At 46.1% G+C, this 134790-nt stretch overlaps 22 protein-coding genes across 31 annotated transcripts in view; 7 read left to right on the plus strand and 15 right to left on the minus strand.

Annotated features, from left to right (window-relative positions):
* The window catches only part of LOC117850765 (outer envelope protein 39, chloroplastic), a 13734-nt gene extending 6980 nt beyond the window's left edge, over nt 1–6754 (plus strand). Inside the window, exons 12-13 of one of the 2 annotated variants that reach the window (XR_011897753.1) lie at nt 2243–2354; nt 3090–4648. Coding sequence is in view for 1 of the 2 variants with exons in the window: in XM_072292706.1 (XP_072148807.1) it covers nt 2243–2283 (41 nt within the window). In the remaining variant the exon portion in view is untranslated. Of the gene's footprint in view, nt 1–2242 lie in introns of both variants that reach the window. The other variant, XM_072292706.1, reaches the window with a different exon arrangement.
* Nucleotides 6755–17837: 11083 nt separating this feature from the next.
* On the plus strand, nt 17838–21055 carry LOC117848748 (uncharacterized). Its single transcript, XM_034730271.2, has 6 exons — nt 17838–18243; nt 18873–18984; nt 19832–19962; nt 20046–20120; nt 20353–20502; nt 20642–21055. Exons 1-6 carry the CDS (start codon nt 18022–18024, stop codon nt 20759–20761), a joined length of 810 nt encoding a protein of 269 aa, XP_034586162.1. The 5' UTR covers nt 17838–18021; the 3' UTR covers nt 20762–21055.
* A 967-nt stretch (nt 21056–22022) lies between these two features.
* LOC117848749 (single-stranded DNA-binding protein, mitochondrial) lies at nt 22023–26366 on the plus strand. 5 transcript variants are annotated; one of them, XM_072292708.1, is made up of 9 exons: nt 22031–22190; nt 23242–23318; nt 23400–23563; nt 23696–23904; nt 24009–24109; nt 24341–24400; nt 24762–24831; nt 25826–25964; nt 26104–26366. In XM_072292708.1, the coding sequence occupies exons 2-7, from the start codon at nt 23249–23251 to the stop codon at nt 24776–24778; spliced, it is 621 nt and encodes a 206-aa protein (XP_072148809.1). In that variant the 5' UTR covers nt 22031–22190; nt 23242–23248; the 3' UTR covers nt 24779–24831; nt 25826–25964; nt 26104–26366. The 5 variants fall into 5 exon arrangements, with proteins under 5 accessions (XP_034586165.1, XP_072148809.1, XP_072148808.1 ...); XM_034730274.2 differs by lacking the exon at nt 25826–25964 and having other exon boundaries at nt 22023–22169; XM_072292707.1 differs by having other exon boundaries at nt 24762–25964.
* Nucleotides 25361–25872, minus strand: LOC117849061 (uncharacterized). Its single transcript, XM_034730663.2, has one exon. The coding sequence runs from the start codon at nt 25870–25872 to the stop codon at nt 25555–25557; it is 318 nt and encodes a 105-aa protein (XP_034586554.1). The 3' UTR covers nt 25361–25554.
* Nucleotides 26367–28814: 2448 nt separating the features above from the next.
* Nucleotides 28815–35161, plus strand: LOC117847884 (signal recognition particle subunit SRP54 2). The gene is made up of 8 exons (XM_034729180.2): nt 28815–32586; nt 32703–32802; nt 33044–33348; nt 33443–33591; nt 33813–33913; nt 33995–34149; nt 34371–34485; nt 34564–35161. The coding sequence occupies exons 1-8, from the start codon at nt 32356–32358 to the stop codon at nt 34845–34847; spliced, it is 1440 nt and encodes a 479-aa protein (XP_034585071.1). The 5' UTR covers nt 28815–32355; the 3' UTR covers nt 34848–35161.
* Nucleotides 35162–38637: 3476 nt separating this feature from the next.
* On the plus strand, nt 38638–41559 carry LOC117848076 (protein tesmin/TSO1-like CXC 5). The gene is made up of 6 exons (XM_034729387.2): nt 38638–38861; nt 38966–39040; nt 40194–40371; nt 40456–40551; nt 40632–40695; nt 40818–41559. The coding sequence occupies exons 1-6, from the start codon at nt 38695–38697 to the stop codon at nt 41318–41320; spliced, it is 1083 nt and encodes a 360-aa protein (XP_034585278.1). The 5' UTR covers nt 38638–38694; the 3' UTR covers nt 41321–41559.
* A 695-nt stretch (nt 41560–42254) lies between these two features.
* On the minus strand, nt 42255–47881 carry LOC117848075 (multisubstrate pseudouridine synthase 7). Its single transcript, XM_072292709.1, has 19 exons — nt 47587–47881; nt 47306–47506; nt 46973–47223; nt 46673–46745; nt 46514–46570; nt 46146–46225; nt 45993–46055; nt 45600–45687; nt 45410–45513; nt 45219–45321; nt 45056–45129; nt 44496–44560; nt 44154–44317; nt 44000–44067; nt 43872–43932; nt 43343–43380; nt 43186–43254; nt 42737–43034; nt 42255–42632 (listed from the first exon to the last, which is right to left on the minus strand). The coding sequence occupies exons 1-19, from the start codon at nt 47872–47874 to the stop codon at nt 42603–42605; spliced, it is 2175 nt and encodes a 724-aa protein (XP_072148810.1). The 5' UTR covers nt 47875–47881; the 3' UTR covers nt 42255–42602.
* A 577-nt stretch (nt 47882–48458) lies between these two features.
* On the minus strand, nt 48459–52045 carry LOC117848078 (NADH dehydrogenase [ubiquinone] flavoprotein 2, mitochondrial). Its single transcript, XM_034729388.2, has 10 exons — nt 51866–52045; nt 51710–51787; nt 51550–51615; nt 51015–51131; nt 49927–50004; nt 49732–49837; nt 49548–49594; nt 49258–49335; nt 49019–49084; nt 48459–48909 (listed from the first exon to the last, which is right to left on the minus strand). The coding sequence occupies exons 1-10, from the start codon at nt 51962–51964 to the stop codon at nt 48802–48804; spliced, it is 843 nt and encodes a 280-aa protein (XP_034585279.1). The 5' UTR covers nt 51965–52045; the 3' UTR covers nt 48459–48801.
* Nucleotides 52046–54233: 2188 nt separating this feature from the next.
* LOC117848524 (photosystem II reaction center W protein, chloroplastic) lies at nt 54234–55385 on the minus strand. The gene is made up of 2 exons (XM_034729957.2): nt 54943–55385; nt 54234–54833 (listed from the first exon to the last, which is right to left on the minus strand). Exons 1-2 carry the CDS (start codon nt 55016–55018, stop codon nt 54508–54510), a joined length of 402 nt encoding a protein of 133 aa, XP_034585848.1. The 5' UTR covers nt 55019–55385; the 3' UTR covers nt 54234–54507.
* A 144-nt stretch (nt 55386–55529) lies between these two features.
* LOC117848523 (small ribosomal subunit protein uS19) lies at nt 55530–57735 on the minus strand. The gene is made up of 4 exons (XM_034729956.2): nt 57578–57735; nt 57321–57475; nt 57153–57210; nt 55530–55972 (listed from the first exon to the last, which is right to left on the minus strand). Exons 1-4 carry the CDS (start codon nt 57578–57580, stop codon nt 55724–55726), a joined length of 465 nt encoding a protein of 154 aa, XP_034585847.1. The 5' UTR covers nt 57581–57735; the 3' UTR covers nt 55530–55723.
* Nucleotides 57736–58087: 352 nt separating this feature from the next.
* LOC117848522 (calmodulin calcium-dependent NAD kinase) lies at nt 58088–62916 on the minus strand. The gene is made up of 8 exons (XM_034729955.2): nt 62311–62916; nt 61432–61655; nt 61261–61322; nt 60031–60252; nt 59638–59767; nt 58997–59328; nt 58678–58819; nt 58088–58485 (listed from the first exon to the last, which is right to left on the minus strand). The coding sequence occupies exons 1-8, from the start codon at nt 62417–62419 to the stop codon at nt 58222–58224; spliced, it is 1485 nt and encodes a 494-aa protein (XP_034585846.1). The 5' UTR covers nt 62420–62916; the 3' UTR covers nt 58088–58221.
* Nucleotides 62917–64754: 1838 nt separating this feature from the next.
* On the minus strand, nt 64755–75360 carry LOC117847608 (uncharacterized). 3 transcript variants are annotated; one of them, XM_034728838.2, is made up of 13 exons: nt 75188–75360; nt 74515–74732; nt 72412–72526; nt 71359–71447; nt 71204–71272; nt 70974–71103; nt 70473–70631; nt 70006–70369; nt 68965–69074; nt 68238–68394; nt 67866–68056; nt 67588–67786; nt 64755–66955 (listed from the first exon to the last, which is right to left on the minus strand). In XM_034728838.2, the coding sequence occupies exons 2-13, from the start codon at nt 74690–74692 to the stop codon at nt 64940–64942; spliced, it is 3777 nt and encodes a 1258-aa protein (XP_034584729.1). In that variant the 5' UTR covers nt 74693–74732; nt 75188–75360; the 3' UTR covers nt 64755–64939. The 3 variants fall into 3 exon arrangements, with proteins under 3 accessions (XP_034584729.1, XP_034584727.1, XP_034584728.1); XM_034728836.2 differs by having other exon boundaries at nt 64755–66958; nt 75188–75358; XM_034728837.2 differs by having other exon boundaries at nt 64755–66958; nt 72412–72523; nt 75188–75357.
* Nucleotides 75361–78719: 3359 nt separating this feature from the next.
* LOC117849062 (uncharacterized) lies at nt 78720–80921 on the minus strand. Its single transcript, XM_034730664.1, has one exon. The coding sequence runs from the start codon at nt 80919–80921 to the stop codon at nt 78720–78722; it is 2202 nt and encodes a 733-aa protein (XP_034586555.1).
* Nucleotides 80922–81592: 671 nt separating this feature from the next.
* Nucleotides 81593–83559, minus strand: LOC117849899 (thioredoxin H-type). Its single transcript, XM_034731633.2, has 3 exons — nt 83324–83559; nt 82093–82215; nt 81593–81995 (listed from the first exon to the last, which is right to left on the minus strand). The coding sequence occupies exons 1-3, from the start codon at nt 83459–83461 to the stop codon at nt 81861–81863; spliced, it is 396 nt and encodes a 131-aa protein (XP_034587524.1). The 5' UTR covers nt 83462–83559; the 3' UTR covers nt 81593–81860.
* Nucleotides 83560–84698: 1139 nt separating this feature from the next.
* On the minus strand, nt 84699–93112 carry LOC117849063 (jacalin-related lectin 3). The gene is made up of 13 exons (XM_072292359.1): nt 92412–93112; nt 91049–91284; nt 90817–90957; nt 90294–90725; nt 89992–90064; nt 89415–89419; nt 87943–88065; nt 87169–87387; nt 86393–86851; nt 86046–86288; nt 85614–85964; nt 85270–85485; nt 84699–85141 (listed from the first exon to the last, which is right to left on the minus strand). Exons 1-13 carry the CDS (start codon nt 92866–92868, stop codon nt 84845–84847), a joined length of 3252 nt encoding a protein of 1083 aa, XP_072148460.1. The 5' UTR covers nt 92869–93112; the 3' UTR covers nt 84699–84844.
* A 12123-nt stretch (nt 93113–105235) lies between these two features.
* LOC117849969 (calreticulin-3) lies at nt 105236–109878 on the minus strand. Its single transcript, XM_034731724.2, has 14 exons — nt 109699–109878; nt 109029–109136; nt 108424–108616; nt 107607–107865; nt 107468–107524; nt 107342–107389; nt 106940–107026; nt 106803–106860; nt 106545–106612; nt 106345–106440; nt 106215–106271; nt 106019–106108; nt 105620–105643; nt 105236–105523 (listed from the first exon to the last, which is right to left on the minus strand). The coding sequence occupies exons 1-14, from the start codon at nt 109787–109789 to the stop codon at nt 105512–105514; spliced, it is 1248 nt and encodes a 415-aa protein (XP_034587615.1). The 5' UTR covers nt 109790–109878; the 3' UTR covers nt 105236–105511.
* A 1478-nt stretch (nt 109879–111356) lies between these two features.
* On the minus strand, nt 111357–113222 carry LOC140222358 (large ribosomal subunit protein eL38z/eL38y). Its single transcript, XM_072292710.1, has 3 exons — nt 113070–113222; nt 112279–112462; nt 111357–111553 (listed from the first exon to the last, which is right to left on the minus strand). The coding sequence occupies exons 1-3, from the start codon at nt 113070–113072 to the stop codon at nt 111531–111533; spliced, it is 210 nt and encodes a 69-aa protein (XP_072148811.1). The 5' UTR covers nt 113073–113222; the 3' UTR covers nt 111357–111530.
* A 445-nt stretch (nt 113223–113667) lies between these two features.
* On the minus strand, nt 113668–114577 carry LOC117848092 (uncharacterized). The gene has a single exon (XM_034729405.2). The coding sequence runs from the start codon at nt 114376–114378 to the stop codon at nt 113857–113859; it is 522 nt and encodes a 173-aa protein (XP_034585296.1). The 5' UTR covers nt 114379–114577; the 3' UTR covers nt 113668–113856.
* A 205-nt stretch (nt 114578–114782) lies between these two features.
* On the plus strand, nt 114783–117880 carry LOC117848091 (ribosome production factor 2 homolog). The gene is made up of 6 exons (XM_034729404.2): nt 114783–115053; nt 116129–116332; nt 116658–116900; nt 116985–117221; nt 117359–117424; nt 117515–117880. The coding sequence occupies exons 1-6, from the start codon at nt 114982–114984 to the stop codon at nt 117620–117622; spliced, it is 930 nt and encodes a 309-aa protein (XP_034585295.1). The 5' UTR covers nt 114783–114981; the 3' UTR covers nt 117623–117880.
* A 590-nt stretch (nt 117881–118470) lies between these two features.
* On the plus strand, nt 118471–120313 carry LOC117848090 (GDSL esterase/lipase At2g27360). Its single transcript, XM_034729403.2, has 4 exons — nt 118471–118961; nt 119077–119441; nt 119538–119811; nt 119893–120313. Exons 1-4 carry the CDS (start codon nt 118712–118714, stop codon nt 120126–120128), a joined length of 1125 nt encoding a protein of 374 aa, XP_034585294.1. The 5' UTR covers nt 118471–118711; the 3' UTR covers nt 120129–120313.
* A 502-nt stretch (nt 120314–120815) lies between these two features.
* On the minus strand, nt 120816–122900 carry LOC117848089 (GDSL esterase/lipase At1g28600). 3 transcript variants are annotated; one of them, XM_034729402.2, is made up of 4 exons: nt 121894–122900; nt 121658–121806; nt 121277–121553; nt 120816–121171 (listed from the first exon to the last, which is right to left on the minus strand). In XM_034729402.2, exons 1-4 carry the CDS (start codon nt 122372–122374, stop codon nt 120942–120944), a joined length of 1137 nt encoding a protein of 378 aa, XP_034585293.1. In that variant the 5' UTR covers nt 122375–122900; the 3' UTR covers nt 120816–120941. The 3 variants fall into 3 exon arrangements, with proteins under 3 accessions (XP_034585293.1, XP_034585292.1, XP_072148812.1); XM_034729401.2 differs by having other exon boundaries at nt 121658–121815; XM_072292711.1 differs by having other exon boundaries at nt 121642–121815.
* A 154-nt stretch (nt 122901–123054) lies between these two features.
* LOC117848088 (uncharacterized) overlaps nt 123055–134790 on the minus strand; it is a 12129-nt gene continuing 393 nt past the window's right edge. The window contains 21 exon segments of the mRNA XM_034729400.2: nt 123055–123505; nt 123507–124432; nt 124554–124604; nt 124697–124804; nt 124916–124960; nt 125419–127065; nt 127843–127892; nt 129886–129937; nt 130210–130268; nt 130422–130458; nt 130526–130684; nt 130759–130813; nt 130888–131037; nt 131359–131511; nt 131581–131629; nt 131710–132084; nt 132196–132263; nt 132599–132682; nt 132787–132945; nt 133329–133484; nt 133568–133812. Coding sequence (XP_034585291.2) covers nt 123272–123505; nt 123507–124432; nt 124554–124604; nt 124697–124804; nt 124916–124960; nt 125419–127065; nt 127843–127892; nt 129886–129937; nt 130210–130268; nt 130422–130458; nt 130526–130684; nt 130759–130813; nt 130888–131037; nt 131359–131511; nt 131581–131629; nt 131710–132084; nt 132196–132263; nt 132599–132682; nt 132787–132945; nt 133329–133484; nt 133568–133812 — 4862 coding nt within the window. The 3' untranslated portion in view covers nt 123055–123271.

Consider the following 134790-nt stretch of genomic DNA (forward strand, 5'->3'; position numbering starts at 1 on the left):
TCCTTGTCTGCACCGATGGCTCCTCCTCCACGCCACCACCCGCTCCTCCTTGCCACCACCGTGGTTGTGGTCCTCGACACCTCCACCTGCGCGCGGTCGCGGCGCGCCCTTTCCACCCACCCGTAGCAACGGAGATGAGACCGACCTCCGCCCCCGACGGGGGCTGCCTGTGGCGGCGGTGGCGAGGTCGCGCGCTGCCCCTGATGGAGGCAGCCCGCGACGGTGGCCACGCGCCGAGCCTCGTCCGCCACCGTCTCCGGCAAGCCACGGATCGCTCCACCAAAAGCCACGAGAACCAGCGACCAATCCCTCTGGCACACCACCATCCTGCCCACTCCTCCTCCTCACGTCCCCACGCTCGTCGGCTGTGCCGTCCCCACCCCCGTGGTCGCTGGCCCACCGCGGCCGGCGGCCTGCGCCGTTCTCGCCCCTATGCTAGTCGGCCATGCCGCCCCCACCCCACGCTTGTCGGCCACGGCAACCCGCGTGGCCGTCCCGTCCCCTCCCCCTCCTCACGACTCGTCCACGCTCCGTGCTGGCGGTCATGCCCTTCCGCCGTGGCGTGCTCTGCCCGCTACCCGCGCCCATCTCGGCAGGATGGCAGGAGCTCGGCTGGCGGCACCGAGCAACGGAGGTGTGGAGAGGCCGGACCGCAAGGCAGAGAGAGAAGAGAGAAGAAAGGCAGCGCGCTGTTGGTCCCGCTTAATGCGGGGACTAGCGGCTCTCGCCAGCTCCAAAGCCACTCCACTCTCTCTCGTCCATAGCTCTCTTGTAGAGAGTTTGTCGGCTCCATTGCGGGTGCCCTAAGACTTGTCGAAGCACACACAGGGGCACAGGCTGTCTGCAGCCGGCGTGCCCGTGCAGATATGGCAATTGGCAAACCATGTACGGTATAACAGTAACACCACGGCTCGTCTGCGGTGAAGCTCTGGATCCGCCAACAAAAACAACGCCCTTGCGATTCGTCCTTCGTTTCCTCGAGGTCCGCCAGTGACGGGGTTTCACGTTGAGATGCAGGTAATTGATTCGGTAGAATGGATCAAGTGGCAAGAGGGCGACGCCGACGCATCGGCTCTTTGCACACGCTCGGTCCACGTGGTACAGGTCGTGCCACGAAGCCGATGCCCAGGCCTCAGGGCTCAGTCCTGCGGGTCCCTCTGGTGTTGTTGGGCTCCGAAGTTCTAGATTTCGGCACCGGCTTTGTCCCGCCTTTGGGGCGCAGTGGCAGGTGAGCGCCATCTCCGGGCTCTATTTTAAACGGCGGCGCGGGGGCCCGCGTTGGTGAGCGGCAAGCCAGCATCAGATTATGCTTTTCGTTCTCTGCTAGTGTTTTGCCTGATTCTGATTAGTGATTACCTTTATCTACTCCACCATGCAATATCGTCGCAGGCTTATTTACAGCCACCCTCAGGACGTCAGGATGGATCAATATGCTGAAATGCAGAGCTGACGTGGGAGGAGGATCCGTGATCGGTTGCTGGCAGTGAGAAAAATAATCCTATTTCGACCTGTCAGCTGTCCGGACTGTCGGGTTTGGATCCATGGATCTCAGGATCCTGCTGAGAACTCGAGAGGAAGATTCCTCCTCCAAAAATCTTGAACATGGTCGGTGCTGGGTGTTTGGTTTGAGTTGCTTATGTATAAGAACAACTCCAAGAGTTCCTAAAAAATTCTCCTCCAAAACGATGTATTGAGGGCCATGCTAAAAATTTTTTCTCCAAAAAACATATCAATCCATAGCAGAATGCTAAAAACTATCCCCCAATAATTCAAACATCCTCGTCTATCTTGCAGGACCCGCGTGTTAGCCTCCCTTTCCGATCTTTTTCTTCCTCTATTCTTTCCTGATTTCCCCGTCCGTGGATTCAATGTCGCCGAAGGACCTCCCGTTGGCCACCTGATACTCACCAACCAAATTCGTCAAGCTAGGTTGACGTGGCTGAAAATGAAGTGCAACAGGAACAAGTCAAGCTACTGAACATGTATATTGAAGTTGCTTGGGTCGGTCTCAAAATAATGTTTGAGCTATTTGACTTGTGAACCCTTATTATGTTTGAACTATTTTGTTTGTGAACCTATTTATGTGTCACCTGTTCTATTTGTGAACCCATATATGTGTCACCTGTTCTGTTTGTGAACCCATTTGTGAACCCATTAATGTGTCACCTGTTGTATTTGTGAACCCATCTATGTTTGTTATGTTTGTACATGAAGTCTAATCATTTTTGTTATATTTCTACAGATTCTGATGGCTCATTCATCATCATCATCATCATCATCTGATTTTGATGAAGAGTGGCTACAAAGAAGGAGGAGGAGGAGGAGAAAACTTGCTGCTGTTTGTGCCGCTTTTGGTATGTACTATTACGACACATACCTAGACAAAGCTGATTATAGGGTTGCTTCAAATTCTGGTTATGAATGGGTTATTAAAATACTAGGAAATATGACATCTTGTTACAACATATTCAGGATGAGTAGGGATGTGTTTGATAGGCTACACAATATCTTAGTCCAATCTTATGGGTTAAAGTCAACAAGGAGGATGACATAAGTAGAGTCTTTAGCTATTTTTGTGTGGATTTGTGGTGCCCCTCAAAGCATGAGGCAAGCTGAAGATCGTTTTGTTAGGTCAACTGAAATATGTAGTAGAAAGTTTGACAAAGTATTGCGTAGTGTTTGTAAGCTAGCAGGTGATATCATTAGACCAGTGGACCCAACATTTAGTACCGTGCATCGTAGACTGCAATCCAATCGGTTATCTTCCTACTTTGATAATTGCATTGGAGCAATAGATGGAACATATGTGCCTGTTGTTGGGCCAACGACAAGATTGTCCAACATACGGGAGGATATGAGTACACCAGCTAGAATGTGTTAGCTATATATGATTTCGACATGAGATTTACTTTTGTTGTTGCGGGATGGCCTGGGTTGGTCCATGACATGAGAGTCTTCAAAGATGTATTGACCAAGTACGGTGACAAGTTTCCTCATCCGCTTGTAGGTGCTTCTCTGTTCTATGATCCAATACTTGACACAATAGGAATCCTTTGCTTGAATATAACACGAGTTAAATGATTGTGCAGGAAAGTTTTATCTCGTGGACTCTGGTTACCCAAACAGACCGGGTTATCTTTCACCATACAAGGATACGGAATATCTTATCCCAGAGTTTCGACAAGGACCACTCCAAGAGGTAAAAAGGAGCTTTTCAATTATGCCCATTCATCACTAAGGAATGTGATTGAGAGGTCTTTTGAAGTTTTGAAGAACAAATGACGTATTTTGCGTGATTTACTGGCTTATCCAATGGCAAAGAAAAGCAACATAATTATCGCTTGCATGGAAATTCATAATTTCATTAGAGAAAGTGCACTTGCTGATGTGTACTTTGAGAGGGCGGATCATGATGAATGCTATGTGGCACCTTCGGAAGCATCGTCGTCACACACCATTGCGGGTACTACTCAACATGGGGACGAAGATCAGAACATGAACCAGTTTAGGGATTGGATAGCCGATGGATTGTTCAATAGATCCTAGCTTTATTGCTTTGTAACGATGACATTTGTGGAATCTTGAACATGTTGGCGCTAGAAATCGGTCAACCGGATCCCAGCGGCCGACACACGACCCGGGAGAATCTGCTTAGCTCCTGTTCGGGTGAATGCCCTGGTGCGGTTCGCGCGGCGTGCCAGCCAATCTGACCTGTTGATTGGCAAGGAAGAACACGTGTCAAATTCAGTGACTACGATCGGCTAAGTTTCCGATCGAGAGAGCTTATCGGCAGATCGGCCGATTCACTGTGGTAAAGAAATCGGCTACAAGACAGCACGACCCTTGTGGCCTTGTAGATAGAAAAATATTAAAGTAATCGGTACAAGGTACGTAGTAACAGCACTAGGAAAAGATCTAATCGGCAACAGATGAATCTAGCAACAGAAAGTAATAACAGCCGATACTACCGATTCCTGGCGGGATAACAGGTGATAAAAACTAGGAAAGCAGGTAAAAACCTATGAATCTAGTCGATATCGATAACTGATGAATAAACCTAAACGAAACAACAGCGATGCGCCGGAAGTTAAAGCTTAGATATTACTCGATAAACGGAACTTACAGAATCGGCCGGAGACCAAGATGATGCAACCCTGCCAACCCGCACGAACTCGTGAGAAGGAAAAGTGATGGCGAAGTCGCCTGCTCGAAAGTAAGTATGAAGAATAAAGTAACTTGTTGTATTGATTGATTGTTGTGTTTACAGATTTACAAAGGTAGCTATTTATAGCCCCGTACAAATAATCTTCTTAACCGACTAGAACTCTATCTCTAATTCAAACAGAAAACAAATATCTACAAGCACAATCCGTGCTAAACTAATTACTCCACGCTTCGTGGGCTGAACTCCACCTTATCCCTCCATCTTTCCAAGCCCATACAGGCCCACCTTAGTCCACCTTCCTGATCGGCCGATTTCTTATCAGCAAAGGATTGCCGATTGGGAATCTAGCGCGTTCACCCTGAAGCGAAGTAAGAGCTACTGACCGATTCTGCTTTATAGCATCTTTTGACCGATTCCGCATTATAGCCTCTTTTGACCGATTTCATCCGTACTTCTTCGACTTCTTTCCTCCTTGGCGCCGATTCTACTGATGACGAAATCCGGCGTCAACACATGCCCCCCAGTTTCGGAGTAAAACATAATCTTTTACTTCGAAATTCTTTATAACCTCTCCTCCGAAACGGCCGTAGTGAAAATATCCTTCCGTTTCGCGGTCTCCCGGCTGATCATTGCAATTTTTTGAAACGGGCGCCCACGACAGCCACTACCCCGAAAAACTCGATGCGCCAGCGCGGTGAAAATTCCATCTTTACCCTTTCTTCAGGCACCTTATAAATATCATTTCACCGCAACATCATCTTCAAGCTCGCATCTCCTTTTCCAGCGCGCGCACCTCCTTCTTTCTTCAATCTTGCCATCGAAGTCTTCCAGTTTCAGCTCCAAGCACTTCTTCTCCTTTCCCTTCAATGGCGACTCCCTCCGGTAATTCCCCAACATGCGATGTTCCAGGGACAATGCCCCCGGTGGAGGTAGCGCCTTCGGTAACGGTGGCGACAACCGTCACTCCATCCGCAGATGAAGGAGCTTCATCAGAGATCCCAATGGCGATCCCCATTGCGACTCCATCATCCGCATCTGCATCGGCGACCACACCGATTACTCAGAATTTTATACCGGAGGTAAATACCGAATTTTTTCTCTATCGGTAATGTATTTATCTTAGATCTACCCTTTATATTTCTTATGCCCCTTTTCCTTTTTTAGGCGGTTAGACATAGAATTACTATTCATCTCACGGGTAGTCCTGGCCTTGTTTGCCTTGGTCCCATGGGAGACCCGGATCCAGCAGACCTCATAAACTTGGAAACTGATCGGATACCTTTCAAACGATCTGATATGAACTTAGATCAATGGGCCAGCACTTTTAGATCTTGGCCGAATGAAACCCCAGGTTGGAGGGAATGGTACCAACGGGTAGCCGCATCAAGGAGCGTCTTGTGGGATGAGCTCAAAATCGGCCAATGTATCAACCTTTCTCTGTCGCAAATGGAGAAAAACGAACCGCTAGTGATGGCGGCTTCCTATTTTTGGTCTGACGCACTTAATGCATTCTTATTTGGACACGGTCCCATGACCCCCACTCTGGCCGATGTGGTCCTCTTAACCGGCCTGGATGTATCCTCTCCTGACACGCCTTTCCAACTTCTGACCGTACCATCGCATCGGCTGGACGTAAGAGGAATCGGCGGCTGGAAGGGTTTTATTAGTAATAACAAGAAGACCGGTGCTATTGATAACAGGGAGCACACCGCTTTCCTGATGATGTGGCTAGAAAAACACCTTTTCTGTGGAAGAGCCGCCGGCCCAACAACCAACACCCAATCTTTAGCTGAGGCACTGTCCAAAGGAAGCCACATTCCTCTCGGGAAACATCTTCTGGGTGCTGTGTACCACATGCTCCACCAAATCGGCACGAAACTTTCCAAGGGAGAACCAATCGGCAACCCAGGTGGGCCTTGGTGGTTCGTCAATCTATGGTTGAACCTTTATATGAACAGGATCACCCGGCAGCCAGTGGACCACATGACGTTTCCCAATATTGAATCGGCGGAAGACCCTACCGAGCGTCGCCGATGCATGTCTTATGGTGAAGCGGCATCAGCTTTTCCAGGTTGCGCGTATTCCGCTACAAAGGTAGCCGAGTACTTTCGGTGCTTTTACGATGGATTTAATGAGGACGCAACTATCTGGTTTCCATACCAGCGAGACATTCCAATCTTCGAGCTCCCCTCCTGCTTCGATTCCACTTCTGGCCGGTTTGATGAAGATCTCTATGAAGGGTTGATCAAGCCAGGGATCCTACCGGCCAACTTCTTCTCAGGGAAGGATGCCCCTACGTACGAATTCTACAACCCTTCTGCTGCAGCACGACAATTCGGCATGGGTCAGCTGCCGATTCAGGTGTACTTTGCTGGCAAAATCAAGTTTGGAGATGATCTCACATCTAGCCTAGATTACGGTCGGTTGCGAGACCGAATTCCAGACTCCAGTACAATTAACTTGAACGACTGGCTAGTAGCTCCATTTGCTGTCCAGCCGTTCAAACTCTGGTGGGCTGATTGGAAGCAATTCCTCTTCTGCAACTCAGCATCGGCATACTGCAATCTTCTGGACCCGACCAACATTGATCCAAATGCCGAGGTACTTCACATAGCCGATTTTTATTCCCTTTTATTCCTCTTTAACATGATCGAGTACTAATGATTTTATTATTTTAGGCCGAGAATCGGATCCCTCCAACACACAGCCGCAGCGGACGACTGATAGAGAGTTATCCATACACTACTTATCCCCTTATCGGCTATGATGCCCCGTCTGTTGACGTGATTACTGGCCGATCGAAACAAGTTCATAAAAGGACTACCAAGAAGACCAGTCGCCGAGTCCGAGCTCGTACGGGATCGGCGGATCCTCCTGTGAGCGTATCGGCAGAAACTTCGGCCGTACCACCTCCTCAAGTCATTCAAGGTGCCGATACTCAAACCATGACGCAAGCTGGGGCGGCCGCCGCATCGTTGTTGTTGGAAGCCATACAGGTAAGACTGAGTTGCGCTGCCTCCGATTATTATTTTTGATATTAATTTTTTCTTTTATCTTTAAACTGCACAGAGCATCCCTACAGAAGTACCACAATCGGCAGCAGCCCCTCCAGCTATTGACGCGCTCCCATTTTCTTCCGTTAAGGTATAGAACCCCTCGTACCGATTTCCTTCGGTCATTTACGTAACGTATTTGTCCAAACTTCTGACACAGGCAATCGGCACATCAATCGCTCCTCGATCGCTGATTTCTTGTCAGGAGGCTGGTCCAAACACTGCGCCGATTATCGTGGAGTCCTCTTCATCTGATGAACCCATGGCGCAGGCCCCCGAGCAAGGCATGGCGACTTCTCAAGTGCAACATGAGGAGATTCGCTTCAAAATGGTATTTTTCTGTTTCGGCTTCTATCTTAGCCGATTTGCTCTTTCTTATTTCTTTTCTTTATTGTCTTCAGGAACAGGATACCCCCGACAACAGTCTCTTTTCTTTTGCGGTCGCCCTCTCTGACGACGAAGAAGTTGCTTCTCGCCAAGTCGCCTTGAGTTCCGTTCCTGATGACGTCCGAGCCAAACTTTCCAGCATCCGATCCCTCCTTCATGGGGACATCGGCCGATTAGTAGAAGACGCTTCGCCGATTCGGCAGCTCTTCAATGACGTCAGCGGACGAGTACCAGAAGAGGCGGAGGAGGCCCTGGCGCCGGCGGCCTTCATTGAGTCTATGAGGATCCCGGTCTTCAGAGCCCTTCGTCACATGGCCGATTGCGCCAAGCTGACCAAGGCTCGCGAGGAGGAAGACGCTTTCAAGCGTCAGGCTCAAGAGGCGAATCGGCGTATCCATGTCCTAGAAGATTCCCGCCCGGCGATCATAGGTGAGATAGACCGTCTCAAGCGCCGGAGGGCGGAGCTTGCCAAGGAAATGGAGCAAGTGACCAAGGCAATCAGTGCCGAAGAGAACAAACTCCAAGAGCTACCCTCTGTTATTGCCGACTTGACACGGGAGAGGCAACGCTTTGCTCATGAGGCACTGAGACTCCATCGCAGCGCATCGGAGGTTCCTGGATCGGCGGAAGAAGACCAACGGGTACTTGACTCTGCCGATCAGATCCGGCGTCGGGCCATCACGGCTATCGATACCCTTCTGGGTAATCTGTAAAACACTGACCGTTTTGTACGAATCATTTACTATCTTCTTTGACCGCCCCTCGCGACGCCCTTTCTATTTATTGCCTTCTTATTACCGATGGGACGTAGCTTTACCAGATTTCCACGCATTCTTTTATAAATACCAACCTCGGCGCTTACTTCTGGTAGCATCAATCTTGGCTCTCGGTTTTAACTTTTCTGCCCCTTCTCATCGGTGCAATTTCTTCGCCATGGCCTCGTCGTCTTCTTCTTCCTCTGTTAACCAGGTGAAGTTTTTGGCCTCTACCTTCCTCTCCTTTTTAGACCCTAAGGAAGAGAATACCCCCCCTCATTCCTTCTTTGTTTCAGCCTCAACGTCTTAGCCCTGAGCTCGTGCGTGCCATTGAGCGCATTCATTCCGAAGATCCATTAACGTCGGAGGACAAGATGCTGATCGTGACTCACCGAGAGGAGCTCCAGGATCACATTACCACGGAGGCTCGCGTAGTCTTGGATTCCGTGGTGAGTGAAAGCAACCATCAATCTTCACCTGTCAGGAGCGATCTTTGTGGCGATCTTGAAGACAATATTGCCACGGAGGCCCGAACGATTCTGAACTTCGTGGAGAGGAACGGCAGCCGGCGACCTCCCATCGACAGGAGTCATCTACTCCCTCGGCAAGTCGTTCTTGAAGATGCGGGAGCGGAGACCTCGCGCCCTCCCGTAGATCTCCCCCGTCGAGTTGAAGCGGAGATTTCAATGAAGGCCATAGAGGAGGAATACATCCGACTCATGATAGAGTTAGGTCGGGCTGAGAGGGAGCGTAAGAAAAAGAATAATTAGTTGCTGTATTTTTTGTTCTAAGGGTGACTAAACATTTTGTCGGCCATGTGACCCGTCGCCCGTTCCGAATGAATGTAATCGGCCGTTCCGGTCGACTTTATGTGTGTCTTAAGACCGAATCGTATCAGTCACGTATGATCGTGTTGATTCTTTAGGCACCGACCCATATACTTGGGTAATATCTTTTTAAGTACCTCCCATTCAGAGCTCTAGTGAATTCTTCTCCTTCTATTGTTTCCAAGATGTAGGCATTCCCTGGAGCGCATTTGCCGATTTTATACGGCCCTTCCCAGGTAGGAGACCATTTGCCGAATTTAGGATCTTTCGACCCGATCGGTAGTACTAACTTCCATACCAAATCTCCGGGGGAGAACTGCTTGACTTTGACCTTTTTATCGTACCACCTGGCCACTCTCTTTTTATTCTCTTCGATATTTATTAGAGCCCTTAGTCGCTGGTTGGCCAAATCATCGAGTTCTTTCTTCATCAGAACCGAGTAATCATTGGCCGACAACTGATCCTGAAGTGAAATGCGCCTTGACCCTGCCCTCGACTCCCATGGAAGTACTGCATCGTGACCGTATACCAACTGATAGGGAGATAACTTGGTAGCCCCATGACAAGCCATTCTGTACGCCCACAGGGCTTCGGTCAAGCATAGGTGCCACTTCTTTGGGTATTCTTCAACCTTCCTTTTGATCAACTTGATTATTCCTTTGTTGGAAGATTCTGCTTGACCATTGGCCTGAGCGTAATACGGAGAAGAATTTAGCAATTTGATGCCCATATCGGTCGTAAATTCCTCAAATTCTCCCGATGTGAACATTGTTCCTTGATCGGTTGTTATAGTTTGAGGGATACCGAATCGGTAAACGATATGATCCCTTACGAAATCGGCCATGATAGCCGACGTCACGGTCCTTAGTGGGATTGCCTCCACCCATTTGGTGAAATAATCGGTAGCAACCAGAATGAACTTGTGCCCCTTGCTCGATGGTGGATAAATTTGGCCGATGAGGTCTATTCCCTACCCTCTGAATGGCCATGGTTTGATGATGGGATTCATGGCCGATGCGGGTGCACGCTGGACGTTTCCAAACTTTTGACATTCCTGACAACCCTTATAATATTTGAAACAATCTTCGAGGATCGTAGGCCAATAGTACCCGTTGTTTCTGATCATCCATTTCATCTTATGTGCTGACTGGTGAGCTCCACACACCCCTTCATGGATTTCTCCCATTAGAGTCTTGGCTTCTTCTGTCCCAAGGCATTTAAGAAGAACACCATCGATCGTTCGGTAGAACAGATCATCTTCGAGCAACACGTACTTAGTAGCATGAAAGCGCACTCGTCGCTCCACCTTTCTAGATGGATCTTTTAGGTAATCGGCAATTTCCTTACGCCGATCGTCGGCTGCAAGCTCTAAGGCCATGGCGCCCGGGATCGGCCGATACCCAGATGCGTGTTGAGCGAGTTTGTTTGCTTCCTCGTTGCGGTCTCTTGGGACGTGCTCGATTACTGCCGATCTGAATTCTTTCAAAAGTTGTAAGCAATCTTCGTGATGGATTCGCAATATGTCATCTTTGCACTCAGCTCTTCCGGTTAGTTGATCCACAATTAGCATCGAATCTCCGAAGACCTCAACAGAATCGGCCTTGACTTCCCTCAATAATCGTAAGCCTTTTAATACAGCTCTGTACTCCGCTTGATTGTTTGTGGCGGCGTTTTCTATCGGCAGAGAAAAATCATATCTTGCCCCCCGAGGCGATATGAGAACGATGCCGATTCCCGATCCGACTCCGCATGACGACCCATCAAAAAATAGTTGCCAAGGAGCTAGTTCCACGAAGGCAATCTCTGGCCCACAGTGCTGGGCAACGAAATCGGCCATGACTTGACCTTTGACGGCTTTTGCCGATTCGTACCGTAGGTCAAATTCTGATAAAGCTAAAATCCATTTTCCGATTCGCCCTTTCAATATCGGCAGTGACAGCATGTATTTCACTACATCATCTTTGCATACGACTATACACTCTGCCGACAGTAGATAGTGTCTGAGTTTGGTGCACGAGAAGTAAAGGCACAAACACAAACGCTCCACTGGAGGGTATCTTATTTCGGCATCCAGGAGTCTTCTACTAACGTAATAAATTACCCGCTCTTTGCCTTCAAACTCTTGGACTAGAGCCGACCCGATAGCTTTGTCATCGGCTGATAGATATAGTTTAAACGGCTTACCCGTTTGAGGGGGAACCAGGACTGGGGGTGAGACCAAGTATCGCTTGATGTCCTCTAACGCCTTGCGCTGTTCTTCTCCCCATATAAATTCCTGGTCTGGCTTCAGCTTCAGAAGTGGTGTGAACGCCTGAATCCGTCCAGATAGATTAGATATAAACCTTCTGATGAAGTTTACCTTGCCGATTAGAGACTGTAGCTCAGTTTTGTTCTGTGGAGCGATGACTTTGTTGATGGCCGCTATGGTCTTCTGGTTGACTTCTATACCTCGTTCGTGCACCATGAATCCTAAGAACTGTCCGGCGGAGACGCCGAAAGCGCATTTGTTGGGATTCATCTTGAGGCCATGCTTTTTGGTACACTCTAGCACCCGTCGCAAATCGGCTAGGTGTTCTTCGTGGCTTTTGGACTTGACCACAACGTCATCGATGTAGATCTCCACCAGGAGGCCAATGAGTTTGTGGAAAATATAGTTCATGGCTCTCTGATATGTAGCACCAGCATTCTTCAAGCCAAAAGTCATTACCACCCACTCGAATAGACCAAGATGGCCTGGACATCTGAAAGCCGTTTTGGGTATATCCTCTTCGGCCATAAGTATTTGATTGTATCCGGCGTTTCCATCCATGAAGCTAATAATTTTGTGCCCCGCGGCAGCGTCGATCAGTACATCGGCCGTAGGCATGGGGTAACCATCCATCGGTGTGGCCTGATTGAGATTTCTGAAATCAACGCAAACGCGCAGCTTCCCGTTTTTCTTGTACACCGGTACGATATTAGAAATCCACTCGGCATAACGACATTGCCGAATAAATTTTGCTTCAATTAGCCGAGTTATTTCAGCTTTTATGTCTGGTAAAATTTTAGGATTGCATCGCTGTGCGGGTTGTTGGTACGGCCGATACCCTGGCTTTATGGGTAGCCGATGTTCAACAATAGACCGATCTAATCCGGGCATCTCGTGATACTCCCAAGCAAAACAATCCTTGAATTCTCTTAATAAATTTGTCAATTTATACTTGTACTCTGGATCTAAATTTGCACTAATAAAGGTCGGCCTTGGTTTGGTCCCGTCACCTAAATCTACCATCTCCAATGAATCGGCCGACGTGAATCCGTGTCCCAATTTCCCGTCTTCTCGGGCGAACTGATCCATCTATTGCGCTTCTTCGGAGCCGACTGCTCGGATCGGCTGTAGGCCAAAATCGGTGACCTTCAGGAAATCGGTTTCCCACATCCTGCCTGATATGCACCTGACGGTTTCGCAGCTCCATTGCTGTGCGTCGGCTGCTGCGATGCTGTATGCGGAGTCGGCTTTGACCACCTCGATGTTGTCGCCGACCCATTGTACGAGGCATTGATGCATAGTTGACGGGATGCAGCAGTTTGCGTGTATCCAGTCTCGGCCAAGAAGCATATTATAGGACCCTTTGCCATTGATGACGAAAAATGTGGTAGGAAGGGTCTTACTGCCGATAGTGAGGTCGACGCAGAGAGCACCGCGAGCATTTGACACCTTGCCTTCGAAGTCTTTGAGCATCATGTCCGTCCTGGTCAGGTCGTCGTCGCTCTTTCCCAGCTTCCGGAGTACGGCATATGGCATGATATTGACGGCAGCTCCCCCGTCGACCATCAATCTGGTGAGGGGGCGACCGTCAACATGCCCTTTAAGGAACAGTGCCTTCATATGTTGACGTTCGTCGTCTTCGGGCTTTTCGAACGTGGCCATCATTGGTTCTAAAACCAACCGTGCTGTTTGCTCCTCCATTGCCGACACGTCCTGTTGATCGGCAGGGGTCATGAACTCCATCGGCAATATGAAAACCATACCGATTTCGGCTGCCGATTCATCGCCGACCGACTCATCGTTGCCCTTGTCGTTTCCTTTGGGGCGCCATACCCGAGGTCTCCCTTCCTTTTTGTCCATCACGCTCTCTTCTTCTTGCTGTTCCCATTGGCGGAGGCGTTGGACTCTTCGTTTTTGTGACTTGGTTAAACCATCGGGACACCATCTGGGGTTTATTGGCCTCCCTTGTTTCCTGGCGCGTTCCCATTCTGGCTCGCGTCCTAACGGGTTCTCGTCTGTTACCCGAGCATCGGCCATGTCTTGGAGCCGACTGTGAACGCTGGCTTTGCTATTTGATTGATCGTGTCGGTCGGTCCTGCCCCCCTGCCTATTATGGCTTATACTTTCTGACCGATCATATCGGTCACTTCTGCCCCCCAGCCGATCACGCATGGAAGGGCGCTGATCATCTGGGTTGCGTCGATTCCTGCTGATCGGTTCTGGCCTTCCGTCTCTGGAGCGAGACCTTGTGAACGGCCGATTGCTTCGATAGGGACCGTTGCACTCTGGGCAAGTATCGGCTGATGGAAGCCTGAGGTTATTTTCCCAACAATGGATGAAGAATGGGCATCTCCAGTGTTCCTCGTGCCGACGCATTGCTTCCTCTCGGGACCTCGATCGTTCATGTTGGCGTTGGTACTTTTGGAGCAGGAATTGGGAAGTAATACGTGGTCCTTTTGGCTCACCGTCGTCGGCCTCCATCCGTCGCTTCCCCTTGATGTCTTCAGACGTGACTTGATTCCTGGGATCGACAGCGCCACTCCTTTTTGCCGATTCGGATGTCAGCACTTTTGTCTGGAGGGGGTTCTTACCCGTATCCACCATGTTGGTAGGAAAAGGATGCTGATCAATCTTCATTGGTTTGGCCGGTTTTGTCGGCATTTCAAATTTGAGTCTGCCCTGCTCAATGGCCGACTGTATTTGTTGTCTGAAGATTTTGCACTCATTGGTATCATGTGACGTGGCATTGTGCCACTTGCAATATTTCATCTTCTTCAACTGTTCGGCAGAGGGTATCGTGTGGTAAGGCGAGAGTTTAATCTGTCCTTCCTGGAGTAGAAGGTCGAATATTTTGTCAGCTTTAGTTGTATCGAAACCAAACGCTTCCGGCTCCTTTTTGCCGAATGGGCATGATATCGGCTTCTTTCCCTTAATCCACTCTGCAAGTCCGATTTCGGCGTCTTCTTCATCCTCTACTTCTTCCAGGAATGCTACTTTCTTCTGGAAATTCCTCCTTGGATCGAATGAACGTACCTCTTGCCCGGACAATCGGTAGACAATTTGGCTCAAGCTCTCGAACTCTTGTGAAGCATATTTCTCCTTAATGTGTGGTAGCAGGCCTTGGAAAGCTATATCGGCCAACTGAGCATCGGTTAGGGCCAGGGAGTAGCATTTGTTTCTGATTTCCCGAAACCTTTGTATGTACGAGGGTATCGGCTCATCACCTCGTTGCCGGAGGCTAGTTAAATCAGACAATTTCATTTCGTGAACTCCAGCATAGAAGTATTTGTGGAACTGCCTCTCTAGATCGGCCCATGTGATAATCGAGTTTGGTGGCAAAGTAGTGAACCATTGGAAAGCCGATCCAGACAAAGATGACGAGAACAACCGTACCCGCAGGGCATCTTGCGTAGCTGCCTCTCCGCATTGGATGATGAATCTATTCACATGTTCCACGGTAGAAGTATCATCCATTCCGGAAAATTTAGTAAAATCCGGAACTTTGTACCGATGGGGAAACGGCAACAAGTCGTACGTAGATGGGTATGGTGTCTTGTAGGTATAAGTTTGCACCTTCGGCTTCAGGCCGAATTGTTCTTGCATCACCTCCGCGATTTGCGCCGTCCAATCTGGTTGTTGTTGGGGAATAATTGGCGGCGGAATCGGCACATGTTGATAAATCGGAGGTTGAATAAAAGGAGGTTGATGAAAAGGTGGTATCTGAGTATAAACCGGTGGTGTAGTAAAGGACGGTTGCTTGTAGGCACCACTCGTTTCATCATATAGCATGAGCTCTGATGTCTTGTTGACCTCCGGAGCGATAGGTTGGTATGGTGGTATGATCGGCCGAGTGGCCGTTTGGGAGGGTGTCTGGAACGGAGGATTTCCTTGGCTGACCGATTGATTCAAACCGGTCGTGTTTAAGGGTGCCCCCCAGGGTAAGGGGATGACTGGAGGGAGTGGTGCAGTGGACGGCTGGATGGAGCCGTATCCCAAAGGAGTTGATGACGTAGAAGCACCAGATCCTCCGACAGAGGATTGGATCGGCTGTGAAGCCTGATAAGCCTGATTTGGTGGAATCGGCTGAAAATACGTAGGCCCCCTGTACCCTTGTGGTATACCTCCGGCGAAGGAGTTGACAACAGCATTGTGTACCATGTTTGAAAGTACTGGGGACTGGTTGATGAAGGCGTGATGAAGAGATTGCTGAATCATATCGGACATTTTGTCCGAATCTTCTGAAATCGTAATCTGGCGGGGAGTAGGGAAAGGAGACTTTTTAACAGTTTCCCCGCTCCTGGAACGACTGAAGGATTTCAAGCAAGTTTTCCGTACTTGCTCCAAATACTGATTGAGATCTTCTTTCTGGTCGTCCTTTAGATCTGCTTCCGTCACTTCGATGACGTTATCTTCGGAGACTTCAGCAGCTTTCGACATGACAGCGGTTGTAACGGTCCCACCGGGCGTGCCAAAAGTGTGTTGGCGCTAGAAATCGGTCAACCGGATCCCAGCGGCCGACACACGACCCGGGAGAATCTGCTTAGCTCCTGTTCGGGTGAATGCCCTGGTGCGGTTCGCGCGGCGTGCCAGCCAATCTGACCTGTTGATTGGCAAGGAAGAACACGTGTCAAATTCAGTGACTACGATCGGCTAAGTTTCCGATCGAGAGAGCTTATCGGCAGATCGGCCGATTCACTGTGGTAAAGAAATCGGCTACAAGACAGCACGACCCTTGTGGCCTTGTAGATAGAAAAATATTAAAGTAATCGGTACAAGGTACGTAGTAACAGCACTAGGAAAAGATCTAATCGGCAACAGATGAATCTGGCAACAGAAAGTAATAACAGCCGATACTACCGATTCCTGGCGGGATAACAGGTGATAAAAACTAGGAAAGCAGGTAAAAACCTATGAATCTAGTCGATATCGATAACTGATGAATAAACCTAAACGAAACAACAGCGATGCGCCGGAAGTTAAAGCTTAGATATTACTCGATAAACGGAACTTACAGAATCGGCCGGAGACCAAGATGATGCAGCCCTGCCAACCCGCACGAACTCGTGAGAAGGAAAAGTGATGGCGAAGTCGCCTGCTCGAAAGTAAGTATGAAGAATAAAGTAACTTGTTGTATTGATTGATTGTTGTGTTTACAGATTTACAAAGGTAGCTATTTATAGCCCCGTACAAATAATCTTCTTAACCGACTAGAACTCTATCTCTAATTCAAACAGAAAACAAATATCTACAAGCACAATCCGTGCTAAACTAATTACTCCACGCTTCGTGGGCTGAACTCCACCTTATCCCTCCATCTTTCCAAGCCCATACAGGCCCACCTTAGTCCACCTTCCTGATCGGCCGATTTCTTATCAGCAAAGGATTGCCGATTGGGAATCTAGCGCGTTCACCCTGAAGCGAAGTAAGAGCTACTGACCGATTCTGCTTTATAGCATCTTTTGACCGATTCCGCATTATAGCCTCTTTTGACCGATTTCATCCGTACTTCTTCGACTTCTTTCCTCCTTGGCGCCGATTCTACTGATGACGAAATCCGGCGTCAACAGAACAATATTTTTTTTAATAAAAAAAATGGCTGCCAGTACCGTGGAAGCAAAAAAGGAATGGCGAAAAAAGGGTGCTGGGCGCCAGCTCTGGGTTTTGGCGCCAACATCAACTGGCGCCAACAGCCCCTGGTGAGAAGATCAGGTTAGGGGTAAATATCAGGTTATTAAATGAGGAGTGAGAAATAGGATGGTATGTAATTATTAGGTGCAAACATGTTAAAAGCAACCTCATTCAATGCAGTTTAGCAACTCAAATCAAACACCTATGGTTAAAAATAAGCAACTAAAGTTGTTTATAATAAGCAACTCAAACCAAACAGGCTCTCATGATACTGCGAAGCATGCGCTGATGCAAATGTGCATTTCTTGTTCGAAAAAGCTTGCTGGTCAGGCGCTGCTTGAAGCCGGAGATGAGGCTGCCGGCTGCGTGCCAATGTGCGCTATGCTCACCCCAGAGGCCGAAGCCGCTACCGCCTACCGGCAGCTAGCTCAATTGCTCAAGCACGCGCAGTATCACCGCCCGTCTCCTGCATGGCTTGGAACCGGAAAAACGCTGACTTGCCAACGCCGAAGGCTCACAGCGCGCACTCACAGTGCGCGGCTGCCAAGGTTCGGGAATCGGACCGAGCGCTCCTCTCCGGCCACATGTCCGCAGCCGCCGTGCGTGCCGCCGCTTGCAAGTTGCATCTCGCCGTTCTCCGCGGTCTTTCTGGTTCCTTCGCGGACAGGTGGGCCCGGCGAATAGAGATCTCATACAGTCACACTAACAGGTGGGCCCCACCGGAAGCCGCCGTTGAGCGTTGACCTACCCCTCCCCGCTCCGCACTCACGCCATCCGCGTCGCACGTGCTGTCCCTTTCCGCTTCCGTCCTCCCTCCGCAGCTGTCAGATCGCAAGCCCGAGGCCGAGCCCTAGCGCCGCCGCCGCCGCCCGCCTCCTGCCGCCGGTCCCAGCCCGACTCCGGTGGAACAGCGAGAGCCTTTGCGGATCGGGATCGCACCGCGGCGGCGGGACGACCGATGGGCGAGGAGGCCAAGTACCTGGAGACGGCGCGGGCCGACCGCTCCGTCTGGCTCATGAAGTGCCCCCCGGTCGTCTCCCGCGCCTGGCAGGCCGCCTCCGCCTCGTCCTCCTCCGACGCCGCCAACCCCAACCCCGTCGTCGCCAAGGTCGTCCTCTCCCTGGACCTGCTCAGCACCGAAGAGCCTTCCCTCCAGGCAACCGAAGAGCCTTCCCTCCAGGCAAGCCCCCTCCGCCCCCATGCTGTCCCTCAGATTTGATTTGTAGAATCTGCTTGAGCAAACTGACGGGGAATTCGTGATGATCGTTGGGGTTGGCTAATTGGCCGCCACACTGAAAGCGCTTGCATGCTTGAACAACTCGCGTGCCTGTTTGAGTGAGTCGCGTGATTTAGGTGTTTATATTTGGATGCTCTAGGGTTGGAGAGAAATGTGCATAGGTTTAAGCGTTGGAACGGGAATTTAAAATTTTCTTCTAGATTACAGGAATTGGTTTTGAGGACACAGGGTAAACTGTATATATTTGGAAGGAAGACCAAGAGGTGGAGTCGACAGTAGCGGAGTAGCCTGCTATAGGAGATGGCACTAATTAAATTGATATTCAAGCAAAGCAAGTGTCCCCGTTTCAGTTGATTGCGTAATCTCTGCAGTCTACATACACTATGGACAGTACATCAGTCTTGTTGCAAATTGCATTAGTGATTGCAAATCCTTGGATGTTTAATTTGAATAGCTGATGCCATAATCAGCCGTTTCTTGGTGTTATTTCTGCTCATTCTGTGCTTGTTTCATATTCATCATCTCTTGCTTTCGGTGCCTATTATTCTCACATCATGCTATTGGAATCACAGTTCAAGATGGAGTTGGCTCAAACTAATAATGCTGGCAATACACCTAAAAGCTACTCTTTGAATATGTTCCAAGATTTCGTGCCTATGTGTGTTTTCTCTGAATCGAACCAAGGTAGGCTCCAAATTCACTGCTCATCAGCTTTACACTGCTTTACTGCACACCTCTCTGTGGATGATTTTGAAGTCAAATTTTACTGTCCAGATAGACATGATTTGCCTTTGTCCTTGCACGTAAGATATCAATTAACTCTTTGGTGTACATATATCATTCTAGTTACACAGTGATGTTGTTTTGGTACATGTACAATAATAATCTTGTGGAAACAGTCAAGTATGCCAAACTATTTTATGTGTATGCCACATATGTTTAGTATTGCACATTTTCTACAAGAGTGATATGGCTATATTTTTGAAACATTTTTGTGTGTTAGAAATTCACTAAAATCCCTCCCCTTTTTATTAGCTTTTGCGTTATAGTGATTTAGTCACCTGAAGTAAATTCATGCAATTATGCATATGCACAATTAGCATTTGTCTGACAAAAACGTGGCTAAGCCGTTATTATGTTTTACAATATATGTAGATTGTTTGGTTCACAGTAGGTTGCTATTGTATGCTGTAGGGAATTCATGCTGATGCTAAGAAACTTTTGCATAATCTGTGCATGTTTATTTATCTTCTGAGAAAGCTATTTAGAAATAAATATGAAAAATAATGTCATATATTAAGTTTTACCTAAACAGTTAAACTTATCTGAGCTAACTGTTCCCAGATTGATTTAATTATTACTATGATTTTTTAAAAAAATAATCAGCTGTCATCAGGTGGGTGTTACTGGTACTGTTCACTTGCAGGTCTACTGCTTGCAACCAATTGGAAAGTTTACAAATTTCCAGAGTTCTGTTTTATGATTCTTGAATGATTTTTGGGTTCTTCCAATAGCGCCCTACTTGTTGCAGGGAAACTTTCGTGCGAAGGAAAAGTCGAGCATAAATTCGACATGGAACCTCACAGTGATAATTTGGTGAACTATGGAAAGTTATGCCGTGAAAGGACACAAAAATATATGGTTAAATCTAGACAAGTGCAGGTAGAGTGGTTTGATGGTTTTATTACCTTACTATGAAAATTTTCTGAAGTATTGTGGTTTACCCTTCTGTTGATCACTTGTAGGTACTTGACAATGACCATGGAATGAGCATGAGACCACTGCCTGGCATGGTTGGTCTAATACCTTCTGGTTCAAAGGTAGTTTCATGTTGCGCTTCAACACCTGAGAAATAAATTTCTCAGTTGCCATTAATGATGGAAATCAATATTTTTATGTTAGCTATATGGTCGTTGCTTGGAAACAGTTTGCATTGTTGAATTTACGGTTCTTTCTGGTCTCGCATTGTCAAATGTCAATCATGTCACCAGTCTCTTCATCCTGAACTATCAATTATAACTTCTCTTATCTTGTTCATTTTTGGCTTGTCAGGAGAAGAAGAAGCCAACACCAACCAAACCATCTGATGTGAAAAGAACTCGTAGGGATCGCACGGAAATGGAAAATATTATATTCAAGCTTTTTGAAAGGCAGCCTAATTGGGCACTAAAGGCGCTAGTGCAAGAAACTGACCAGCCAGAGGTATTTTTCTGGGCTCTTTCCTAATATGTTTAGTAGGGAAATGCAGTTGCTATGACAAACATATTTCAACCATGGATGTTTTTTTTTTATTGTTCTCTAAGAGCTCATGCAGTTTTTGTTTGTCCTCAACTTTGTGCAGCAATTCCTGAAGGAGATACTGAATGATCTCTGCGTATACAACAAACGAGGACCGAACCAGGGGACGCATGAGCTCAAGCCAGAATACAAGAAGTCCACCGGCGACACTGATGCTGCTTGAAGATGCCAGTCCATCTTATATGTTGTTGCATGAGTGAAAGATACTGATCACCTGTTGGCCTGACGTGCGGAATCATCAGTTCTCTGTTGGTAAATCAGGCTACATGTAAACATGATATCATTCAGTTTCATTTGTATGCTTTGAGAGGCATTGTTTGTAAGGAATTTATAAGCTGGATATAAATTGTTTACAGAAAGGAAAAAAAGAACTGAAACTACATGTAACAGTCTGAATTACTGGATGGACAGTCTAAATGATGAGTAACCATGTCTCAGAGACTTGAGCGACTTTAAATTCATTCTTTGCTAGAGATAGGCTCAATGCTGGATCATGAAGTTTGCCAGCACTGGTCATCCTCCCATTCATTCTTTGCTAGAGCTAGGCTCAATGCTGGATCATGAAGGTTGCCAGCACTGGTCATCCTCCCATATCCTAGTCGCTGGTCTCATCATCTGTGTCCGTGGTGGAAGTGCACTTGCCATGTGGAGAACTGGATATTACCGCATAGGTCCTGCTCAATCCTGCACGCCCGCATCTGCTTCCACCACCAGCTTTCGCTAGGACGGCGCCGGCCACCACGACGGTCTCATCATCTGTGTCCGGGATGCTTCCAACCATGATGGCTTACGAGTTACGTCTGGCGGCGTCAGCGCTTAGTGTCGACAAACAAGATGGGCACTGCTAACCGGGGGCTCCTATGGATAGATAGAGGTTAAAACTTTCGACCCATCGTAACCCATTATAGCATCATCCAGCACAACAAAAGTCCACCAAACACTATTTTACAGAAAAAATGTTGTCAATATTTTAAAAAAAAGTTGGATCAATATTTTTCAAAAAAAGTTGGATCAACATTTCTTAAAAAAAGTTGAACCAACATTTATTCGAAAGAAGTTGAGCCAAACACTTTTATAAGAAAAAGTTGAATCCAACATTTTTTCAACTGTCTTCCTCGGCTCCGGCGGCCGGTGAGCCCGACAGGGAGCTGCGGCGGCACGGGGAGGTAGCAGGGCCAGGCCACAGCGGTGGGGCTGGCAGCGACGGCGTGGGCCTCGCATTGGAGGCAGCAGCGTAGGCAGCGGAGGGAGGAAGTGAGTCTAGGGTTTGGATTTGATTGGACTTGACTTACCTATTTCTTGCACGAATTTGAAAGATAACTCGATTCTTTCGGAAGATGGATAGGATTTCCGCTGCTAACCTTGTATTACCAGTTTATTTGATGCCTGGGCCTAACTATCTAGTAACTTCTGGTGGGCTTTTGTGCTACTGTCTGGCCCATACCCATTCTCTTTGTTCCTCCTCTCTCTTCTTCCCCAACTCGGCAGCAAACGCACGAGCTCAGAAGTCCAGAACAGAACGCAGGCAGACCTGAGGCGGCGGGCGGCGGCATCGGAGAGAAGAAAAGCAGGTATCTCGCCGCCAGCTTTAGGTACCGCCACCCATTCCTGCAACCGGTCGCTCTCTATCTCGGTATGAACTGCAATCCCCGCCGTTTCCCCATCTCACGGCGCAGCAGGTTACTGATATGCACCATGCACGAGAGGTGTTCGTTCATATGCCTCAATGGTCTGTCCTTGTCATCTCATCGTTGGCATGTTCCCTCCGTGTAAATGTTAGTCCCATCATGCTGTATAAGCGCTTTCGATTATTTGTTGCGACTATTTTCGTGGTCCAAAGTAAGGCTCTTGCCGTTTCGTTTCTAGCGACCATATTGCCTTAGATGTAAGTGTACAACTGGGCATGATTATGGATGAGTACAGAGAAGAGAGATAGAGGACCTATGGAAATGAATGGAGGATTCTAGTCTGATGACATGTCCATGCTGTTTCTTTTGGAGGGATACTAGGTTTAAACTCTGTATGTCAATAGTGTTTAGGTATATTGTTCAGCTATTAGATGCTCATAAGTGATGCTCATTTTGCGCTATTCAGAAAAGAATTAGTAGTGACTGGATTCAAATTGTCAGCCCTTGTATTATATTGCCCCATTATTAGTTTTATAACTCCTACAATTAGTCCATGCTTGGATAAAGAATAAGTGTCTAATGAAAAGTTGTGTCACTTTGAGGATAGAATGACCTGCACCAGGTTTATCGAAGAGGAAGATTGAAGTCCACATTTATCATTTTGTCTTCTGCTGTCTAGAGTCTGTACAAAGTGTTCGACCATTCATATATAAAGTGTTCCTCTAATGCATTTAGTTGTTCTGAAGCTTGTTTTAGCTTCTGTGCACTAATTTCTCATCATTCTAGTCACGCTGTTCAGATGATCAGCTGGTATCTTGATGCATCATTTTGTCATTTTCCTTTTTACTGTTAACATTAATAAGGTCATAAAAAGCTTTAAAGAATAGTATGCTAAAGTGAGAATTTGAACTAACTTGCTCTAATGCTTTCTTTTAAGTTCAAGGAGGGCAGCAAGAAAATCGTAATATTGCATTTATGTTTATATCTTCTAACCTCATTTTCTCTATTCATGTAGATTCACCATGAGCCATGCCAGCACTGGATTGCTGAAAGGCTTGAGGAGGGTCTTAGAACAGCACAGGATTTCAACTGGTAGGTATCTGTTTCATCAGTATTCTATGATATATACATTTACACTGAGGTGCAAGCTATATTAAACCTTTCTCTCTGCAGTTTTCTGCAGACAATCAAGAGCTTGGAGTTCTACTGTGTCTTTTTCTGACCTTGATGAGAAGGGTGATATGGACATTGACGATGATTATACAGATTCAAAGAGAGAGTTACAGCCTCATAGTGTAGATCCCAAAAAGGGTTGGGCATTCCGCGGCGTGCACAGGGTATTGAACATAAATGGAAATCCTATATATTTATATGAAGTGATTCCTTTCATGTTCAAGGAAAAAAGTGATTCCTTTTGTTTTGGTTTCGAGGAGCCTAATTTTACATATATTGTTCTGTTCTCTTGCTAGGCTATCATCTGCGGCAAAGTTGGACAAGTGCCTGTGCAAAAAATTTTAAGGAATGGACGTACAGTAACTGTTTTTACCGTTGGAACTGGTGGTATGTTTGACCAGAGGGTAATTGGGCCTGAGGATTTACCCAAGCCAGCTCAGTGGCATCGAATAGCTGTTCATAATGACCGCCTAGGTGCTTATGTTGTCCAGAAGCTGGTGAAGAAGTATGTGGTTTGAATCAAAATATCCTCTTTTTCATCTCTGATACAGCTATATTTGTCCTTTTCGCGATGAATGATGTTATATTTGTTCTTTTGCCTTGTGTCAGTTCTGCAGTCTATGTTGAGGGTGACATTGAAACCAGGGTCTACAATGACAGCATTAATGATCAAGTCAGAAACATACCTGAGATATGTGTACGACGTGATGGTACGCTGATTCAACAATCAGCCTTTTCCTAATAATGTTTCTTAGTGAGAATACATTCTATATAAGTAGTTTTCATAGTTAACTCAATGGTTTTTTATGTACTAACAATCATTCAGTTCTCGTTTCGATTCAAGTATGTTCTTTTTGTATGGTAGTGTACACCTGCCTTTCTATTTCTGTGTCCCTCCATTGTGCAAAAGCCTTATGTTTGGATAACTATTCTTTGCACAGGCAAAATTCGTTTGGTTAAATCTGGGGACAGTGCTGCTAACATATCATTAGATGGGCTCAGTAAGTTCACTGAATATCTTGAGATTCTGATATCATAAGAAAGTACACACCACAAATAGAAAATATAGGTATTTGATCCTTTTAGACAAACAAAAACTTGTTTGATCTCATCAAATTAGTTTCTGTTTGATCTTTTTTTGAATGGTGTATGTAATTATTAATTACTATTTTAGTGTCCACCTAAATTCATAATTTGTCAAATCAGTTGATAGCATGAAAAGCTTGAAGTATTTGAAATATGGCAATTCAGTAGTCCTTCGGCATACACTTGAAAAAATGGGATAGCTATCCATTTATTACCTTTTCTTAGTCCATGTTTCTCGTTCACACAAATGGTAATAACAGCAAAATTTGGTCGCAGGAGAAGGGCTGTTCTAGTTATAGTTAAGGATGCCAATGCAAGCAGATCATGAGGTTGCTTCTTGCTTGAGGCAAGTTTGAGTATTTTTGTTCTTGTTATTATAAGCAGTGCCAATTTAAGCATAATGCTTGCATGCCGCTCTGACTGGATTTTCATTTGTTTGAACTTTGGGCTTATAGTGCCAAATTTACATATCTGCAGAACACTTCAGCCCTCAATGAAATATTTCCCTCTATACTTTAGTGGTACTATCTTTACCATGTGATGCACATCTTCCATTATCCAGGCATCCTCAATCCTCATGTTGACTTTCTTGAAGTAAAAAGGAAAGCTTAATAAATTGAGTAAAATAACTGTTCACTCTCCGCACCATAAGAACTGAAAAGGAAGAATTGACTTCTGAATACAAATTATCAGAATCAATTGAGTAAAATAAACAAGCCACCAAATGAATTTTCTAGAATTGAAAACAAAGAAATGTGGAAAGGAAGAAGCAAGTGAAAACAGAAATGAATTTTTTACAAATGTTGTTTCAGAAGAAGAAAGTGTAAAGAAAAGAAGCTAGATGTATTCCTGTGGATGGCACATGATTCATGCACTGATCTTAAAACCGCAGATTAATAAGATTGCTCGTATTTACACTTGATATGCTGCCTCGCAATATATAGAAAAAAACTTATAGGAAGATAACACTTAGTAGATTGAGAGACTCTCACATCAATGCACTCACCTTAAGGCAACTAAAAGCATCTTCGTTGACAGCCCTCAATTGCGAAGCTTCTTTCCTACCTTGCTACAGTTGACGTGCCTTTGACGGTGTTGCTGGCCTCATCTTGTCCCCTGACCTCCTCCTGAGCATCTGCTTCATTCCATCAGCTACCCGAACTGCTGGGCTTGACAGCGGCATCCTGCAGAATTCCTTATGAGCCTTGATAGCCTCTTCAATTCCATCCTGGCTGTTCCTGTCTTTACTGAGTTCATCCCTTACAGCCTCTGAGCATAAGCCACAAAGCCATTTCCCTCCAAAGTTGCCCTTGACATTATCTATGTATTCCTGGGTGCAGTCCTCTTTGAGGCCACAGCAAGCACACCTCGCCGATTCAATGTCCATCTTCAGTGCTCATGAAAGCAAGGTGCGTGAGCCAGCATAAGCGTAGAAATAGAGCCGGAAAGCGATAACAAGGAGGGAGAGGGAGACAACAGGTATCAGCAGGGGAATAATTGGGGCCTCAGCTCTGAGGACTAGATTGCTACTTGTATGGAAAAATTGGACAGCTTGTCTTTTCCTATGGATTATATTGCTTAGCTCTGATTGATGATTGAAATTTTGGGATTTGCCCAGGCCCATTGTATCTTGAGCAGTGCACTAGCTTGTGAAGGCCTATGATCTGCATCGATGGCTGCCGCTTCACATGGCTGTAACTGTGATGAAGGTACGAGTAGCAGCAGAAGCCTGTACCATTGATTAGAAAATGCAGTAAAACTTGGTTCACCCATTTCTGCTTGTATATCTCCCTCCATGTTTTTTGGCACCTAAACAATCGTTTATGAAGCAACACTTTTAATTTTTCTCTGAAGCAATAACAGATGGTTTATTGTTTCATATCTGAGAAACTATTGGCCAGAGTTTCATATACTTGACATGCTGGTCCTAAAGACCTAAACTCATAATAGCTCCTCAGGTTGCCTGTCGGAATATCGAACTGGTACTTTTACTCTTGTCACCTCCATCGTATGCTAGTTCTTTGCTGGGCCCAGGGCAGGTTAGCAACTTGTGCACTGTGTCCAGATAAGAGGCCTCTGTGCCGTGGTTCTTTTGCTGAAGGCTTTGATGATGAGACTCTTGAAGGAATGCTTGGAGCCTTGGATCATGAGAGAATTGCCCTGAGGATCCACTTCTTCGTTCAAGCACCTCTGAGGTCTTCTGCTCACCCTTGCCGTGCTGCAAGAAACATTACCTATTTTGGTTGCCTCCCCCGGTTTATCTTGGAAAATGTTGCAAGTTTTTCCTCCGCTTTGCTCTCCGGCTAGAAAGGATTTCCTTGATCCCCGGCCGGGAAGGCAGCGCCAGTGCCCTGGCGTGGACGTTGCCGGCTGAGATCCCAGCCGTCGACATCACTGGCCGTGCCGCCGTAGATCTCGGTCGCTATGCGCCATAACCGCAGGCCTTGTCAATGTCTCCCCTCGTTCGTCGAGTAGCGCATCGCACCTGGTAGTGGCTGGACCAAGAGCCGGTACTTATCACTCGTAGATCCGTCGTCCATGCTACTAAACCAGATCACGTGTTAACTTGTGCCGAGTAGCCCAAGCAAGGTATATTGAACGTTTTCTCTGCCCAAAACGCCAGTAAAAAGACGATGGAAACCATGATAACTTTACCTCTGAGCATGTGTAGATGCGCACGAATAGTTGCCAACTTGTTCTCATGCGTCCTCGTCCAGCTGCTCTAGTAGCGTAGCGTACCTACTCTGCGTGCACCAGGATGGGTGACGACGAGAAGGGCCCGGAATCACGGCCTCCGATCCGAGCCCAGCCCTGCGCGTACGATCGCGCGCCCGCGCCGGCCGAGCTCGACCAGGCGGCGCCCGCGAAACCGCCGCGCGCTTATTCCGGGACGTGGCGCGGTCACGGGGGCGCGGCGGGCACCTGGGACAGCGCCCCGCGCGGGCGCCTGCACGCGGTAGAGACGAGGCCGCCAGTTTCTCCCGGCCGGGGGCAAGCGCGGAGGCCATGTGCGCGCGGGCGCGGCGGCCGGGGGTCACGGACCGGGCGCAATAAGAGCAGTCCCAATGGGACATTGATGATATTGTCATACCAACTAAGCAATTTGCTGATGTGGCAGTGAATTTATTATGGAGAGAGAGAAACCATTTCTTAGAGAAGAAACCAAGTCCTCACGCGTACCGATGGATCAAGAAACCAGCGAATCTGCGTTGGAGAGACCTAAGTAGTTTCTTCTTGCTTACCGTCGGATCCTTTGCGCCTGCACTGCTGCTACCCATCACTCGAGCTCCTTTACATGATGCACAGAGGATCCGGTACTAGAAGGGAGAATGATTGGTTGGATTTTTGTTTGGACTCTAGATAAAAAAGTTGTATTATGAAGGATGATTTCTTGATACAATATCCTAGACTATGGAAACTAAGTTGGTTTCTCCCATTGGGAGTGCCCTAAAGGAACGTTTGATAGCAGGTGCTAGGATCATATCGGAGGTTCGGATGCTAATTAGGACTAAACATGAGCTAATTATAAAACTAATTGTACAGATGGAGTCTAATTCGCGAGACGAATCTATTAAGGCTAATTAATCCATCATTAGAAAATGGTTACTGTAGCACCACATTGTCAAATCATGGACTAATTAGGCTTAATAGATTCGTCTCACGAATTAAATTCCATCTGTGCAATCAGTTTTGTAATTAGAGTATGTTTAATACTCCTAATTAGTATCTAAGGGCCTGTTTGGCAGAGCTCCATGCAGCTCCGGATCCTCAAAAACAGCTCCGCTCTAGATTTTTTCAGCCAAATGATTTTACATCTAGCAACTCCACCACAGATGTGCTCCACGAAAACGGTGGGTCTACCCCCAGATCCATGGACTTGGTGGAGCACTTCAGAGGGTGCTCCACGAAATCAAATTTGGTAGAGTTGGAGAAAATTAACCACCACTGCCACTCATTAGTGGAAAATGAATGGCTCGTTCTATTTCTTCTTTCTTCTTCTCCGTGCGAAACACTGCCGTCCTTCCTCTTCCTCTGCTACGCTGTCGTCCTTCTCTGCCCCGCCGGAGCCCCGCCCACCCCGCTTGCCCCTGCCCGCCGGAGCCCCGCTCGCCCCTACTCACCCCGCACGCCCCGCTCGCTCCGCCCGCCCGAGCCCCGCCCACCCCTACTCGCCCCTGCCGCTGGAGCGCCACCCCGCCCGTCGGAGATCCTCTACAGTGCAGTGCCTCTATGATGAGGAGGAGATGCTCGCGGATTAGAGAGAGAGAGAGAACAGCCGCCGACGCGATGAGGTGGAGCTCGGACTCCGACGCGACGAAACCGTGTCGCAGCAGCAGGAGCAGCCGTCCACGCTCCCACCGCGTCGCCCGGCGCCAGGCCAACCGCCGCGCCATGAGCATCGGCATGGTGTCAGCAGAGGAAGAGGAGCAGGAGCTTCCTGCGGAGGTGGAGGCAGAGGACGTGTGGCATGGGCTACATCGCCGGCGAGATGGACGCATTGCTAGCGCGCGGCAAGGCCCTGCCCGCTAAAGCGCCGCCCTGCCCCGCCCAGCCCCGCCAGAGTGCGCGAGGTTGCACTCGCCGCAATGAAGAAGAAGACGTTTTTTTCTTTTTTTTTATTCTGATGCATGGGCCTAAATTGCCAGTGAGACAAAGACAAGAGTGTAGCTGTACCAAATGCTTTTTAAGATCTCAGATCCACGGTGGAGCAGCTCTACGGTGGAGCTAGCTGGATCTACGGATCTGGAGCTATTTTTTAGAGCTGGAGCTCTGCCAAACAGGCCCTAAACATCCGATGTGACATGTGCTAAAGTTTAGCAGAGGTAAACACCCCCTAAGTGGCAACATCACCCCGACCCCATGTGCACTCGTGCTCATCTCAGAATACCTCGTGCAAACATGGTGCTGTCGGTGCGAGCTAGCCTGCCCCTGCTAGCCTTGCTCCTTATCCTCTTCCTCCTCCTCGCCACCGCAGTCTATGCGCACGCAGCCGGTTAGGAGCAGGAGGAGGGTGTGGACCCGGAGGTGACGGCGTGCAGGCAGCAGTGTGTGCGGCAGCGGCAGTTCGACGCAACCGAGCGGCAGCGGCAGTTCGACGCAACCGAGCGGCGGCGACGGTGCGACGAGTACGGTCGCGCCAAGTGCTAGGAGGAGGAGCGGGAGCGCGACCAATGCCTGCACGAGAAAGCCCGGACACGAGCACCGGTGCCGCGAGGCGTACGAGCGGGCCACCCGCGGTGGCGGGGGCAGTGGCGGTGGGCGGGGGGCTCCTGCATATATTGTTGTGGTAGGTGGATAAGCTATTTATCTTTAAACCCAAGCAGCCCAATAAGGCCTTGTTCGTTTCAGCCGGATTGGATTCCGGTCAGGATTACTTCCAGGCCCGATTTGAGTGATTCCACCTATGTCACTCAATCCGCTCAGGATTTAATCCTGACAATCCACTCAAACCGAACATGCATAGGTGGAATCAATCCAGGTCAAGCTAGCAATAGGTGACTGTCAGTCTATGTTCCTGTGACTGTCACTGCTATATCAAAACCAAGCCTAGTTGCAACTATTTTGTAACTTATATTCAACCTAGACCATTGGAGAAAAGAATAGCTATCTATTATCATAATGAGAGAAATTAACAACTGTCATAAAATGTAACAGGAAATATATTTAAATCACAGCTGACAGTTTACAATAGCACCAAACTCAAATGTGCAATAAACAGTACCCAGCTGCATTCACCTATCATTTTAGATCAACTTAGTTGTCTCCAGATCAACAACGGCTAACAGCTAAAGCATAATAACAAGTAAGGCAGTGTGGCAAGAACCGGAGATTAACATTATCTAGAAAAGAAAGAATTCTTGTAGAGTAGATATCAAGGTGGGATAGCAGCTCTTGTTGCATTGCACAACATATATTGATACAAAACTACATCAACAGCCCAACACCAAAACATTAGTAATCTGTATGCCGAATTTGTTCATGACACTGACATCTAACTTCCAAACAGCAATTGCTGTTAAGACAATCACCTGTTTGCAGTTTGCTTCAACCTGCCACTGCAAAAGAAGCAGCTACTGCAACCTGCTCTGCAAAAAACAAACGAATTGGTGAGAATGAAATTTAACATGGATGGATTTGATTGACATATGGTGCCATATCACAACTAAAAGTTGATTCAAGATAGACATCATAATAACCTTATAGTCATATACGTAAATATGCATAGCATATATAGCTATTTGGAAGGATATATTTATATATAGATGTCACTTATCTTTAATTTGTCTGAATTCATATAGTTCTCCCAAAGCATCATCTCAACAGCATTTAGCATCATATAGTAGAGCCAACAGAGTTAGGATTGATGTGCTGAACTCAAGGCAACCATGTGCTGAATGTTGTTGAGATTGAAAACAAAAGACTAAGGTCGATCTAAAACAGAAGACTGATGTTAGGATAGTATATACACACTATTTTCTCCTTAACATTTAGTTTAAGCAAGAGGTCAAATATACTTGAAATAGTACATACTACACAGTGATTGCTGGATCTAGCAGTTCTAGCTCCTAAAGATATCCATGAGAAAAGAACCTATCATTTAAACCTTTGAGTTCATATATCAGAATGCAATGCCTTTGAAATCTTTTAAACCTCCATTTCCTAGTAGAAAAGGAACCTATCATTCAATTACACAGGATGCTAGCAATTATGCTTCTTGAATAATCAACAACAAATCAATGATGACTACTCGATAATCGCCAACAGATTCACCACCCATGCGCACTGCCCGAGGCACTGAGTCGCCGGGTTCCCCACCCACGCGTACGCTGCGCGCGCCGCCACCGCCACCGTACAAGCCGTGCCCGCACCGGCTCGCGCAGAAGCCCTCCACCGCCACGTCCTGCGCCGTGAGCACCAGCGCGACGCTGCCACCCGCCTTCACCGGGCGCACCCTCGCCGCCAGCGCCAGGAGCTGGGACATCTTCAGGCTCTTCCCCAGCGAGCAAGCTTCGTCCGAGACCTGCCCAGCCAGGACCAATCGACGAAACAAGAAACCTAGGGCGAGAGGGAGAGAAGAGAAGGCGACGGCTTACCGGCGAGAAGGCGGCGGTCACTGTCGCGGTGGTGGTCGTCGAAGATGTTCCGTGCCGCCATGCCATCACCTCGCGCAGCCACACCGCCACCTCTCGTCGCCGCCTCGTCGCCTCGCGTGCCGCCAACAAAGCGTCTATCTCCTCACGTCACGTGGTCAGGAACCGATCTGGGAGGAATGAGGTAGGATCGATTTCGGGTCGTGGAAGAAAGGATTGAAATCGTTCCTACCCAGATTTGGTTCCGAGCCAGACCAACCGAACAACAATTCTTATATGTTGTTCCAATCCGTCCGGATTGAGCTGCATTCCAGTCCATTCCGATCAAACCGAACTGAGCCTTACACGTATCCGAGTCGTTTCCTGGCCATCGCACGAGTTGCAGCCAGGCCTCTCGATGCTATATACACCCGGCCCGGACCCGCACCTCTCTCGAGTCATCAGCGTTGGCCCCGCGCGCCAGATCCAACGCCTTCCGATCCGCCGATCGCTTGATCCAGCGGCTGAGACCCCGCCATCAGCGTTGGCAACCCCTCAGCACGAACGCCGCCACTCGCCAGGCCCGCCACGAGTCGCCACGAACACCGGAGCCGCCGCAACCGACCCAAACACCACCGAGACCGTACCGGCTGGCCACATCGCCCTAGCGCCCCCTGATCGCACCACCGCGCCGCCCATAGCTCTATCGACGGCGAACGCCCTCGAGAAGACGCCGCCGCCGCGGCCCCGTTGATCGATCGACCGATCGTCCCCGTGCCGTCGCTCCCGCCAACGCCAAGATGGTGCTCGCGCAGCTGGGCGGGAGCATCGCCGGCGCGCTGGCGCGGATGGGCAAGGCCACCGTCGTGGACGAGAAGGTGCTCGCGGAGTGCCTCAACGAGATCTCGCGCGCGCTCCTGCAGGCCGACGTCCGCTTCGAGACGGTGCGCGACGTCAAGGCCAACATCAAGACCACCGCCAACCTCGACGCGCTCGCCGCGGGCACCGACAAGCGCCGCGTCATACAGAAGGTATACGTGCCGAACGAATCGCCCCCCTGGATCGCTCGCAAGCCCAAATTCGGAGACAGCTTACGGAACGGACGGAGGGCTAATTTCTCTGTTGCCCTGGTGATGATCTTTTGCAGGCCGTTGTGGGTGAGCTATGCAGAATGCTGGATCCAGGGAAGCCGTCCTTCACGCCCAGCAAAGGGAAGCCCAGCGTCGTCATGTTCGTCGGCTTGCAGGGTTAGTATCATTCACCTGGCTAATCGATTGCTCCGTTTTAGGTACTGGACCCATTTAATAAGAAATCATTGTGTTCGTATAGTTGTTTGTAGTTGTGGTGGCATGATATTTCCCTTCTTCTTTTCCTATCTCTGAGATGAGATAGCCCAATGGTTTTTGTTTATCGTTGTTTTCATGTTCTTTTCTTAAGATGCAATGTAGATTTTTTTTAAAAAAAATGAACAATTTTTCATGACTGTAGGTTCTGGGAAAACCACAACCTGTACAAAGTACGCAGATTATTATCGGCGGAAGGGGTTTAGCCCTGCACTTGTTTGCGCTGATACATTCCGAGCTGGTGCTTTTGATCAGTTGAAACAGAATGCATCGAAAGCCAAGATACCGTTCTACGGAAGCTACATCGAATCAGATCCGGTGAAAATTGCTGTTGAGGGTGTAGATAGATTCAGGAAAGAGAAGTGTGATCTCATAATTGTTGATACAAGTGGACGCCACAAGCAGGAAGCTGCTCTCTTTGAAGAAATGCGCCAAGTTTCTGAAGCTACGGTATTCCCACTTCCATAATCTGCAGTATATTCGTCTATTCGATGTAGCCTTTGCACTGCTAATGAGAATTGAACCTTTTTTTCTGTGCGTGCAGAAACCAAACCTAGTGATATTTGTGATGGATGGTAGTATTGGTCAGGCTGCATTTGATCAGGCACAAGCATTTAAACAGAGTGCTTCGGTTGGTGCTGTGATTGTTACAAAAATGGATGGTCATGCAAAAGGCGGGGGTGCACTTAGCGCGTGAGTATTAATATTCATTTTCTTGTGCATAGTCCACCTTGTGCTATTTCATGCCATATTGCTTTCAAGCGGTATCGTTTAGACTGAGTTGAAACTGTAAAGCTCATTTGGCAATTTTCCTTAGATTACTTTCAGTTATTTGATGCACTTGCACTTCATTCTAGAGTAAATAGGTGAGATTCGGATGATCTGTTTTTTCACATCCTTGTATTTTTTTCCAGGGTTGCAGCTACAAAAAGCCCGGTCATATTTATTGGAACTGGAGAGCATATTCCAGACTTTGAGGTTTTCGATGTGAAACCATTTGTTAGTCGCCTGTTAGGTCAGCAAAATATATTCAATATACGCTGCAATTTTGTGATTCTTCTTTCTATAGTTTACCTAACTTCAGTGTACTTGTTAGGCATGGGAGACTTGTCTGGCTTGATGGACAAGATCCAGGATGTTATGCCTGCTGATCAACTTCCAGAACTGGTGGATAACCTGACTGGAGGTTTCACTCTCAGACTTCTGTACCAGATGTTCCAGAATCTCCATAGTATGGGTCCTCTTGGGCAGGTTAGCTATCGTTTTACTGTTTCAAATCTTGAATATATTTGTTGCTTGCGTTATTGTGATTAGTTTCAGAGGGAATTCTCCATTCCCACGAGTAATATTTTAAATACCTTCAATAGTATAGCTTATAATGTGTCATGAGCATGATTTGTGCTAAGCACATGCAAGATTTTGGTTCATTATAACATTTTAACTTTGCGTAATAATCTAATTCTATCTTGCAGCTCTTCTCTATGATACCTGGGCTTAGTGCCCAGTTTATTGAAAAAGGAAAGGAAAAGGAAGGCCAAGCAAAGATTAAGCGGTACATGACTATCATGGACTCCATGACGGAAAAAGGTGAGCTAACGCAAGATTCTCTTCAATACCCAGGCTGGGCATGTATTCTGAAACTTGACTCTTGTTGTCTACCTGTAGAGCTTGACAACACGAACCCAAAGTTGATGAACGAGTCGCGAATCAACCGGATCGCTCGGGGATCTGGCAGGCTTGTGAAGGAAGTGGTGGACATGCTGGAAGAACACAAGCGAATTGCCAAAATGTGGAACAAATTGCCGATCAACAACAAGAGACTAAATATGAATAACCGTAACTCATTAAAGCCGTTACTCAATGCCCTCCCTCCAAATATGCTGAATCAGCTGGGTGGCCTAAATGGGCTGCAGAATATGGTGAAACAGATGGGGGCTCAAAGAAGATGAGCTAATTAAACTTTTGAAGTCAGGGTGGCAATCTCTAGTCTTAGAAATGTAGACAGTCTGTGAATACTCTTGATGACCACTAAGAATCTAAGCTTTTTGTTGGATGGAAACCTATACTTACTGGGACTGCCTTCTCACGTCAAGTTTTGCCTGGTGTGCTTGAGATGTACTCACTAGGTTAATGAGTATAGAAGAATGCTGAGAAATTGAATTATTCTTCCCTCCTGAGGAGCTGCTTACAAATTTCCATTGCGTAGGCAACATACATTCCTTATAGGAATCATCAAAACAGAAGTAGTGTATCTTTCTGAAAATGTTGGACCTCCTGTGATGCATTTACATTTTTTGTGGACAAGGTTGTACATGGAATAGAGGCCCACATGGCCTTTGCTGCTCCTACAAATTTTAGACCTTATGGCCAGGCTGGTCTTAGCATCTCTGCTTGCAGCAAATCTGACTTACTCGAGGCTGGTAAACTTTTTAGACCCACGTGAAGTTGCGAAATTACAGCCGTTGCTGTGGTAAAATTGTACAGCTGTACTTGTATAATGCGGCCAACTCGAGGTTGCCGTCTTCTATAAGCGACGTGCCGACGTTCCACGCTTTGATTAATTAAAGAAAGCTTTAGGAAAGCGATAACACTTCTTGCTTTATTATTAACTCCCTTTTTCATCTGAAAAGAAAGTAGCATGCCACGGCACTAACTTGCACTATAAACAGATAAAGCTGAGAAGCTGTCTGTTACTTTCTTACTGGTCTACAAGAAACACTTGAACAATTGCATTCAAATCAATCTAGAGTTTTCTTCTTTGGAATGCAATTAATATTTCGGAAAATTTACCAGAACAAAGAAAGCTGTGTATTATGGAATCTATGTTTAAAAATGGGACAATTTACGACGGTCGTGAAAACAAATTTCGATGCCATTTTCTTTTCTTTTTCTTTCTTTTTTCTGCGAAATATAGAACAGAGGACATGTTTTTTCCACTATAAAGAACCTAAGGAACTCAGCGATGTTCAGTTCTAGAAGATCTACCTTATTCCTTTCAAAAAAAAAACTATATACAGGCTGAAGTTTAGAAGTTGCAAAGTTGCATTTTACATCCCTCGATCTATCATTAATATATTTTCGATAACCACATCATCAACTCGTTTTAATGCAAGTTACATGCATGTATATGGACGAATTTTGTTCTGTCAAATGGAATCAGCCCACTCGTTGCCTGTCAAATTTGTTCGGTTTGGATTTGCATCTTACTCGAAACAAAAAACATGCGCCTCCGAAGTCGAAGTGGCAGCGCATGGGCGAATTGGCAACCTGGTGTTCAACGGCGGGCCATCCGAGGCACAGGAACAACACTACAACCACCGTTGAAGCGGCAAGCCACTGCTTGGATACATCGAGAGAGCAAGTACGAAAGATCATTTCTGACCCGACCTCACACACATCCTACTGGATTCAGACCAAGCTAACAAGGCTAGATCAGGCCAGGTGCAACCAACTGATTGAATTTGCTAAGGAAAGCTATATATTGTGGATGGTTAGATTTTGCAGATTTTTTTATGCGGCACAGCTTACAAGAATGGGCCGCATGGGTAATTTTCGGAACAAATAAAAAGGGAGAAAACAAAAGTAGACTACTTTTATGGTGATACTTTGTTATTTTACCCTGCCACAGGTTGATATTGAATAACGTGGTTGACGCTACTAGTTTGATTTTGCACGGAAATTATATCTTAGCATGAACTAAGGTAACCAATTGATTAGATTTCTTATGGTGAAACTTAATTTTTACCTAACTTTAAAGTCTCGGACTATGTACGTTGTTCGTTTTTATAGCTATTTGTTCTTTAAGTTCTAGGCAATTGACTGTCAACAAATAACAAAATACTAGTCGTAACTTTTGTTCATCAATCTCAAGATAGTAGATACCTAAACTTTCGGATGTGCTAACAAAAATAGAGTGTGATGCCTGCATTGATAGTGTAAAATGTGATGCGCGCATTGATAATGTGAATGTGCGGGACTTATGTCATCATTGGAGAGGTAGCAATAACAAAGGTTAAAAGAGTAAAATAATGAAGCTCATGAATTATGTCACCTTGCTTGTTTTATGAATTCTACGGCGATGTGGCTAGTAGAAGTTCCTCCTTATATCACGTGTACTATACTTAATGATTACTCCGTCCTAATCACTATTCATTTTAATTTTTCTATAGATCGTAACTTTTACTATATATTAAAATTTTAGAATTCTATATATATACGATGTCCAGATAGAAAAGTTAAAATGAATAGTAATTTGAGATGGAAGGAGTATAAAACTATCCTTGAAATACACATGTTCTCTTCAAGCGCTCATATTAGAATCCACCTCACATGCAAGTTAAAATAGACTAATCCATTAGAAACTATCACTATTTTTTGTCCAGAAACTTTTCATCATAAGAAGGTGAAAAACATAGTTGGAAAAACTCCAAATGATATTTCTACTTACGGGGTGTTTGGGAGGGGGCTAAACTTTAGCCCCCATTTTAGCCTCTCCATGCCAAACAGGAGAGCTAAAATGGAGGGGCCCTTCATAATCCATTAACCCCTCCAAGGGGTGCTAAAATGGACTAAAGGGACTAAAAGTGGTCCCCCTTATCCAAAATTCCTCCCCTTGCCCCTCTCTCTCCTCCCTCTCACTCCTCCCCGCCAGATCCCACCGCACGGCACCCCGCTACCTCCGCCTCGCCCGCCGGTCCCACCGCCTCCGGCCGGCCACGCCGCCTCCTCCCCTCACTCTCTCTCTCCCCGCGAGGGGCACCACGACGCCTCGCCTCCGCCAGCCCCGCCACCGTGCCCCCCGCCCCGCCTCGCTTCGCCTCCGCCCAACCCCGCCACCGCTGCCGCGACCGGATCCGAGCCCGACCGGCCCCGCCACCGGATCCTAGCCCGACCGGCCACACCACTACCTCCGCGCCGACACCGGGGACGCCGCCAGCGAGGAGGACTCGGGCTCCTCTCCACCGCACTCGACCTCGCGTACAACCTTCTCTGCATTTTGCTCCACGGCTTTCCTCAGCACTCGTATCCCCTGCGCTCCCCTCCGCCGCCTCGCTTCCACCATCGTCTCCAGGATGACAACGCAGTCCATCACGTCGTCCAGCTCCTGGGCGGCGAAGAGGGAGCGGGTGTCGAGGAGCGGTCGCGGAAGTCGGCGAGGCCGAAGGGGACGCGGCCAAGGCGCGCCGCCACCAGTGAGCAGCAGCAAGGCCCCGGCCTGAGATGCGCCACGAGCAGGACGTGGCATTGCTGCTGGAGGAGGAGGTTGAGGGCGAGCAGAGCGGCCAGGCAGAGGAGGCGAACAGGGGAGGGCAGCGGGAGGGGTAAATCTGTCTTTTGTCAACACATGTGCTAAAATTTAGCATCCTTCCCAAACACCCCAAAGGGCTAAAGTTTAGCACCCCATTTGATGGTGCTAAAATTTAGTCCAAGGCTAAATTTTAGTCCCTCCTCCCAAACAAGATCTTAACTAACACATCCACGAAAACGCTAAATCTAATCCCTAACAAACTGAACCCAAGAGAAAAGGCAAAAGCGTAATTAATTAAAATTAATAAATTAGCAGACCAAATCTCTACCAAACCGAAGCCATCCAAATTCCATAGCCAAACCCAGCAAGATAGAGGCATACAAAACCCCAAAAACCTTTCCGAGAAACACCAAAACCCAAGAAACAAACCCCACAGGGGTGGGCCGACGACTGGGCCCACTTCACAGTCTAAAAGAGGGGGGAGCCACCTCCTTCTCAGACGGACCCGTGTGTGAGCGCACCCCTTCCCCGCCCCCTCTCGTGCTCCCATGGAGGCCACCCCGATCTCCGTGAAGCCGCCGTCGCCGGCGCCGGCGGCGCCACCCCCCGCGGCTCTGGAGACCAGGGACTTGCCGACGCATGCCGTTGCGACGACCGAGGTGGAGCCGAGCAGCATGAACCAGCTCGCAGTCGCAGTCACTCCGGACCCCAAGCGGTGAGGGTTGGGCGGCCCCCGACCTGGGGGGCTTTGGTTTCTCGATTTGGGCGTGTCGTGGAGATTTTCAGTTGTCTGATTTGTGGGGTTTTGTGTTCGAGCAGGCAGAAGGTGGAGGAAACCGCGGATGGGAACGGGTGCAAGCATTGCGCCTGTAAGAAGTCCAGATGCTTGAAGCTGTAAGAAACCCTCTGTTTCCTCAATTTTGTTTCGATTTTGTTGTCAGTCTAAGGGTGGAGTCGATTTTTCCTATCGCGATTCAAATTCTTAGCCATTTAATTAAGGGGTGAGCGCGGAACGAAATGCTGGGTACTATGCGATCTGCATCCATTTTGGCGACAGGGAGAGCGGATTATTGCGGGGTTATGCTGGTTTAGTTTCTTCTAATCATTGGTTTTAGTCAGGAAATTTTTTTACAGCCGTTTGTCTAGTTCTCTGGTCCAGTTATTTCAACAGGTTGCATCCTGCTTGTGTAGCAATGTCAATTTCAGATATCTGCAAAATTTGGGTGTTAGCAGTGTTCTCAAATTCAAATACAAAATCTCATGCAGAAAGGCATTTTTAGCACCAGTTTGTGCTGTTGCGCATTATTTGATAACTTTGTACTACTTTGAAACACTGAGCTCAAGATAGCACTACATATACCTATGGGATCAATCTACAAATGCTACTGTGGAAGTCACCATTTTCCTTTTGAGGTGCAGTCAGCATGTTCTTGTTCTACTGCTCTATTGCAACAAACTATGTAGATTGAAATGCTGTTATGCTAAAATGATGGAAAATTAGGTGTTTGGTTGGTGCCCAAATCAAGCTTTCCAAAATTTCTCATTCACTGGATGGTTGCCAGTATTTGGGGAAACATTGGGGAATAAAAAACTTGGACAAAGACATACACATGTACCTATTTAGAGTTTTTGTGCTGGTCTGTGCCATTGGTGATCTAGAGTTTGTGTTTGTCTGGGCTAGTTCGGGCTATTTCTGGGCCTAACCATGTGGAGTGCATCCTGATGTGAAGTGGGATCCTAGCTGTTATATAGAGTTATAGTAATTTTAGTAGTCAATATCTAAAGAACTTGGAGGTTGATCTGCAGTTCTATTCTGCAGTTCAATTTCATAATCTGTTGCCATGTGAGATGTATTTATTTGTTTTCTTGCGATGTTAGCCATTATTTACTATTGTTATTTCCATCAGCTGACTGTTGCCTAGGTGGGCTCCTAGGTGTCCCCATGACGTGTGTTCACCATGACTTGCCAGATCACTGTGATAAATATGATAGGAGTGTAAGAATGCTTTGAATCTCAATCAGATATTATCATCGTTTGCATTTGCAGCTATTGCCCATGTTTTGCTGGAGGTGGCTATTGTTCTGAAAAGTGTGGATGCCAACCATGTTTCAACAAAGATGCATATGCAGAAACAGTTCAGACTACGCGCAAGGTGTTACTTTCAAGGCAGAAGCGTATGTCAATGAAAATTAATAGGAGATCTGAGGCAAATGCTGAAGCTATGGTTGTTATCCTAACTCAGTCAGATGATGTCAAAACTGTTTAAATTTCTGTTTGGTTTAATTATATATTTTTTTGTCACCTGTAGGAAGATGCTCACCATTCTTCTTCTTCAACTCCACCAAGGCGAGGTTGCAACTGCAAGAAATCAAGTTGCCTAAAGAAATACTGCGATTGCTATCAGGTTTCATCTTTAGCTCAAATGCTTTCCTTAATATTTGGGTGTGACATGATTACCAAACTCATTGTTAATTGTATGAACAGGACGGGACTGGGTGCTCCTTGTTTTGCCGCTGTGATGATTGCCAGAATCCTTTTGGGAAAAATGGTACCTGCAGAATACTTTCAGACTATTCTAGTTATTCAAATAATCATTTACCAGTCCGTGCTCCTAATATGTCTCTGTATGCAATTATTATATACTAGCTAATGATCGTTTCCCTACTGCAGAAGGCATAATGGCTGAAGATAGTAAGCGCTATCTATACACCGGTGCAGATTTGGATCACAGCGAGGGTGAACATGAGTTTGTTGTGGAGCGTTCACCTCGTCTGCAATCACCTATCTCAAAGGAGTCTTCTTTCCACCAAACTCCGCCTCATCTGAGAGCCTCAAGCAGAGATGCGCATGTGTTCCCACAGGCTGTGTTGCAGTGGCAGGCACCGCCCCGGTCATGGCACTGTTCCAACAAGAGGAACAGCAACGACCGGGCGATGGACGACTCTGCAAACTACAAGAATTCACACAATGACTGGCTGCTACCGAAGCCTGAAGACAGCTACAGCATATCGAAGTGCGTTCAGATCCTGAATGGCATGGTGGAGTTGTCGCAGGTGGAGAAGTCGGTCGCCCCCGACGTCTTCCTGCTGCCTGGCAACCGGGAGATATTCATCTCGCTCGGCGGCGACGTGCGGGCCCTGTGGCTGAAGCGCAAGATCCAGCACCTGACTTAGGGTATGGTTCACCATCGTTCTGAGCAGAGATTGGAGGGAGCATTCGAGTTATCCTTTAGATTATGCATGCCCTGCTGGTCGTGGGTGTGCGCAGGATTTTAGGCTTTTTTTTTCGCCCCTGTATACTGAGTGTATTCCCGGATTTGCATCATGTATTGCATTTGTAGAGATAGCCGCTTCGCACCTGGTAAACCGTTATAATAAAATGAGATTATTCACCAAGAAGTTCTTTACTGCTATGGTTGCAGTGCAAGCTTTCAGCGACTCATTCCTCTTCCCGTCGTCTCGCAGTGGCCTACTGCCTACTGGTCTTCGGTGTTGTACTGTTGTTATGTTACTGCTAGAGATACCTCCTGGAGACTGGTGGGGCAGAACGGTCTACCTCAAGTTGGGCAGTAAAAGAAATCCAGAAGCAAATGCTATACCGGGGCGTAAAGTCACGTCCCGTTGGTAGTTGAGTTTGGCAGGAGATTCCGCGTTTGGATCAGTTCGTCATAGTTCACTTTCCATGGGCCATCACTCTTCAGATACAACAGGGAGGGAGGGATGGACGACAACAGGCGACGAGTTTACGTTTCAGAACATGGTGCCTCTTCAGATGGTGTAGGAGGACAACAGGGAGGGGTGGACGACACCAGGCGACGAGGTTACGTTTCAGAACATGGTGCGGCGAGCATGGGGACATTTCACGGGTCACTCAGGCCCGACGTACTTTAAGATCTTCTAATTTCTACTCCAAAAGGATCCCAGTGCCAATTGCATTTATATGATTCGATTCGATTTACCTAGACAAGTAGCTTGTAGCCTTGTATTCCGAGACGGAGGGAATATGTAGACCATGGGATGAAGGATGTCTTATTCTGCAAATTATCACCTGAGCTTCGACCAAGCTCAACCATTCACCAAAACTTCAATTGGTTTGAAATATCTCGAATACTGGGGCAACAAGTTGATCCCGTTACTGGAAAATGGAATTTAAGTTATACAAGCTTTGTAGTGGTGGCATGCCACAAGTGTACAAGCATCACAACACAGTATTCAGCCCCAAAGAAACACTTTTAAACAGGCATATCGCTTGTTTCTCCAGATTCACCGATCCTCCAGATCTTATAACCACTCTGCTTATTGAACGAGTTTGGAGCACAAGCAGCGGCACTAATCAAGAGCTACATGAAGTTGTCTCCGAAATAATACCTAGCTATGACACTTCAGGGGTTAACATGGCCACCACCTGAAAGCTGAGATCACTGATCAGGTAAATAACCCATGTTGGTACCAAAATTTAGCAGCTGAGTGTTTTCTGATATGCAACCTGCAGGCAGTGGATATTACGAAACAAATTTTAATGATAATCTCTAAGCAACAAACAACTACATGTAAATATCAAAATTGAAAAAAAACAAAGTAGAAACATACTGAGGTAGAAGTCTTTAGAAGCTCCCTGATAGCCATTGTAGCATAACATGATGCTGGTAAAGTAAATACTAATTTTATGGCCATTTTTCTTGGTGCTGTATCTGGGCTGCCAGTAGGCTTATTTTCTAGGGAGTCACTCCCATTAGTTGGCGTGGAGGTATCTGAATCCTTCTCCAACTTATCCTGTGACTGGTCGGTAGTTACAAGCTCATTTGCTTCTTTAGGCTTGATTCTGGAAAGAACATCCAAATCAGTTTCTGCTAAAGATGAACTGTCATCTGTGTAAGTCATGAGCTCCCTGCAGTCATATTAGAGAATTTCAGTAAGATCAAGCAACCTTCCTTGTGAAAGAAACAGAATGAAACCAAGCAAAGTCCATGGAACAACCAGAAAGTAAGAATGTCTGTTGAGCATGGTAAAAAGAGATGGTGGATACATTACAGACATACCATTGAAAGTCAATTGGCCGCTGGAACACTCGACGGTAACCTCCTTTCATGCTGGTAATTGAAAACTCCCTAACAAATGGAGGTTGCATTAAAAAGGAATAGCAATTAGGATATAAGGTTGCAGATCAAAACAAGAACACCAGGCTAATAAACTCACTTGACACCGTGAGCATTCTCCATCAAGCTAATGCCATCCTGAGACAAAAGAAAACTTCAATATGTTTTGTCACAAACTTCACTCAAAAACATGTGATTTCAACATACATATTCGCTACAAAGAAATACTATGCAAGCATCTAATGCTCATGAAAAAGTTTTGAGTTGAGTTGAGACCAGTACCAGCCTACTATCAATGCAAACCAACAAGCTAAATTGCTAATGCAGTATGTTCCACACCTTGACAGTTTTTGTTACATATGTTAATTATTAAAATCAAAGAAATTAACACTGGTTCGGCGTGGCGATCACCCTAGTAAAGTAGCAAGGATTTTATACTGAAATAAAGGGGAACTCAAATGCTTATTCCACAGTTAACCTAGTCCAAACATTGGTAGCTAACTTTGTAAAAAGCATGAAATGCTCCTACAAATAATTTAACACTGCACAATTTCTGTTAAAAAGCGGACATGTGATTATCTGAATAAACTACTGAAACTACTAAAAACACATTATAGAATAGTGTTTACCTTTTTGGCCATTTCATGGTATATCTCAGCAACTTCATTCCCAGGAAACATTGCTTGTGAACTGCATACTGATACAAATAAGCATAAACAAAAAATTCAAGTACAAGGGCAAGGGAATTGGTAATTACCCAGGCAAAGGAAGGACAACATCATCAAATGTGTACATCCCCTTTAACAAATCTCCAGAATCAACTATCTAGAAAAGAAACAAAGTTGGATCATCAGGATCTTCAGAAAGGATTGTGTGTGTGTTGACATGTATGTCACACATCTGCAGCAAACCTTCACAGACTGGATGGTTTCCTCTGGTTGTGCTTCAGAACATAGATCAATCTCAGATGAATTTGTATGGCCATCATCAGTTTCTGCAATATCTACAGAAGTAGATTCTTCAGGAGGGCTTTCTTTGTTATAAACCAAGTCACCTTCTACAACCTGTGACATGCCTGTACCAATACTAGTTAGAATATGAAAAAGGATGAATATAGTTTGGTAGAGCAGGAAAAGTTAGCCATAAAAGACATAGATAACCATCTCAAGCAATAATCTACACTAGTTCCAAACTGTCCAATTACATAATGATTATAATTAAAAAATAGTAAAAGAAGGATGGAGTAGACTGACCATACTTTTCCACTCTCATGCTGGCAGCATGATTCCAAAGGTAACTTTGGTAACTATGTACATACCTACATAGAATATTCAAAAGAATATTAAGAAAGAAAACACGGCTATCATTTAACAGAACTCGGTAGAATACCAACTACAGACTTAATTACATCATCGTTGGAGATTATCAAGAAAACAGAATTTGACATGGTAACAAAGCATCACATTATAGCATATAAAGTGGGCAGTGCTAATGATGTGAGACAAGCATTCCTACATGTGCAAGCTGTGATGCAATGGCTTGAGAGTTGGCAGCAATAACAAAGAAATGCATAACATGAATACAGAGCTCTGGACACGGAGAGGTACGTTGTTATTAGATACCAAGAAACAATTTTTAAGCATAGGAAGTCAAGAATGACAAACACCACATTCATAACGAGGAAAAACAAACCTTTTTCCCCATGCAAGTTGGGCTAGGTAGCACATTCTTAATGTTCTAAAAGGGCGTAACTTAATTTGCTCAATAATATCAAGAAACATGGAATAAAACTAGAGTAAAAGATGTAACATACATCATTCTTAGTGTTCTTGGTATACCCTTTAGTGCCTGTAGATAGTTACCAGGGCATTTCTTCAGACACTGTAGCTGGAAACATGCAAACAATGGAACATAAGAAAAGAATCAGTACAGGTTCACAAAGCCAAACTATTTCAGTTAATACCAGGGGAACTTACTATAGCCCTCTCAGCTACGAGGTGTCGAGGGAAGTTCCTCAGTGCTTTATCAATGTCACCATGTTCCTTGTAATGTTTGCGGACCTCATTTATGTCATCACGCTGTTTGACTACTAAGTTATGTTTAACAAAAGTTGGCAGAACTCAATATACAATTCCTAATTGGATGCATATAAAATATCTGTAGGATATCTCCTTCCCTTGGATCAAGAATCAAGTTTACAGCAGCTTTCCACTCTCCTCTAAGCAAAGCAGCCCCAACAAGGTGTGTTGGAATCGAACCACTTCCAAAGCGCTAAGAAAATTAAATAGAAAACTAGATCAGCTTCAGAAATAAATGGGAAATAGGTTTTTAAACATGAGGGCATGCAGAAATTATACCTGCAAACCATAGTAGTTGATAAATCCATTCTTTCCTAAGCCATCAGCAGCAGCTTTTATTACATCTTCGGATTCTGCAATGACGCCCCTGAAGAAATACAGTGAAGCATAAGTTCTCAATTTGATCTGTTTTCCTAAAAGAGAAAACAGGTCTGTTGCATGTAGACTAAGTATCATAGCAGAGAGTGCAGGCCACAAGTGCACACAACATCATGCAGATACTAAGAATAGAATGTTATAAACATGATCCTAAGTTCTTGTGTCACATGGATATATTATTAATCTAAGAGGTTATAAGCATTCATGTTAATCAGTGAGCACTTTACCAGGGAAAAATATCAGTCTGCTATGCTAAAAAAATTAAATTGTTAGTATAAACAGAACAAATAGTACCTCAGAGTAATTGTAAATTGATTTCCCATGAGTTGACCAAGAACAAGTCCCTCCTTCACATAACTAAAATGATTGGTTAGTCGCAGACATTTCAAATTTTATTACTATATGGTTATATCTGCAACGGAAGAGACGATAATGCTGATCATGTACCAAAAGTTTCCAACTTTAATCCCAAATAGCCGATTATTGAGAGCAGCCAATCTATTGGCTTGCACCTTGAAAACGGTTACCTAATAAAAAACGACAAAAATCCATTGAGATAATACATAGACAGGCATGAGAAACTATTTACATAGGAAGAATAGACAGGTAAATTAGTATATTAGTATGCAGTTCCGGACCAAAGAATCTATCAATTAGCTATCTGTTTGTAGCACACCTCTTGTGCAACTAAAATCACTAAAGTGTTTCCTTTCCACACTATTATGTCATATCTTAGTCAATGTAAAAAAACAAGCAAAACCACCAGGATTGACAAAAACACCAGGAGTGCTGTTATAAACTTGAGGAATACATACCTGCTGCAAAGTGACAGCACGTTTATCCTTTGTACCTGCAAACCCAAATGAACGTGGCTGCAAAAAGTGCAGTTAATCTATCAGCAGCAAGAGATGTGAGTGAATCCAGCTATCCAGGACAAATAAAACAAATACTAAGGATTGGCAACCGTGATATACCTGAAGTCCTAACATTTTTCCTATTATTCCTAATGCTTCTTGAGTGTCCTTATTCTCTTTGTACAGGTGAAACCTGAACAACGTCCCATAATGGTAACTCCAGTTAAAACACTAATTAGCAGCCAAAAAATGAACTGAACAATACAGCAGTGGTGTGCAGCTACATTAGATGCATTGCTATGTTTGGAAAAAAAATAGGACACATCAAGTGTGACATACATGTGAAATGAGCCCATTCCAATAGAAACAACAGTTAAATACCACTGAATAGAGTAAACACACCAAACAGGATGTCATCACCTCAGGAACTTCCCAACACTATCAGACCAATTACTAGACCCTCTACTATCAAATGGCCGGTCATCTCTCCAATCAGAACCACCCATGTTCTTCCGCTTCCTTCCTTTCCCACGACCACCACCACCACCGCCCCTTCCACCACCAGCTCCTGACCCCAACCGCACCCTGATGCACCTCTGGATACCATCACTGTGTTCCACTGTGTCCGTAACAAGGAACTTGAAGTTCTTCTTAAAAAAGTTATGCACCTCCTACAACCAAACAATGCATATGTCATACCATCCGCATCCAACCCAGTGGCACAAACAATCAGTAACCAGTAAGTGAACCGACCGATCTGTGAGCCTTGTCGGCGTCAGGCGAGAGAATGACCGGCGAGACATCACCGTCACCCCCGGCCGCCACCCTTTCGAGGAGCCCTCTCAGCGCGTCGCAATCCGCGTCGCCGCAGAGCGCGCGGAACGACTCGAGGGCCTGCGAGTGGTCCGCGTCGGCCGAGGGCGCCGCCTTCTCCTCCTCTTTCACATCCACGCACTGCAATTCCAAATTTGGCAGCGAGATTAGGATCTGAGTTGCGCAAGTGTGAGCTCAAAATTGCAGGGAGGGCCTGATACCTCGGAGGGGAGATCGAATGAGGTGAGCTGGACGACGGTGCCGTCGCGGGCGACCTCGTGGACGATGAAGTCGGAGTAGCGGTGCTTGAGGACACCACGGAAGCCAGGGAGTGAGGAGGCGAAGCAGGAGATGCCAGCCTCGGCCTCAGAGAGTGAGCTCGAGCGCGCCATGGGAGGTGGCCGGTGGAGGGGGCCTACTGGGCTAGGGTTTTGGGGAGGAGGAAGAGGGTTTACCGGTGAGGGAAGAGGGGATTGCCGAAAGGGAGAATTTCGGCCTTGGTCCCTCATTTCCCCCACTATTTCCGATTTACGCCCCAGTTGTATACTTGTATTTGCGTTTAGAGCCTCTGAAGATTAAGCACGCCACTTCGAATTTTGTTTTGTTGTTTTAAAAGTGAATTTTGGCATAAACTTTGGAGTAATGATTGCATGAACAACGATTTCTGCTCCAATGAAAGCAACATGGGTCTGCAAATTAAGCACGCCTCTTTGAATTTTGTTTTATCGTTTGAGAAATTGAAAAATGGCTTTAACTCGAGAGCAATTTTTTTTTTGCCGAAATAAGTCTAGAGTAATTTGATTAGGAAAAGTTGAAATGTTTAGCATGAACAACGATTTCTGTTCCGATGAAAACGACATGGCCTAAGCTTTAGGTTATTGCTATCATGAGGTATGAGCCCATGCTAATTTTCAGAAAACCGACAACACGTCAATACAATCGTTGGAGCCGTGCAAGATAGTCGTCATATCCATATATCCCCGCTTCGTGCGCACCTACCACTGATTCCATTATTTGAAATCCACAATAGACATTCACACGAACACGCATCCATCATTGCAGAAAATTGAATATTGGTTTGCTAAATTCAAAATGCATCAAGGATATGGATATCATCTTTGAATGGACTAATAACACGATCTTGGTACAACAAAAATGAATGGCGCGATGGTCTGTTCTCCCAGCTATCCGGGGTTCAGCTCCTTCACCGGTTGCCAAAATACAAAGCATTTGCCACTGAACATCAGGTCAAAAACATCTTATTGTCTATCAATGGATCGTTCTGATGATGCAGAATAAAAGTTAGAAAAGCTTTCATTGATGAAACACAAGAAAGCTTCAGAATAAAAATAACACATCCCTTCCGCTGTTTGCAGTTTGCACACCTTACAGTGCGAGCCGACTTATTTTTGTGCTCGTAACGCTTCAAAGCAAACCTAGCAGGCATCTAGATCCCTGCATGGAGGAGGTTTCGGCTCTCCGTGCAATGTGGTGTTGCCTCCAGTGGGGCCACAGTTTTTCCGCTCTGGGTGCTGTGTGCCTCGCTGCAAAAGAAATTTTCATAGAAAAAACACATGTCAGGCCTTGATATACAAAAAATCAAACCAACAAAAAGCAGAGTAGAAATATCCAGTTAAGCTAGCTGGTACTTACAGGGGGAATTTCTCCTCTTCTCAGCATCTCAACAATCTCAACAACTCGTTTTGGAGTGAGGTCCTCCTGAAAACGAAGGGGAATGCAGAAAAAGAAGCTCAGAGTTATGGCACAGATATTTTTTTGTCAAATCCTCCAGCTAGCAAGAAACATTTTTTGTTTGCCATGTCATGTTCTGCTAGAAGTACTTCTGTTGCATGGTTTGAGCACATAACAGAATAACATGCAAATAGACTTACATAATAGTTGTATGTGTAACCCTCTGAACCTTTCGAGTAGTCAGCCACAGCAATCATGGGAGCATTCACACAGCAACCCTGCAAATGCAGTATAGACATGTGAATAAAAGTTGCATTCTAGTTCTCGAAAATAAAATAAAATAGAAGAATCTATTATAAATAGCTGGAATTTTTAAAAACATTCATCACCAACATATTATAGACTACTACTGCAGCTAAACATTTAAAGCACAACTAAAAAGAGCAATTTGAAGGCATCTGAAATAGCATTTCATAAATATTCACAATACCATGCACTCCATTTCTCCAACAGAAAATAAACCATCGCTGGTCACCTCTGCAAAGGCAAGAAAAATATCAACGATATTGCAGGGATAGCACGGGAAGCTCAGGCATAGAGGACAATTCTTGTGGTAACCAATCAGAAAGTAGCATGCTTAGTTAACAGGTTTAAAGTACTGTGAATAAACAAACCATTTCGTTTAACTCCAAGGTGCTCCAACAATGTCTCTTCGATTTCACATGAACCACGAATCATGCAAGGTGTAGTTCCACACACCAGAAGGTGGTACTTACCAACCTAAATGATACGAAAAAGCTCAAAAGTGTAACAGAGGTGCTAGTGGGGGCAACAATAAAAACGAAATAGGAATTGATGCATCAAGATACCTTAGTTCGATTAAACATTGTGTAAAATGTAGCAACTTCATATACTCTGATTGGCGCAACTTCAACGATTTTAGCAATCTGAAACAGCAGAGACAACATTGTCAGGAATACAGAAAAACACAGGAAGTTTTCCAAACACAGGGGAAACAGGAGAAAGGTAATCAGATAATAACACAGCTTGTCATAACATACAAGTGTGTAAGTGTAACATAACCACTTTTAATATTCCAACTATCCATATGCTATGAGCATAATTAAATATGAATATTTCTTAATTTTCTTTTTTGGGGAAAATAATTTTGAATTTTCTGTAGCATCAGCTGCATAAAAGATATAGTTACAGAAGGGATGTCAGCTGCCACTAAGGCAAAAAGGCTTGTTTTTGATTGGTCATTAACCCCCATTCTCCAATACTGCACTCAAATTAAGTCATCTAGTATCTGAGTAGCGTCTTTTTTTTTTCTTTGGACTAGCAATGCCAGAATAAAATTGTATTTATCAAATGGTGTTACATACAAATGTTGTCTAATCTACAAGATGTAACTCAGTTCTCCCTGTTTTCAGTACAGATCAGATTTGAACACTAAAGAAAACTCAGCTAACGTTACCTACTTGTAGAAGAAAGCAAATACATATCATAAGTGTCCGACCATCAATAACAATACTGAGTTGGCAGGAGTTGATTTAAATTTATAACAAGAGCTACAGTATCTCTTGCTAAGAGAAATGTATAATTGACTTATTGACACTGCACAACAGCACAAGTCATTACATAAACCTACCACCAGATATGCACATGCTATTTCTCTGTGCTACCTAGAGAAAGTTCAGTAAGTAAAATTCCTAAAGAACTGGACAGGATGAAGACTATCCTGGGTAGGATTAAAGGAAAAGCAGCTGTAACACGAAACCAGGGTCAATCAGGTAGTGTCTGCTGCACAGTTACAACTGAAATGCAACTCTAGTAAGCCCTTCAGTGAATGAAGGCCCGTAAAAAAGTTTGTCATCTTTTTTTTCAGATGGAACATAAGAAAACATACTGAAGGTAGTAAATAATAGGTTTTAACATAAAACATAGTAGAACTTACAGCATCCATGGCTGCAACTGGCACCCATCCACCATGCTGCTGCTGCGCAAGATCAAGCAGTGGAATAATACCTGATTGCTTGTAGTTGCTTGGATAGTGAGACAGTATCTCCTTGACCTGAATCCACATTGAAACATACAATTAAAACTCTAATTAAAATGTCCTGCTAACAAGGTTCATGCAACAACTATTAGCTGCATTCACTTCCTTCACTAAGCACAGTCTCAGGTCAAATACGACATTAAGCCCCATCCCTATATTACATTTGCCCATTGGTGAAGTGTCACATTACAAGGAAAGTTATCTCCCTTCTCATAACCAAAAATCAGCTCAAACTTCATCATTCTAGAGAGTCAACCAACGTAATAGCATCACCGTGCCACTGGAAATGCTATCCTTGCTACCACATCTGAGGCTCTGAGGATCCAAGCACAGGACTGAACAAAATCTGACATAATCACTCCAAACCTAGACAGCTGATCCTACTGAGTAGCGCTACACGCGAATCACAAACATCGGCATGGGCAGTAAGTACCTTCTTCATGTTCGCCTCCGAGAACTCCCATTTCATGTCCGGCTTGTTCTCCGGCGAATCAATGTGCTGCGACAACAATACAAAGCGTCAGGTCAGCTCAGCCCTCAACCACCAAACAGATCAGGCAAACGCAGGGGGTGCGGATCCGAGGAGTGCTCACGTAGTTAAGAGCCGTGGAGAAGGGCCTGGAGCTGGAGACGGAGCCCCTAGCGGCCGCAGCGTAGGACGAGGCGGCGATCTGGAAGGAGATCAGAAGATTAGTTTTGGGGGAAACGGTGAGGAGGAGAGAAGGGGGTAGGCGGAGGGGGGGACTAACCGGGGACGGAGCCAGGCGGCGGGCGGCGGCTTCCGACGCGGAGGAGGAGGCGAGGCCGAGGAGGCGGCGGGCCGCGAGGCGGGCGGCCGGCGGCAGCATGGTGGCGTGGCCGGCGGGGGAGGCGACGGGAGCGGGTGGTGGTGGAGGTATCGGCGTGTGGCCGCCTTGCGAAGCCTGCGAGGTAGGAGAAGAACGTCTCTCTCTGGCATCGCTAAGACACGAGCATTACGGGCTTGATGGGCCGGATCCAGCTTTCGGTCCAATTTGAACTTGGGCTTAAAGGCTAACCCGTGGTCCTTTTTGTGCGTGGGCAGCCCTTTACTCCTGATCGATTCCGCTCCATAACTTGTTTCCGCTGATTGGTGCCATTGACAGAGACCATGGCATCTTTTGAAGTTGTTTGGCATCTTGTTGTTGCTTGAAAGTTGGAACCTATTTTTCCAAAAAATTATTTCCCAAAATAAGGTATTAGGAGCTATACTAAAATTTTTTCCCAAAAACATATCAGTGCACAGCAGAACGCTAAAAACTATCCCAATAATTCAAAAAAGATCACGTCATCATAATTGAGCCTATTTACTTGGCCTGCCCACCTCCCGGTCCATGATACTAGGCACCTTCCTCCCCCTCTCAGAGTTTTGTTTGTGTGCTATTTGTAAATAATAACCGATGAAAATAAATGAGACACCTAGGTATTCTGTCTGCCAAAATCCTAGTGATGAAATACTCCCTGGATTATTTTTGTATGAGCTTTCTCATAGACCTGAAGGGTCTCTTGCATTGTTGCTATGGTTTTTAGAGTTCCAGTGCGTTGTTGCTATGTGACTTGAACAAAACCTTAATAAAGTGGGTCCGCAGGTTAGTTAGGTTCTGCATCATGCATCCGTTGTTTCCTCTATTGGCTTCTGCATCTTCCATCTTGCATTGGGCATTAGTGGCAACGGGAGCAATAGTAGGGTAGCAGATCGTTGACCTTGGAGAGATCCGAAATCTTGTTTCTAATACTCAACTGATTGCTTATCCGTGGCATTGGTTCTCAGTTTGCCGTGGCTCATTCGTGCTTTACATAAGACAATCCTCTGCGCTCTGGAGCTGTTGATGCTGCTAGGGTCGTTCTCGACGGCAGCAACCAGATAGACGTTGGGAGCAGCAGCAGTAGCGGCGCTGGGACTGGGTTCGAATCAGCCTCGCCCCGGCATCCCCTGGCGTCTGCGCTGGCACCACGTCAGAGACGATAGTGGCTGCGGCCGCTACAAGACCATCGTATGCTACCATGGGTTCGCAGCTCGCAGTCTTCGCGGACCATGCAACGGGAACGCTGCTGGTCTACGTGCTTGAGTCGCTATAGCACACCGCCGGCGTAGGGGACGTGCTTTGGGCCGGGAGGCGGGATGCTACACCGGAAACCAGCGCAAGTGTAACTGCGACGGCGGCCTGGACTACGCCATGCTTCGTGGCGACAGGGGTGCCGTGGGAGGCCGTGGTGGGTGGTGGGCCCAAGGATGGCGTGGGGCCGCCGCCGGGTTGGTCACGAGGAGCAAAGGCGCAGGCGTCGCAGCGGAGGCTATGGCGTCTCGGAATCGATTTGGGATTGGCGGTTGGCTCAATCTCGATTACGGGAGGGGCGCTTTCCAGCTCACAGATGGAGCAGCCGGTGCGCGGGGCGGCGCGCGGTGACCGATGCCTTGGTGCGCGCGCCCAGGAAAAAAAACGCGCGCGGCAGGGGTGGGGCGGGATTAGGGAGGACCGGGGCGTTGCGAATATTTACGCGGCAAGGGGTGTTTTTTTCACGTCGCCAATCTTTTAGGAAGTTTTAGGTGGACAGTTGGAGTTTTTTTTTTCTTTTATTCCCTAAAGAAGGTATTGGGGTCTTTTCGAGTTGCTCTTAGTTATCTGAAAATGTAAGCATGAACCGCGTAGCGGCTGGAAGTTTCAATAATGTTTTTCAGTCGATTTTTTGGTGATTATTGTATGCAATCTCTTTGCGATTTTTAGTGGTGTAAACATCTGCATTTGATTATCGGCACGCGCTTTGTTGATCAGTGATCCCCTAAATTTTGTTACACTCCCTCCGGTGACTATCAAGTATCAATTGACGTTCAGACAACAAAAGAGTAACTTGCAATAAGTTGCCTGAAACGTCTACTATTTCCGATGAAGTAATATATTTTATCATATCATCTGTAGAATGGCCGAATTCTGCTATGATGTTTTCCTATGTGCCAACTCTGCTTCATGTTAGCATTGGCAACATTAACAATGTTCTCATAGTTAATCTGAAACATCAAGACTATAAACGTGAACTAGAGTTCAGTTTCCATATGGTCCTATAGAATATTCTTCTCCCATACACAACAAACAAATCAGATGCTAAAAATGCCACGCATGACACTGCCACAGTGCTATCAAATTTCATACAGTACAGCATGTGCACACAGCATCTTTCATGCAATCTCAAACCACCACAAACCAACTATACTAAGTACTCTTCATTACCATCTCAGACGCAACAGCTCAGTTACAGTCGCATACAGCCATGTCTTCAGTTGCAGACTTGCAGTTGCAGTTGCACCCACAGGTCGAACTCACACAGAGGTCAAGCTGAACAAAACAGCTAGTAGAAATCAAGAGGATTTCACAAATCACAGGGAGAGGCCGCCGGACTCCTCGTCCTCGTCGAGCGTGGAGGTGTAGACGGTGTAGAGGGACCAGATGAGGCCAAACACGCCCAGCAGGATCCACCCCAGCAGGTTGTTGCTCAAGCCCAGGCTGAGCCCGGTGCCTTCCGTCGACATCCGCTCGTCCACCAGCGCCAGCGCCGGCGACGACGTCGTCATCGCGCTCGCCACGGCCAGCAGGGACGACGCGCCGGCGGCCGGAGCCGCCGCCCCCTTGCCGCTGCCGTCCTGCTGCCTCGAGCAGGCGCTGCACCGCACCTTGTCGGCTCTCGCTCTCAGCTGAGGCAGCCCTGCAGTTTGCACAGCAGCCTCCCTCATGTCAAGAGACGCCTTACACGCCGCGGCCAGATGGCTGCCGGCCTTCTGGCACCAGATCTCGAAGATGATGGATGAGCTTACCGTGAGCCTGAGCTGGCCTGGCCACGGAGGCACCAGCGAAGAGGGCGGCGGATCCAGCGGCGCTGATGGTTGCCATTGCTCTCACTCGCGAGGTCTGGTGTCTGGGCGTGGTTCTAGATGGAACAGGTGACAAGTGGAGAGTGAGCTTCTTGGTGGTGTTATTCTCCAGGCGTCCAGCCGAATTGCTGCCGCTCAAAGTGTGGCTGCCGAAGGCTCGGTCATCCTTGTGCACATGGCATATCTTTCTGGAGCGAATGGGAGATGGCCACGAATACCCGGCGATTCCCACAGGAAAATAAGCAGGCGTCAACACAGCCACGTCAGCTTACCCGGCGACTCCTGACTACCAGCTCAGATACAGCAAATATAAACAAGGTGCAGCAGCAGCACTACGGGACTACGGCAAGTATATGTTCCAGAAGTCCATAACATGCATGATATTGGTACCACTCTAAAAAAAAGGAGCATGCATGATAGCAAATTTGCTGCCCAGCTGAATGAATGGGCCAGGCAGATTGCATGTTATGGAATTGACAGGTGCGACACAACGATGACAGCGAAGTCGCAGAAAGACAATGGGGAGGGAATTGCACCATAGACAACATATCTCCACTTTCAATTTGAATACAGAAATTGCGCTCAGGTTCTCACAACTCCACTGAAAAACCAGAATTCATTGTTTGACAAACTTTCCTCAGGCAAAACACTAAGTGCTAAGGAACAAAGTCTTATCTGATAATAGATAACAGCAGGCCCAGAGATGAGCATGCCCTGGGATCCTTCACTTGAGAGGGATGAACCTAGAGGAGTGGGTGGCACCGATACCGGGCCTTCCGTGCTTGACAGGCTTGTAGCTGATGGAGAATTCAGCAAGGTAGTGCCCAATCATCTCAGGCTTGATCTCAACCTGGTTGAAGGTCTTCCCGTTGTACACTCCAATTATGCTGCCTATCATCTCTGGCACAATGATCATGTTGCGCAGATGGGTCCTGACAGGCTCAGGCTTCTCACCAGCAGGTGCTTCCTTTTTCTGTACATATACAGAAAACAAAGAATGGGTTAATGGCTTAGCCTTATGATCCCAAAGCAATAGCGCACAATACAAAATGCAACAGTGTCAATAGCATAATTTTTACACTTCATGGCAATAATTTAGAAATGGTCAGTATAAACTGAGAAAACTCTACCAAATTATCTTCTCGATCAAATGGAATCAAAATCTGTAGACAAATGCATTCTCAAGTCTCAATGATTATTTATACAAGCCCTATACTAATTGATATGGGTAAAATAAGAGCATACACACACTAATTAGAAATATCATTGCCATAATTAGGGTGCTCCGTAGAGATGGCTGCTGCAGCGCTGCGGCTGCAGCTGCAACAGCCAAGTGAGCGGCCTGAGGCTGAGCTGTGGGCCTGATGTCCCGTGCAGCTGCAGCTGCTTGTGCAGCCAGCACAAACGAAGAGTCCGAATATTCCTTATGAGAGGTGTAAGAAGTTAATGAACTAGACAGACTATTCTGAACTACTCTATAGCTTGAGCTCCATTAGACTACTCCGTAATACACATTCCAAGGACCGGTAACAAAGTCATCATCTGCGGATTGGCAGCACAGCGTAACTTTCAAGGTCGAACTAACATTTCGGCTACATCAACAACCAAACATACCATACATTTGAATTTCACAGCTGATAAATTGGTATGTGCTTATAGCATGTGTGTTCAATGAACAGCAGAGTCTTCTGTTCAACAAATAATGACTCCATTTCAAACAGTAATTTTATTGTGTTAAAGTTCAGATGTAGCAGTTTTGCAGAGAAGCTATCAAGCATTGCATGACAGAATACATTCAGTTAGCTGAACTTTCAGCCATTTCCTATTACGGAATGTAACAATGTGTGCTGCAAAATTATTGATACACCTCCAAATTAATCATCTATACTACTCGTCTGAAGCAGAGTATTTTGCCAGAAAATCAGAAGTGAAAAATAAACATCGTGCTTATGAGCCAAACATATGGCCATTATTCGCATCTGAAACTACATCCCAAAGAAACTACAAACGGATGAGCTGCTATATGCAATCAACACCAAGACTACAGAAACTGCAAATTCTAGCATCCCAGCATCAAAATTTACAGAAGGTAATGAGTACGATAACCAAGCAATCAGCAAAACTAAATCGTGGAGAGGCAGAGACTGCATTACCGCCTTGCGCAGCCTCTTGATGAGAGCCATCGGCTTCCTCTTCAGGCCCCTCTGGAACCTAAATCCATACAAAAACACAAACGGAGTCAGAACATTGATCAAACAATCTATCCGCCAGCACCGAATCCCATAACCAAAGCACCATTTCCTGCCGCATCTGGCACCTACCTTCTGCGGGCGCGGGCGGGGAAGAGCTGGACGAGGTCGTCGGTGGACATGTCGAGGAGGGCGTCGAGGTCCACCCCGCGGTAGCTGTACTTGCGGAACGTCCTCTTCTTGGGCTGCCCCGCGGCGGCGACCTCCGTATCGACGTCAACGTCCGCCTGCGAGACACCACCACGCGGGCAAAGGGGTTAGTTACCTCAGCGACGGCGAAATGCGTTGGTGTCCGGGATTCGAGGAGTGTGAGAGCTGTGGCCACTCACCATGGCTGCGGCTGGTTGCAGGATAGGCTGCAGGGGAAGACGAAGCGCGGCGGGGCGGTGGAGGCGGAGGCGGCGGCGGTGGCGGTGGCGGTGGCGGCGGCTCTAGGGTTTGGAAAGGATGGCGAACGAATGTGGCCGCGGGTATTTTAGGTACTCAGCTATCTAAACTGGGCCGTCAGAGGCCCACAATGGTGTGGATAAAAGGAAGGAGCCCGCGCGCGCCTTGGAGAGGCTGCGGACGGAGCGGGCCGGAAGTGAGAAGAACGACGCAGTGCTAAGTTTTTTCTTTTTTGAAAATAATTCATGCCAAGTGCCAACACGGTTGGGTCTCAAAAAAAAAAAAGTGCCAACACGGTTCCTCTGCGACTATGCAAAAAATAAGTTTGCGGCGCAAACACATCAATCCTTGAGATTTGCAAATTGCCATCATGAGAGATCTTATTGTTTTTTTTTTCAAAACACAGTAAAGACACTCACGCGTTTAATATGGAAATCAGTTTGGATAACTAGTTCGGAGGAATCACTGCATGATTATTTTCAAGGGTCAAATTCCGATGTTTGAAAAGAAGCCAAAAATTATAGGCTCCCTCCACAATCAAGTTTACATGGACTGCGACTTCTTTTTTCTTGGGATGGTACGCCAGTCAGCCAGCGGCTACAGCAATGCGGGTCTGAAAGCGCGCCTCGCCCTTCTCGATGGCAGCCTTGAGCTCCCGCTGCGTCGGTGCCCTCGACGGCGACATGACCAGGTCTTGCCACACTGATGACGAGCCGCCGGTCGGTTGGCCGTCGGCGTACAGCTCGTGGACGCAGTCGGCCTCCTCGTTCAAGCTGCTCACTCTCTCTAAGCAGCCGATCTCTTCAGGATCCACCAGCAAATTGCTCCCGCCATCCTTCCATCCTATCAACTGCATCACGGGATCGGCTTTCAGCAAACGTGATAATAATAGTAGTGGAAGTAGGAGGCGGCATGCTTGAAACACAAGGGCATGCTGCAGGCATTTGACTATTCCATGTAAAATGCCTGTAAAATTTCTTGTGAAATTCATGTGCCCAGAAATGGTTCGGTTTAATCATGTTAGTCTGCCATTTTAGTTTACCTTAGCAGAACCCAAGGTGTTGGTGCTGTAGAGCCTTGCATTGTCAACAAGGCTGCAGTAGCTTCTGAAAGCGGTAGCAAATCGCTTGTGAGACTGCAGCTGTGACTTCACCCTCACTGCTCTACCGGTGATTACAGCTCTCCTGCAAATTGTGAACTTTTATTAGCGCACAGTGTCTGAATGCAGGTAGTAGGCAACGTTTCCTGAGATGACTGTTTCAATGTGAGATATTCAGAGCTCAATGCATGGCAATGCCTGAATGGGCAGAATGTTATTGATATAGTCGCTAATGTTGGCATGGATAAGCTATGAGCTGCACCTGATTCCCCTGACAACTGCTAGATAGGCATCGCAGACCACACCCACGAGCTCGATCCGGTAAGGCTTCCTTCCTGTTGCCTCGTTCTCCTCTTCAGTACTAGAATCCTCAGCCTCAACCGGCTCCCAGTACTCCTCGGTTATCGTCCCATCATCGCTGACCTTGTAGCCGCGTCCCATGCGGTACCGCTGCCTGTGCACGTCCCTGGCCATGGCAATTGTTTGCTCCACGAATGGCTCCCAGGACAGAGTGCCATCCATGATCACATCCCGGCCTTCGTTGAGGGCAGTGACAAGGAGCGAGGAGGCCGCGTCCAATGATGACTGGTGCACCTGCATCGTCATTATGGGTCATTGAGGCCTAATTTTCAGTCAGAACATCTGTACAATATAGAACTGTAAGATCATGATGTTTAGAGATATATATTGATCTGGAAACTAGCCGTAGTTTGGACTGGTTACTTGTTTCAGGTTTTCAGTATGCTTGCAATTTGCACACAAGGTTGGGGTTTCTTTGAAAGTCTGAACCATCACAACATTGAATGTTGCAATGTTATGCATTTTGACTTGTTAGCTAGTGAGCTATAATGCATACTCACGATAATTATTTTATTGATAGCGGATATGGTAAAAACTATTTACCAGCTCTGCCGTCCGCAGCATGTCATTGTGATGGCCTCTAGAGCTAATGGCTCGGTAGATTACATCGGTTTCCTTGAATGCATCTGCCTCCACCACCACTGAATTCGCTGATGCTCCAGACCAAAATGCTCTGCAAATCAAGAAATGCATACCAGGACGATCAACATATATCCAGATAGTATCGTATAAGGTGTGCTCTGTCTATTTTAACTGCTACAATTGATTTGGTGAAATTCACCAGGATTGTTTTTTCCCCTTCTCAATTAATTCTAACAACAATCATCTTTCCTACATCAACATGTTTTTATTTTTCATGAAACTGGAAAGGTAAGACTATCAACACAGTTTAAAGGGAAATGAACAGAAATTAAATAGTAGAAATGGTAAACTTACTCCTTGAGGATATCTTTAAGTACAGTGCTCTTGCCGGCTCCCATCCCACCACCCATCAGGAGTAAAACCGGGCTGCGGTTGCAGTGCGCTACCGGGACCATCACATCATTCCGTGGCGAATCATCACGGCTAGATGGTCCTATGGCCTTCAGTTCCTCAACCAGTGTGGAGAAAAACCTAGTGACCTTCAAGCTTCTTGTCACCCTCTCAAATCTCTGTTCCCTATGTTCAGTGGAGGACCAATACATAATCATTAGTGTGGGTGGAACAACAGTCGTCTTATTGTGTAGTTTAAAGTTTAAAAAAACAGGAACGGGTCAGTTAATTATGCATGCCTTTTCATAAAGAACAACCATCGATGAACTAAATTCTAAGTATTTCCTCGATTAGAATTCCTTGTATGGGAATTCCACAACCGCAGAACATAAATGCTACAGCAAATGGACACAATGAGCAGCACACATTTCCTGTATACCTATTTACTTCTATGCCTGAATCCAACCAGTCTTATATCCAGTCTTACACCTATTTACTTCTATGCCTGGACACAATAGACTCTTTGCATGTTTTGGTGAGAGATTCAATGCCTGAATCCAACCAGTCTTATATCCAGTAGCACACTTCAATTTTTGAACAAATATGCTCTCATTAAATTGTTGTGTCACTTCGACAAATACACTATCAATTATTGCTTTTATGTTTAGAAACGGGAATTGCATAATTAACCATCAATTATTTTGAGTCATGACAAAACATCTCTAATCAGAAATGTACATTGGACATAAAAGTTCTTAACATCTGATTACATGCGAATTCAGAAGATGTAGTTTCTGTTGAAGTGTCCATTTGCAATCTGAATATGATCTAGCACCGCATTAGTGTAGTACTGGTAGCTTATTATTTGGTCAGATGAGAGATAAGATACAGCATACAGGTCAACAGAATAAATAATAAGGTGCAAGCAACTAGTACATCAAGGAACGTGATCAAACATTAACAATTAAGGAGAGATTCTCAGAACATAAAGTATCGATGAATTTTCATTAATGACACTCCAATCAAGAGATCACATGGTTTAACTAATACGTAAGGTTGAAGACTTGAAGTAGAAAGTGCTTGTACTAAAAGTAATCAAGGAGAATTTGGAACTTAAAGTGAAAAGAGTGAATGAACATAAGCAGTATAATATCAGCCACTTAGCAACCAGGTAGCATGAGGGTGGATACTCACCTGGTGGCCTCTAACACCATGTTCTTGAACCTTCTTTTGGTCACACCTTCCACAGTGAGAACCTGTCGAGATCATTACTATATCAATATAGAAAAGATAGTGTAAGGAGAGTTTAACTAGGACTAGGAGACAATAGGCGGTAAACTTCAAAAGTCATTGTACTCCCTTCACCTGGGTAATTATGTAAGTTGCATAGTTCCAATGGAAGGAGAAGTAGCCAAGTATACACTTGTCGAGTTCCTCGATAAACTTCACAATCAGGGGGTCAGGGTCCCCGCTATTTTGGAAGAATGCAAAAATATTGTCTTCATAGCCCTTATTCTTCCTCAGGTAATCGTAAGCTAGTGTGCACAGGTGGGGGCATTCATTGACATCGTCAAATCCAATTTGCCTAGCTGAAAAAGAAGCAGAATTTCCTCATCGACGCAAACATGGCAAGAGTGGGGGGAACCGTGCAGGCCCCAAGACCACAACGGTAACTAGTCAATCACAGGTCTTAAATCGGCATATAGCACGAAATGTGCAAAAGTACAACAAGAACCAGTCAATCACAAAGAATAAGTGGCATATGGAATCTAGATCTTGAGTGTGGCGTGCAAGCATTAGAACCATAATTTCGTATAAGCAAGTTGGCTCTACACAAATCTCTCCACGGCACCTAATAATTTATGCCAACCCTGATGCTTCTGCACTGGTATTCCGAGCTGTATCCTTATATCTTGGGTCGGGCAAAGTAAACAAAACAAATAGAAATGCGAACCCCGACGAGTTACCCCAGTTATTAGCCTGATGAACTGGGTCAGTTCTATCACTGTTCACTAGCACCAACGATGATTGCTTTAGAGTAAATTGACATCCGAACAGTACCCCATGAGGCCATGAGTCAAAAACTCAAAACTGGAACCCAAAGCTGATGGTTCTCCCGACGTTACGGATGGAACGCAAATCTTACTTTTACCACACGCAATTCAAGTCGCAGAGCCAATCCATAGAATCCGGATGCTACCATCAGCAACAGAAAGGAAGCGGGAGCAGATTTGGGGGCCGTACCGACGTAATGCGAGAACCTCTCGAGCTCCTGGACGCGGCTGGAGGGCGACACCAGCAGCCGCGGCGACAGCAGCTCCGCCGCGGAGCCCGCCGCCCCGTCGTCCCTCATGCCGGCGCCCCTGCTCCCTCCCTCCCACCCTCTCGCACCCGGTAGGCAGGCAGGCACCAGGCAGCGTCAGGCGGCCGAGCGCGTGCGGGGCGACGACGACGCCAGGCGAGGTGACGCGGTGCGCAGGCCTGCCGCTGCCAGGACCATGCTGCGGTGTCGGCGTCAGCAGAGGTGAAGAATGGGGTTCGGCCGACGGGGCACCGACCGACAGCTCCTCAAGCGAGGGGCGCGCGGAGGAGTGTGACAGTGGCGTGGCCGAGTACCCCACGGAATCCGCTCCACGTCCAGTCCACGGACGCTTGCGCGGCGGGAACGGCGGCGACTGTGGACTGGCACGGCGCGGGGGCGATCGCTGAAAAGTAGGCGAGGGGCGCTGCGCGACGCGAGGCGGAGGCGGCGGGCGGATTGAAGGGGGGGGTGGACGGGTCGCTCGTGGACCTCGCTGCCTCGCTTCCGCGCACGCGCGGCCGGTGGGTGGAGGGTGGCGATGGCAGGATCGCAAAGCGCCAACGGTCAACGGCGCGCACCCCTATCTGCTCGACGAGTTCAAGGGATGCACCCATCCACGCCTGTTTTCGGATCGAGGTGGGGGGCCAGGTGGCCACGTTATCTGCTCTTACTGTTCACCGGTGAGATCGCCACCGTGCCGGGACCGGGATGTCAAGCGGATGATGACGTTGATGGCGGCGGCGCGGCTTATTCGAGCTGGGGCCTTGTTTCAGTCCGTGACGGCGTGCCGGTCCGATTTTAGTAACGACGTTGACGTTTATGCAGCTTTTAGCCATGCCTTTTCTTTTTAAGAACGGAAAGAATGAGCCAGGTTTTCTTTTACCCAGTATTCATTCCTCTCCTTTTTTTTAAAGAATATTCATTCCTCTCCTTCCTTGTTCGAGGAGGTGAGGCTAATCAGGAGGACTAAACATGAATTAATTATAAAATTAGACTAATCAGGAGGACTAAACATGAATTAATTATAAAATTAATTACACATATGGAGGTTAATTCGCGAGACGAATCTATTAAGTCTAATTAATTCATGATTAGTACATGTTTACTACGAACTAATTAGACTTAATAGATTCGTATCGTGAATTAACCTCCCCTATGCAATTGGTTTTGTAATTAATCTACTCCCTCCATCCCAAATTATAAGTCGCTTTAACTTTTTTGATACATCTACTTTGCTATGTATATAGATATAACAATATATCTAGATGCATAACAAAGTAGATGTACCAAAAAAGTTAAAGCGACTTATAATTTGGGATGGAGGGAGTACGTTTCATACTCCTCTAATTAGTATCTAATTATTCGACCTAATTAGACCCTGTTTGGCATGGCTCCAACTCCGAGTGGAGCTGCTCCACTCCAGAACTCCACATGGAGCCAGCTCCGCTCCAAAACTCCAGAACAAAAATGAGGTGTTTGGCTAGATGGGTGCTCTCAGCTCCAGAAAAGATCGATTTCAGTATGGATTGCCATTGTTGCCCCCCAATTAAGGCCCCACTTGTCATCCTCTCTATCCCATCTTCTTCTTCCTCTTTTTCCACTGCACTGTGCCGCACACGGGAGACCCTCCACGGGCGGCGGGGTGGGTAGCGACGGGTGGCGACGATAGGCGGCTGGGTGGGTGGCGACGACAGGCGGCTGGGTGGGTGGCAACGGGCGACGACGGGCGGCGGGCGCGGCGGCGGGCGGCGACGGGCGACGGCGGGCGCGGCGACGGGCGGCGGGGCCGGCCGGCCACGGGGGCGGCGACGGGCAGGGCTCTAGCGGCGAGTGGGGCTCGGGAGAAGCGAGTGGGGCTCGGGAGAATAGAAGGGAGAATAGAATGAAATGTTTTTTTGTGTAACCAATGGCATTAGTGGGTAATTACCTACCAACTCCACGAGAAGGTTCAAAAGAGAGGTTTCTAGAGCAGCAAAAGGTGCTCCAAAACTCCACCTCCATTTGCACTACAGCTCCATGGAGTTGGCAACTCCATGGAGTTTTGGAGTTGGGGTGTTTGGCTAAATTTTTTGATGGAGTTGCTGAAGTTTAGGAGTGGAGCCGTGCCAAACAGGGCCTTAGTATCTAATTATTCGACCCGACGTGACAGGTACGAACCAAACGATACCTTAGAATAACCAGTTCAGTTTTCTTGACAATGTAAAATGTATTAGTAAACCAATGCAGCGCCACCGGCCAGCCACAGTCGCAGGTCAGTCTCCTCTGCAAGTAGAGCTGTACCGCTAGCCTGAGAGATAAGCATAATAGCCGACCATTTTGCAAACCCTTAGGTCTGCGGAACACAGTATACAGTAACTCTGAAGAACGTCATTACGACAATACAACGTTTAACCAGAAAAGGCACTCGGATTAGGCTTAATCACGGCGGGGACTTTACAGGATGTATCTCTTTTCTTTCCCTTTTAAAACTTAAAACTTGTAAATTACATGGCACACCAGCTCAGGCCCGGAACCCATCATCTGTTACAACAAGCATTATTCCGACTGTAAGACTGTATACAGGACCTCCCATTACCAGCGACCGTTGGCATGGCGGCGCCACACGGAGACTCCGTTCACCCCGCCCCCCAGGTTAGTGTAGTCACCAACCTGGTGGTGGTATCCATTTGTGTTAGCTCCAAGACTCACCGCTGGATTAGGAGAGCCATTCAGCCAAGGCTTTGAAACACTTATGTCGGACAGGCCATTAGAATAAGTACCCATCGAGGGAAATTGCCTTTCCCTCAGCCCATGGAGGGCACTCATGTCATAGGACCTTGAGAATCCATCATCGTAGTAATGGTCGGTTGAATTGAACCGACCAGGGCTACTAACAGAAGCCATCTCCATATCTGCCAAGTTGCCTCTCGTCGAAAACGGCCGGCCAAAAGCATGGTAATCTTGACGGAATGAATCTGGCATATTGCTGTTGATATGATCCTCCTCAAGCAAATCATTTATGATGTCAAGGTGTGGAAATTCTTCTGGTACTGGTCCCTGCTGTTGGTGCCAGACATGGCTATCGCTTGTCCCAGATTGGAACTGCCTAGATTGCAGTCCTCCATACCTGCTGAGCTTTTCTGTTCCTCTGCTACTTGCTTGCTGATAACTATCATCCCTCCGTGGTTGTTCATATGCTTGACCATTGGTCATTTGTTGGTAAGGAGCCTGATCCCTCCAGAGATGCTTATTAATGTTACTATCACCTTTCCACTGCTGCCAGCTGTCATGTGCTTCTAATTTGCCCAGCCCAGACTTCAACACATGCCTAGTTGACAACTGATCAGGTCTTCCAGCAGGAGGCATCATAACTGCTGTACTTGATGCATATGCCGACAAAGGCTGCGAAAGGGTGGTATCTTGGCTCAGAGAAGTTGAGTGATATGAAAGGCTTGCAGATGTTGTGCACAGGCCAGCCTTACCAACAATGGCATTACGGTATGTCTGAGGAGTATAAGGTGGGGCAGAAGGGGAGGGACCATTTACTGATCGTCCAGCTGCTTCACTCATAGAGCAAGAAAGCAATGAAGAAATGTGAACATGTGAAGTAGTTGGTGCAGTTGATCTTGGTGTGGGGAACACAGGTGCACTTGAAGGCCTCGATGCTGTAACCTCGGAAACTAAGGTGGCTGTGACCTTCCTGAAAGTAGCTGCTTCTGGAGCTTCAGAGTTAGCATCTGAAGAAGTTTGTGGCAATTCTGAGGATGGCAGGGCTGCTTTATCAACTTGTGGTAGTCTTGGGGGAGCTGGAATAGATTTCTCATGCACTGATGATCTTGAAGGACCAGAAGCATCTTTACCACCTGTTGGTGATTTCACCAGAGCTGGAGAAGCTTTGTCAACTGGTGTAGACTTGGGAAGAACTGGCGTTGCTTTGTCACTGGCTGGAGATTTGGGGCAAACTGGAGGTGCTTTGTCAACTGCTGGAGATTTGGGGCGAATGGGTGTTGCTTTGTCAACTGCTGGAGATTGGGAACGAACTGGAGCTGCTTTGTCTACAGCTGGAGATTTTGGACGAACTTGAGTTGTTTTGTCAATTGCTGGTGATTTGGGGCGAACTGCCGGTGCTTTGTTTATGGGTGGAGATTTGGGAGGAACTGGAGTCACTTTATCAACCAAAGGCAGTTTTGGGGGAACTGAAGCAGCTCTATTGATTCGCGGTGATTTTGAAGGAAGAGGGGCATCTTTATCCCCATCAACTGCTGGTGGTTTAGATGCTGTGTTGCCTTTCATTTTTGAACTCGATCCATTAACTTTGTTTGAAACTAGATCAATTTTTGCTGTGGCAGGAGCAGTCACAGCTTCAGTATTTGTAGGGGGTGGTATGCCTGAAACAGCTTCCTCTGGCATGCAATTGACCACAGAGACATCCTTAGTTGGCATTCCATTAGCTTTTAGATCAACTGCAACTTCTGAGGAATGCTTTGGGCTCTCTGGAACATCAGGTGGCTTCTCCAAAGAACTGGATGAGTTGGAAGACTCTGCTTCCTTTGCTTTCGCATCCCTAGCTTCAAAATGAGCTTTAAGAAGTTTTTGCCCCTCAATGTTCTTCTGAAAAAAAAAATGCAAAAACAAAGCATCGGTTACAGAAAAATGAATTGATTGATGCTAGTTATGAAGTAAACAACGAGCACTTCAAATGTAAGTTGGCAAACAAGAAAACATCAGCACATCCATGGATACAACTGGCACATGTGTTTCACGGAGAAAACAAAGGAAGAGATATAGTCATATCAACATAACCGATCACCAACAGTAGAGCACAAAAAACTAATGGAAAAAGATCTGACATAATGATTTTGCTTGGAGATATAATTTTTCCGGATCATGAATGAATCAAATATATTATTTGTTCACCATTTTGCATTTGAACCATGAACTCAAAAGCATAAAAATATGATACACAGGAAAAACATTGTATCGATGATTTGGAGGAATCAGGATAGTCTTGACTCTTGAATCAATGAACTCAACCACCAAAACCATGTTCTCTACCACCTGGCTACCAGGGTGCCCCAGAATCATATTCCAAAAAAATAATGCATTTATGATATGCATCATAAACAAAAACCAATGGTCACAACTTAGACACTTCATTCACATATATATTGAAAATATAGTAGCCAAACTATGATTTTTATAACAAACAAACACAACTTCATTTGTAATAGTAAATTTACCTCGTGCAGACGCTGCCCTAGCTTACGAAGTTTATCCCTCAAGGTAAGTAGAACAGTATCCTGATCCAATTTTGGAACGGTGCAGAAGCCAGAACTATTGCGGCCTAAACCACCAGCAACACTAGAGGTGGAGGGAAGACCATCACCTTCTTCGGCAAAACCAACAATGCTTAAGCCCTTGTTATGCTGATTTTTCCCTCTGCACACAAGTCCAGTTGAAGAAAATGTGAATCTTACAAGAAAACACTGTGCAACCATCTTGTTAACTTTTCACTAACCTATTTGGCATGTCTGATCCATCTGAAGAACCTTCTTCCAAGGCATCAACCTTTGCTGTCACTTCCACCACTGGTAAACCATCACTATTATCGATTGCAATTTCATCGTGAAATCTTTCCAGAATTTTCACTTCACATTTCTCATCTCTTTCCCTGTCTTTAACCTTACGATTGTTCTTCTTTTGTTTGGCCTGAAAAAGATATCAAGCATATCATAAACAGGACGGTATATGAGCAATAAAGGCATCAAGACAACAACAAGAGCTACAGGAAAGAACAAGGATATTTGAACACGGTTTTTTGTCAGTAACAAAGAAAAGATATGGACGACCAAGCCTGATGAAACTGCAAAACCTAGGATGATAACATCACCTGCTTTTTCTTCGCACGCTTGTCCTTTTCATTTGCTCCACCACCACGCTTCCCCTTCATATGATTTTCGAGAAGCCCTGCCTCCTCCTCCTCCTCACGAATAAGCTCCTCTTGTCTTTTCAAAGCAACAGCTTCTTGGTATGCAACTTCAATTCCACTGAAACAAAATGTAAGAAGCATAAGCCACCATTAGAAAAAAGCCGGCCCACAATTTGAAGATATTCAACCTTCCAAATTTCTTTTCAAAGTTCAAACCGAACTATAAAAGATGTCTTCCTCTATTGTGCATAAAAAATAACCAGAAAAATTCTTTTAGCCTCTTTTGAGATAGATAGTCAGCATGTGCTTTAGATGGTCATCAAATATAGTTGGTGCACTTGTGTCAGATCATATATCTTCGCATTCATAATAAGTTCAGCTGAAGACCGCTTCATACAGGATTTCTAGTATTTTCAACTTTAAGCCACCAGGTGCTGAATATTTGAATCAGACCATCTAACCTTTCAGTTCCAATCCTCATCAAGTTTGCTATGTCTAGTTTTGTATATATTTTAGTTGAATATTGAAATTTGAAGGGTTAAGTAGCTCTATAAGGATGCCCAGGACCAAGGATAAACCAGCGATGTCTGGGGATCAATCAGTTCTGAACTTCTGATACTAGCCAAGAGAATCAACAGCATCTAATAATCGGAATTCAGATGATCAAAATAGATACACCAATAGTTACCTAAATATATGAGATAGCACAAATGTTTCAAGTATCTTCAGGCCAAGTTCAGTTAGGCGTCTTTCCTCACGCTCCATAGAAACTTTGTAAACCTCGCCAGCAGTTCCATCCTACGAAAACCAGCATAACTAAAAGTGATTAAATGCAACAATGATTTCACTTCCAAGTACCATGCGATAAATATAAGCTAACCAATGCCCGGCCTACCAAGTCACCAAGATAGTTTAGACAACATACTAATCGTGTACTCAACATTTGTTTGTACAGAAAACATATCTATAGGCCCGACTTGAACTGGGAACCACCGTTTTAACAAGGGAAAAATTTATGAGCTACAAAAGGGTATTGTTTATATGAGCAGTTCCATCCTACGAAAACCAGCATAACTAAAAGTGATTAAATGCAACAATGATTTCACTTCCAAGTACCATGCGATAAATATAAGCTAACCACTGCCCGGCCTACCAAGTCACCAAGATAGTTTAGACAACATACTAATCGTGTACTCAACATTTGTTTGTACAGAAAACATATCTGTAGGCCCGACTTGAACTGGGAACCACCGTTTTAACAAGGGAAAAATTTATGAGCTACAAAAGGGTATTGTTTATTTGATGTTATCTTTTTATGGGATTGTTGATATGATGCTGAGTAATAGTAAATGCAGTTAATAACTATCAGAAACTATACCACGTCACATACAGATTGCAACTCCAGTAAATAAACCTCTAGCTGAGCTCAAATGGATCATGAGTGCATAGACATGCTAGCAACAAAATTGCCCCAGTGTAATTGATCTAGTACCAAGAAAATTATATTATTCCTACCTTCATGATGTTATCTTTTTATGGGATTGTTGATATGATGTTAAGTAATCGTAAATGCAGTTAATAACAATCAGAAACTACACCACATCACATACAGATTGCAACTCCAGTGAATAAACCTCTAGCTGAGCTCAAATGGATCACCAGTACATAGACATGAGAAACTAGCAACAAAATTGCCCCAATGTAATTAAGAAAATTATATTATTCCAACCTTCATGCGGCTTTGGGAAGTTTTGTCATCCTTGGGAGCTAAAGGTTGACAAGGCAAGGGCTCTGAGGCTGCTCTTTTAATCAAAGGTATAACATCACCAGCCAAAACAAACATGTCCATGTCAATATGGACCATAGGTGCAGGTAGTTCTTCCAAGTCTGATACTTTTGTACTGCCTTTCTTTCCATTCACCTGGTATTCAAGTGCCTTCAGACTCGTATACAAAGAGTCCATCACTAATGTAGAAGTAACTTCTTTCTCTACAAAGAAATGCTTCACCAAGACTTTCAATATAGTGTCAGTCTTTTCCCTGGACATGCGACGCCTGGTGCTTGGGTCAATTGCTGACCAGAATCCACAAAAGCTGTAAGACCAACAAATATTTCAATGGCTGAAAGTTTAAAAAACACCAGCAACAATAACTAATTTATTATGACTGATTAAACTAGGAAAGCCAATTGTCTAACCTGGGCCATCTCGTCTTGTCCTCAATGAGTTTGCTAAGTTTACTCCGTCGCTCCTCAACAAAACGCCGGTATATTTGCTCCACTTGTGTCATATAGACACGAAGCAATTCTCTCCGATAAGGACGATCAAGGCAACGAAAAGGTCTATCCACTTTCTCCCTTAAATGTCCAAAATATAGCAGTCATATGTCAGCATTTACAAGATAATTTGCCAATACCACAAAGAAACAAAAGTGAGTAAATTGTCTCATATACAGAACTAACTGAGCACTATATACAGAACTAGCTGAGCACAACAATGGTTTGCTGGTTTGTTTACTGAAGGCTACAAAACTGGAGCAAATGCATCAGGCACTCCATATGGCATAGTCACGGCAGAATTAACAATGCATTTGCAGGGAGAAACACAATTTCTACACATATTTGGCAGACCGCTTGCAGAAAATTCATAAATTTTTGAACCAGAATCATGATCAATCAGAGCACAAACAGATTAGCTACCTGATAACCTGAACTTGAGCTATGATTTCAAGAACATCATCAACAAGAAAACCATCCTGAATCTTTGACAACTCCATAAACTTTTTCCATCCCCAATCATGCTCCTTCTTCCAGAACCTATGCAAAGTATCTACAAAAATTATTTAATTAATGCCTGAAGATGATGACAAGACAATTATTGTGGGCAGATCCATAGGAGGAAAAGTAGAAAACAGACCAGGTTAGCTCACCTGAGTATTTCATCTTTTTAGGATCTACATTGCCTACAGCTATAGTGAACTGTGCAAAATGGCTCCATCCTGGAATTGTCAGATCAGGATCGGGAAGTTAATATCAGTGGGACACTGGCATGTATAATATAGCAGCAGACACAATAACATCAAACCTGGGAGAAGTTTGTCATGATTAGCAACGCAAAGGAACAACGAAAGATGATTAGAGACATCACATCCCTGAGGATACACAAGAATATACCTGCATAATAACATTTTGGGAAAAAAATAAGCAAAAGAATCAGCATGTTATCATGCAGAAGGTGTACCGCAGAAAATGGGATAGAAGTGTAAGGTTTGTTTTATAAGCCCTCAATAAAACTATATAACTTTCTAGTATTAATAAATTCTCATGGGAAAAAAAGTCAAACCCATGGGGGTGTATTATATATGTAGAATGCAATACATTATGTTAACACTACCAGGATACGTCATCACTCCCTGTTCCCAGCTATGCAGAACCACCCACAACAAATAACTATGACGAAAAATAAACATATGGTGTCAATGGCGCAAATGAGAAACATAATGTGTGACATATTCCAATCTCCAGCTTAGGGACAAATATTTCCAATTCAGACACCACAGAAAAGTGTATCAGTAAGATAAAAATGTTATACCTATACAATGCCATGAATCAGAAAAGTCTGTATTTTTCAGTGGCAAGAGTAAACACATCAACAAACATTTACTCAACGATAGGCTTTAGGGTTGTGATTGCACATGACAGGGGTGCACAGAAAGAAAACATTAGTGAGAACAAAATTAGCATAATTAGCATCCGTAGAATCAACATTAAAAAAGACAAGCCAAGCCATGGTAAAATCAGAAAATTAGATACAAAATTTGCTCAACTTTCAGTGCATAGGAAATAAGCACTTGCAACTTGCAAACAATGTCATATGAGGAAAAGAAGAAAAAGGCATGAGGTAACGTGCGAAGCATTGGCAACCATGAATGGTGTCATATCTAACCCAGTCCAAGTGATAAAGCAATTAGTTCATGATAGCATCTATCATGAATGGCAGATTCCGTCCCTCAAATGGCCAAGTCGCATTTGAAACTAGGTTAGATACTCACAGCAATGTTTAAGTTTTCTGAAAAGAAAGGCATAAAAGAGAAACACCAAGACAATGTTTCCAAATAATTGCCATCAAGCACTTTACCATTTGTAACCACCAGCTTCAAACGGCTCACTTTTCATTTCTCTCTTTTTCTCCTTTGAGAAGTTTTCAATTTTCCAGGTGTAACGTCCGAATAATTCCGAAGGCTTGGGGCCTGCTATTGCAATTCAAAGAAATGAGCTATTGAGAGGGCAAAACCAAACATAGGAACTTAAGAACACATGTTGCAATAGAAAACTATTACTAATAACAAAATGTAAGACATGAATGAGGCAAAGGGCTTGTATTTATCCTTGATGAAACTGCACATGTTGAATAAGATGAGTATGATCAGTGTGAACATCAACTTTCAGGAAGTTTCCAGTTTACTATACAATGAATTGAGGCTAATAAATAGCATATTAATAACACAGTCAAGAGGCAAAATAGAAAGGCAGTCAACGAGGTACTATGAAGACACTAAATAAAAACGAGAAGTGTCATAATAAATTTTGTTTCTTCACAAGAATAATTTGAGTCTGTGCACAATGTCAAGAATCATATGGCACTCTGACCTAATCATTATTTATCCTTTTTTAAATACAAACATTTATAATGAATTTAAAGTCCCGTACACCTATACAAAGCAAATCAGATATGACAAGATACCAAATGCATGACACTGTTGTGCCAAAATAACATCATGGTAAAAGCAACCAACATTTGTCAATCTTTATGCTAGTCATGTCCCAGCATGAAGGCACCTTGGATGCTGTGGCGCTGCGTAATGGAGCAATTGGTACTCCCCCAATGCCAGAACGGTTACTTTTTTTGGACCTTACATAATTGGCAAAAAAAAAAAAAAAACTACAGTTTCACTTCTGAAAAAGACAGGCTAGAATTCCAAGTAGACCAGCTGCTAGTCTCCCAGTGCCACGAAAAAAAAGACCATTTCTCTTTGACCTTGCATACATAGCATGTTTCTAATATTGAATAACAGATGAACACTATGCAAAGATGAGTCTCCTAGGAGGTGGACTTATCACAACAGATATACACCAAAAACAATATAGTTATCCCAACTAATCCACCAGTTACTCTACTTCTAAAATTGCTGCTGTAAAATGTGCGAGGTGGGCAACGAGGCACTGATTAGAGCTGATTAGAGCCTGTATTCCAACAGATATACTTCCTACGAGGGGTCTTCGAGGGAAGGAAGGTAAGACAGAGGCAGCAGAGAAGAGGCAACGAAGAAGGATGAGAACCTGTTGGTGCTATATTGGGCTGGCCCGCTTAGCCAAGAGCAGTCCACGAAATGACTAAAAGCAAACCCTAAAAGCTCCTCTTCCATCCTCCACTCCTTAGCAGCAGCCGTCACCACGATGATCGCCTCCTTGTCCAGTCACCACGAATGGCAGAAATCAACGATGTGGAGGTTTTCAAGCAGCAGTCACCATCTCTGTTTCATGACCACCACCGCCGACTCACCATCACGATCACCCCTTTCCTCCAACAGCGCATTCGCTTGTCCCTCCTCCTCCGTACCAGCCGTCACGTGGCCCACCATGCCTAGCCTGATTAATCGTCACCCTGGACCACCTCCACCTAGTCGCTCTGGCTGCCCAGCCTGTCGACTATGCCCAACTTGTGCGGCGACAGGGTAGCACTAGCCGCCAAGGTGGCCGCCTATTTAGCCTTCTAGAGCACTATCTAAAACATTGAAGGAGGCTAAGTGATAGGAGCAGTCCATTTAGAGAAGGTAAGCACTTGTTAACTATTTCTTAAATTATCTGCCTCCTCGTGCGTGAGCACAGCATGGTTGGACCACCTTTATATAACAGATGGACTAATCCAGCTAACCATAAAGGCCTTCAGCTAGCATTAACTGATTGAAGATTGAACAAACCACATGCTCTGCGTTAAGGCTACAAACTTTTCAACTAGAGCTTTTGTAAGATGTCGGGACTTTGGGAATAAGCTATATGTCGTAGGGTCATAGGTTCTGCTTTTGCGACTGAAGCAGTTATATTTGTGCATATAGCAGGCATATCAGCTACGTTAATCACAAGGTAAGAACAGCATACTCTCCATCCAGAACCAAAACCATTAATACTCAGTGTTACACCAAAGAAACAGGCATTGGATCAAGCAAGTGCATTCACGCACCAGGGTCATCATCCTCGCCGTCCGTGTCCCAGAAGGGCGGGGACGTCGAAGGGCTGTCGCTATCTGCCCGCTCACAGGATCTCCACTCGGACAAGGACTCGCCGGACAGGCTGCGTTCGTCATCCCTCATCCCAGCTGTGCTTGCCGCGGAATCATCCGTAACTGCAGAACCGGCCATCCGCAAAATCCGCAACGGCTCCGACCAACCTTACTCGCAGCTGCATGCACGTAAACGGTAGCATCATCAACTTTAACTGAACCCGACACATGGAAATGCTAAATCTCCGGCCCGAGAATACTCCCAAAAGATCAAATCGACTAGCTCCCCCGAAACCAACATGAAACCGCCCCCAACAAGCATGCATATCACAGCCCAATCAATAGGAAACCCTCCAAATTCACTGAATTCCCATCGAATTCAGCGCGTAAGGGGTCAACTGCCCGAGCTGAAAATCGCCTCCCCGGACCAGACAGAACCCCAGCTCATCATCCGATCAGCTAACTTCCGGAACGATAGAAAAAAAATCAACCACCCAGCCACTCGAACCCTAACTACCCGACCCGCGCCACCGCCCACATCGAGCGCGCGCGCGCGCGCCCCCGCGGCGGCGCGGCGGCAGACGGGCGGGGGCGACCCCCGATCTAACAACGCGCAGGGCGGGTGGGGTTTTACCTGCCGCGGCGGCGGCAGCGGCGACAGTAGCGTGCTCGCGGCAGCGGCGGCGGCGGCGATGGGCGCGGACGCGGAAGGGGGGGAGGAGAGAGAAGGGAATATGTTTGGATTGGGGAATTGCGAGTTGTAGCAGCGAGCGAGACGGTCCCCGAGCCGAGCCGAGAGAGAAAGGGGAGAAAGGGAAGGGAGAAAAAAAAAAAGAGGAAGGTTCAGCCCCGTGAGAGCAGAGGCGGTGAGGTGGATGGCCTCGGCGCGGTCTGATCTCGCTTGCGTGCTCGCGTTGCCCGCGCGCGCCCGCGATGATATGCGCGTGGCCCGTGCGGACGGGGATCGGGGAAGGGGAGGAGGAAAGCGGAAAACGGACGACAGAAATGGGGGCGAGGAGAGGATGCGGACGGCCTCCGTGGACTCTCTCGCTCGCCTCGTCGGCCTCGTTGGGCCATGTGTTTTCTCCCGGCGCTGCTGCGGGCAAAACTGAGCTAGGGCTTCGGTTTTGGGCTTTTGCATCTGTTGGTTTTTTAGGTTGCTTTGTGATGACTGATGATGTTTCCTCTGAGAGTAACCCAATCCAGTTATGTGCTTTTATCCGCCGTTTGCTTTTATGAATTCAAAGGTGTTCTACATTAGATATAGAAGTAGGGGTGGCAAAGGGCCCTCTAATTTAGATCATGTTTGGATACAGCATGTTAAAGTTTAACAGGGTGTTAAACTTTAACACCCTCAAATGAAGTGTTAAAATTTAACACACGAGGGTGTTTGGATGGTCTGATAAACTTTAACACCAAAGGTTGCATTTGACATCATTACCCCTCAATTACTCCTCCTTTCTCTCCTCTCCTCTACCACTCCTCACGGCCAGATCCCAGTGGAGCTCCTTGATGGCCGCCGCTCCTCCGCACGGGTCGTCGAGGACGGTGAGCACGAGGTGAGGCATGCCGACGCGGTGGTCGTTGGCCTCGACGACGCCGCTCTCGATGCGCCGGTGGTGCGTGTAGGCGCGCTTGAGCGCGGCCGCATGGAAGGGCGAGCGGGTGCGGGGACGCGCCCGCTCACCCCACCACACAGACGTCTCAAAGCAGCGGCGCTGGGCCGGAGAGCAGCACGGCTGCCGTGTGGAGCGGCGTGGTGTGGCGTGGTGTGCGTGTGGCGTCGCCTGGACGCGTACGCCATGGAGCGGGATAGCACGGCCGCGGCGTCGGGTGTCAGCAGCGGCGCGGCCGACGGCAGCGTGGCGATAGCAAGCCCCCTCCAGATCCGCGCGCTGCCTTCGGATCAGCGTGCCTCGGGATCGAGCTTCCGTTGTGACGCCCCCGCGGTTGCGGCCACCGCCCGTTGGCGATAGGGAGGCGGAGGAGGAGTGGGAGAAGGAGGAGGTGGATGAGGACGGGGAGTTGGGGCCATGCGTCATGGGAGAGGAGTTGCGTGGCTGGCTTCGCCGCAGTTGGCAGCGGTGTCGGGTGGAGGCAGCATGGCCGGCGTTGGCGGCGGTGTCGGGCTGAGGCGGCGGTGCCGGGCGGATCCGGGGAGGAGGGAGGGCGCCGCGGCGGAGGAGGGGGAGGGTGCCGTGGCGGAGGATCTGGCTAGGAGGAGGGGTGGCGCGACGGATCCGGCCAGGTGGAGAGGATGAGCAGGAGGGGAGGATGCGCAGGCGGCGGGGAGGAGAGAGAGGAGAGAGGAGAGAGAGGGTAACTTGGGAAAAAGTGGACTAGGGGACCACTTTTAACATCTTTAGTAAGTTTTAACAGCCCCTCCATGTGTTTATAAAAAATGAGGTGTTAAACTTTAACACCTCACTTTTAACACAAGTGTTTGGATAGAAAAGTGTTAAAAAGTGTTAAAAGTGGGGGTGTTAAACTTTAACACCCTCTTCCCAAACAGGACCTTAGCCTAGCAAATTTAAGAATCAGGCTCAATAAGGACCGGGTCATAATATTATATGATTTTGAACTAAAAATAATAGGGCTGAGTTAGATTGTGAAGGAGTTATGAGGGTCATGATCCATTGCCACCCCTACATAAAAGTATAATAATTATAGGGGGTAAACGGAAACGGCAAACCTAAATGCTCGACCTCTTTATGAACAGAATTAGCGTTTGAGGTGAAACGGATATCCGTCTGATGGTTTACACATTGAAGTGATACGTTAGACAATAAAAGGCCCCGTTTGGTAGAGCTTCGACTTCTCATAAAACGGCTTCGGCTTCTTCGGTGGAGTGGCTTTTTTAGTGAAGTTGAAGTGGCTTTTTTAGTGAAGTTAAAGCTGTTTTGCAAAACGTTTGGTAAAACGGCTTCTCAATGGCAATATATGTAATTTTATGATCACTTAATGCTTGGAGAGAGAGAAGCCGGTGAAACCACTTTTTTCGGCTTCTCCTCTCTAGTGTAAGCCGTTTTGCGGCTCCTCCCCGGTTTTGGTGGTGAAGCCGTTTTGAAATTGACCTTTTGGTAGGGTTTCACCAAAAGCCGGTGGAGAAGTATTTTGAGAAGCCCTACCAAACGGGCCAAAGTATAATAATTATATGGAACGTTCGCAAAACATTATTTGCGTGGCAGGGGTAAACGAAACAGCAAATCTAAATGCTCGACCTGTTTTCCTTTCTTGGTTGCATTCTACCATTTGAACAGAATTAGCGTCGAGATGAAACGGATTTATGCCTGATGCTTTACATATTGAAGTGAAGTGTAATTAATAAATCCAAAAGTATTGTACAACTTTCTCAAATAAATGATGACAGTAGTTGTATAATGTAATAGATAATTGCGCAAACGTTACTTCACGTGTCGGACTAAAATGCAAACGATAAAACTAAGGGGGTGTTTGGTTCCTCTGACTTATTTTTAACACCCGTCATATCAAATGTTTAGATACTAATTAGGAGTATTAAACGCAGACTATTTACAAAATCCATTACATGAGTCGAGACTAAACGTCCCCTAAAAGATGTTTTCTCCATCATCCAGATTCCATTCTTTAATTGTACAACCACCACAAAGATGTAACTGACACCTTACAACCAATCTCTCTATGTTCTTTTTTTAAGCCAACGCTGGATCTGTCACTCTTCCGTAGCTGATCCATTGCCTGCTACCTCTTCCATTTCGAATCGTAGGTCGTTTTAGATTTTCTACATTCATAGATATAATTATGCACCTAGACATACACTGTATCTACGTGCATAGAAAAAAATATACTTAGAAAAAGTTAAAATGATCTACAATTTGGAAATGGATGGAATATATAGCAAGAAGGTATGCATATGCAATTTAACTTCAACCAAAGGTGAAGGTCAATGTTTAGTTGAGAGTTATTGTCTCGGAATCAAAGTTACCGAGTTCACGTTGAATGTTTCGAAACTCAAGTAGAAACCGTTTGATCTCGGGACTCAAAACTCCAAATTAACTTTTTATTAGAAAAATAACCATGTATTTTACTCAAACGCCAGTGGGGTGATGGTTGCATTGCTTGACAGCAATTGTTACAGTACCGTCAAGAAATATGCTTGTGTAGTCGATCAACAGCTAGGTACCGTATCAGTATCGCTGACCCGGGAAATCAAGCATGCCACTCAGCCCATCCTGCCGATGCATGACCGGCGGTCGCTCCAGGACGCCAGCGTGAGACAGCAGCGCCCAGAGCTGCGTCATGAACTCGCCGCCCGCGCCGAGCATCTCGGCGTGGATGTCCACGTTGTCCGACGGCGCGAGGAACAGCAAGAACTCCGTCCAGAACTCCGCCAGCACCTCCCACCGCCGCGCGTCGGAGGGCACGGCCCACTTGAGCTGCCCCCACAGCACCGCCGCCCGCTCGATCACGGTGGCGCTCCCTGCACTCTCGTACGTGCCGCCCTCCTGCACGCACGGCAGCTCTGCCGCCTCGATCTGCTCGAGCCTGTGCAGTATGTCGCTCGCCGTCGTGCAGCCGTCGAAGTGGTCCCCCGCCTGCTGCACCGCCGAGTCGAAGATCTGCTCGGCGTTGTTGCTCGGGTCCGGCAGCATCTCCGGCACGAAAGCCACCAGGTAGGCGCAGTAGTTGGACAGCATCGTCGCGGTGAGCCTGTGATGCTCGTCGCCGGCGGTGGCCCGGCCAGCCGGGCGGCCGCCGTCGTAATACCACTCGCAGGCCGTGGTCACGACGTGCCACGCCAGGATCTGGTCGGTGAGCCTGGGGAGCCTGCACGCCCACGCCAGGCGCGGCAGCAGATGATGCTTCCGCAGGGCCCTGACGCCGTTGCTGAGCTGGCAGTGGCTATGCTTCAGCGAGAGGAGCACGGCTCGCCTCACCTCGGGCGGCAGCGGCTTCCTCCGGCCCCGCTTCTGGCCCTGCCGCCGCGGCTCCACCAGGTAGAGCGTCAGCCACGAGAGCAGGTTCCATGGCCGGTGGCGGAACCGCTTCAGGAGCACGTACTGGCCGGCCTTCTCCTCCCAGTACCGGGTCGTCGGCGGCGTGATGCTCTCCTTCCACCAGAGGTGGCTCCGCCGCCGCTTCGACCACGGCCGGCCGTCGCGCACGCACCGGTACACCGTCTTGACGTACCTCCAGTTGGAGGAGAAGCCGGCCACCGCCTGGAACACCTCGAGCCCCGCGGTGATCACGACGACGAGCACCGTGACGGCGCGGTCGAGGTCGCGCACGCCGAGGTGGGGGCGGTGGTAGCCGGGGCCCAGCGTGCCGAAGAAGGCCGTCCACATGGTCAGCCCCGCCACGGCGACGGCGACGCAGATGTACGTCCTGGCCCCCAACAGCACGATGTTCCGGGTGTAGAAGAAGTCGTAGAGGAAGGCGAGCTCCGCCTCGACGACGCGGAACGCGGCGTCGGGGCCGGTGGCGCCGGCGTGGATGAGCCCGATCAGGACAAGGTCGCGCGCCTTGTCGGAGCCGGCCTCCGCGGGAACGTACCCGTAGAACCGCCGCTTCAGCAGCTTGAACAGGGCGAACGCGAGGCAGAAGTCCCTGGCCCTGTCCTTCTCGAAATCGCTGTACGGCTGCTCATCGATCCACCGGTACACCTGGTCGATCGTGACGACCGACATGTCGGTGCTCTGGGAGAGCATGTTATCCCGGGCGTGGCGGACGCCGTCGTGGACGACGGGCTCCATGACCTCCTCGCCGTGGAAGATGTACCTGTACCCTCGCATGGTGGCGGGGTCAGGCGGCTGATCGTCGCCGGAGGTGGAGTCCTCTTCGACGGCCATGTACTCGGCGACGACCTTGACGGACATGTCGGGGCGGCTGGTCTCGATCATCTCGGCGATCTTGGCGGCCGTCTTGAGCACGTTGAGCGCCCAGAACGCCCAGATGGCGGCCCGGTAGCTGGCGTTGCGGCCGGTGGCGTTGGCGATGAGCCAGAGCACGAGGCCCGTCTGGAGGACGTGCTGCAGCAGCAGCTTCTTGCGCTGGTCGACGTCGCGGCGGCTGTGCACGGGCGCCGAGTAGGCGCTCGCCTGGATGAGGAGCAGCGCGGCCGCCCAGAGCACGAACGCCTCGCCACGGAAGGGCCCGTCCTGGATGATCCCGACGGCGTAGGAGACCACGACGTAGGACATGGAGTAGGCCATCCACATGGCGCCGCGGAGCAGCTTGTCGCTGCTCCGGCGGTTCGCCGAGCCATAGAGCACCAGGACGGCGAGGATCAGCGCGCTCAGGAGCACCACCACCTCCAGCCGAAGCAGGCTTCCCTGCACCGTGCTCAGGCTCTCCCTGATGCCACGTATGGCTGCGCGGCTCACTTCCATGGCGAACTCTAGCCGACTGGCTGATCTTCTTGAAATGGCGGAAGCAGATCATGGAAACTGAAAGCCTTGATCCATGAAGGAAGAAGACGAAAGGGGATTGAAGCAAAAACAAGGAAGAAAGGAAAAGGAATGGAATTGGTGTCCACACCATTTGCAAGATGCTAACATGGCTTCTTTTGTGGGTTGTGGCCTTAAGAGGGCTTGTGGCGGTGGCACTCGATGCAAGATAAGAATCTCCCCCAAAGTTTCAAGAAACATTTGGCAGAAACCTTTCTTCCCTCAGAAACCTGTCAGATACCAAAAACAGATCGAATACATTCTTTTTCGAAATGGATTCTTTTTCAAGGTTGTCAGCAGCTGGTAAATTTGCCTATGCACTTTGCTGTTAGAGCGGTGGGGAGAAGCTCCAAAGCTTGGACCGATGAAGCGGTGCCAGGTGAAGAAAAGGATAAATCCCAATCACCAACGTTTGGAGATGAACGTGCAAAAAAGCAGATACCCATTCTCAAAACCAGCACCATGATTTTGTAAAGCTAAAAACTTGAGTGCTCAGGGAGAGCAAGCATACTGTACTGGCATGAGAAGACATGACTGCAATTACCATCGCATTTTCAGAAATCTGAAAGCCCATAATAACCAGCGCGTTGTGGCTAAACAAAAACTTCAGTGGCTGATAGGCAAATACCTCAAAAACTAGATGACTACAATAGTCAAACAATTTCCAAGATTCTGACGCTGATTTACCATTCTAGCATCTCAGCTGAAAGACGAGACAGCTGAAAGACGAGACATGATAGGCAAAGCACAAGCTTGGATCAAGCTGCATAAAGAGTAGGATAGGAGTCAATACTACATACGAGTACATCATAGAGGCACTAGTTCTCTCTGAGTTGAAGCGTCTTCTTATTTAGGCAAATACTTCATTATAACATCACTGGTCTACTGGGCCATATGGAGCTCAAGCTTCACGGCCAGCTCATCCTTTGCTGCACCGACAACCCTGTCCTTGACTTCGCCCTCCTTCATGAACAGGAAGGTTGGCATGGCCTCAACACTGAATTGCTCAGCAATGGCCTGCTTCGAAAATTGACCTTGTTAGGAAAGCAGACAACTGAAGAAACAAGTAAATTGTATTATGTTAATCTGCAACGAATGATAGCAGTTCTACGACCTTCATTTCATCAACATCGACCTTCAGGAAAACAACATTTGAGTTCTTCTTGGCCATGTCAGCGAAAATTGGAGCGATGGTGCGGCATGGCGGGCACCATGATGCGGTAAAGTCGATCACTACCTATTGTTAAGAAAAGTATATTAGCATGCATTTAACTAAAGCGTGTTAATATGGTTTGAGAAGTGATAACACCATTGCTATTCAACATTAAGAAAGGCCTACCTGATTTTGCATTACAAACTGAGATTATTTGTTACGTAATGAGGCAAAATGAGCAATCTGGCCAAATTCTTGATTAAACAGTATACAAGTCTCCTCCGATATCATGGTTTAGCGTTCTTAAGACTTTAACATGCTCGGTTTTTACTATACAACTTGAACACGTTATGATATGAGTATAAACAATTCAATTGCGGTAGAATTTAAGCATTAGAAAATCAAGGGATGATTTCACACAAGCGCATGCTTTCATCTCAAAGGGAGTAACAAATGTATCTCTTGTAGATTATAAAACAGTAAAGTACCAATCTGAACTTCTAGAGCAACACGACACATAAAAAATGTTGAAGCAGTTGTAAAAGAAGCTATGGCATATTGCCATCTGCACATCAACCATATTATAAAACACTAATAGGATATAAGTTACAAAACATGAATTTGAAGCTGAAACTGGGATCAGCCATCAATGCAGCAGCCAAAATGCTTTTTTCATTTAAAGAAAAGCAATGAAGGACGCAGCACAATAACCTCAAACAAGAGGGCAACACCCACAAAAGATATTCTGTTGCAGTATCTGCTACTATTTGACTATTTCCATATCTGCTGCTGCCCTACCATCTGTTGTCATCACATTTTCCACCTACCGGAACCATCGAGGTTCGGATTAAGAATATTCTAAAATAGAACACGCTATTCCAGGGATAAACTCATCTTTATGGTATAAATAATCCCTAACTCCACAACAAAATAGGGAAATAAAAAACCCCAAAAGTGCTTCTCAAATCATCCAAACAACTAGATTACGGAGAGACTTTAGCCCAAAAGTACAGGTGGAAACAGCCCCAGCTAAACCCTAGGGTTCGAAATTTTACAGATCGGCATAAACCAAGACAATCCAGTCGGAATACACAATCTACCCAGCACGGATTCTAACATGAACAGAGGTACGGACTGATCCAGCATAATTTCTCGCGGCAACAGAAAAAAGAAAGAAAGAAGAAACAGGTACCAGCTTGTTTTTGCTGATGGCCTCCTCGATCTGGATGCTCCACTCGTCCAGGCTGTGGATCGCAATCACAGAGCCCTCCGCCGGTCCCACCGGTGCCGGCGCCGGCGCCGGCGCCGCCTCAGCACCCGAAGACGCCATCTCTGTCTCGCGCGTACCGCTTGTGTTTCTAACGCGAGGGGTGGACACACTGGACGGACGCGGTTGTTCTGTCTCCCTCTCGGCTTCTCCTCCTCGGCTCGCGTTCCGATAGATATTTGCCCATTAGGGGAATCGAATTTATCCTTTGGGGGCCACATGACGAATATGCCCTTGCGCGCAGAGGGAATTACGATCAGAGGCTCCGTCCAGGGTAGTAGGTTCCGAAGACTCCCGGGGCGTCTAACGCTGTCCGATCAGGAACGAACGGTTGGGTGGGCGTGCTCAGGCCAAGCGGCATCATTTTGGATTTTTCAGTGGCACAAGCGTCAGACGAGATGACTCGGTCGGTGCTCGTCGGCTTTGATCAGGCAGCCAGGCTGCTGTTTATAGCCTACGATCATTGGCGTGTTTCATAGCTGCCTTTTGGATCGTTTGCACACTCGTTGCCGAAAAATAAATCATAAATTAAAAAAATATCTCCGATCTTAATGGAGTAATGCATATATTTTAAACGTGATATATTCAAGAATAAAAATAAAATGAGCTCGTCGTTAACATTTCTCAGTTCTCGTGGCTGCTAATTTCGTCGGTCCTCACTTTTGCACAGTCGTAGTTGCGAAGACTAAATGGTAAGCAAATATGTAATGGAAAAGTTTATATGACATTGGGTATTTGGATGTTGATTGAACCCTTGTTCTGCGACTGTAGATCACCCTAAAAGGAATCATGCCATACTGAACTTTCCAAATCCATAGCCGGAAGCAAAAGCATCGGACGAGGAAAATTTAAATGAGTAGAGAATATGTTCTTTTCGAAAGAGTAGACAATATCTTCATAAGGATGGATGTGGCATGGCGGATTTTTTGAATGAGGTGTTGTTTTAATCCACGTGGTTTATGAATTGGATACTAATGCAAATAGTTCATGATATGAAATTCTCACATTCAGCTAGATTAATTTTTACGATAAATGGGACTCTCTTATCTGAGATTCCGTATTGGCACTTTGGTTTACTAAACGCTTTAACATTTTTTGGGGGAAAATTCACATGTTTGGTCTGCGTTTACAAGTGAACCGTTTATATCGTTATAAAAATCATATCCTGCTTATGAATTTCTGTAGCATAACTCGACAGGCAGATGGAGTGCCCTGCCTCTGCAGTCACAAGCAGCAGCGCACTTTCAAACAAGTGAAGTACTGACAAAAGGCGTACTGAAATTCAACAGAGACAAGGTAATAATCAGACAATTACATCTCTTCAGTCTTCAATTTCATAGCCTTTCCTGAATACAGGGGAATGAACTCAAATGCAGCCTCCAAACTAAGGCCAAAAATTATCTCTTATAAATCGAAACTACATGTGTATTTGACCCTGCCCGGCGATCAGAAGAGGTACTTGGACAGCACGTACTTGGGGGCAGGCCTCCTGTCCCCGAGCCAGTGCTGCATGTGCACGCCGATGGCGTCCAGGTGCTGCCCGCTCCGGCCGTGGAATCCCACCACCTTCCCCTCCGTCATCGCCGACGAGAAGTAGGCGCCGAACTCATCGCCGAATGGCCCGTACTTGCCCCGGTTGGTGACGAACGTCAGCGACCTCAGGACCCGGGGCCCGTCCTCCCTGCTCGTGTTGTGGTAGCCGTACACGCACGTCAGCACCTCGTGAGGGTAGTCCAGCTTCACCTGCAAAACGCATTCAGAGAAAACGATGTCATGCTACTGAGAAATGTGGCAGCAAGCACTGATCATGTCATGCCTTCGCAAGACCGATGGATGGACAGAGCGTGCTAGGAACTTGATATGGCACTCACCCTGTGGGTTATGTGGCCGCTGTTCCCATGCCTTGCAGACCAGACGGAGTAGCCACTCCGGTCATACTCGACCTGAATCGACCCGATGAAAGCGCCTCTCATGATGTAGATTTGTTTCACCCCGGTGTAGACGCCGTCATCCCATGGCCGGCCTCCCTCCCCGCCCCATGGCCCTGGTCCCATTGGAACCGGTTCTTTCACCATGCCATAAGCAACCTGCAGAGTGGTTCAAATGCCTCGGTCATTGTCTGTTTCAGCTATCTCATCTGCAGAAATGCTGCTGATGGTTCAGTACTTTTTCAAGAACGTGATTCGGATTTCATGCTTGCAAGAATTTTAGTTACCTCGTCGTTTGTATATGTATTACTCTGCGCTTGAGCAAGCATGTTGTAATGCAGTGATGGACTAGTAGGGGTCGTCGGTCTGCTAACAAATCGCTGTGGTGCTACCTTGCCTTCCTGGACATGAACTCCAATGCCATCGATGTACCACCCCTCCCTGCCATGAAATCCTACTATCCTTCCATTGGTAAAACTTGTGGAGAAGTATGTCCCACTCTCATCCCCATACGGTCCGTATGTTCGCTTGTTTGTGTGGAATGTGAGCGATCTGACCACAGTTGGGCCCATGATTATTGCTGAATCCAAGAACCCGGTTATATGAGTTAACACCTCTGATGGGAAATCGAATACTATCTGCAAGACAAAAGTTTCAGATCACCCAAACTTAATAAACGTTACTGTTCAGCGAAGAACCGGTACTGCAGTCACATTTACCTTGTCAGGTGGAACACCTCCACTGAATCCATGCTTGTTACCCCATACTGCCTGCCCATTTCGATCATACAGCACCTTCATAGAAGAAATTCCCACTGCACGTGTCAAATTAATCTGCCACACACCGGTGTATACACCATCGTCAAAGATGGTGCCACCACTTCCACCCCAGGGACCATAAGTGTGAGTGCTGTTCATGGCTGCAGCTCCTTTATCTCCATAGTAACTAGGGAAAGAAACCATCTGCAAGGTGAATTTCACTATTTCAGAATTTAATGGTTGTACAATTATCAGGCACATAGCGAATGGGCATCATAATGCAAATATGGTAGGCTAGTTTGCCAAACCTTGTTCCAGACAGCTCCATCACTGTAGTCCGGTGATGGGTTTACATACTGCTGCTTAGGTTCATTGCTAGCATAAACAGCATAGCTGTCGCCTCTATCTCGCACAGCAAGGACCATGTCAGCTCCAGTATCATCCCCAGTGAAGCTGTATCCATTTCTAATGTGTTCACTTGGGAGGCTTCTGGGTGTGGCGGGAGAATTCAATGGATTTGGAAAATGCACTTGCTTCAGATAGAAGCCTATTGAGTTGAGATATGACCCAGACCTTCCATGAAATCCAATGATCTTCCCACTGCTCACTGGAAGTGAGAAAGGCGTCCCATCTTCGGTGCCAAAAGGTCCATACTTTGAACTGTTGCTCTGAAATGTCAGTGATCTTATGATCACTGGAGTCCCACAGACTGATCCATAGTGTCCACTTACAGACACAAGGGCTTCATCTGGAAAATCTAGCTTCACCTGCAGATTATATAAAACATAAAGAATTTTGTTAAACATAAGACCTAAGGACTTCAGCATCAATGAAGAAGAACTTGTCTGAACTAGAATAATGATCAAATTAGGCTTGCAGAGCATAATTTTGGTGGACCTTCAGTAAACCAGTTAACAAAACAGCAAACAAATTTCAAGTAAAGTTCATCGATATTCAAAACTTTATACGGATGTTTATACCTTTAAGAATTAATACCACCAATCAAAGAGATCTCTAGTAGGGTCCTTTTGCAATCAAACTAGAAAAACTACAAATGCTTCAGTGAGGGTTCAGTAAACCACACCTTATCTGCTTGGGAGCTTCCATCAGTACCCCCGTGAGTCTCTGACCAAACTGATCTTCCTTTCAGATCATACTCAATCCTTATAGAGTCAATAGCTGCACCATGGGTGATCACAATCTGGCGTATTGTCGAGTACACACCATCATCCCAAGGATATCCTCCTGTCCCTCCCCAAGGCCCAACCACTATGGGGCTCTTCCCGTTAATGGCTTTGATACTCTAGTAGACATAAATCAGGAAACTTTTGTTAGAACATGATAACTGAAGTTGAATGGTACAAGCTCTACGATATATCATGAAACCATTATGTTTTCAACTTTTCAATTCGTTACCAGTGAAGCAAAAATATAGTTATGACGAACCTTTCCAGGGAAGGAAAAAGTAGCAACGAATGCAAGTCATTTTCCAGATTCTAAGATTTCTAAGAAACTCAATTGGTCCAAAAGTGTCCAATTCCAAAATTGGCAAATGAAAACACCAAATGTTTTGTCATGTGCTGTGATCCCTATTCTGCCCAATTGTAGGATGGCATTTCTGAAGGTTCTATGCATGCTTAGAAGTTGATTAACTCATTGTTGACACGCACACATATGCTCATGGAAGCAAACACAGAAATATGCTCACACAAGCTCATGAATAAACAAAAGAATGTACCATTTTTTGTTGCACAAATAGGCTCAAACACTTGAGAGTAAGAGAACTGAGCTTATGCCTTCTACTACTGCCCACCTGCTACTGCGTTGTGGGCTTATTAAGACAAGAAGAAGCACACACCTGCCAATTTATAGGATGACTAGAGCAAAGGATGCCAAGGCCGAACCACACTGGCCACAAACAGGTGCCAGCGTTAACGGTAGAGGAGACCTGAAAGCAACCAAGGGAACTCGATTCTCTGACCTACTGGAGCCAATTCACGCACAAAGGAAGCATGGCCGTGATGCGATTATCAGTCTTTTTTCCAGCCTCTCGTATCCGCCTTTTACTGATCTCCGATACCAGGCCACACCGACCTTGCATGATTCCCTGCAAAACTAGCGATGGGAAATTAAAGAAGCCACATATTTTATGACATCAATCCTGTAATAGAATGCGTTATTCTGCGTGCTGCGTCTGTGGGGGTGTGGTGGAACTCAACTAGCAGAAATGTAACTTGTTGGGTTCTTGATTCCAACTTCGAGAAGGGGGTCGTTTCCTTGCACTTTTTCACTGGGCTCTTGACTTCGTTTCAAGCAGTGGACGCACTGACTAAATGGAAATCAATTTCCTGAACCCCAGTTCTGCATCATGAAATTTCATCAATCTGAACAGAAAGTAGAAAAAAAAAAGAAAAGAAAAGGAAACGATAGAAAAGGTTACTCAATCCATCCGGCAATGTGCTTCTCGTTTGCTTCACCTCTCGAAGCGCCGCGGAGTTCCATGCCGTATCGGCCACGAGCGCCGCCCACGCGAAAACGAATTTGGCGGGGAGCACGTTTTCCGCCATACCTGACCTTTATGAACTGGAGTGCACCGCACCCGACTCGTGTGCGCGTTGGCGGTGGGGGAATCGCGGGGAAGACTGGAAGAGGCAGCGAACCACCACCACCAGCGCGCGCGCGCGCGCGCCGCTCCCCCGAAGCGAAGCGTCGGACGCGACGCCTGACGTGACCGAATCGGGGAGGGTCGCGTCACTCGTTTCACGCTCACCGCCGCACCACGCCACCACCGTCGGCCTCTCAGGTTCGCGGCTGGGCGGGCGGGTTCGCAGCGTTTGGCGCCACCAGCGGCGGCGTATCGAGATCGGAATAAATATATCTCTCCACGGGAGAATGCGATGCCTGCCGGCCGCCGCCGCGTCGGCGGCGTCGGTGCGGGCGCGGGAGCGGGCGTGTGGCGTGGAGCAAAACGACGCGGGGGGCTTGGCATCATGGCATGGTTCCTCACTTCCCCTTGCTTCCGCTGATTCCCTTCCCGGCTGCCGGCTTCCCCAACTAGGCAACGAAACTGGAGAAGTGAGGAGACCCATGGCGTCAAAACCATGGTCTGTTTGGGGTTTGAGCTTTGAATTTTACACGATTTTCACGTGAATTTCAGCGTTGCAAATGGATTACAGCATGTAGCTGGGAGATGGATCCCTCGGGGCTTGGGAGGTGTCAAGTGATGCTCAGCGACCGCCAACCGCGGTTGGAGTTGCACAGGTTAGAGAATCCTTTCTCAAGAGTATCTGATTTTAATAAGTTTCCAAGATTCCCACAAGTGATACAGACTTGGCCTATATGCGGACACCAAAGAAAACAGATCATCAACAGGAGCAGCTCGATGTATGGCATAAGCTCCTAGTATTACACAACAATTCCATTTGCTGACGTTTTTCCTCATGATGCATCCTTGTACAACATAACCACAAAGCATCGGGCAAGTACTATTTCTTTATTTATCTGGTCACCAAACTGCGGTATAAATAATCCACGCAGGGGCTCTCTAAATTCATAGGCTAATACAAGTCTGACATGTACAAATCGTGGAATTTCACACCAGAGTATGGTTCACCAATACAGAGCAAATCTGGGCATCTCAGTGCAACCCAGCGGGTGTAGTGTAGAGAAAGAGCATACGGGAATATGGAAGGGCACCTGAAGAAGCCAGCATAGCCTAGACCTACTGCTCGCACAAGAGCTTGCTTGAATCTGTAAATTGTTGGAGTCAGCATATGTGAATGATTAGGATCCATTAAGATACGAATGTCAAAGATATCAATGCTACCTAAATAAAAGCAAGTTTACTTAATCTTTACCTTCCATCCATAATGACTCTATGTTCATTGATCCATCAGTTCCAACAAACCATTCCAAGAGGGAACTTTAGAGAAAGACTGCTTCTTCTTGATTCCTTCAATACCAGAAAAGTTACCATTGGCCTGACATAGTAACAGGTCATTTTCAGTTACAATGTCAATTTCTACAATGTTTTAAATGATTATGCATGGTAAAACAACAAGTATCATAACTGAAAATGAAAGGTGATAAAATAAAGATCCGAACTAACTTAGAAAGATTAGAACAAACGATAACTCAGAGTCGGGTCAGGCCCCAATCACAAGCATGGTAAAAGTTCAAAAAAACTCCGCAAATATCTAGCATACTTACCCTGAGGCACTGGGCACGAACTGTATCGCAAATAGGATAATCATGAGGGCAGCAGTAACGGTTGTCCTTGCAGCAAATTGCATTGTCCAGTCCGCAGCAGCTCCAAGAAAGGCACAAGCCCAAGATGCGCCACGAGCAACAACAGGTGGATCCTTCAGGACAGTAGGTAAGCAGATTGCATTTGGTTGGGCCAGGGCCTGGTGAAGGAGGAGGATTCGGGCTTGTTTTGGTTGGAAATGATGGCATCATGTTTATACCGCAGATACCACTGGAAGCACCAGTGTTTCGATGCATATGCATGTAGCCCTTCATTCCCCACCTTTCACCCCAAGAATTTTTCACAATCCAGTAATCCTTGCCACCTTCGGAACCATAACCCACGATTAACACAGCATGATCAAGAGATGTCGGACATGGACCATCAAAGATACCCTGCATAAGAATATTAGAAGGAAAATACAATAAATGGTTACTGTTATGCAACACATGTTAGTGAGAGGGGAACCAAATGCTGCCTCTGTACCTGAGAGTATAGCTGAAATGCTCGTGCACTGCCACATATTCCTACACTAACTGGTTGCTGGGCAACAGCCTGGAGCAACAAGTCTTCTTTGTTTGAAGGGACATCAGAGTAACCATCAATTGTCACAACCCGCCTTTTCAGCTGTGATATAAGTAAATGCAACACATGAACATGGCATGGTAAAAGGCATCCAAACAATTTGTGAGGGTAATTTTTTACAACCCCACGTTACCTTGTTCTTGTTACATGTTCCATCTGCTTGACGATAGGGATAATCATCCTCCGTATCAATTCCACCATTTTTAATCACAAACTTAAAAGCATAATCCATGAGGCCACCACCACAGCCGTTATTATATGACCTGTCACAGTCAATTAGTTCCTGTTCAGAAAGGCTGACCAGTGAGCCCGTCTTGATTTTGTTTATTCCTTCTATAGCACCTGTAGCTGAAAAGCTCCAACAAGCTCCTGAAAAACAAAAGAGACAATTACTTGCAGAACCAGTGCAATTAGTGATTGGAAATTGGTAGTAAACTGGCATCTTCAACAGAAGGAAACAAAACCTTTTCTCTTTGAGGCAGTCAGGAAGGGAAACCCTACTTTCCGATCATAAAATAAAACCAGTAAATGCTGAAACAAAAACTAGATACAAGGTAGATTATGCAGAAACAGACCAATTTGTGCCAAGCATCACTCCTACTTGTCTGATCCTACTTCTCCCTACATTGTAGAATAAGATCTGAGAAGGTTCTTACAGGGCTCCCATCAGTCGTCTATATTTGCGCTTCCCAATTTTTACCCCAGGCACTCTAACATATCCTAACTTAGAACACTGAATTACTGGAAACATGAGCATTGGTACTTTAGAGAATCTTATGAATACCATAAAGACCAAATGCGCTCTGAAAACAAAACACACACATCTATTTCAACAACAAGAAAATCCATCGATATAAGCAGTTCTTTAGTGCAAACACCATAAATAGCCACAAGACCTATTGAAGTTCAGTTTAACATCTCATTGGGCCACGATGAAGAATCTCGTATGATTTTTTTTAGCGCGATCTCATACGAAACTAGAGGTGTGACTCTTGATCTCGGATTCACAGAGGGTTAGTTTCAGTTCTGCAGTTCCATCCCAAGCATAGCAAAGCTTGCCGGCTAACTTTGAAACTTGTAGTTGGTACATCGCAACAATCCTATACGCTTAAGGCTAGCTGGTGTTACCTCACTAAGCACAGAAAAGTTTCTGTGCTTCTACAGGATGTGAAAGACCAAAGTTGTGACCTAATTCACCATAGGCAAGCGAACTTTCCGTACTTCTAACTGATCAATTATGCGTAGTGTTTCACTGCACCTAATGACAGAATCGGCTTGCATCAGCATCGACTCCCTTTTACTGTTCAGCTCAGATTCTAGGAATCGAATCTGACTAGCATTAGGAATGGCCATATAGATATTTAACTCACTGTGTTAGTGTTAGTACTTCGTTCAACAGTATCCGCAATCGAGCAATAAATCTGACGTGAATAACAGATGGGTTTTGGGAACAGCAATCCAAGCGTAGAGAGGCAGATCGAGGCAGGTTCGCTCACCGCAGCTGCCCTGGTTCTTGACCTTGGTGACGGCCCCTTTCTTCCTCCAGTCGACCGCGTCGGGCACCGCGGCGACGCCGCCGTCGAGTCCCCCGAACACGGGCGCGCCGGCGCTCCGGAGCGTCGCCCCGACCCGCCCGACCGCGAGGCGGCCGAGGCGCGCGGCGCGGAACTCCTCGTGCGTGAGGTCCGCGAAGGCGTTGAGCGCGAGCGTGTAGGACGGGGGCGACCCGCCGACGGCGTTGGCGCGGGCGTTGTGCGCCGCGACGAAGGCCGCGTTGTCCGCGAACACGGCGAGCCGCGCGGCGCGCTCTTCGGGCGTGGCGTAGGCCTTGCCGTGCTCCGCGCACCACGCGTCGAACAGTGCCTCGTGTACCGACAGGCCCCCGCCAGCGGCGGCTGCTGCCGCGAGCAGCAGCAGCAGCAGGGGGAGGAGGAGGCAGGAGGTGGAGGGCATTTTCGCGATACCCCCTTTCACCTCTGGTTGGGTCCGGGTCAGAGCAGAGTCGAGAGGCGGAGTTTAAGTAGGGTTTGGGGGTTTGGCGAGGATATGGATTGGAACCGGAGAAGGGTGGAGAAGAGAAGGCGGCGGCGAGATCGTCTTGACGAAGACGAAGAAGACTAGCGACAAGGACGGCGAGACTGCGCGAGCGAGCAGTGTGATACACGTGGGGGGAGGAACACGGGGGCGGGTAGATTGGGGAACCGCCTCTGTTCGTCTGGGGCCTGCATCAGGCCACGCAGTTCGGTTTCATCGATGGAAAATCGAAATTGGACGGACTCTGCGGGCTCGTTCCGAAGAACAAAAACTCCGGTTTCGTGCGAGCCATGCTGTGCCTCAGTGCCTGCGTGACCGTTGAATTTCCTGCCAGAAAAGATCGTGACGGGTTTCTTCCGATCCCAGGTGTCGGTTCCTCCTGTTCCTTCTCTTCCTCTTGCAAAGTGGATGCGGCTCATTGCTCGATAGGTTTAAGTTTACCAAGGAAGGAAAATCGCGGCTAGGCCAGGTGTTTCGGGGTGTTGCTAACAAGGCATGGTCGAGAAAGACCGCGCTGATCGGGCGCTGATCACGCAAGGTGTGGCTTGCGGTGCTCTGGGTGTGAGTTGATCGACGCGCGATGGAACTAAGGGAACACAAGCAATTACGGAGTGCTGACAGGGGCCTTGTGCGTAGGGAGGTAGAGACATCAGACATGTGCGTGCTTGCAGTTGCAGGGAAGGACTCTATACTAGCGGCAGAGTGGACCACAAGACAGGCCTCGCTGGAAATGGATTGCGCGTCGGCCAGTATCTCGGAAGCATTCCGGTAGCTCTCCAGCCTTCATGGCGTCGGTACAAAGATCTGCGTCTAGTTTTATCACCAAGGAAGCATTGCTTGTAAACAATGGAATATCAAAATTGAAATGACTTACATTAGAAGAAATGGCAAGCCAGCGTGCATGATCAAGAGACATGGTTTTATGTTGGTCTCATCAGGTGGAAGCTTGCAAACAAGTCATGGAATATTCAAGTCTGAATCAAGAATAAGTAGTTGGAGATATGGATTTCAAATGTGTATTGATTATTGATGTCAAAGCAGGACTAAACTCAAAGTGTCAAGGTTTGATGAAGTCAATGCAAGCAAGTGATTAAACAATGAGGGACTAAACGAAGATTGGGCAAGCGACGGTTTGAGCCATGGATTCTTTACTAGGGTGAAGGGGTTATTACTGGGGGGATTTCAAAGGATCAAATTAAGTCTTAGTGAGTGAAGTGACGCAACACATCAAATATGTGTTGAAGGATATAATGGAGTGGCTTAAGGATTGGAGAATATGGTAGTCTTGATTACATTATGTGAAAGACCCTAAGTCACTAGCTTAAGGTGGATATGCTTAAGAGAAAAGAAATGGTTGGAATCCTTGTGAAGTGACATTGAAGAAGAATTCCAATTGTAGAAGTGATGACAAGCTCGAGTAGTTGATATTGTGGTTAATATTTGATATTTAGTATACATATGATGTAGGATGTAACTATGATAACTTTGTCTATGTCTCGGTGCTCAAGTGATATAATCAAGTGCTTACACGAGAGAGACACGTAAACACATCACGAGCATGGAGTTCTTGAGATACTAAGTTTCTTCCAGGCCTGGAGCCTCTATCTAGGACAAGAGGTTGGATTCCTCTAGGTAGGGTTCTCTATCCTGGATCTCCCTTCTAGGCATAGAACTTTTGTCTAGGCCTGGAGGTCGGATTCCTCTAGGCTAGGTTCTCTATCCCTGTTGTTCTCTTGGCCAGAACCTTCAGGGTTTTGTGCATCTTTGGGTCCATTTTGAACACTGTACTGTTGGAGGTCCGGAACCTCTAGGATTTCATGCTTCTTTAAGTTGGGTCATTTTTTAATATTGTACTGTTGGATGCTGGAACCTTCATGGTCCGCTGTGAATCATGATAGTACATAACAATTGGATTTTAGCTCGTGTATTGATACCCCCTCACCCTCTCACCCCTTCATTCATTTGTAGCTATAATAAAAACGAAGAACACTCTTACACAGCCAAAATTGCTGCCCTCTCTACATTTGCTTGAGATTTGAGAAGAAAAGTGATGTGGGTTGAGATATTGGATTGAGTGAAGGTGAGCAAAACTCATCCTTGAGCACTTGAGTTCATAGCAAGAGATAATTGAAGCATTTGTTACCCTTGGGATTCAATGCCCTAGACAGCTAGGCTACTGATGGCAACGGGTAGGGTAGGGTATGGGTAAAGCATTTACCCACCCGTTAGCATACCCACCTATCTCTATTATACCCGTACCCACCAAACGTAACGGGTAAAAATTCTTACTCGTGCCCGTGCCCACCGGGTATTGAACACAAACATGTCAATGAGTTCATATCCAAGAGTACAACAATAATTTGATAGCTAAATAAGTCTCAAACTTCACAATCGCACACATAATGACATAAATAAGCCTGAAATTCTCAACTCTCAAACTATCACACATAAGATCAACACAAGCCTTTTCTAGCTTGCCGAGATTCACAACTATTTACGTGACTATGCAAGTGCTTGGTGGAGGTAGGACAGCAGGAGACGGGCGGGGGACTAGAGGACTGGTGGCGGCTGAGGAAGTGAGGAACAAGGTCATGAGGATAAGGTTAGGACTTAGGTAACTGGTGGTGTGCTCAGGTTTATATGGGCTTCAACCAAATGTTTGTATGGGCTTCTTTAATCCGGGTACCTGTTGGGTACCCCTAGGTAAAATTCCATACCCGTACCCTTACCCCTGAGTAGAATTTCATACCCGTACCCTTACCCATCGGGGTAGGGTACCTGCGGGTACCATACCCATGGGTAAAACTGCCGTCCCTAAGCTAGGCGTCGCTCGATGAGCACCCGTGAAAGCATCTAGGCTCCTAATTTAGGTTTTGGTAATTAATGACAACGTTTGTGGACTAACAATTTCATTGGAGATATGCGTATAGGTTAGTCCCGGAGATGAATTGATCTTCAATGGATAGTGTGGTTATAGCTTGGATGAATTCGCATTGGAAAGCTCAAGGTAAAGGTATATGGTAGGGCTTTTCTATTTTACCGGTCAAGAGGTGCTTAGTGGATGATAATTGACCGGGTTAATAGGCTAGATAGCCATACTATCAATAGGGGTCAATTTCATTTGCTTGACAGTTCTATAGCGCCACTTTGCTAAAATAATTGCATTGTATGCATATGGGTTAGTCTCGTTTGGAAAGGTTAGAACGACGGTAAAATATATTTTGGAAAATGGCTAATGCGTTGTGTATGGCGGATGTTGATGGCAGTTAACACGCTAAGTTATGAACCGCAAGCACACGGATCATCGTAGCTTTTCCCTTAGAGTATTCCATCCAAGGTTATCAATCCGTGGATCGGCAACAAACTAACTAGGGTTTTCCATCTAATCTAACGGATCTATCCTAACATAAAGCATAGATTGCATATTAAGGGTTATCTTGATGTAAAGAGGGATCATAAGCACAAAAGTTGATCTCATCCACACACACACACACACACACACACACACATAAGATGACACCACCAAAGATAACAAGAGCCTATCGTCTTCTAGTTGTAGTTCTAGCTAATAAGCAAGCACAACATGCATCTCATCGAAAGTAATCTTTAAACTACTACCTTCGGTCAACCTCCCGGAAACCCCCACCTTACACGGAAGAAGACCCCATCACGTTCCCTCCTATTAGCGCAGGCAGTTTACGGGCACGGACATAGATGGGCCTCGACGTCGTTGAGGTTTTATTATAATTAATTTATATTTATACTAATAAAGCACAAGTAGCATTACAGAAACACCTTTAACCAAGGTGGCGGCACACACCAAGTCCACGATGGACACGTACAAGAGCAACTTACTCCAACATGCGTCGCCACACACAGAGAAGCGAAGGAGACGTGTTTGTAGTCCTGATGTCAAGGACGTTGACACCGATGAGCTCTCCGACGGCACGATGATCCCGGAGCAGGCCTCTTTGCTTAGCGCAGAGATTGGGGTAAGGACAAGATGCTTCAATGAAGAACATCTCCGACGAGGTGTGTTGTTGAAGAAGAGTAGCGTCAGAGAGTATGAGGTAGATTCGATGGATCCCCGCAGTGGCTAGTATTGAACCGAACCGACGACAACAGACCACCAGAGTCATGAAGTAGAACTTGGTCTACTGATGGAAGAACCGCTACTTGGAAGTAGACAGCGGAGGTGGGGTGTCTTTTTTTCCGAATCGAGGTGGCGCGTCTTGATGAACTCCATTTGATGGGAGTTAGAAAGTATTTCGATGTTTGGTTGAACCTCTTGTGATGGTAATGATATCCGGGACTACCTCTTGTGATGGTAATGATATGGGTTTGTCCCGCGTTGCATACCTTTTTTCTGGGGGGGTGGGGTAAGGAGAGCCATATAAGATTCCTCATTGCATGATTAGGGAGTTCCCACAATTTACCTTGAATATGTGCATTTGGCATTTAAAGCCAAATTTTGAAATTTGTTCAATGCACAAATTTAGGGGGAGCTCAATATATCATTGGATTCAAAATCTTTTTTTATCAATCTTTTGTAAGCTTTGTGTTTTCATTGATCACAAAAAAGGAAAATTGATAAAGCAATTGAAGGACTAATGAACTTGTTGAGTTTTGGCAAGGCATTTATTGTAAATAACAAAGAAAAAATCATATCAAATGAAGTATGCAAAAGTAAAGAAATGAGAAGCAAATATTGAATTAGAGAAAAGAGACAAAGATGCAAGTGCAAATTGTATTTATTGGTTGTTTGCTTGCATAATCAAAGCATAGTGATAATTGCATGAAGATCTATCAAGATATATACAACATTGAGAAAAGATGATCGATGGCTTAGTAGTTCAAGAAAAAGTTAATGTGGAAGCATGATAAGTTGATCGCTAAACAATATGAAGGCTTTGGAGTTCCCCATGTTAGAATAAAAGCAATTCGCGGAAGCTTAACAAGATCATATTAGCACAAAATGGTTCAACCGAAATAAAATAATCTTTTATGTGTGCATGGCACAGCTTGTCCATTCATATGCAAAATCACCTTGCGCCATGTTTGCTCCTCGCATCTCAAAGATTTCTCTCCTCTCTTCCTTCCTACCTTGCTTGCCCTCTTGATGATTAGAGAACCACTCTCATGTGTATACTGTCATTGCTTTGTTGTAATTTTTTTCGGGTCAGTCCAGTACCTTCACCACTCATAGGCACATGTATTTATACACCCACAACCTGGATGCTCAAACGTCACAGCTCACAAGCTAACGCATGGCTTTTCAACTTCGTTTGAGTGGAGAGATAAGCCATTGTCAAGTCATTAGTTTAAGATCATGTTTGATCCCAACTAAACTTTAGCCTGCTAAAATCTAGAACTAAAGTTTAGCTAGCTAAAAAATAGCTAGAATGTGTTTGGACCCCAGCTAAACTTTAGTTGGAGAGGTATTTCTCTATCCTACCCCTTCCTCCCACCTCCCATCAATCATCTCTCTCCCTTATCCTCCTTCAGTCATCCTGCTCCACGCCTCCACCATAGTCTCCTTCATCGCACGGGTCGAGCGTCGGCGGCCGCGGCCGCGGCCAGAGCTCACGCAGGCGAATGTGTCGGCGACCGGAGCACAACGCAGGCGGAGCAACAGCGGGCGCGAGGAGGGAGGGGTGGCGGTCGGCCCAAGCCACCCATCCCGGCGAAGCTGCTCCGCCCCTTCTCAGATGCGCGGGTGGCGTAGGAGGGGCTCACCCATGGAGGCCTCGCCGGGAGTGGGATGCGGCGGCGCGGGGAGGAGGGAGGGGTGGCGGCCGGCCCAGGCTGCCCGTCCCGGCGGAGCTGCCCCGTCCCTCCCTAGATGCGCGGGCGGCATAGTAGGGGCTCGCCCGCAGCTTCCTCGCTGGGAGTGGGATGCGGCGGTGCGGGGAGGAGGGCAGGGTGCGGCGCGGTGAAGGAGAGGAGCATGCGGCGCTCGGCAAGAAAAAGGGGAAAGGGAGGGAGACCGACGAGAGGGGGACGACCGAGTTTTTTATTTTTTAGCCCTTTTTTCAAAAGATTCTCACAAATAGGCCCCTAGAGGAAATATTTCAGAAAATAGACCCTGAGCTTGGTGCCAGCATTGGTGGTGCCAAGCATACACGCCTCGGTGCCAGAGCCGCTGACGCCTAGATCCTTGCACAGGTGATGACCTAGATGCTGACATGGTGAGGCTTGGCGCCACCCATCCTGGTGCTGAGCTTGGCACCATAGAGCTTTAAACATGCATACACGCCTCCTTAATGCCCGAGCCTCTTCTTTCTCCTCGCTCTCGGTTTTTCTACCTCCCCATTTCGCCATACATCACAAATTGGCCTATGGGACCTTGAAAACTTTGATTTGCTCTGTGGATCTTCAAGAGCAAGGTATCCTCACTCCTTCATAGTTTTTTTCATGTCGATTCGGTATATAATAGTCGGATGTTTTAACTTAGGGTTTCACACAACCGTAGGATGTCAAGGCGTGGAAAAGCTAGGAAACCAAGGTAACCTCAGCAATGCACGTTGTTATGTTATGGGTTCATTGTTGTGGAACGAATTGGAAACCCTAGGTGTAGGTTTAATGTTAATTGCTTTCGGTTCTTACAACGAAAATAACTAAATTGTAGTTATGGCCGGATGACAAGAAATACCTTCGACCCATTGCCTCTGCCTAGTGGTGTTCTGCCCATGTGCTTTTGCGGCGATCCTTGCAAGGTAGCCAAGTCCGATACAGAGGACACGTATAAGCAGAGGTATTGGATGTGTTCCAATTTTACGTTTGAGCCTACACTTCGTCAACGGCGCATTAACAAGATGGTGAGAAATTGATATTGTCTAATAATTAATTTGTGTCGTATGACATATTCCATATTTTTTTTATTTTGTAACAATTGCATTTGTTGCAGACCCCTCCACCGCTCTGTGATTTGGAGCAGTGGATTGACACTGAGATCAAGTTTGAATACAAAGAGGAGATGCAGGAAATATTGCGTTGGGAGGCAGAGAAGAAGGAGACAATGGAGAAGAGACGGAGAGAGGAGGCTGTAGAAAATGAGCATAAGGAAGAGGAGGAAATGAGGCGTGTAGTTGCGAACAGGGAGGAGAGGGAGAAGAAGCTTGAGCGTGCACGCCGAGCGAATGCTTTGAGGAAGGGAAAGTGGCCTCGTTGCACACAGTAGTCTCCATTACTGTTGGACTTTTCATTGTATTGTCATGTAATGCACTTTAAGTATGGTCGATGACAAAAAGAAGTATCGACTAGAACACATGTGGACCGTTCGCCTTTTAGACAGCCCGAAAACATGTTTCTGTCTACGATTAGATGACCGACCGCCACATAGGGCCGGACGGTCCGCCTCATAGTGCCGGACCGTTCGCCATCTAGGGCCGAACCGTCCGCGGTTGAGAAATAATTTCTCAGCTCGAGAACATGTTTCTGTCTAGGTTTAGGTGACCGTCCGCACGAAGCGGACTGTCCGCCAAGAACATCGGCGGACCGTCCACCTTTGAGATATAAATTCTTGGCCCGAGAACATGGTTCTGTCTAGGTTTAGGTGACTGTCCGCGACCTTGGGCCGGACCGTCCGCTCGAAGCGGACTGTCCGCCTGAAACACCGGCGGACCGTCCACCTTTGAGATATAATTTCTCGGCCCAAGAACATATTTTTGTCTAGGTTTAGGTGACCGTCCGTGACCTTGGGCCAGATCGTCCGCTCGAAGCGGACTGTTCGCCTAAAACACCGGCGGACCGTCCGCCTTTGAGATATAATCTCTCGGCTCGAGAACATGTTTCTGTCTACGTTTAGCTGACCGTCTGCCACCTAGGGCTGGATCGTCCGCCCTTGTACAGGTAGACCTCTCTTAGAACAACTTTTTCTTGTAATTTCTTTCGCTTTCTCAAACTAAGTTAATGAGTAGAGAAGAACTCCCCCGTGCATATGTTAATATATTTTGATTGAATTAATTTCACATATGCATGGATATAGAGATTTTGGCGGAGACTACCCTACAAAATTGAAACCGAGGCTAGAATAGAGAATATAATTGAAATCCATGAAAAGGTTAGCCTCACATTACCAGAAACACTAGAACAAGAAACAAAATAAGAAATAAAATGCATAAACAAATTTCAACACGAATTGCACCCAAGTTTTAGTGCGAAGCAAATTATTACAAACCAAAGTCCATGCAAACATAAATGCAAATATCCATTACATGAGCTTCCTCTTCAACACATCCACCACTCCAAGTCTGCAAACCTTCTCCCCCTTTGCCATCAAGTACGAAAAGAGGCTAGTCATCCTGTGGCGCCGGTGGAGGAGGATAATAAGGTTGATAAAGATAGAACTCAAGGGGAGGTGCCGGAGCTGGAAATATGCTATAGAAATGATCATTGAAACACGAGAAGCTGGATGACAAAGTATTGAAGTCATTCTAAAGTTTATGCTGCCGCTCCTCAACCTCCGGTGGAGGAGGATAATAAGGTTGATGAAGATAGAACTCAGGGGGAGGTGCCGGAGCTGGAAATATGCTATAGAAATGATCACTAAAACTCGAGAAGCTGGATGACAAAGTATTGAAGTCATTCTAAAGTTTATGCTGCCGCTCCTCAACCTGCTGACGCTACTCAGTTATGTCTAAGTCACCGAATCTAGCGTCCAAGGTCTCAATATCACTGTGTAGACCCTCCTGAATGTGCTGCAGTCTAGTCATGATGGGTGCATACATAGTAGAGTGGATATGGTGACCAAAAGCCACAAAACGGTTATCAATCTGCTGATGCACATTCTGCTGCATATTTTGAAAGTTTGTCAGCATTTACTGCCCAAATGCCTCAAGGTGTGAACTGAGCCCCTGCTGCATATGCTGAAAGTTTTCATTCATGTTCTGCTGCATGGTGGTGAAGTAAGGGTCAAAATAACCAGCTGGAGGTACCCACTGTGGCTGCATTGGGGGAGGAGGAGGAGGCATAGCCTGAGCATCATCACCTTGAGGTGGAGCCTCTCCCATGTATCCCATGTCTCCCTCATCTTAAACTCCTCCCACATTCAGGAAAGGAGTCAAGTCCCTTTCATGAAAAACTTTATCATTCTTATAAGGCTTGAAGGGAGTGTGAACCACCTCATAATTTTAACACTATTGGAGCCACGAAATCCATCTCCACGGTGCACTTGTGCAGCAACTGGGGGCACATCCACATTGTAAGGAATGTCTCCTGCAACATAAGTAGAAATTTGAGGAAAGAAGGAAAAAAATGGATGTAATGAAGGGGGGTCGCTCCCAACAAGCGTGCGGATAAGACACTTACTCGGATGATTCTGTGTCAACAGGATCTCATGAGGAAGATCTGCCACAGCATCAAGAGTCAGACAAGCATCTCCAAATACCATATTGGGGGCAGATTCAGCATCGGGAACCGTAGGTGCAACCTCCACATCGATAACAGGTTCCGGGACAGGAGGGTGACCCATTGGTGGGGAAGACCGGCGAGGGATGGGATCAACTAACATCTGATGCACAACCACGTCCAAAGTTTGGAGCTGGCACTTCATAACCGATCTCAAATACTTCTCCCACTGGTCTGCACACCGAATTAGGATCATCTTCCTTAGAAGGTTGGGAGGGGTACCTAGGTGAAGTACACCCTCCACTACAATGCCATCATCTCCATGGCAATGTAGCTCCTCCCGAGCCCTTGTAACCAACTCACAAAATGAAGACTTCTCATCGAATAACACAGCCACGCTTTGCATTTCAACAAGCTCAACATATCCATAATGATCACTTTCCACGGTACCTCCATGATAGATGCTAACTATGGACGCTAACTAGGTTGTCCATCTAGTCCGTACACATAACGACGCACAACTCATTTAGTAAAAGATAAATGAAGCATACTAAATACAAGATCTCTTGTATGAAATAACTAACTAAATAGATACTATCAAATTCACTACTAACTAACTATGTAACTATGTATATAACTATTTAACTAACTACCAAACTAACTATATAACTTTGTAAGAAAATTACATACGAAGAAAATTCTTTCTAACTATTCTATCTAACTATCTATCCAATTATTCTATCCAACTATTCTATCTATCTAAATTCTACCTATTCTATCTAAATTATATCTATCTAAATTATATCTACCTATCTAAATTGTATCTAACTATCCTATATTACCTTGTAGGGGACGGTCGCGGGGAGGAGCGGGGAGCGGCGGGCGGCCAAGCGTGTGGACCCGCGGCGGGCGGGCGGGCGGGCTCGCGCGGGGAGGACCGCCGGGCAGGCGTAGGGAGCGGCGGGCAGGCCTGCGCGGGGAGGACCGTTGGGCAGCCGCGGGGACGAGCAGTGGGAGGGCGGGGAGAAGCGGCGGGCCGGCTGGGAAATTGTGCAATGTGAAACAGAGAAAGAAAACCTCCCGTGCCTGTGTAACCTAGCTTGGCGCCACCCAGCCTTGGCGCCAAGATCTATGGCGCCAAGCTTGGCGCCAGGCTGGGTGGCGCCAAGCCTCACCATGTCAGCATCCAGGTCATCACCTGCGCAAGGATCTAGGCGCCAGTGGCTCTGGCGCTGAGGCGTGTATGCTTGGCACCACTAATGCTAGCGTCAAGCTCAGGATCCATTTTCCGAAATATTTCCTCCAGGGGGCTATTTGTGAGAATCTTTAAAAAAAAAGGCTAAAAACAAAAAAGTTGTGGGAGACGGACAATGAGTTAATGCTGCTTTCGCAACTTTTAGCAAATTTTAGCAACTCTTGGCTGGCTAAAGGCTAAATCACTTTTTGGGCTCCAACTAAGATTTAGCTAAGTTTTAGCGGACCCTGTTTAGATTCATAGCAGCTAAATTTTAGCAACTAAAGTTTAGTTGAGGGATCCAAACAGGTTTAAGCAACGCATGCATAATCCTTAGCGCTGCTATCACGTTGCTTTACTGACCTACCAACGTATGCATGAGCAAATTCCTGTGCGAGCTAGATACATTTCACATGCCCAAATATTCTGCATGTTTCTAACCATAGCCATCCGTGTATAACAGTAACACACATTCCTTTTATACGTGCTAACAATTGACCTTTGGGTCTAAAGATAATGCACGTACAAATTTATTTGAAGGGAGAGGAGGGGGCATTGCAACCCAATAATTCTTATTCCTTTAGCCTAGCAACCATCACACAGAGGCCTTCTAATACAGGAATTATATCCTTAGTTACATGGACCACATTTTCATTAATATAATTTAACACCCCAAGAAGTTGCCCAAGGTTGTGTTCAATCATGTAAAGAGAGAGCCGAACAAGACTGCCCATGAGCTTGCTAGTTTAGCTAATAAATGACTACATCACTGTGCGGTAAATTCCGGGGCCTCCTAATGGGCGCGCCAAGAGCCCAAGCAGCCAACGATCCCCGACAACTGTCCAGTCCCTCCGAACTTTTCTTTTTTAGAAAGTTTTGAATTCCACAACTTTCTATTTTTAAAATATTATAATTTATACATATAACTTTAACTCATAACTTGTTCCTGACAAAATTCTTGCAGAATAATTCGTTAGAATAACATTTATAGCATACACAACTTATACATATAATTTTTACATAGAACTTTTAAAGGACAATTTCGAATTTTCATTTTTAAAAAGTTATAACTTATATACACAACTTATGATATAATTTTTTTTACAACTTGTTAATTGTAGCATAATTTTCATGACATACATAATTTATGCGTATAATATTTGCCACAACTTCTACAAGAACGCTTTTAGACATTTTATGCACGTAACTTGTACACAAACACTATTCATTAGTATTAATGGTATGAAAAAATGATTGAATAGAAAGGGAAAAAAGAAAAGAAAAACTCACGCACACCTGCGTGCCTGCCGAATCTCCCGCACGGGGCCCATCGCGCACTCGCGCCGCGGACCGGCGGACGCATCGCGCGCCAGCACCGCTCGCAACGAGCGCGTGCTGGTTCAGCTTCGCGGTAAATTCCCATCCCGCGTTCAACAGCTGGTTGACCAGGATTCTAACTCTACAAACATTTAATAAAGCTTTCTTTATTTGCAAAAAGGAGGTCAAGTTGTGCCATTTGTCATTTTGAGATGTGTGCACGGCTGAAATAGTAAAAAGTTGAGCGCGGAGTACGTCAATTACAAGGACAGACCATTTTGTTTTATTGGAAGCGGGCCACAAAAACGCGCTCAATCAGACTATTCATGTTGTTCTTGTCCTGAAAACAGAGCAGCGGTAAATATAAGAAGAGTGCAAGAACAGTACTACAGGGCTACAGGCTCCAGCTCACATTTCATGGGCCACGTGGAAATTTAGTTACAGCCGTACGTGGCGTGGTGAATCTGTACGAAAACCACAGGTTCAGTTTGTTTCAGTTGTACAACAAACAAGTTCTTCACGTGTAATCTCCAAGACTAACAATATTGGCTAAGGACTTCAAACATCTTTGCCCCAAAGTGATACTTCTTATTGACACAATCATCAAGGTCCACTTCCATGGTCGGCAACTGATGTCCAGCAGATTTTGAAAGAGTGCAAGATCTACAGCTCGTCCTAAGCATGAAGCAAACAATTTATAACGTCAGATACCTCTTTCTTGTATAACTTTGGGCGTTCCAGAATAAGAAATGACGATGCTTTGCAACTTACATGGTAGTCGTAGTGCCTATGACGCTGCAAACGAAGAGGACAGAAAGAATATGTCAGCATATGGTTGATAGATAAAGCACTCTACCATATTACTGACACTGACTATGCAGCTATGAACACTTGGCACACAGTTCCGCTAAATTTATTCACTGGAGTGATGAAGTCTAAAATTCTTCACTGGTGTGCCAGCCATGTCTATTATTGCCTTATTATTCGTGCAATCATTTATATTGCCTATCTACAGGGAAGCAAGGACCTACACTCCTACAGCCTGAAACCTTTGGCAGATAATCCTTAAGAAGGCCATGGATAAATTAACAAATACTGAACCACAAACCAAGAAAAGAAGAGCCTATATGACAAGAAGGATCCAGTATATGGCAAAGGGAAGAAATGTACCTTGTATCTATCCCTGAAACGGTCCCTGCCACGGTCCCTATCCCTTTCTCGCCTTCGTCTCTCCCCTTCCTCTCGCGCCCGCCGTGCTTCCTGTGAAAAAGCAACACCGGCTAACTCCGCTCAGGCTCACATTCAGAATTGTTAACAGACAATGGCAACCAGAGTAGGAAGAGGATCAGATTCCATGCTAATTAACCTCTTCTTCTCTAGCCTTCCTCTTCTTTTCAGCTCCTTCAAAGGCCTCCTTTTCAGCCTGCAGTACAGAAATAAAATGAGAACAGTGTTCCCAGGGGGGAGACAGCATGGATCACATGTCGTGTGCCTACCTCCTTATTTGCAGCAAAAGTTTCGTCTACAACATGTCTTGCATAGTCGGGATCATCGCAAATCAAAATGTTGTCAAAAACAGAACCAGCTTTGACCTGTATATCATGGTAGTAGTAAGTTCATATAGGAATGGTGTCATTTGAACAACCAAGGATTGTGATGAGGGTACACATCTTTGACCAACTATGATATTTGGTACCTGCCAGACTTCAATCCCCACATACTGCAAAGGTTTCAGAACGTATAGGTCTGGGTCATCCTCAAACTCTGCAAAAAGATAGTTCAATTAATTTGGGATCGAGCATGCAAGATTCAGTTCAAAGTCAGATATGCAGTAAAATTACTGTCAGGAGGAGTACATAAAACTGTTATGTGACAAACGGTAGACATAATCTACACGGCAATATGTAAAGGGCATTACTATCACAAGGTGGAAGATTTGATATATGTCTCTCACCTGGATTGTCAATCCATGGGGTCTTCCACTTTCCTTTGTAGTTAGGATTCTTAATTTTCTGAGAGCAGAAATGCATGAGTACATAACTATTCAAAGAAATAAAAGGTTATGTGAAGGTAACTAGTCAAGAAATAAACCTTCCGCTTCCATGGTCCCTTGTATTCTGGATTAGGTATCATTCTGGGCTTCCATATACCATTGTCGTCATCATCCCATGATTCAGGCTGATTTAGCATAAAAGATAAGTATCATCATCTTGTGTTTGTTTAGTGATGGATGTCTAGAAATTATTGCCACCCACTAGTGAATCAGGAAGAGTGACTAGAATGTTTGAAAAGAAAGCAGTAGTTAAAAGCTTGAATGAGTAAAAATCGAACATTTTTCTATCCTCATTTGTCTCATAATATAAATTGTAAAGGTGTATCATTTGCATACTGATATTCGAATAAGTGCTCTGAAGCATGAAAGTGCCAATTAAATTGTTAAAACTGAAACGGATTTATATATTTTTTAAAAAAAAGAACTCAAGTCATTTATACCTTTTTGTCCTTTGGATCAGGTATCTCTTTAGGAATTGAATCATATCCCTGGTCAGCGCAAGTAAAAAGGTTATAGAGAATTATTGATCAAGATAAGTTTAAGACAGGAAATATGACAAAACATACCTCTGGCTTAACTTGATCAGGATCTTCAATATATTCCCTGTCATCCCAATCTTTTGGCTGAAAGAAACAAATGTATGAGGAAAGGCACGTTCAAAATTACTGTATGACAATGCTTTTAACATGCCAGAAAATCCCAAACCTTTTTTGCATTAACATCTTTGATCCTACGAGGAGGAAGGATATCCCAGTCAGTGTACATGCTCCCGAATTCTCTCTCCCGGTTATCAATAAGGAGGCTATAAGTGGCATCAGGTCTGAGAATAAATGTGTAAAAATGTGTCAACTTGTCTGCTTCACATTTTAGCTCTTTCTTGATAGGGTAGTTTTGCCCTTGGTATGAAAGTATGAGATGAAGCTTCTTTTTCTGGTCCCCACATATATCAGGCCCAAACATGAAGCTGCATAGTAAACATCAAGACAGTCAGCAGAAGATAAGACAGACCGAGCAATTACTAACAGTTCAATAGGAAGGCAATGAGGACCCTGTACATTAGTCCCTAGATCATTTCATGGCATGTACTGCCTAGGCTAGCCTCAAAGTTTTAGATTATCCTCCAACCAATTTTCAGCTGGTACTTACCAGTAAAGATATTTTCATGATGCTCATTGTCTTTTTGAAGAAAAAGACAGTTTATGTTATGAGATTGAAGCAGGCTAAAACAATATTTTAATAATTATTGGTAAAGACTGCCCTTGACAACTGTGATAAATTTCAACAGATGACCAAGTTACCATTGGTGATTCTCTAGGCATATACACAAGCTCCTAATGTGGGACCACTACCAGGTTTTACTGAAATTTTTGTTCTGCTTTGAGTTTGAGGTGAAACTGAAAGGTTACAGCTGTAGAGTTCATGGATAGACGAAAACACATTTAATATCTGTAATCTTGAATATTCTATGAAGGAACATCATAAACGAAGTGAATTTTAGGCAAAAAATAGTGAGCAAATTGACCTGTAAGGAGTGTCGCCCCCAAATTTCTTCTGGTTGAGATAGCCAGACATAAGTTTGATGTAAGCACCACCACATTCAATATCCTGCTCAATCTTTAGAGAGTACTGGATCACCAATGTTCGGTTCTTGTTACTAAATTCCGGGAATTTTGCTGATATAGCAAAATGTCTGGCATCCCCAGTTGTTTGTATACCTGAAAAGTGGTTGAAGAATGCAAATAATCATATGATGCATGAATCAAACCATGACAAAACATGGCTATATCCTTTTTTGGTTTAAAAGGTGAGATAATCGATAGAGTATGTTCAAATCTTGAAATGCTCCTATCTCTTTTTTGAAATGTTCATGACAAAATAAAAACAGGGACCAAATGAAACTGGTACAGGCTGAACTCCTGTGATTGAAGTTTTCTATTAAAAAAATGCTAGAAATAACATGAATAGACCCAGGGCATACCTAGCTGGAAACTGAGTGTTAAAAATACCCACTGTCACTATCAAGTAATAGAACTTCTCTTTGTAAAATACAAAATACTTCAACAAATAAAGGGGGTCATAAGCCCCTTACTACACATAACATAGGTCCACCCATGAATAGACCCTCACCTTTATCATCAGGATCTCCAGAATAGGTTCCCGCTGTGTGGCGGAACGTTCCGGCTTGTCCTTGGCTCTTCTTCCAATCTGATCTCACCCAACGGTGCTCCCACCCATCTGAATGTTACCATTTTGCACAATTCATTAGGCACAAACAAAAAAAAATGCGCCTAAGGACAAGAGATTTGAGCATAGGGGCATCAAATACTGATAAGCCCTTGGATTGCACAAGACATCTCATCAACAGAACCATAAGTTAACTCACACTCTATCAGGCCCTGTTCTTTGACTCCTGGAGGTTGGAATCTCTCTAGATTAAATTGACACAACTACCAATATAACTCCTGGAGGTTGGAATCTCTCAAGCATACCAAAAGGCACAACTACCAATAACAATCTTTCTAGATTAAATTGACCACTTTTGAAAGCAAAACCATAGGAAAAATAGACGACTCTCTGGACCAACGAGCTGGGATTCTGAATCTCTCGGTGTCAGCAGTAACTGGCGACAGTGACACCAAACTAAACGATCGGATAGCATAAACGAACAACAAATTAACCCGGCACAGTCGCAGTGCCATTGAATCGCCCCCCGAGGACAACCGCCGACACCGAATCGAGCACGCCAATTAGCTAAACCGGAAACAAAATCAACCCGGGTGCAGGCACAGCACAGTACCATCGAATCGCTCCTCGAAGAAGATCTCGCCGGAGGCGAGGAGGAGCAACGACGCGAGGACCAGCGCGCGGTGGAGGAAGGCGCGGCCCATCGCCCCGCCCTCAGCAGCAGCCGCTCACCCCGAGCACCCCACCTGAACGGCGGCGAGCTTTCCCACCACTCCCGGTGGGCAACTGGGAACCGCGAAGGGAATATTTGTAACGCGAACGGGACCGAGAAGGGGCTTAGGTTCATGGTTTATTCACGTAAATGCCACTACCTGCCGCGCCATCTTGCCAAGGGGAATGGCATTCCTGTGGTTATCGTGAAAAGACGGGCCAGGTTGCTAAAGAGTGGGGAGGTCACTCGCTGGTGGAGACCGGCAGTGCGAAGGCCGGTCCGGTCTTCCGTGGCGGACCGGCCATGTGGGACAGCGACGCGGGCGGGCGACGACGTTGACTTTGTCAAAGTCCACCGTGGACCGCGACTTCCCATCCGAGCTGTGGGCCCCGGAGACCGAGCTGCCGGGTGCCGGCCACTGAGCACGACGTTAACCGCTGAGCCTCGTCATCGGATAGCCATGCAGCGAATCGCCGCTCGCCGGAGCTGCGGCGGCCGCCAGTACCCAGTAGGAGGCCGCCATGTCACCGGGACGACGTGTTGTTGCCTGTGCCACGCTGCATGCTTCACGGCGGAAGAACCATTTTTTGGTCGTCGCGGCTTCAAGTGTCACTCGGACTTAAAAAGATGGTGCACGGTATATTCAGTGGTTGATGTGCTAGTGTTAAGTTCGTCAGAAGTCACGAGTATTTGGCGAATGGAATTGAAAATTGCACGTATGACAAATCACCTGCGATGCCATGCGACAGCTGCATCAACTACCTCAGGTTGTTGTTGGTCAACGGGCACATGGAAATATAAAACTTACAGGTGTTGAACTATAAGAATTTGATATACAAGTATGTATCCTCTCATGCTTGCTGTTGGGTTTTCTCAAATTCCCCGTTTGCCGATCCAAGGGTCTGTTTGGACGTTTGCCGATCCAAGGGTCTGTTTGGATCCAAATGCTAATGGGTGAAAATGTTAAAATTTAGCATCTTTATGCATTAGCTTATCCAAACGGGAGGGTTAATAGGAGAGCTAAACTTTAGCCCACCCCAAAAAGATGCAAAAAGCATTAGTTGGTGGGGTAGAGATAATGGGTACTAATGGCTTGTGAAAAGAGAAAAAGGGAAAGGTGAGGATATAAAGGGCAAAAGTGACATTTCATGAATTTTAATGGCTTGTGAAAAGAGAAAAAGGGAAAGGTGAGGATATAAAGGGCAAAAGTGACATTTCATGAATTTTAACTCTATCCATTAGCCATGTCTCCAGTGCTAATGGGTGGAAGTGTTAAATTAAACTTTAGCAATAGCACAAACAGGCCTCTAATTTGATTTTTTGACAACATGAAGCTACTGCTGTTCATTTCCAAGGGCCAAGGCCATCAATATCTAGTGGTCTGATCTAATTGACCCCCTAGTCCATAAGCAAAACAATTAGCATTAAACCTGATAAGTGATAACTGCTCTTCTCATATCACATAAGTAGTGGTGCAGCTAGCAAAACATTCCGCAGTAGAAAACAATCAAGGATGTATGGACATGATTCACGAGAAATGAGAATAACATGAGAATCCATTGGAACATCAAATGGAGGCTCACCAGCCATCATATTACTTTCACATAACATTTGTCTCGATCACAGCATTTCATTTAAAACACTCAGAAGTCACCTACAGAAGCTAAATCGAAGGTAGATTGGCAAATCTTTGAAGCAACCAGCGTCGGAACCATAGTCACGATTTCCAAGGCTTAAACCTCCTGCACGCTCAAGCCTGCCAAAAGAAGAGTTAAAAAATCAGTATCTTGCAAAGTGGCCGGGAAATTTCACATCCATGTTTCAACTTGAAACAAAATAAAAATGGGGATACATGGAGGCAGATGCACTGATGCACACAATAGAACCAAATTTCTGATCTAATCCTTGTCTAATACTTCTTAGCAGAGGGCCTGTCGGGTAGAACAAAATCAAAGAAAGCATGTACAACCTAAGATTTAACTAAACACTCTGTTTAAAGGGGCATGATCAATCATGGAGCACAAAGGCATAATCAGTAGTGGTGACATGAATTCCTACATCACTCCAACTAAGTAAGCTGACATTCACAGGAACCAACGATATTGCAATGGGGGTCTTCTGAGTTATGACTATTGAGGCAAAGAACAGAGGAGCTTTCAGCTAAAAGACCTGAGCAACAACCAGAGTCAATTAGCACGTAAAATAATAGAAATTAAACAGCTCGTGCAAAGTTCATATGATGCGCGCATGTAAAATCTAATGGTTCTCAAATGATGTTCACAATAAACTACATGCGCAACAAAACCAGTAACATGGTCAGAAGTCAGAAATCTGACAGAATGGCTTGCTATTCTGTGAAAAGGTCACTTGTGTAAGCCATGAAACAAAATGTCAATTCCACTAACCCTGGAGACATCTAGATACACACCATGCAGATCAAAATGGGTTTAGCCAATGCCAAATACATAGTGCGATACATACCAGGAGGGAGAGACTGCTTCAGCTTGTTGGCCTTCTCAGTGTCGAACACACACAGTGTGTAGAGGTACTTGGAGCAGCGAACCTTGAACTTGACGGCATCCTTGCTCCTCTTGATCCTCACGGAGCGGGCATCCTTCCTCCTCGCTGTCAGAAGGAAATCCTTGATCTCATGGATTTGCTTCGGCTACCAGCAAAACTAAAAGGTCAGAACCCACCACTTACGACAAAACAAATTACCATTTCTGATCAGCATCACGACATAACTATCATGTAAGAAACTAACCTTTAGGCTAAGCACTTTACTATTAGAATCTAAATTAAAGTTATCCCCAACAGCGTTTACTCAATGGCATTATAAAATTAAATTAATTAAAGGACAAATACCGCAATTCAGTGTATAGCTCCTGTAATAAATTATATAATTCCAAAGTTTAACATTCGGATCTCATAATCGCCTCACTTTTCTTGGGAAGTATTAACTCAATAACAGTTTTGAGTCGCACATAGTTCACTACTGAATTTGATTCCAGCTACACACAGAACCGAAAGATATGTACACGAAGCGCTACAAGCCAGTTAGATCTGAAGATAAGGTATCCGCTTACACAGATAAAAAGCAAATCGACTGTACACTAGTTAAACAGCATGAACAACGAAGGCGTAAAAATTTTGCCCTCTGAATCCTAAAAGATGCTCAGTTCGTCGACCTACCCCCTTGGAGGGCATGAGATACAGTTGGAGTTGGGGAAGGGCATGAGATACAGTTGGAGTTGGGGAGGAGCGGAAATTACCATGATGGCTGCGCTTGAGAGAGGCCACGAGCCCTGCAGTCGCAAACCCTAGCTATGCGCAGACGAGACAACGGCGGCGGCAGTGGAGACGTGCTTGGTTTTGTAGCAGCAAGGCGGACACCCTGGCTTTTGTGGGCCGTACATATAGGCCCAGCATTACAAAATTACAACGGCCCAAAGTAGAAATAACGGCCCACCTCTGTCCTGTGGAGGCTTCAGCCTTCAGAAGTAGAGGAATGCTTAACTGAAAATCATATGCAAGAGAAGAACCTAAAAATTAAAATTGATCACATATTCCCTCAGAAAATATCTACCACTTCTGTTCGTTAAAATTGGATCATAGCAAAAATCGTCAGCTTAGTTAATGAAAACCTTTAGATTTCTGTTTTTGGTAAAGCTTGACACATCACCAAAGCATACTCATCGACTATATCAGTGATCATGCTTTTTAAATCAAGGCCCAGCTTATTTTTCGTTCATGCTGTGTGGAGGCAGCTTGATGCCCGAGAGTTACGAGACTGCTAAGTCTCCGAAAGAGAAGAAAAAAGAAACTGACCATATTAATTTGTCCAAAGAGAAGAGGATCAGAGCACAGTCATTGAATCAAAAATGTTCCTTCCAATTTATATCATATCAGATGAATGAAACGAATACAGAGCAAAGCAATACATTTGCCTTTGCGCTTTGTTACATGATCTGTAACAAACAGTTGGAACGATCCCCAATCCGCAAATAAACAAAAAAAAAACTCTCGTTCATGATTTCTGCTTTAGTATCTCCCCAGTCTTCAGGCTCTGCAATGCTGGATCAGAGCAGAATCGGACATGGTAAGTTTGGTAACCTGATCGGCTTCCTCGGCGCCATCGTCGTCGAGCCGGAGCGCAAAGGCAAGCGCGAGCGCGGCCCACTCGAGGACGAAGATGGCGGTGCCAAGCCCGCCGACGAGCTTGAGGATGATCTCGCCGTCCTCCTCCCGGACGTAGGAGCGCAGCTCGGCGAGGAAGTCGGCGGTGCGGGTGAAGGCGAGCAGTGCGGCGGCGCCCTGGAAGATGGCGGTGAGGACGGCACCCGCGGTGTGCGCGGCGTGCGCGCGGCCGGCGCCCGCGCCGCCGTCCGTGAAGGAGCCCGAGCACCCCGCGGCGGCGAAGACGGCGGTGAGCGCGTGGAGGAAGAGGAGGAGCAGGCCGCACGGGGACGGCGCGAGACGGAGCGAGAGCGTGAGGAAGATGCACGCCGACGCGGCGCCCAGCAGCGTGTAGTTGCACAGCAGGAACGCCTTGTGTGCCGCGCGTCCGCCGCCGCACGCCATCGATCACCTCGCGCTTCTGTCGCCGGCTGCTTTCTTGGGTCGGATCGCGATCGGCCACTGCGAGAGAGCAGAGAGATCGAGAGGCAGGAGAGGGAGGGGCGCGAGGGATGGAGTGGATCGGAGAGTGAGGAGGCGAGCATTAATAGAGCGGCGCGCGGCGGGAAGGAGGCTTGGCGACCGTTGGTCGGCGTGGGGTTAACGGCTAGTGCCGGGGAGGAGCCTGTCCGCCTGGCAGTCGCGTGCAACGGAAGCGAAGGGGGGCAACTGGGCAAGGGAGAGAGATGTTGAGAGGCCTTGAGTGCTGATGGGCCTAGAGAGAAAGTACAAGGCCCAACAGGCTGGTCAGGTCAGCCCAGAACAGCCCATGTGCCGGCTTAAGGCAGGCGGCTCCGTGCGCTGCGCCGCCGTTCTCTTCGACGCCGCCTCTCTGTCTGGCCTTTGCCTGGCGCGATTCCTCTCCTCCTGAACAAAATCGAGGCGGCGCGGGGTTTCTAGGGTTCAGTGGCCGGGTGCCGTACTGCCGTGCTGTCAGGTAGCCTCCTCTACTCGTCTTCAGCTTGTTCTCCGCGGCGGCGGCGGCTTGGAGCGGAGCGGAGCGAGAAGATGGTGGCGGCGATTAGGGTGCCCAAGACCAAGCGCGCCAGGCGGGAGCTCCTCAAGCACGCGCCCAAGCTCGTAAGCTTTCATTCTCTGCCCCTCCTCCCACCCCCGTTCTCCTGCGGCTCGCGGCGTGCTGTCGAGGGGCGGGGCCGTATCCAGAGGACTTCTGCAGAATGAGCGCCGCTCAGGGGTTTCACCAAATTAGGCCCCCGCCCTTGTTTTTTTTTTCTAAATCGTGCAGATTAGTGGTGGCATTCCAGTGAGATATGGCATCAGAGAGTAAACTTAGAAATCTCTCGAGAGAATAGGGATAGCTTCAGAGTTCAGACATAAACTACTATCAGTTCGTAATACCCATCGATGAGGGTGTATATTTCTGCTAATACTTATGTTGTCCGGATATACCTCATCTGATTCATAAAACTTGTGGTATGGCAAGCCTCCACACTATGTGGTGCGGCCCTGCTCCTCGCCGTGGGCTGCCACCAGATGACCAAAACCCCTCGCCCTTGTTGTGCGTCCCTCCCCTAACCGGCCGCGCCACTCACCAACACAATTAATGGCTTCCGCGGGCACACTCTTGTCTGCAGGGTGCCCTCACAAGGATGACCGCTGGCTCGATGTGTCGCAAAGACATGATTCAATGTTTGTATTTGGCTCTTAAAAAAAAGATCTGTTGCTACTGGATACTACTAGGGCACCATGTCCTATCAACCACTGCCACGAAACATTGTGGTTGCTCTGCTGCTGCCCTGATGGGTCAGTGTGCAGGGAACCATCTTAGAACAAACAGCACCGATAAGGCAATATTGGGATAACCTTTGGCAATTCTTGTGTTCTGCTCATATCCTGTCTTTACCTTCCTGTATTCTTGTTATCTGTTGCCAGCAATGTAGCTCTATATAATTTAGCAAATCTAGCAGTGGGTCGGCTAACTGGAAAAAGATGTGAGCTTTTGGTAGAGTGTGCAATTGACTATTCTTTATGCTGAAAATCATGTGGAATTCTTTATGTTAGGTTGCTGCTGTAGGTATTAGGAGGTCCTCCATATTTCGAACCTTGTATACTAATAAGACACTGAAAATGGAAATAGCACATATGTTTCTTTGTGACTGAATCTCATATCTGGCTTCTGCTGAAATTTTGACAGGTTGAGACCGGCAAGAAGACGCTGATCCTCCATGGTACCAAGACTAGTGCTGTGTTGAACTCTGTGTTGTCCGATATTTACCACCTGAAGCGTGATAATGCTGTGAAGTACACCAAGAAGAATGACAACATCAGGCCTTTTGAAAGTGGTGGAGAATCTTCTCTGGAGTTTTTCTCCCTCAAGACAGACTGCAGCCTTATAGTGGTGAGTGACATCATTCCGACTAGTTCGTAGTTTGTTATTTGGTGCTCAGTGTGAAAGTTAATGGTTTCCATTGCAAAATGATGTCATACTGTATTTGATGATGCTGTAAATAATTCATGGTGTGGAGTAGAAGTAGAATAATCTAATGAGCTACACAATGAATTTCTGACAACCTCTGAGAAATCTATATGAAAAAGAGTATGCCATTTTCTATTTCTGTTTTAATGTTCGAGTCCTATGTTTTCATATCTTGAACGTGGTGATTTGATGACTTGTCTTAAGCTGACTCCATTGTTTCCAATTGTATTTTGAAATTGTGCTGCAGTATGGTTCTCATTCAAAAAAGAGGCCCAACAATCTGATTTTGGGAAGAACGTATGACCATCACATATATGACCTTGTTGAAGTAGGAGTTGAGAACTACAAATCGATGGAATCTTATGTTTATGATAAGAAGCTGGCACCAAAACTTGGATCAAAGCCTTTCTTTGCCTTCATAGGAGAACACTTTGAGAGCTCTGAGCTGAAGCATTTGAAAGAAGTGCTGCTTGATCTTTTTAGAGGAGAGGTGATCCATTTGTTAATATAACCTGGTATGTAGGACATGGATATTGTCTTGAGCTTCATAATAAACTGTTGCTGTTAAATGCAGGTTGTAGAGAACTTAAACCTTGCGGGTGTAGATCGGATCTATGTGTGCACAGCAATCTCTCCTACTACTGTCTACATGATGCATTGTGCTCTCCGCCTAAAAAGATCAGGCACATCTATTCCTAGAATGGAGCTGGTTGAAGTTGGACCTTCAATGGATCTGGTGGTTAGGAGGCACAGGCTTCCAGTTGAAAGCTTGAAGAAAGAAGCTATGAAGACTGCTGAACATGCTAAGAAGGTATATCTGAATCACTGTTATCTTGTATTGGATATTGCTCATGAACTTTGGTTCCATTAGCCTTGAACAACCACTGGCCCTTTGTGTTACATTCTCACTGAAATCTTCCTGAGTCACTATCATGAACCTTCTTGCAGGTGAAAAATGTCACCAAGGATCCAGTGCAGGGCAGGTTGGGCAAGGTCTACATGCCAGACCAACAGGTCTGTATCGATTTTTTATTTTTGAACAATAAAAAAGGTCGAGATTGCTTTTGACATGATAACCTGATTCATGGTTTTTACTGAATTCAGGTTGGAAAGTTGACCTTATCGAACGACATTAAGGGACTGAAGAGGGAGCGCCGCGAGGCCAAGAAAAACAAGGAGCACTCAAAGAAGCAAAAGGTCAACCCTGAGTAAAGAACACATAGGTTTGTTTTTTGTCTTGGGTACTGGTCAGACTAAGGACTTCTGCTTGTAACTGTTGCAAGCTGCTGTGTTAGCCAAGTGTAAGCCACTTGCTGTTAGATTGGGTGGTAAATAGTTTAGTGCCATCTTTGTAGGCTAAAGACCTTGGTGGTGACTAGCACAACATTATCGTGCACCAACTCGTTATGCCAGACATAAGCATGGAAATTTTGAGCAGTGTTATGTTACAGTCATTCTTACATTTGCTAAGCCCTGATTTCACTGATCTGTGATGATGGATGAGTTTTGCCCTCACGAAATGGATTACATTTCTATCCATGTGGCTGTGAACCTGAAGCTGCTAATGCACAGTTGCGATGGAATCATATTGCCACTCAATCAGTTCTTGCACATGGTCCGGAGTCGTTCAGCAAAATAAATTTTTCAACTAGTAACAAAGCTTTCAATACATCGTATCTCTCTCTGAGAAAGTTCTCAAGCGGGCACGTTCTGACTCAAGCGCGGTGCAAGTTGACTTGTATCTAATACCTACTATTGGAACTTGGATCTGAAAACTGTAGATCGGTTTTATTGTTTTTCGCAGGTCCAGGCCTGTTAGATCGATCCTTGTCAACGCCATAACTTTAATAAAAAAAACAGTGTGTGTTGGTGGTAACCACATCTTATCATTCGGTCATGTAAATAAAAGATTGTGAGGTAATTCCTTTTAGAAAAAAATGCGAATGTTAACTGAAGTTGTTATTGTTGGTGGTAAACTGGCAACTTTGCACCCAACATAAAAGAAGAGATGACTACATATTTTTGTTTTAACATCAAGTGGGAGTAAACATTTGCTTGTATTTAATTGCCAGGTTCGATACAGCTTTACTATCTACAATGTTTTGTTTAGCCCTGTTGGGTCGTCAGTGAGCGGAGGGCCATTACTTGTAAAAAAAAAAACTTCTTTTCATAACAGAAAGCCAGCCAAGTTTTCATTGAAAATTCTATGCATTGTTCTTCAGACCAGTTCTCCATACCACTATAACTAGTGCGTATCTTCCCTTGGTTTTCTTCACCGTTGTAGGCTCTAGTTTTGCACCCATGGACCTCACACTTCTCCCCGTCGTCTTCTTCATCCTCTCTTGTCTACTCTCTGACGTGAGCTCTGCCCCATCACGCAACATCACCTCCATGTTTACCCTCGGAGACTCCCACATTGACACCGGCAACGCTCTCATCATGGCGGCTCCGGTGATCCCTGTGTGGATCGACAAGCCCCCTTACGGCGAGAGTTTCTTCGGTCACCCCTCCGGCCGCTTCAGCGACGGGAGAGTCATCACCGATTTCATCGGTGAGTAATTCAGCAAAATCTCATTCATTTGCATTGACTATACCACGGTTACTACTTATGTGAAACCTAACCGTCTGACAGTCTGAGCATCACATGCCACGGTTACTACTTGCAGCTGAGACGCTTGGCCTCCCGTTCCTCCCGGCCTACCTGGCCAGCAGCCCGAACGACGTCTCCCAACAAGGCGTGAACTTGGCCGTCGGCGGCGCGACGGCGATCGAGGTCGCCTTCTTCGAGACGAACGGCCTGGTCCCGTTCAAGCTCCTCAACAACTCGCTGGACGTGCAGCTGGGCTGGTTCGAGCAGATCAAGCCATCGGTTTGCGACAACGGCGCATTGGATTGTCTTGGCAAGGCGCTCTTCTTCGTTGGGGAGCTCGGGGTGAACGACTACAACTTCATCTGGATGGCGGGGAAGACCGATGACCAAGTCAAGACGTACGTGCCCAAAGTCGTTGACACCATTTCCATGGCCGTGGAGGTACACCCAATACAATGGTGCAGTAGTACTCCTCTATTCTACCACCATTCCTTCTAGTTTTGGTTGATGAAGTTACTCTATTTGACACCACAACAGAGGCTGATCAACGAAGGGGCAGTTTACATCGTGGTGCCGGGCAACCCGCCGACGGGGTGCTCACCGGCCATCCTCACCTTCCGGTTGAGCCCCAACAAGACGGAGTACGACCACATCGGGTGCCTGCGCGACGTGAACGCCGTCGCCAGGTACCACAACCTGCTGCTCCGCGCGGCCGTGGGCAGCCTCAGGGGCAGGTACCCGCACGCCAGGATCGTCTTCGCCGACTTCTACGACCCCATCATCAGGATCCTCGAGAACCCCGGCCAATTCGGTAACTCTCCTCCGATCCCCTGACTGGCATGTGCGTCCTCCTCGACGACGGAGACTGAGCTGTCTGAAATGTGCCGTGCAGGCTTCGCCTGTGACGCTCTGAAGGCGTGCTGCGGCACCGGCGGCGCCTACAACTGGGACCCCAGCGCCTTCTGCGGCATGCCCGGGGTGGCGGCGTGCGAGAACCCGGCGGCGTACGTGAGCTGGGACGGGGTGCACTACACGGAGGCCACCAACCGCTACGTCGCCGAGGGGTGGCTCCGCGGCCCTTACGCTGATCCGCCGATACTCAGCGCTCTTCAGCCGAGACCACACTGATCGTGTGGAAGCTTGCGAATGAGGTTGATGCGAGTGGCAGTTGATTTGTTTATTCGGGTTGGCCCAGTCACCCAATTCAGATGGATGAAAAATGAAAAATCGACGCCAACTTGATTACTGCAGGCTTATACTCCCTCCGTTCTAAATTTATTCTAAATTATAGATCGTTTTGACTTTTCTGCATAGATATTATTATGCATGATATGGATATATATAAGTACATAACAAAATATACGAATCTAATAAATCCAAAACGGAGGGAGTAGTTAAGCTGCACAAAAGTTTAACAAATTTCCTGACATTCACTAGCCCATGCATGTTGCTGAGATGCACTCCGTTGCACCCTTTCTTTAGAACACCTAATTAAACACAAGGTGTCAGGTCACCGAAAGCATCGTCGTTCCGTGTTCAGGCCTGTGTCACTATCGGCGCGTACGCTCACACAGGATACCCCCGGTCACTTCTGCGAACGAAACAGCGCGCGCCCCCATCCATCACCCCCAGCTTCCAGTTAGCTCTACCCCGGCCTCCCCGCTCTCGCTTGCTAGGTTTTGTGTGTTTGTAGGAATGGGCGTGCATACGACCTACCGTGTGTTTGGCAAAACTAGCCCGTCCCTGCCGAGCCCGCGTGAGACACGAGATCGTCCTATTTCTTCACAGCAGGGCGCAAAACAAAAACGTGACCCATCCATAATTTGCGTGTTTCATTTCATGGCAAATCAAAAGCAGATTCATTCATATGTTTATTAACTTATTTTATCGGTAAGCTTTCTTGAATGCATCAATGGTTGACGGTTCCGGCCCGGCTGGAAGCTAGTGCTTGATAGTAGCTCTCAGAATGGGCGGATCAGCGTAGGGCCCCTGGAGCCAGCCCTCGGCGACGTACTGGTTCACGGCCTCCGTGAAGTGCACCCCGTCCCAGCTCACGTACGCCGACGGGTCCCGGCACGCCGCCACCCCGGGCATGCCGCACACGGCGCTGGCGTTCCAGTTGTAGTCGCCGCCGGTTCCGCAGCACGCCTTCAGAACGTCGCTGACGACTCCTGCAGCCACCCACATTGCAAAATCATTGTTTCAAGCTACTCATCGCGGCCATTGTTATTGTGCTCGGTGCTCACACACAGTTAACGCCACCGATCGATGCTTACCGAATTGGTCGGGGTTTTCGAGGATCCTGCGGATCGGTGTGTAGAAGTCGGCGAAGATGATGGTGGCGTGGGGGTGCTTGGCCCTGAGGCCAACGACGGCCAGACGGAGCAGCGCGTTGTGGTACCTGACCACGTCGTTGACGTCGCGGAGGCAGCCGATGCGGTCGTAGTCGGCCGCGTTGGGACTCTGGCGCAGGGTGAGGATGGCCGGCGAGCACCCGATCGGCGGGTTCCCCGGCACCACCACGTACGCCGCGCCATTGTTGTTGATGAGCCTCTGCAACCAAGGAAATCTCTCAGCCGATGATCCGCGAGGTAGAAGATGATGAACTCATGGAACGGCGCGGCGTCCGTGAACACCGTACCGAGAACAGGAATGACCTCCACGGCCGAGGCGATGGTCCTGACAACTTTCGGCACGTACGACCGCACCTCGGCCTCGGTCTTGTTCGCCGAGAAGATGAAGGCGTAGTCGTTGACTCCAAACTCCCCGACGATGAAAAGTGATTTGCCGAAACAGCCCCCCGATCCTTGTGCAGCTTTCAACGATAATCAGTTTCGTAGCTGTCAACCTCAGTAAACTCTTGTCAGGAAGAGACACGGTGGTCAGTAGCTACCTTCCGTGGCGTTGTTGCAGAGCGACGACCTGAGCTCCTCGAACCAGCCCAGCTGCACGTCCAGCGAGTTGTTGAGGAGCTTGAACGGGACCAGGCCGTTCCTCTCGAAGAAGCCGACGTCGATCGCCGTCGCGCCACCGACGGCGAAGTTTACGCCTTGCGCGATGTCGGAGCTGTTCGACAGGGAAGCTGGGAGGAACGGGAGGCCAAACTCCTCGGTGAAGAAATCTATGGTGACCCTGCCATCGCTGGTGCGCCCGGTGGGGCGGCCGAAGAAGGTCATGCCGTAGGGAGGCTTGTCGATCCACACGGGAATGACGGGAGTCGCCATGATGACGAAGTTGCCGGTGTCGATGTACGAGTCCCCAAAGGCGAACATCGAGGTGAAGTTGGCTGATGATGATGATGAGAAAGAGTTCGCACCGGAGACACGGGCCAGGATGAGGAAGGTGAGGGAGAAGAGAAGCTTCAGCTCCGCCATGGCTGCCACGACCTTGAAGAGAGACGAGACAAGATCCGAACCCACATGATGGCCGGCTATTCATATGAATTGGTAAGTTTGGTCAACTGATCAAGCAGGCAAGGTTGCTTGCTCAAGGCATTCTGTTGCCAAGGATGGAGGTGTGTTAGCGCTGACGAAAAACAGGAGGCTGATTGCGATTGGTCCAGAGCTCACGATGGCGGTGTAAGGCGTGGGTTTTGACTCTGCTTTCGCCGCCCACAAGCAGTTGTGCTCGAGGTCGAACCATGTGCGTCTTAGGCCGTACCCATTTGGGACCTTCATTAGTTAACTAAATGCCAAATGTCAACGACGTGGCCAGGTACAACTTGCTGCTCCGCGCGGCCTCAGGCAACGCAGCCTGAAATCTGCGATGTGCAGACGTCGTCGCTGACGCTCTGAAAGTGAAGGATTGCTGCGCACCCAGCGGCGCCTACAACTTGGACCCCCAGCCACGGCGTCTTCTCCGCACGCGCGGGGTGGCCGCTCGCAAGGGTCGTCGGCGCACATGTGCTTGGACGGGGACACCACTTCATTCACGGAGACACGGAGACCAGCGACCAGTACCATTCCGGCCCTTGCGCTTATCAGCCGAGGCCTACAACCACGCCGGCCTCACAATTTCTCACGGCTGGTACCACAGCAACAAGCTTAAAAACATCTCAGCGAAAGGCGAACAGGCTCCTCGATTACTGCCACGTGCCACTGCCAGTGCTAAGAAAGGCGAGCAGATTCTAGCTAGGCCACACTGTTTAGGGTTCGAGCAAGCATCGCAAAGGAGCTAGCAGACGCTACGGCTAGAAAGAAACATCTAGTCCACGAGCTCAAACCGCACGGTACACCACTACTTACATCGTCGCGCCAACGAGGGGCGCAGATTTATTGCACGGCGCGCTTACCATCCACCACTGCCGGCGTCACCGCCCTTGTTGCTGTTCCATGCATTATCCGCAGCTTTGTCCCAGGAACGGCCACCACCTCCCCCTCCTTGGCTGCCGCTCTCCTCGCCCCCTTTCCCCCATGGGCCATCATCATCTTTCTTGGGGGCACCTTCTGAACCACCTCCCCAAGAAGACTTCTCTGCAGCTGCTCCTCCAGACGAATTCCATCTATCTTCATTGCTCTTTCCCCAGGAACCTCCGCCTCCAGCTCCACCACTAGTTGCACCCCATGTGCTAGACTTGTTAACATCACTGCTTGGCTGCCCCAGGATAGAGGGAGATGATCTGTTCTGGCTCCAGGAGTTGTTTGCATCACTCTTTCCTGCCTGGTCTCCACCAGACGTATTCTGCGCTTCCCAGCTGGGCTTGCTTTTCGCAAAACCTTGACCCCCTTCGCCACTTCCTTTGTTCGCATTCCAGTTGGAAGACCAGCCACCTCCTTGACCCCCTTCACCGCTTCCTTTGTTGCCATTCCAGTTGGAAGACCAGCCACCTCCTTGCCCCCCTTCACCGCTTCCATTGTTACCATTCCAGTTTCTATAACCACCACGGCCACCATTTCCCCTGCCAGAGCCCCAACTGCCACCATCTGCTGACCCAAAGTTGCTGTTACCTTGGTTACGATCACCTCGCCCATAGCAACCTCGGCCTCTTCCTCTGCCAGCATCAAAATCCCTCCTGTTCCATGGCTGTTCAGACCTTTCGCCACCTGATTCATCGTTTCTGTTGCCTCCATTCCACGAGGATCCACCATCCCCAAAATTCCTCCCTCTACCTCTGCCTCGATATCCACGTCCAAATCCACCCCTACTGTTTCCACCATTATCATCACCAAACCTTGGCTTGCTCCACGTGTTTTCCTGGTCTCCCAAAGAGAAATTTGGTTTGCTCCAAGACGATTCCTGATTCCCATCGGAGGAGCCAGCACCCCAGCTATCAATCTTGATGTTATCATTACCTCCTTTACTACTCCAGGGATCATCAGCCTTTTCCTCAGATGGGGTGCCCTTTGCCGTAGTGCTCCGGCTACCATTGTTGTCATCAGAACCCACAGTAGAAGGCACCTTGCTTGCCCAAGGATCAGTTTCTTGTTCTTTACCTAAATACAAAAAATAAATAATATAACCTTATCAAGAGACCCAGAAATTATGACTCTGTTGTTCAAATCAAAATGACAAGCAAAGTGCCAATATACACAGTGTAGTTAATCCCTTGAGTACCTTTGTTTGACCCAATCTTATTTGCCCAGGAATCATTTTGACTTTCTTCACCTACACACAGCAGTGCGAATAAGATCGAAGTACGTCGACAATTGAGTAGAATAAGAATTTTGTTTGGCTTCAACACCGCATTCCCCACTTACCCCCATCGCTGCAGGAGTCTTTTGTCTTGGTGTTCCAGCCACCACTGCTATCCTCAGCACCAGCAGAAGTCATCTTGCTTGCCCAAGTATCGTTCCGTTGTTCTTTGCCTGCAAGTGTAAAACATAATAAAAATAAGCCTAAAGCACAGTAGAAAGCTACAGCTCAAAACACCGAACCGAGGAAGAAAATATGCATGTCTCTGGTTGCTTCTTAATCACCTTCAGTAGAAGCCACCTTGCTTGCCCAAGGATCATCTTGTTCACCTACACACAGAAGTTAAACAAATAAATGTTCTGTAGCATATAATGGACCGCAATAATTAGCATTATTCAATTATAATACTGACAGCTCTCAGCCTGAGGGTCAGTTTGTGGACACCTGGAGCATTAATGGGATGTTTGGTTTGAGGAACCACCTAATCTAGAATGGAATGGTTCATCATGGGGTCATCCCATGAATTTTGTGGGATGAAACCACTACTCACTGTTAAGCTAACCATATGCTTCCAAGGGATGAGGCGGTGCTGGATTAGCAAGCCTATTCCATTCCCCAAACCAATAAAAATGCAAGGAGCAAGAAGGTGATGGTTCACCCCATTTCCTCGACCAAGCTTCCCATAAGCAAAGCAAGATATTTTGTGTTGTTGTTGCCATTTAGACATTGAATAGTGCTTGAAATTTTGAACAGGAAACTAGAGCTAGAAATTAAACAGGTTACTGACCTACAGACGTTTTGTTATCCTCTGAACTATTCCAAGTGGACGGTTTATTTTCACCATATGACTTTGTGCCTCCACTGCTACTCCAGGGCTGGTTACTTGGTGGATTTGTGGCATTCCAGTTATCTCCACCCCAAGAACCTTTATTAGATGTATCTTTATTCCAATCAGAAGAACCTCCATTTCCCCATTTTTGTCCATCAGCACCATCATTTTCCCTTCCAATCCCGGAATTGCTTCTATCACCGTTTCTCCAACCATTGTCTCTTCCTCTCCCTCGCCCTCCATATTGCCCCCTCCCTCCTCTTCCCCTTCCCCAGTATCCACCAGAATCTCCAACTTCATTGTCCACATTACTATCAGACCTCCAAGAGGGCCTTCCAGCATTGTCGCCACCCCATGGGCTCTTCCAACTTCCTTGATCAGTTGTGCCATCGGAATCTCCAGATTCACCCCTACCCCTCCCTCGTCCTCGCACAAATCCACGTCCACCTCCGAAGCTTCCATGCCTGCTCCAGCTGTTATTCTGGTCATCTGCCCTAGTTTCCTCTCCCTTGTTCCAGCTTGATGAACCACCGCCGCCAAAAGATTTCGGTTTATCCCAATCACCCAAACCAGCTTGATCTGAAGCTCCTTTTCCTTTGCCCCAACCTCCCTCCTGTGCTTCAGCAACGACAGATGATTTATTCCAGTTAGCAGCAGATGTATCCCAACCTCCTGCACCACCGTTTTTGTCAGAGGATCTAGCCTCATTCAAGCCACCTGCTCCATCACCATTACTGTCCTTTGACTTGCCCCAGGTACCATCCTCAGTGGCAGGCAAAGCAGTATCCCAACCCCCATTGTTGCCCTCAGCTTTAGAAAAATTATCTTTTCCTTGGCCTTCATTTGAATTGCCCAAAGGTTGCCCCCATCCTTGACTGACACCCTCCAACTTATTGTCTGGAGGCATTGTAGCCTTGTCCCAGCTATCTGTTCCTTCCATATCTACTGCTTTAACCTTGTTTCCCCATGGGTCTGCGTCACCTCCAGTTCCCATGTCTGCCACCCTGCAAGCCTCTCCCCAGTTGTCACTCTTTTCACACTCCTTATTGACTGATGTTCGATCCCAAGAGCTGCCAGCAGCATCAGATCCACCAACCCCAGCTTGTTTATCCCACACCTTGCCACTGGAACTTTCCTTTTGAGTGGTACCAGTGTTCAATACTCGAAAAGCTGAAGATGTTGTATTCTTAGCCCATGGATCAGAATCACCATCAGCAGGAGCCACCACTTTCTTACCCCATGGATCGGAATCACCATCAGCAGGAGCCACCACTTTCTTACCCCATGGATCCGAATCACCATCAGAAGGAGCCATCACTTTCTTACCCCATGGATCAGAATCACCATCAGCGGGAGCCACCACTTTCTTACCCCATGGATCGGAATCACCATCAGCAGGAACCACCACTTTCTTACCCCATGGATCGGAATCACCATCAGCAGGAGCCACCACTTTCTTACCCCACGGATCGGAATCACCATCACCAGAAGGCACCACTTTATTACCCCATGGATCAGGATCACTATCGGTTTTCTTACCCCATGGATCAGATTCACCTCCAGCAGAACTTTTCTTACACCATGGATCACTTTCTGATTCTCCACCTGAAAATGCAAACATTCACACTCAGCAAAACTGTAATAACCTCAACACTGATAAATGAACAAACCGATATCATAAACATAAATAAGGATAATAACACCTCATGTGCCAGCTAAAAAAACAAGTTTATTTTACAAATATTATCATCACAAGAGCCATATTCTATTACCATCTTTTCTGGTTAATGTGGCTCTCGCTGGCTTTCATCTCCAACCTACCTAACTTGTTTGGGACTAAAGCCTTTGTTGTTGTTGTTTACTAGAAACCTGTACTATCAGTGTAAGATAGGAAACTACAGCTGCTTCATAGAATGCAGAAATGAAGAGATGCAATAACCAGCTATTCAACACTGCATGCGAAAAAAGAAAAGATGCAACAATCACCTATTTCAACAAGTTGTGAGCAACCAACTAAACCAACCCCGCAAAAAACAGAAAAAAAAATATAAACCACATAAGAGATGCACCATTCAGAAAACAAAATAAAAGGCTTGTGGTAAATGTTGATTATATGCCATGACCCTTTTCATCCTCCCAGACCAGTCCAACTCTCAGCAAATTAATGGGCTTGTTGCACTGCTCCTAGTGGCACAGTCAACTAAAGCCACCATTTGCAGATTTCACATAACCAAGCATTTGAACAGATTAAATAAATCAATGCATCTGCCCTATAAAAAGATAATATGGAAATAAAATTGTGATCAAGAAACAAAAAATGATAATGAAGATCCAAGATGTGAGTAAAGAGACTACAAACTATGTCAACAGAACAACTATTACCTGCATTCTGGGCTGGTAAGGTGGAACTTGAAAAGGGTTGCCATGAGTCACTGCGGCACATCAAACAATTTGGTAAATATAAGGATACGTGCAAACAATAAATTAGTTAAGAGCATCTATTCCTCCAAGTGATGCTCTACATGAGCAAATAGAAATGAGACAGATAATTTAGCATCTTTGTTCTCTACAGAAATTTGGACCAGGCACAAGCAAGAAATTAACAGGGAAATGAGAAGGCAGTGCAAAAGGCAAAATAACTGATACATCAGTAACATCAGAAAGCCCATAAGGAAATATATCTTAAATAATTCATACCGCGTGCCACACGAAGACAATCCTTTCTTAACCATGTGAAATCAAGGTAAGACTAAATAAGTACTCCCTCCGTTTTTATTTATAAGGCGCGCACGCATATCAAGATTCAAACTTTGCAATCTTTGACTAATAATTTGACTATTAATTTTTTATTTTTATAATGCAAACTTTATATGGTTGGATTCGTATTCAAATATACTCTACAATGATTATAAGTTTATAACCATAAACAATATAATATAAGATAAATGAATGGTCAAAGTGTTATTTGGAAGACCGTGCCAAGTCATACCACGCCTTATAAATATAGATGGAGGGAGTATAAAACAAAAGAAATTCAGCTCTACTCACCTTTCAGATGTCATGTAAAACTCCGACCACCAAACAAAGTTGTGATTAAAGGTTACTCCCTCCATTCCAAAATGTAGGCCGTTTTGGCTTTTTTAGATACATAGATTTTGCTATGTATCTAGACAACCCTATATTTAGGTGCATAGCAAAATCTATGTATCTAGAAAACCCAAAATGACCAACATTTTGGAACAGAGGGAGTACTGTACATCGTTTGTCTTTTTTATGTGCACCTTTCATGAACTAGAACACTAGCAGCATGTGCAGGTACAACAACAGTAGAGATAAGTGAGGAAGCTAATTATTAGCTGTTAAGGAGGACATGTATTGGGTAAAGGGAAGTTCAATAAAGTTCAGGCAGCGTTAGGAAAATAATCAGTATGAAAAGGAAGATGGCGTGCAACCGGTCCAAGACAGCTAGGTGGTATAATCAGCTAGCATAACAGGAAACATGTGATAAGCTGAGACCATGTTAATGTGTAAGTATGGATTAAAATTCTAGTCATGACAGCATTCTCAGGCATCAAAACCCGGCTGTATTATAAATGGATGTCATAATCTAACACCTCTAGTTGCTTTCACGTCCTCTCTAGTTCTGTCATCCCAGAAGCCCAGCCGATATCTATTTCTCTCGTCATGATCACCAATTCCAATAAATCCACGCTGGCTATCTTCGCATGGTATAATGGTAGTTATCCAAATGCGAACCAAGGTTTACAATAGCAGCTCAAAAGGAAGATCAAGGATTGTCAATATTATGTTGTTATGCATTAGACGAGTGCTTTGCTAAACAAAATGCTCCAAATGGTAAAGGATGCTAATATACAAAATTAGGCCACTGCTCCCTTTCAAGGGATGGTGTATTTGTCTTCTTTGGAAGTGAATGGCAGAGCTCATGATTATCTACCAAAAGAAATATCCCAAAAGATTAAAATGTCACAGCGCCCTCTCTCTGGTCAAAATTTGTTACTCATCATGCTAAATATATGAAAAGATTGCTAATAGAAGACAATAAAAGGAAAATGACACAGCAACACATAAGGCTACATGCATAATTAGGTTTTCAAGGATTCAACTTGATGGTTGGTGCCCATTTCTAGAAAAAAAAAAACATCAACAGCAATCCATCTGGCACAGCATGCAATGTTAGATTGAACTTGTCTTTGGTTTTTTTTACAGTTGGTATATGTGCAGTAGCAAGTCCTCCACAGTTAGATTTGGTGGGTGGTAGAGGGTGGATATTCCAAGAAAAAAGAGGATTCTAGATGTAGGAGAAACGAAACATAATAAAATCAAGTCCAAGCTTAGCAATTATGGGTAACCAACAAACTACTCAATTGGATAGGAAGCTGAAAAGGTGAAAAGAATAAAACGAACCTGCCAAAAGATGGCAACCCATTGTCCCATGAAGCCTTGTCTGCTTCTGAACCTAAATTAAGAATAAATGTAAATAAAAATCCCAAAATCTATAGCATCATGCCAGCAGTAAAGAGAACCAAAACTATAATCTTGAACATATGAACATCCTAATTAAGCTTTCCATCAAAAGAAAGTAATTCATTCCTCAACGGAGCAGATGGCTCAGCAGGCAAGCAGCAAAATATTTAGGGGAACATAATTTTTCCCCGTTTACACTGTAGAGACTGATCCAACCAAGTAGGACCCACAACTGTACATATGAAGTATAAGGCTCACACTTACCAAAGAAAGATGTATCTTGACTTCCAAAATTACCAGCTGGAGCACCAGACGAGTTATCCCTGTATGTCATGTAACATACTGAGAAGTTAACAAGAAAGTAATATTATACTGTGATATTATACTGCAATATAGTGAGAAGCTAACATAACGATGATGCAGTTGCATTACGCACAACAAAGAAAAGAGAACTAAATCATGCTTCAGTTGCTTACCCCCTGTTAGCTGGGACTGAAAGAAACTCAGCTTGCACTGCACACAACACAGAGGTAAGTCATTACCCAAAGAACAGCTCCAACGATATGCTAAGCTAACTAACCTGTAACAATCTTCAGTAGAGAATCTAGCTTAACAGTCACATCATTTCGAAATATCTTGACTACTCGACAGAGATAGCCCTTCAAAGGGCCCTTCCTAATGCGTAGCATCTGCCCGATAGAGAAAAGTTGTTCTCTGGTGCTCCTGTAAGGCCTCTCAGCTGCATTATGACGGAAATCAGAACAATAAACTTGCATTCAGGTAACATAACATAAGAAATCAATAAACACTTACTGTCCCGATGCTCATTTTGCTCATAAGGCTCAGAAAACATGGGAATTGGATTGTCCTGATATATAGAAAGCAAAGTAACACAATGAACATCTCCAATTCATTGACAAGTGGATGCATGTATATACGTACCAAGTTTTCAGTAGTAGAGCTTTCCTTCCGTTTCTTCACATTTTCACATGATCCACATTGAGCACAGAAAAAACCACAGTTCTCGCTTTCACTTTCATTATAAATAAACAGTGTGCCCATGTACAAGTGTTTAACGACACCTTGCTTACCCTGCAAATATATTAATCTATCAACATGTGTGCTAAATGGAAGAAAACACTCTTGTATAACTCCAAAAACACTTATGTTGGAAGTAGAAAGCATGCTATACATTACTGTAATAATAGTGCCATGCATCAAAAATCAGTACAATATAGCAGTACTGATACTACCACGACCAATACTCAGCGCAAGTATCTATGCCAGGTTTTCAAAAAGATTTCAAATGAATTGATTCCTTGATATAAAAACAAAAAAACATGAATTCCAATAGCGCTTGCAAAATGAGAGACAAATAACAGATTACTGTTAGATTGATAGTTAAGGTTTCACCTGAAATGGTCCTTCCAGAACATTAACAGTGTCGTTAATAGATATTATCTTCTTCTGACGATCAACAGCTGTAAACATTTTGTCCACACAGCCTTTCTTAATGTCCTGCTTTTTTACTGTCACGGCAGATCCTTCAGGACCACCCTTTAATATCTACACAGAACTAATTCTTCTTAGCCCAAAACAAGGATGTAAAAATGAAGAGTGATTTAAGTTTATTACCCGAAGACCATCTTTCTCAATAGCAATGATTACACCAAAATCTTTTCGCCTGTTCATTATGAAATAAAATATAAGGATGGTATCTGATAGTTAATGGACAATGATTATAACCATACAGCACAGGCTCACCCAAAGAGTACAAGATCATGGAGGTTGAATTCATCATTATCATCATAATTTTCAGTCGAAGTTGAAGCTTTTGATGCTTTGGAAGATTTCGTTTTTGAAGATGGTGACTTAATACCTCGTTCTGCGGGAAGGTTCCTTTTCTTAGGGCCATAGATGCTGGAGACCCAATCCAAGTCATCAGCAGAAGCTCTATTGATTGGACTAGAAGAGAACTTCAGAAGTTCAGTCTCCGTTGGTTGTATCCCCCAGTAAATCAAAGAACTAAGTGCAACCCTTTTATATAGAAAACCATCTTTGAACATCAAACCATCAAGTACTTCAAAAACTTCACCAGTCTGACGATCACGCTTCATTTCAATATGAGGCCTGAAGAACCTACATGACAAATGAGATTATGGAAACAGGGTCAAAGACTAGTTAAAAGTAGCATAAGAAGTTTATCTCATGCGGGACAAGGGAACATCAGATGTAGACGGAAGTCATTACTCTAGTTCTTGGGAGCTGATCAACCGTGGAGCAGGAACTACTGCTTCTTTTAGCGAAATTGCACCACCCTGCAAATACCACAGTATAACATAAGTTATTAAGCATTCAACAATCAGGCTGTTTCAGTAAAAAGAATGGAAACAGGCAACATCCCCAGAGTTTCAGACATAAATCATCCAGGTTATAAATATATATTAGATCGACTGTAGAAAACATAATATTTGTGTATCTAGTTTCTATGACAAAGATGTGGCTCACAGATTGACTCAAAAGCCCCCAGAGACTTAAATATACATCCTACTTAAATCATGGCGAGGAACAGAAGAAATTTGAGTAGTTTGGATCAATAAAGAAAGGAATTCAGTTCAACAGTCATTTTTACTGCCAAGTATAAGAGTTTTACATATTTTCTCGAAATAGCATGGAGGTCAACTCTGGGTATGATTTTTATCAGTACTCTTTTCCGTCCATCATCCTCGCTAACAACCTAAAGAGTCACAAGTAGATAGTAATGTAAGAACAAAGAAAATAGAAAATATTTAGAGGGCAGATGCCCACAGAAAGAGAAGCCACAAACAAATTATACCATACCTGTGCTAGATCACCTTTATAGTTTCCATTCTTCATGCGGACCCATGTACCACGGGAAATTTCAAATGGTTTTGTACGGCTTGATAACAAGCTAGGAACTTCAGCTGCAGGAACAGAAATAATTCTGCTTGCATACACACTACAAAACCCTTTGCATGCCTGTAATAAGAGATGCCGATATGGACCGCAAGTCATTTTACAGCCAAAATACAAGCATACATGTAGAGAGATAATAAAATGGAATGAAAGATTCTCTTGACTATTATAAACAGTTTTTTAAAAAAATCAATACAAAGTTCTTCTTTTTCCCAAACTTCCAAGGTATGAATTAGTAAAATTGGAGTGCATGGGAAATGGGAAAAACAAACAAGCAAATAGATGTCACATGCAAAAACTATCAGCGTTTTACAACTCTGATATTACATCCTATATTACAAAACCAGTTGTAGCATAATAAACATAGTGCACTACATGTCGCCCAGCATGTCCTTGCCAACATGAATGCATCTTTCCTCTTGCAGTTCAAGGAACAAATTATGTACCTCTGTAACATCACAGGCCTTCTCCGCTTCAACAAAAACAAACCCTCTTACATGATCCAGTGCAAATGCTGTGATAATTGGCACTTTGGTACCAATTTTTTGCAGATCAACAAACTTCTGCATGAAGCAGAAAGCCATTTGGCGCTCACGCCCGACCTGGAAAGAAGTTAAACAAATCAGCATCTAGCCAACAAATGCTAGTTAAGCAATGTCAAATCAAGTTTTTGTTAATCACAAACCATGCATTTAACCCTCCAAATAGTAGGCTCTTTGAGTGCACCATCCATGGGGAAAATGTCATCATCTTCTCTAGAAAAGTTGCGATCAGCAGCATATCTCACACCATTACTGTATCGTTTCCTGATGAATTCCTCAAGTTCATCGCCGCTAAGCTCCTCTTCCTTTACAAGAAAAGGAAGAGGGTGTGACCTTTCAGCTCTTTTGCTACTGAGATTTTGTGCATGTTCCCCACCGGTAAAGAAACCTGCAGTTGCCATAAACAAGATCACATGAGCAGATGAGCCCAATCCCAACAATCACCAGACAACAAACCTTCAGATAAACTTATACGCAAAGAGTGGGTTAAAATTGACATTGGTGCAAAAGTGCTTACAGAACACACAAACATAGAACATCCAGATAATTGCTACAACATTAGGTCAAGATCCAGATAATTGCTTCACCATTAGGTCAAGATCCAGATATAATTGCTGACAACATTAGGTCAACGTGCAACTAATTTGCTGGAAGGCATCTAACCAGCTAATGACATTGAAAAGATAAAAAAAAAGAATAAAACTCAAGATCGCACATAGAAAAATAAAACAGCAAAAATGGAACAGGCAAACATAACAATCAACTTATAATCTCAATCAAGAAATAATCTTATATCTGAACTACACAATAAAACGACACAAAAGAGCTCATAGATGACTAATTCTGGATATCACATAAAAGGTACTTGTAGCTTCTTGACTTCTTTTTTTTCATAAAAGGTACAAACAAAAGACATTGTTGTTGATGTAAAACAGGAAAATCACATACAGAAGCAATTCATTTTGTGCAAAACGTGTTCTGGTAAAAAAAACTCCAAATATTCTGAATGCTAGTACACACTAAATGCATTTCATCACTGCAGGGGTGTATTGTGACCACATAAAAACAGAACTTTTGGGTAGCAAAGGTCACTCATCACACTTTGCTGAAGGGCAAATTTCCAAGCCAAAAACTAGCAAAGGCATCCCAGTTCCCTAACGGGCTCCCAAGCCATCGTTTCAGTATTTCTATTAGCCAGGGATTGTTTGATCCTCGTACAGATTCCTGTCGTTAAGAAGGGGAAAACTCTCCAAAAAAAAAACCCAATCGACACAAATATCAAACCTAGGTATCACACAGAGAGAGAGGGGTGAGGGAAGGGAAAATATATCCCCAAATAATCGACCCAGAAAATCCACATTGCGCA

This window comes from Setaria viridis, chromosome 3 (assembly GCF_005286985.2).
Source record: "Setaria viridis chromosome 3, Setaria_viridis_v4.0, whole genome shotgun sequence".
Lineage (NCBI taxonomy): Eukaryota > Viridiplantae > Streptophyta > Magnoliopsida > Poales > Poaceae > Setaria > Setaria viridis.

Bases quoted from the DNA above. Each gene is read 5' to 3' on its own strand.
- LOC117848523 (XM_034729956.2), bottom strand. The intron at 57,211-57,320 runs GTAGGTGCCAGA...GTATGGATTTAG, and splicing joins CCCGCCCGCGCCCGCAGAAG to GTTCCAGAGGGGCCTGAAGA. The intron at 55,973-57,152 runs GTAATGCAGTCT...GTATATGTACAG, and splicing joins TCAAGAGGCTGCGCAAGGCG to AAAAAGGAAGCACCTGCTGG.
- LOC117849061 (XM_034730663.2), bottom strand. From the start codon at position 25,872: ATGGACATTGAATCGGCGAGGTGTGCTTGCTGTGGCCTCAAAGAGGAC.
- LOC117849062 (XM_034730664.1), bottom strand. From the start codon at position 80,921: ATGGAAGTGAGCCGCGCAGCCATACGTGGCATCAGGGAGAGCCTGAGC.
- LOC117848522 (XM_034729955.2), bottom strand. From the start codon at position 62,419: ATGAGGGACGACGGGGCGGCGGGCTCCGCGGCGGAGCTGCTGTCGCCG. The intron at 61,656-62,310 runs GTACGGCCCCCA...CTTCTTTTTCAG, and splicing joins GAGGTTCTCGCATTACGTCG to CTAGGCAAATTGGATTTGAC. The intron at 61,323-61,431 runs GTGAAGGGAGTA...TGATCTCGACAG, and splicing joins CAACTTACATAATTACCCAG to GTTCTCACTGTGGAAGGTGT.
- LOC117848748 (XM_034730271.2), top strand. From the start codon at position 18,022: ATGGGCGAGGAGGCCAAGTACCTGGAGACGGCGCGGGCCGACCGCTCC. The intron at 19,963-20,045 runs GTAGAGTGGTTT...GATCACTTGTAG, and splicing joins TTAAATCTAGACAAGTGCAG to GTACTTGACAATGACCATGG. The intron at 20,121-20,352 runs GTAGTTTCATGT...TTGGCTTGTCAG, and splicing joins TAATACCTTCTGGTTCAAAG to GAGAAGAAGAAGCCAACACC.
- LOC117849063 (XM_072292359.1), bottom strand. From the start codon at position 92,868: ATGCCCTCCACCTCCTGCCTCCTCCTCCCCCTGCTGCTGCTGCTGCTC. The intron at 86,289-86,392 runs GTTTGGCAAACT...TTCACCTTGCAG, and splicing joins ATGGAGCTGTCTGGAACAAG to ATGGTTTCTTTCCCTAGTTA. The intron at 85,486-85,613 runs GTAACTAAAATT...ACCACTCTGCAG, and splicing joins ATACATATACAAACGACGAG to GTTGCTTATGGCATGGTGAA.
- LOC117847884 (XM_034729180.2), top strand. From the start codon at position 32,356: ATGGTGCTCGCGCAGCTGGGCGGGAGCATCGCCGGCGCGCTGGCGCGG. The intron at 34,150-34,370 runs GTTAGCTATCGT...TCTATCTTGCAG, and splicing joins GTATGGGTCCTCTTGGGCAG to CTCTTCTCTATGATACCTGG. The intron at 34,486-34,563 runs GTGAGCTAACGC...GTCTACCTGTAG, and splicing joins GGACTCCATGACGGAAAAAG to AGCTTGACAACACGAACCCA.
- LOC117848076 (XM_034729387.2), top strand. From the start codon at position 38,695: ATGGAGGCCACCCCGATCTCCGTGAAGCCGCCGTCGCCGGCGCCGGCG. The intron at 38,862-38,965 runs GTGAGGGTTGGG...GTGTTCGAGCAG, and splicing joins GTCACTCCGGACCCCAAGCG to GCAGAAGGTGGAGGAAACCG. The intron at 40,696-40,817 runs GTACCTGCAGAA...TCCCTACTGCAG, and splicing joins GAATCCTTTTGGGAAAAATG to AAGGCATAATGGCTGAAGAT.
- LOC140222358 (XM_072292710.1), bottom strand. The intron at 111,554-112,278 runs GTATGTATCGCA...TTCTTTTGGCAG, and splicing joins GAAGCAGTCTCTCCCTCCTG to GCTTGAGCGTGCAGGAGGTT.
- LOC117848091 (XM_034729404.2), top strand. From the start codon at position 114,982: ATGGTGGCGGCGATTAGGGTGCCCAAGACCAAGCGCGCCAGGCGGGAG. The intron at 116,333-116,657 runs GTGAGTGACATC...ATTGTGCTGCAG, and splicing joins CAGACTGCAGCCTTATAGTG to TATGGTTCTCATTCAAAAAA. The intron at 117,425-117,514 runs GTCTGTATCGAT...TACTGAATTCAG, and splicing joins TCTACATGCCAGACCAACAG to GTTGGAAAGTTGACCTTATC.
- LOC117848524 (XM_034729957.2), bottom strand. From the start codon at position 55,018: ATGGCAACCATCAGCGCCGCTGGATCCGCCGCCCTCTTCGCTGGTGCC. The intron at 54,834-54,942 runs GTAAGCTCATCC...TGCAAACTGCAG, and splicing joins CAGGCCAGCTCAGGCTCACG to GGCTGCCTCAGCTGAGAGCG.
- LOC117848078 (XM_034729388.2), bottom strand. From the start codon at position 51,964: ATGCTGCCGCCGGCCGCCCGCCTCGCGGCCCGCCGCCTCCTCGGCCTC. The intron at 51,788-51,865 runs GTTAGTCCCCCC...ATCTCCTTCCAG, and splicing joins GCCGCCTGGCTCCGTCCCCG to ATCGCCGCCTCGTCCTACGC. The intron at 48,910-49,018 runs GTAAGTACCAGC...TTTCTTTTGCAG, and splicing joins GAAGAGGAGAAATTCCCCCT to CGAGGCACACAGCACCCAGA.
- LOC117847608 (XM_034728836.2), bottom strand. From the start codon at position 74,692: ATGGCCGGTTCTGCAGTTACGGATGATTCCGCGGCAAGCACAGCTGGG. The intron at 68,057-68,237 runs GTGATGTTATCA...TATCTTTTTCAG, and splicing joins AGCGTGCGAAGAAAAAGCAG to GCCAAACAAAAGAAGAACAA. The intron at 66,959-67,587 runs GTAAATTTACTA...TTTTTTTTTCAG, and splicing joins TAGGGCAGCGTCTGCACGAG to AAGAACATTGAGGGGCAAAA.
- LOC117849969 (XM_034731724.2), bottom strand. From the start codon at position 109,789: ATGGGCCGCGCCTTCCTCCACCGCGCGCTGGTCCTCGCGTCGTTGCTC. The intron at 107,027-107,341 runs GTATAAATGACT...ATGCTAAATCAG, and splicing joins CTGATCCAAAGGACAAAAAG to CCTGAATCATGGGATGATGA. The intron at 106,441-106,544 runs GTACCAAATATC...CATGATATACAG, and splicing joins TGGGGATTGAAGTCTGGCAG to GTCAAAGCTGGTTCTGTTTT.
- LOC117848089 (XM_034729401.2), bottom strand. From the start codon at position 122,374: ATGGCGGAGCTGAAGCTTCTCTTCTCCCTCACCTTCCTCATCCTGGCC. The intron at 121,816-121,893 runs GTAGCTACTGAC...TATCGTTGAAAG, and splicing joins CTGCAACAACGCCACGGAAG to CTGCACAAGGATCGGGGGGC. The intron at 121,554-121,657 runs GTCATTCCTGTT...CCTTGGTTGCAG, and splicing joins CCATCGCCTCGGCCGTGGAG to AGGCTCATCAACAACAATGG.
- LOC117848749 (XM_034730274.2), top strand. From the start codon at position 23,249: ATGAGCCATGCCAGCACTGGATTGCTGAAAGGCTTGAGGAGGGTCTTA. The intron at 23,319-23,399 runs GTAGGTATCTGT...TTCTCTCTGCAG, and splicing joins ACAGCACAGGATTTCAACTG to TTTTCTGCAGACAATCAAGA. The intron at 24,110-24,340 runs GTACGCTGATTC...TTCTTTGCACAG, and splicing joins GATATGTGTACGACGTGATG to GCAAAATTCGTTTGGTTAAA.
- LOC117848075 (XM_072292709.1), bottom strand. From the start codon at position 47,874: ATGAGGGACCAAGGCCGAAATTCTCCCTTTCGGCAATCCCCTCTTCCC. The intron at 44,068-44,153 runs GTTTGCTGCAGA...TTTCTTTTCTAG, and splicing joins AAACCATCCAGTCTGTGAAG to ATAGTTGATTCTGGAGATTT. The intron at 43,933-43,999 runs GTAATTACCAAT...ATCAGTATGCAG, and splicing joins GTTGTCCTTCCTTTGCCTGG to TTCACAAGCAATGTTTCCTG.
- LOC117849899 (XM_034731633.2), bottom strand. From the start codon at position 83,461: ATGGCGTCTTCGGGTGCTGAGGCGGCGCCGGCGCCGGCGCCGGCACCG. The intron at 82,216-83,323 runs GTACCTGTTTCT...TCTTAACAATAG, and splicing joins CCATCAGCAAAAACAAGCTG to GTAGTGATCGACTTTACCGC. The intron at 81,996-82,092 runs GTCGTAGAACTG...TTTTCGAAGCAG, and splicing joins TCGATGTTGATGAAATGAAG to GCCATTGCTGAGCAATTCAG.
- LOC117848090 (XM_034729403.2), top strand. From the start codon at position 118,712: ATGGACCTCACACTTCTCCCCGTCGTCTTCTTCATCCTCTCTTGTCTA. The intron at 118,962-119,076 runs GTGAGTAATTCA...TACTACTTGCAG, and splicing joins AGTCATCACCGATTTCATCG to CTGAGACGCTTGGCCTCCCG. The intron at 119,812-119,892 runs GTAACTCTCCTC...TGTGCCGTGCAG, and splicing joins CGAGAACCCCGGCCAATTCG to GCTTCGCCTGTGACGCTCTG.
- LOC117848092 (XM_034729405.2), bottom strand. From the start codon at position 114,378: ATGGCGTGCGGCGGCGGACGCGCGGCACACAAGGCGTTCCTGCTGTGC.